Source organism: Pyrus communis, chromosome 2, assembly GCF_963583255.1.
Source record: "Pyrus communis chromosome 2, drPyrComm1.1, whole genome shotgun sequence".
In the NCBI taxonomy this organism is placed as follows: domain Eukaryota; kingdom Viridiplantae; phylum Streptophyta; class Magnoliopsida; order Rosales; family Rosaceae; genus Pyrus; species Pyrus communis.
The window spans coordinates 31,646,593-31,788,769 of NC_084804.1; the positions used below are offsets into that span (position 1 = coordinate 31,646,593).

Below are 142,177 nucleotides of genomic sequence, written 5' to 3' on the forward strand. Positions count from 1 at the left end.
AAACACAGCAGCAGTTAAAATAAAAAATAAAAAATAAAAATAAAAAAAACAAAAAACAAAAACAAAGCAGTCTCAAACTTGAGGGCATAAGGCCATCTCATCAATAAGATGGCTCAAGCTCCTTTTGATGGAGTTAACCAACGAGCTAATGAGACTTGCGAGTTAATACATAGTGACGTGTGTGGTCCGATGAGCATAGTTGCAAGAGGTGGCTATAGCTACTTCATCACCTGTACTGACAACATGTCAAGGTATGAATTTGTGTATCTTATGAAACACAATTTTGAAGCCTTTGAAAAGTTTAAGGAACTTAAAACCTAGGTGAAACTGCATACTGAAAAAAGTAGAGAGACTCTCAAATCAGATCGTGGAGGTGAATACTTAAGTGCTCACAACTTGCTTGAATATTGATCTATTTTTCCGTGTTCCTCCACTTATGTTTCGCATATGGAGTACTCGCTTAAATATTGGCCACTCAAAAAAACTTCTCCAACTGTCGAGGTCTTGCATTCCCCCATGTGAGAATGCAAATATCTCACTTTTTGCGAATAACGTGTATTCACAGTATAAATTTCATAATCAGAACCGTTGAACTTCTTAATGTTCATTTGAAGATCATCTTTACAAAAATCATTCATATAAGAGAACGTCTAGTCCTCCAAATGTATGAAAGAAATCAACAGTGTGAGCACCAAGTAACATATTCATGATGAATCGTCCATTAAGTAGATACACTTGATTACTAAACGATCTCCGATTTGATTAATTTTCATAGAGATGGTCTTCAAATAAAGATTGAGAAATTGAACGGTTTCAAATATGAAGTTCATACGATGAAGATACGTTCTTCGCAAAAGGTGGGGAAACACAAGGTCTATTCTAAATCAAAATTGGAGATTACAATTCATTTTAAGAAAAGATTGAAAACTTAAATTGGCTATTTTTAGTTTTGATAGAAAGTAAAAATTAAAAACCAAATGGTAACCATGCTCCATGTTTTAGATTGTAACTTGTTTACATAACCATTCTAACGGTCTAGCTCTCCCCCACCCTCCTCAATACCAGCCTTCCCTATCATATCATCCGTCTTTCTCTCTCTAAATCACCCACCTTCTTTCTCCTCCTCAAACCCTCATGTTTCCAACATCTTCCAAAACATTCATTATTATTATTATTTATTAATAATATTATTGGAGATTTAGAGATTACAGAATCAAAGGCTGGACATGATCCATGTAAGTTCATCCTTTTGTTACACATGCTTCTTCTTTCCTTCTTAATTCTGATTTCAAACGTTAAATTATAGGGAAGAAAGTGAATTTTTTTCTGTTAGGGGTGAATATTTTTACATTTTTAATTAGTATATGTTTAGATGATATAGATCACCAGCAATCCTTAACAATGCCAAATACTCGGATCATAAATGGGGTACGTTACATTAAGCTCGTAATAGATAATTAGAAGATACAATTTGTTATTTTCTTGCAAGCGGTGGATTGCTCTGGTCGTTAGGATTCTCATGTTCAACCCATTGCGTCACAAGATCAAACTATCCTCCCTAAAAGAAAGTATAAGAACCAATAATTGAATTAAACATGTAAATGACTACCATGATGTTATTTTAAGATCATAGATGAGTAACAGCATCGTATTCTTTCTATTGTTTTTTTCTCTGTTTTGATGAACAATGATCATCTCTATGCTCAAAACTCCGAATCTTGAGTGCAGTTTTTAAAGTTTTTTCTCCAATGTATACCACGGCAGCGTCCTACCTGATTGTTTTTATTGAGTATATTGTTGTACTGATTGAATTTTCTGCATTTCTTTGCCACCCAGTGACTTGATTTGGGGCATGCTGTGAATTCTCACATTCTCGTCTTGCATCTATGTAACGGCTGATACAAAATGTTCGATTGCACTCGCAAATCACAGTATATTGGCGGCCAAAAGGAGAAATTTGTACGGTATGCATTGTACATTTATTCTTTGCCTTCTGCTTTCTGCTTTCCTTTTCTTTCTTCGCGGGAGGCTATAACTGTCGTTTACATATGGATCTTATCTGCGTCTATCCAGTGGTTTGTAACCGAAAGCCTCAGAATGTATTTCTCATTCTTTTGTGCTGGATTTCTCTTAGCATGTGTACTTTTCAATAAGCCAAATGAATTCTAATTCATGTTCTTTGAAGATTTGAACTTGTAGTCCATGTCTTCTTTGACGAGTCAAATTGAGTTGCCGGTAGAACTTTGACGATGCAAAAGCATAGTTATGCAGTTTTCCGCAGAATTTTATGGTTATGAATTCTTGTTCTCTAGTATGACTTGGCATATGCTACTTGTAGGTTGGATGACTTGGGTTCTACGTATTCCATGAGTTCTGATACCGGTAAAATGAATAAATGTGGATTTAGTATAGAGTCATTCCCTTTTACCGGCGGAAAACCAAAGAGAGCACCATCACAATCATTCAGGTATGGAATTCAACAGGGAACAGATGGACTAAAGACATTTGGTAGATCATTAAGAACTGGCGTCACCCGTGCAGTGTTCCCAGAAGATCTTAAAGTGTCTGATAAAAAGATATTTGACCCCCAAGACAAATCCCTCCTGTTATGGAACAGGCTTTTCGTCATAACTTGCATCTTTGCAATATCCATTGACCCTTTGTTCTTCTATCTTCCAATCTTCGACAATGATGAGGATTGCCTCTCTATCGATCGAAGATTAGGAACGACGACTATAACTATACGGTCATTAGTAGATGCTTTCTACCTTATTCGCATGGCTTTACAGTTTCGTACAGCTTATATTGCTCCATCATCTCGGGTTTTCGGAAGAGGTGAACTTGTGATAGATCCTCCGCAGATAGCAAAGCGATATCTACACCGTTATTTCTTAGTTGACTTGGCTTCTGTGCTCCCCTTACCCCAGGTCTGCATGCAACATACTCAATTTCTACCATTGACGCCGCTACAAGGCGATAAATTCTTTACGCTAATATTCATAGCAATCAAATTTGGAATATAGAAACGATGGTTCTTGGATTTATCTTGTTTGCTCATGACTACAGATTGTGGTTTGGAGATTCTTGCATGGAAGAGAGTCAGAGGTTTTGGCTACGAAACAGGCATTGCTGTTTATTGTCTGGCTCCAGTTACTACCGAGATTTGTCCGCTTATTAGCTTTAAACTCAGACCTGAAAAGGAGTGCAGGTGCTTTTGCCGAAAGTGCTTGGGCCGGGGCTGCCTACTATTTGCTTTGGTTTATGCTTGCCGCTCAAGTAAGTGTTTTTATCTTCTCCTGCCTCCTCCATAGTTTCTGAATACTACCTTTAGCTGAAGTACCTTGTAGGAAGTATTACCATTCTATTGAATTGATTTGGTCACTCTTGGATAAATTTACAGGTCACCGGGGCTGCGTGGTACTTATTAGCTGTGGAGCGCTATGATGGATGCTGGCGGGGAGCTTGTAGAAATAGCGGAAAATGTAGGATAGAATACCTGTACTGTGGCATCGATGCGAATGCCCCTGGATTCAAAGAATGGCAAAAAATCAGAGTGGATCTTCTAAAGAAAAGCTGCACCGCGGAAGGGGAAAATCCGCCATTTAATTTTGGAATCTTCGCAGAGGCTATATCTTCAGATGTCATTGCATCAGCCGAATTTATGTCCAAATTATTGTTCTGCTTGTGGTGGGGACTGAAAAATTTAAGGTGTGTAAGTGTAACTCGCTCATCAATGATCGTCTTGTTCAAAATTTGGTGAAACTTCTGTATTAAGTACGCTAATGTTCTGATTTGGGTTCTGAAAGTCTTAGTAATTTTCAGTACATTGTTCTTTGACTTTCTGCAGTACACTCGGCCAGGGGCTCGAAACTAGCACCTACCCTCTAGAGGTTCTATTCTCCATCGGGATAGGCATTTTCGGCCTCATCCTCTTTGCCCTTCTGATTGGAAATATCCAGGTGAGATGGAAATGAATCCTGTGAATGCTTTATGGATATATGTACGTGTTCCGAATTTTTAAGGCACAAATAACTGATACGTTGAGAGTTAGCAAACTGCAATTAGTTAGTTAGTGGCTTTATGTTCTTTGAACTGAGGCTAATTTGATGTTTAATGAAATATCAACAGACGTACCTTCAGTCTCTAACAATTCGCCTTGAGGAGATGAGGATTAAAAAGCGCGACTCTGAGCAGTGGATGCACCACCGCTGGCTTCCGCAAGAACTTAGGGAAAGGGTGCGGCGCTATGATCAATACAAGTGGTTGGAGACTCGGGGTGTGGACGAGGAGAACATTGTCCAGAGTCTTCCAAAAGATCTAAGAAGGGACATTAAACGTCATCTCTGCTTGAATTTGGTTAGAAGGGTAAGCATCCACTTTCACCTTTGTTATTGTTCGTTCTTAATGGTTAATGCCGCTATGTTATTGCAGATGTATGTTTACAAGGCATATGTTATCGTCTTCTTATATTTGCGCTATGTATTTTGAAGACGGTTAATTTCACATGGTCATGAGTGATTTATGCAGGTGCCTCTTTTCGCCAATATGGATGAGCGGTTACTTGACGCCATTTGTGAGCGTCTGAAACCAAGTTTATGCACGGATAATACCTACATTGTCCGGGAAGGGGATCCAGTTATTGAGATGCTGTTCATCATACGTGGTCGCCTAGAAAGTGTAACTACAGATGGCGGTAGAAGTGGATTTTTCAACAGCGGTGTACTGAAAGAAGGGGACTTTTGCGGAGAAGAGCTCCTAACATGGGCACTGGATCCTAAAGCTGGTTCTAACTTGCCATCATCAACTCGAACTGTGAAGGCTTTAACTGAGGTTGAGGCTTTTGCTTTAGAAGCAGAGGAGTTGAAATTTGTTGCCAGTCAGTTTCGGCACCTGCACAGCAGACAGGTTCAGTACACCTTCCGTTTCTACTCCCAGCAGTGGAGGACTTGGGCGGCGTGCTTTATCCAAGCCGCATGGCGCCACTACAGGAGAAAATTGGCGGAAAAACAGCGTAGAGAAGAGGAAGAAGGCTTTGACTACAGTGAAGGAGATGATGATGGTGGTGGTGGTGATTTTAAAGGCGGTTCTGGTACAAGCATGCTTCGTTCTGCCATCTATGCATCCCGGTTTGCAGCAAATGCTCTTCGTGGTCATAGGATCCGCAGTGGAAGGGAGCAGATATTGAAGCTGCAGAAGCCCACTGAACCCGATTTCTCTGCTTATGATGACAAGTAATCCCAGTCTCAATTGATGTTAAAAATCCGAGCTCGTTTTGGTAGCTTTGGCTGTATAAAATGTATACCACTAGTCACTCATACACACGATTGCCATAGCATGATTTTGGTTGGCACTTCCTAGTCATTCAAAGGAATGTAAAACGTCTTGTTAAACAAATTGGAGATAAACGAAAGGAAAATCTTCATATCGTTTATGTTTCGAGCCAAGTTAGCTACACCGGCGTGCTCACCCCTCTACCGCTTGGATACAAAATTAAAGGACCTTTATTACCTCAAAATTCTAAATAATATTTGGGCTAAAGAATTTATCTTACTAGTTACATTTTCTACACACTAGATTACCTATGTGGGTGAATCAATTCAACCAAAAATGAAATAAAATGATGGATTACAACCCATGCCTTGATTACATCTGAGAATTATCCGACTCAACTGCGTGTCCCAGGAATTGCAGCGAGCTTCCTTGTTCCTCTTGCAGTCCCAGGACCCTCAAAAGTTCTTCTTTTTGTCTAAACAGTACACAAATAATCAGCCTTTAGCATAACAAATCATGTCTAGCAACTAACAGAAAGTGACGGATGATTGATTGGAGCTTGAGACAGATATGTACTTCAGCCAGAGTAAAGCGTGTTGCACTCTCTGCTACGCAAGCATGAGAACCATCGGCTGTAATATTCAGTTTGTCCATGCTACGGGCATGACATTCAGCTTACACATGTATGATATATATTTAGATTGTCACTACTTCGAGATTACTCAATAATGGTATGATTATACAGTTATATTCTCAGCTTGTCATTAATTCGAGACTACTTAGTAATGACATGATTATACAGCTCAACTTGTCATTACTTCGAGACTACTCAGTAATGACATGATTATACAGTTATACTCTCAACTTGTCATAACTTTGAAACTACTTAGTATTGACATGGTTATACGGTTATACTCTCAGCTTGTGATGACTTAGAGACTACTTAGTAATGACATGGTTATACAGTTACACACCCAACTTGTTACTTGTCATTATTTCGAGATTACTCAATAACGACATGATTATACAGTTATACTATCAACTTGTCATTACTTTAAGACTACTCAGTAATAATATGATTATACAGTTATACTCTCAACTTGTCATTACTTCGAAACTACTTAGTATTGACATGGTTATATGGTTATACTCTCAGCTTGTGATGACTTAAAGATTACTCAGCAATGACATGGTTATACAGTTACACACCCAACTTGTCATTATTTCGAGATTACTCAGTAATGACATGATTATATAGTTACACTCTCAACTTATCATAATTCGAGATACTGAGTAATCACATGATTATACATTTATACCCTTACATTGTCATTACTTTAAGACTACTCAGTAATATTAACATGATTATAACATCCAGCTTACACTAGCTATTGTATGCTATGCCCCCCATAAGTAACAGCTCAATATATGTATGTCCAAGCTTTTTAGCTACTATGACATGCTTAGATTTTCAAAAATATACGTAGAACTGTAAGTGTTTTTAAAACAGAGAGTTAAAACAGAGAGTTAATATGTGTTTTAATCACTCAAACATCGATCCATCGCTCGCTCGCGCGCTCGCTCGCTTCCTTCACTCTTCCCGGATGTGTTTTTCTTCTTTTAATATTCACAGATTAAACATTGAAAAATAAAAAAAATAAAAAAACAGAAAAAGTAGACTCATATGTAATTTGTGGGAGGACTCGAGCGCGAGAGAGGAGTGAGATTCACGATGCAAGAATGGCTCAGCAGAGGCAGTCAGGGCTGGAGCGGTTGGGATTACGCGGCCACGATCCCCACCATTCCAACGGCGGAGGACCACCAGATCACCTCGCCATAGGGATCCGCTCCGCTCCCCACAAGCCCCTTCGGACCCGCCGATCGGGTCGATCCGACAAGGGCCCACTTAGAATCTCCATTGGCGCCGTCCTCCTCCTCCTCCTCTTCCTAGTCCTCGTTACTCTCTTCGCCTACTTTTACCTCTCCCGCAGCAATAGAGGTATGTATGCTTTGCTTCTCAATTTTCTTCAGTAACTTTCTGTTTGATTTCCGGGAAAATGTAGGAAAGGAAAAGGGAGTTAATTAGTTACTTGTCAATCTTATGCACTTTGAATGTCTGGTGGCGACTGCCTTGTTTGGCTGCTGAGAAAATATAGAAAGAAGGATCCCGTTTTACTTTACCTTCTTAGTTGATTTCACCTTTCGGTTTTGGAGAGAACTAAGTGCTTCTGCAATGAAAGATCTGTGTTTTTGTTCATTTGAAGTTTCTGATTATGGAAGTATGCAGGTTTTAGCTGAGCATTGGGTCTTGTTTGTTACATAGAGATTGCGAAACATTCGGAGTATTTAATGTCTTTGCTTGATTATTGATGGGTATAGGAAAAGGATCAACCCGACTAATTGTTTGATTTCCTTCTCCATTGATGTTTAAGAAATGTTACAAAACGCTTTCACATTTTTGCTATAATTAATTCAACAGTATCTGGTTATGGAAGTATATGGATTCTAGCTTTGCATTAAATGATTGCTTTCTTGTGTTGGCGCAGAAATAAATAGTTCTCATGCTGAGGAAGACGACTTAAAGAATGATCCTGACTTTCTTACAAATGTGACACGGACAGAGACTTCTAAGGTCCTTAGGTTTGGGAAGGGTTCGGTAGTTCATGGCCGAGATTCTAGGTATTGGGATAAAGATGATAGGAGAAGGGATGAAGATTACAACGGGGATGAGGTGAAGCATACTAGTGCAGGTGTTAGGGATGAATCCACATATAAGGATGATGTTCCTGTGAGTGTTAAAAGCAGCAAAAAGAAGTCCTCAAATGACGACTTAACTAAACGTTCCAATAGGAAAGGGGGATTGTACAACGAAGCTGGGCGCAATGAGTTGAAAGTTTATGAAGCAGAGTATGAGGCCTCTCTGAAGAATAGTCAACAGTATAGGGATGAAGATTTGGATAAGCAAAAGGATGTAATTCATGTTGATGACGAGTATGATGACGGGATTGATTTTTATGATGATACAAGACATCAGAATGATGACCATTTTGGTGAAGAAAAATCACATGATGAAGATGGTAGAGAGTCCCTTGATGTTCCTGATATCGAAATTCATGATCATAACGTTGCTGAGAAGGTTGATAAAGCCTTCGCCAGTCCATTTGAAAATGACTCTGCTCAGCACACTCGAAACCCGGATGAAGTTAACAGAAATTCCAGGCATGTCAGTGTAATTTCTGGTCAATCTTCAAGAAAGTCACGGTCCAGTACAAAAAGGAAAGCTAAGCGCCGCAAATCTTCTGGTAAATTATCTGTTTCTTCTTGTAAATTGGTGTGTGAGAACCATGTCGAATTACATTTATCTTTTCATTTATTGATATTGTATTCAGCTTGCATGAGTGAAATATATCTTGGCTTCTGCTTCTGGATCTTTAATTCATTTTCACATTTGATCTCGTGATCTCAGCATGCCATTGGTTATAAAGTAGAATTTTTATGAAACTCAGAGAAGGACTCCTTAGTACAGACAAAAGAGATAGTTCTTTTGCAAATCATAGAAGTGCTATAGAGTGCAGACAGAACAGAACAGTTAATTCTTTTCGCAACTAGATAACTGCATAATTTCAGTATATTGGTATAATGTGGAAGTGACTTTTCATCTGCTTCCCATACTATATTTCCTTAATTTATTTCCATTACTTAGAAAGAAAAACAAAAAAAGGAAAAGGAAGCCGCGAGCACATAACTTCGACATTGTGATCGCTACAGTGTTCTCAAGTTGTCAGTAGTCCTATAAAATCATGACCATAGTGCTGAGTCCTTAAACTTCATTAACCTCAAAGGAACCTATCATGGTTTTGTTAATGAATTTTTACTGTTCTGTATCAAACATATTTTTGGCCTCAGATTTAGCATACCTTAAACTTATACCTATTGCCAGTCCTACATGCACTAGGAGGCACTGGGAAGAACTTGAGCTTGGTAATGATTGTTTGATGCTGCTCTTTATGTATAAGAACTGGTTCTGTGAATAAGACCATGACTGGTTGGAAGAGCCATTATACTTGTTTTTTTCTTGCTTGGTTTTTTGAAAGATTGTTTTATGCATATAGTTGAATGCAACTTCATGACAGGAGTTGCCTTCAATCTAGCTGCTTTAGGGGATGCTCCTTATCGCTGATGTTGTGTTTTTGACATGTTATATTGAAATTCTTCAGGTTCCTCTTGTGTGATGAAGTTTTTAAACTCTACTGCACATCTTATAGAGCCTTTAGAAAGTCCAAAGTTTGCAAGATTCAGCTTGCAGTACACTGAAGTAGAGGACAAGCCTGAAGCAGATGAGCATTGGGAGCCGAGATTTGCGGGGCATCAGTCTTTGCAAGAACGGGAAAATTCCTTTTTGGCACATGATCAAAACATAAAGTGTGGCTTTGTTAAAGGTCCTAAAGGATCCCCAAGCACTGGATTTGACTTGGCAGAAGATGACACAAATTACATCACTACATGCCACATCGCTGTTATCTCTTGTATCTTTGGAAATTCAGATCACTTGAGGATACCTTATGGTAAAACGGTAAGGGGGTTCTCTTTAACGGGGGAACAATTTTCTACTGTTCTCTTAAGGATATGGCATGTGTTTTATATTCTCCGTATTATCTTCTTGTCAAGGAAAAAAAATGAAAATTAAAGCTTCATATCGTCTTTGTCAACCATTGTGCTTTTAACATACATTGACACAGGCGTAAATTGAAGTTTTATGCCATGACATGTTAAGTTGGATTGAATGAATGAAAACTAATTGGAATATGGACTATAACTCATATGTAAATGAAGTATGGAACTATAACTCGGTGGATTAACGGTATAAGTTATAAATTTTATACCATCTCATGACTTTTACACCATGTCACAACTTTTACAATAACTTTTACACCTGCCGATACTCTAAGTAACAATGTTTTGGCCCTTTTTCTTATTACATGGTTGTTGAACTCTCACCTGATAGAGCAAATTCCAGTGCATTTCTCATAAGAAAAAAAAGTCAAGTCCAAATTTCCAAGGCTTGTCTAGTTCCTATCATGAATGCTTTGGACCTTGATTTGAGTGGAACATGGACTCTTTTATCATCTAATTCAGGCAGTTTAACCTTGCAACACTCTTTAAGTTGAAATTCAATGATGTACAATGTAGACCAACATATCAAATGTAACTTTGGGATTGAGCTTGCTTGGTAGGATTTTATTTCCCAATATTTCAGAATTGTGATTTTTCTTTTGTTCCATGTTCCAGTTAATTCATGCATTTGTTTAGATGCATCTTATGCTTGTTCTGGTCTTCTATAATGGACTTAGACTTATCCACTGGAAATTTCCGATCACAGTGCAATTTTTAGTTTATTAATGTTCTGTTTTATCCTTTTTGGGTTTCAAAAAAAGGAAAATTCTTTGATTTAGACATGAAGTTGCAATAACTGCCATAGCCAATAAAGGGAAAAGAAAAACAGAATAAACAAGAACGGCGACTCAAGTGAAACTCTCTTGATTTCAGGTCTCTCGTTTGTCAAGGAAGAATGTGTGCTTTGTTATGTTTATTGATGAAGTTACTTTGCAAACCCTGATTGCTGAAGGGAAAACACCAGATAGGATGGGTTTTATTGGTTTATGGAGGATTGTGGTGGTGAAGAACCTACCATACACTGATTTGCGGCGAGTGGGGAAAATACCCAAACTTTTGCCTCATCGGCTTTTTCCTTCTGCGAGGTGAGAATTTGACTAGTAATATGGATTGTCATCTTCTAGGTGGTTAATCATACTTAGCAGTTACCTTTAAAGGTTGTAACACCGATGCTAACTTGTGTGTGTATGCACGTTAGTTGTATAGATTAGATTGTGCATGTGTGTCTATGTGTCCATGAGAGTTCTGAAAATCAGTTATTAAACTTGAATCACTACTCAAATTTCAGGTATCAGTCATTAAATCTTACCAAAAAATGATATGCATCTTTAAGAACATTAGGAGGTGTGAGATTAAGCTAGCAATTGAGGACCACCGTACAAAGAATGTAAGCAACTGCATATTACTACAATAGAACTAGTGCTTTTGTATGCTTTGCTCGTTGGATTTGTTTATTTGGTGGGTGGTGCTTTTCCTTGGCTCTTGTCTAAAACCCTGACATAAATTTTCAGGTATTCAATCTGGTTGGACAGTAAATTGCGCCTCCAACTTGACCCCTTACTCATATTGGAATACTTTTTGTGGCGAAAAGGTTATGAGTATGCAATTTCCAATCACTACGACCGACACTGTGTATGGGAAGAGGTTGCACAGAATAAGAGATTGAATAAGTATAACCATACCGTCATCGATCAACAATTTGCCTACTACCAAGCTGATGGCCTAACAAAATTTAATGCCTTGGATCCCAACAGGCTTCTTCCCAGCAGTATGATTTGTTCAATGAGAAAAAGAGCGCTTTCATTAAAATATTTTGACTGCAATGCATTTTCTTTTACCAATCCATGACATAATTTGTTTAATCACATCTGCAGATGTACCAGAAGGGTCTTTTATCATCCGGGCACACACTCCAATGTCAAACTTGTTTTCCTGTCTATGGTTCAATGAGGTTGAGCGGTTTACCCCTCGTGATCAGCTAAGTTTTGCATATACATACCAGAAGTTAAGAAGGATGAATCCGGAAAAACCTCTCCATCTTAATATGTTCAAGGTAAAAATTTATGCAGATTATTGGTTATAGCCAAACTGAATGTAAACTGTGCGAATAATTTGGATTTGATTCAACAACTGTAAGAATTACCTCTCCTCAACACAACCAACATGAGTGAATAAATGAATAGTAAGAATAACAATACTTGGATGCCTTATGGATAAGGACTAAAAAGTTATTCTTCTTACAAGCTTAGGCGGGTAAATCCCAGTGCACGAGTCAACCTTGCAAGGAGGAATACTCCTTGTGCATAAAAAGCCAAGCATTTTTCTCAATAGGATTGCGAGAGGAGAGCCAAGCATTTTAATCTGATTCTGTCAATGTTGCAGGATTGCGAGAGGAGAGCCATAGCTAAGTTGTTTCGCCACAGGTCATAAGAGAAGCAGAGTATTCGGAAAAAAAGCAACGGAGTAGAACTTCTTTGGCTTTTCTGAAACCTGCTTTATACGAATGGTGTTTGGCCACACTCTTCACTGTGTAGAAGTGCCGACTGACTACATGGTACACGGAAATTTTGCACTTTTAATGTGAGAAGACTATAACGATGAACTTTTCTTTTTTCCAGAGAGTTCTTGTGGGGGTGAAGTTAGCATTTCTGCGGTCGCTTTTACTGCTGAGCGGGCTCTTTAGAAAAGATACGTAACGCTTCTTGGTTGTTATTCCTCCCATTTTTTCATTCGTTGCTCCATATCTGGATTCGGAAGCAAGTAGCAATACGCTTATGGCAACTGACACTGTATCCAAATCATAGGTCCATTCATGTATTTTACACCAAATGGATGTTTTGCTGTTATATTGTTTCTGTAATTGCTTATTCCAAAGCATGTACTATATGCATATGTATATTCTTTTAGGCAAATACAATTTGACCGGTTATTCATTTCCCTGAATTGACCTTGTTGAGCCATTTTGCCCTCGCATTTTACTTTATTAGCTTCATTAAAGAGAGACTGTGGAAGAGATTACAAAGTTGGAAATGGTTAAGGGATTTGGATCCTCTCCTGAGCCCAAAGAGAGGATCCTCCTGATCAAGAAGTGTGGGCCGTTGGATTTTCATCCAACGGTTATAATTATTATAACTTTAAAGGGATCCTCTATTTGTTATAGCCGTTAGATGAAAATCCAACAGTCCACACTTCTTGGTCAAGAGGATCCTCTCCTTGGGTTTAGGAGAGGATCCAAATCCGGGGTTAAGCTCTTGAGCGCTGCGGGCATGGAATTGCTTGTGAAAGTAATTTCGTGCTTGCTAAATATTTCTTTTGTGATGATCTCAACAAGATGGTTGCTTCCCCTCCTATCATCCTTTCCAATTTTCTCTCCAAAACCACCCAACTCTAATCTGCTGTTTGTCAAAGATCTGTTTGGTTGAGGAAAGCTTGTGCTGATTCCTTTTTTCTGGTGAACTGGAACTTTTTTGTACTACTGCTGTTATTATCAAAGAAACTATCGTTCTTTTTTTTTTTTTTTTTTAAATGGATTTTTGCCTTTTTTCAAATTATTTTGCAATTCTGCATCTCTGCACTTGTATTTATATTTTAAGCACTGCTATATTGCATGTAGTATCGATTTCCCTTAAGAAAACTTCATTCCAAAACACTTTCAGCAACTCGCTCAAACTTGCCCGACTGGCAAGAAAGTTTGTCCGAATAGGAATAAACTTGCATGATCTCTTGTACTTCGTATTGCTTTCAAGATTATTACTTTGTTGAAGGAAATTTGATATGTATAACGTCATTTCCTTCATGTCCCTTCATTTCCATATAGCCTGTCATGCATTTATGTGATTATAATATATGAGAATTATAAACTGTCCAATCAATTTGTGGTTATCATTTGGCATATATAAAGAAAATATTTCAAGTCCTTTACAAAATAAGGCATGGAAAAGAACATAACTAGAAGCTCCGTTTATTTCTCGTGCAAACTTACATTCCAATAAACAACATTATTCAACTTTTCTGTTGGTATTAGCCAACAGTGGCACACCTGATACAACAAATGGCTCATTTTAAAGAGTTTGATGTATTTTAAACTGACAAGAGTTTCAAACACTCGCAGGGGGAATTGTGTCCACCAACAAATCACAAGTTATATATGCAGATTGACTATATGTACGCTTGGAAGAATTAATATTGCATCTTGGTTTGTAGTCGAAACTTCTTTGTTTTTATATTTTTAAATGAATGGAACATCGGTTGTGATGATAAATTTTTGAAAAGACATAGTGATCACTTTTTTAAAATTGGAAAGGTTGTGCTTAAAAAAGTGGCCTCATGCTTACGTGGGAGAATGTTAGAATGTGAGCATGAGACTGGAAAGTTAGAGCTTGTTGTTACAGTCCAATTTGAATAAGAACGGCTTACTAGAAAAGGGGCTAATCCTTATTGGGTTTGGCAAGAATTGTATGGTTGTATAGTGATCTTTGCTCTCACAGAATATACTAGGGGTGGGCACACACCGGGCTGGGCCCAAATCTACAAGAATTGAACCCTACCCATTGTAAACAGTAAGGAGGCGGGTCGAGCCGGGTAATGGGATTTATGAGTTAAGAACCAAACCTATCCCGACACATTTGAAACTGGCTGTTACGGGTCCAATTTCACATTTTTCTTTTGGTTAGGGACGACCTTGTTGAGATCGTATTCCTCAGCACACAGAAGGGGATTGATCGTGGGAGAACGCGCATCCATATCCTGATCGAGCTCTCTCCTTTGTCCCTATCTCTCTTGCTCATCTCTCCCAATCCTAAATCAAGGTCTCTGTCTCTCTACTCTGGTCGACGACGATGGCGTGAGGCTCCAATCTGACTTAGATCGACGATGGCAGAAGGCTCCATCCATATCGGTTCAACATAGATCTCGAAGCAATCGACGCAATTGATTCGACGGTGGGAGGGAGAAGAGAACGAGGAATGAGCTGTGCCGTTGAGGAGGAGATAACGCCTAAACCAGAGATCTCAATGCTAGTGATGGGGTGGTGGTTGTCGCTGCGGCGGCGATGGGTTGACGATGGATTTGTCTTCTGGGCTTTCGGTGATATCGTCGAGGGAAACAGAGAGGAGTGGGAAAGATGAGATGAGTGTCGGTACTGTGGGATTCGGGAGGGAGGGAGACTAGGAGGAGACTCGCTACGGTGGTTATGTTCTGGGTGGTGAAGAAGATGATTGACGAAGAGTGGGGAGCAAGGGAGGGGATGCAATAAAGAGTGGAGTCTGTAACCAGAGAGACTCGGGTTTGATTGAGACCTAGGGTAAAAACTAACAGATAAGATTGGATGTATATTACTCTTCAAATCTCGTCTGTCCATTACAATTACTAACGGGCCGGTCCGGGGTCCCGTTTTTCTATATATGGACTTGGCCCGCCCCTAAAATGGCATCGCCCCGCCCCGTTTTTCCTCTTAAAAAATTAGAACCAATCCATACCCGTCGTGACTTGCAGTTCCTACATCCGTTTGCCCACCCTTAGAATATACACTCTTTTCTGAACTGAAAACCCATTGTTAATTTGAGCATTTGAGATTCTGATAGAGAGGAGAATGTCTCTGTGAAGACGGGCCTTCTTGGCTTCTTTATTAGCTTGAAGAAGTCAATTTTATTCTTACTTTTCTTTATTGTGCAACAAAGAGCTCTCTATTATATTTAAAAAAAAACTGAAATCATAAGATGCTTTAGCAAATAGTCAAATGGATAGAGAAACTGAAATACATTCATACATAGACATGACTTGGTCATGAGACGTGCCCTCTGTACCTTCTTTTTATTAATCAAACTATATATAATCCAATTATTTACACTCAGCACTAGTATATGATCACCCCATTAAAAAAAAAGACATTAGGAAGAAAAAAAAAGAAAAAGAAAAAAAACCAAGAACACAAGAAAGGGGAGAGGTAGGCAATTTGATCATGGCCATGCAGGTTTCTTGAGTTTGTGATTAGGGTTGTGGAGGAAGAACAACCTTTTTATGACCTTCATAATCCCCGCAACGCCGACAGCAGTAGTAGTAGTACTGTTGGTTTTCGAAAACTTGAAAGATTGAACGCAGCCCAATTGTTTTAGTATCTCTTGTGAAAACCTACCAGAGTAGTCTGATCTTGCAGCAGTTCTTGACATTGGTAGTTCTTCGTTGAAATCTTCCCAAAGCATGTCCATCGTCTTAGTCTCCTCTTCTTCCTTCTCTCTCATTTTCCGGCCGCCACGCTCGATATGTGAAACGCTCTTTCTTCTTTGATAACTACAATTTACAGCATCCGTGATGTCTTCTCCATGATTACGATCTTCTTCTGCTGCAGGAGATAAGCACCACAACGGGGGTGAGTCGATAGGAGTTGAAGGGAAATTGTGTGTGGGGAAGCTGAAATCGTCTGTGTCCATGAAGTGGTTGATCTACTGGGAATCAAATAGTTGGTCGCACAACGTTAATTAAAATGATGAGATACTCGCACAGGATTAGTTCGTTGGCCTGGAGGAGGTTTGGTGGTGGTTGACAATGGTGCAGCTGGTTGTTCTCAAAAAGTTTTAGTTCAACTGCTTCCTGCGGGTCACCATTTCTTTTTTATTTGAAGAAATATAGGTTAAGGGTGTCAGGGCCCCCCACGTAGTTACATTTTCAAGGCAGATTTATATATTTTTATCTCAAGTGAACCCAAAACACGTGGCTTAAACACGAGAAAGACTTTTGTTGGGTTATTTACGTTAAGGGGCGGAAGATCTGTGATATCCAGTTATAATAATTTGATTCAAACTTACGATTTACGAAAATCAAAGTTAAAATCTCTTATTTACAAGCGAAGAAGGGATCGTGAATCGAAATACTAGTCGAATTTAAAGATGATATGTGCTAAGAAACAAAAATGGGTAATCCAATCTGGGGCTAAGGGCGGTACAACAAAAATAAAACCTTTTTGATTGCTGAATTATTAATTAGCACAATACGTGCCAAATTGTGTTGGAAAATATAGTTTCTTGCAAGACTTGTTGAATCAGAAAGGAGCAATAGGGACATCTCATCTATCGGCGGATTGGAAGGAGGAAACACCTCCCCTTTCAAATCAAAACAACAAAGCTGTTGACTTTGAAGCTGTGAAAGGGATTTGCTTTGCCACTTATGTCCTGCCTAGGAACCAAGTGAACCAATTGTTTTTTTAAATGAATAAAATAACAAAGGTTTAATGAATTAAAATTTTAGCGTAGATAATATTGTTTGTTCAGAAGAAAAAAAAAAGTTTAAAATCTCCATTACAACCAGATCGTGATGGGTCAAATATAAGAGTATTCCTAGCAGACGGTATAGTTCTATCCCTATAAATAAAGCCCGTCAATAAAATGGCCGCATTAGTAATTACATCGGTTTAGAAATTTGTCTTTCTAAAACTATTTCGTCATGAGATCGTCAAGCTTGAGAAAGAGCCACTTGATGATGTAAGTAATAGTGATTTTGAGATGCCATGCAGTAGCACATCGGCCAAGTATAGTGTCAATGACAAGTAAACCAATTGTTTAGCACTAGTTTTTTTTTTTTTTTCTTTTCTATTACGTCCTTTTTAGGACGGTACAAAATTATTAGTTGATTTTTTTTTTTTGGTTAAACGATAAAATTTGTCAGATGAAATATTAGATTGGCTATCGACGAAATTTGAATGCACACCGTCATGTAAGGGCTAGACACATTTCCACTACTATGGTAAATGACCACTTGCACAAAATTATTAGTTGATGGCTTGTGTTAGGTTGTTCCATCAATTACAATATTTTTGTTGGGCCTATTTTTTATTTGGGCCAAAATATTAATGTTAAATTCAAAATTAAGTAATGGGTTTGGACATTAAATGTTTAGCCATTATTTAATTCGTGAAGCCCAAAAGACCTAATTAGCTTGATTGGAAATTCTCTCATGCACATTTTGTCACGAGTGAGTAGTTGAGATTTAACTAAAATGATGTGCAGGTGAACCTTGCCTTGCTCTAAGCTCGATTGTGGCGAAAGGCGATGCAGTTATTCTGCGTGAAGAAAGGGATTCTTGTAGCTAAAAATTGGAATTGAATGTAAAACCTTATGTTCTTGGATTGCAAGCAGAGGAAGTAAGATCCTAGGAAGATTTTAAGGTTGAGTCAATTGGTATAAATAAAAGGGTTTTGGAGAAAGAAGAATACACACGAAACTACAACAATCAAACTCTCAACAAACTATCAAGTTTTACCTCCCTCAACGGCTCCTACTGTTATCTCTCAGTACCCTTGAATCTCAAAGCCTTTCTATGGCATAAGAATTCAAGATTATTGCTCTGCTAGACTTCTTCTCTACTTCATTGTTAAAAGTTGATTGGGTTTTTTTCTTTTTAGTTTTTAATTATGTATTGATGCAACACGAGCGTAGAAAGGATACCAATGTACGCCCTTGAAGAACAATGTTCTGGAATCCACCAGATTTTAAAAGAAAATGAAAATGTTTATTTGAATAATTCCTGAATGATGTATTAAATTGGGAGCCAAAAGGCTTAAATAGACTTAAAATCAACTATGAAATAAATCAGACGAAATTTGAAGAGCCCGATTTGTATTACAAAATTTAAATGTGTTTTGGAAGTCTAAAAGACCTTTGATGGCAAAATATATCACGACAAAGCCTTATGTCTAAATCTGAACATCTCGCTCTTTTTAGAAAGGTATTATGATCCCAAAACGAAGCTCGGATGCCAAATTTATAAATTTCCGTTGCATCCTTTTGTCTTCTTTTGCTCCACTACATCTTCAATCCACTCATCCATTTGTTCTACATCCATTTTAAATTTTTAAATATTAATGTTTTCTTTCTCAAAATTTTTTTTTTATTATTATTATTTAAACCTGCTTGGCTCTCCATAGCATAATTATGGTCCCATGTCCTTTGGTTGACGCAAAGCCTAACTGTGTTTTTTTAGGTACAACGATATATTTTATACTAAGAAGAGGAAGAAATTTGGTTAAGCCACACAATGGTGTTGAAATATCCCACATCGACCGTATCTTTGATAAATGAGAGTTTAGATATCCTAACCCCAGTCCAACTAATACTGATGCCTTTGGTATCAAATTCGTCATCCACGAGATTCGAACCTAAGACCTCTCACTTACAGTTTTAGTACGAAGGAATTATTGTTTCACATTTTGTTCAAATCAGATGCCAAACTTAATAACACAAGGGCTTTAAGGGCACTAGGTGTAGAACACCCCTAAAGACTTACTAATTCGAGCTGAAAAGGCTACGAAACCAACTAACCACTTTGCCCCATGCCAAAACTTTATTGTGTTACGTGAGAATCACTGCTGATTAGGCATGACTGGCCCGTTACTAAGTAAAGCCTCGGGTGGAACAATTATTACTTTATTTATGATAAGAACTAAACTTTACTTTATGAAGAGCAAAAATTAAAAGTTAACTCAGACTAAAAGTAAGTGTTCCAATCTCACTCCCCACAAACCATGTGGATGGGAATGTGCGAATTTTCAAAGTATAACTCATGAATTAGTGCCTAAGTAACGATAAATAGAAAATACTCTACTGTGGAATTAACCTTCACCATGTCACGCGAATTACTCCCGCCTGTCATGCACGTGACCTGGGTTCGATCCCCGACAATGATGCCAATTTCTTGATAAGATTTTTAGTACCTGCGCAAAGAGGGTTAAATCCACACAAAGTACTTGCAAGAGAACAAGGTAATTGTAGTAAAAATGTTCATGTCCCACATGGATTATTTAAAACAATTTATGCAAATCCAAAATATTAGTTAATTATTTGAAAACAAAGATTGGGAAGGGTTGCTTTTCAATTTAAATATAATAAAAACGAATTTAATAAAAGTTATTTAAGAAAAACAACTAGTAACCAATTAAGAAGAAATTAGATAAAAAAAGAAAAGGTTTTGAGAAATAAATTTGGAAAAGCACTAGGGTTCCCCGTTCCCTTAACAATCTTATGTAGATTTACTAATTACTTATTAATTACCTATGCAACTTTGACGGTTAGGTTTTCCTCATGTATATTCTACTTGTGGCGTTCAAGATAGACCGTATATCAAAAATGCAATCCGTCTATGACATTTAGATCAAATATAAACATGCATGACTCATTATGTTTTGTGAAAACCTTTTGAAAAACCATGCAACCCTTAAGACGTGGCATTCGCCCTAAGTGAACTTACAATTATTAACCACAATAAGCATTACAGGGTGACATTCCAACATAAATTGCATCCAATGCATAATATTCCAAAATTTTTAGCACCGCGCACTGCTTCTTTATTTAATTGCTAAAAAATAACCACTTGGTAGAAATCGTTGAAATTTTAACACGAACAAGCTCAGGAACACACGAACGTCCTCCAATTTGAATTATTCCAAAATACGTCTATTTGATCACATTTTATTCCAGAGGAAGTCGAATGTTCAATGTTGAAAATATAAAGTAAAGTATCAAAATTCTACCAAAACAAATACCAAATTATACTAAGAATAGAGTAAAATATATAATATGAAAGCAACTCATCAGATACTTTATTCAAGAACCAAAATTACAGTTCGATAATATTTTTTTTTAATTTATTTATTTTTATCACAAAGTCAACTTTCATTCTGATAAAAACTAATACAAGTCCCAAAAAGGAACAGTAAACAACTGCAGGGAAAGTAAAAGGCCTAAGAAAAATGAGAGCAACAACACAAGATACAATGGGAGGCACACACAAGTTTAGACCCAAAGGCAGTAGAAAATAGATAATAAAAAACCTAATCTCCAGCAGGAAAGACCACATCGCTGCCACAGTCACATCCTCGAAGGAAGCCAAACTCCGAATCGAGAAAGTAGACACCAGATCCAAGTTCCCTTCACGAACCCCTGCAAATATATACAAACAAAGTATCATACAAGTAGAGAGTGAGGCTAAGGGGTATGTAAAATACCCATCACTTGGCCTCGATGGGGATTTGGCATAGGCATGCCCGTTGGGGGGTGGGAAGTGAATGAGGGTAGTAGGTTTGGTATCCTATTCCTGATTGGAGCATGCCTATCCGAGTACATGGTGGGATGACGATGGAGTATCACAACTAAGAAGAAGTGAGGACAGAAAGCAATAAAAGTAGGCAAAAGATGTCAGATGAGGGACATAAAGCCCAAATCTAAGACAAACTCATGGGATAGTTGAGATCCAGCTCAAGGAAAACTGAGATAAACTCATAGAGAATCAGGAATAAAACGAAAGAAGGAGACTGGAAAGAGGAGAGGAAGAGATGGATGCATGGATGAGGATGGAGTAGAGGAAAAAGAAGAAAAAGGCAAATGAGGGAAGAAGGGAAGGGGGAAGAATGAGACTGGAAATAGGAGGAAGTAACAGGTTGCCACCTACCCCGAGCAAGAGCAAGGGGCGGTGACTGAAAGTTGAAGCCGGAGAAGAGGCTCTGGATTTGGGTTTCTAGAGAGAGACACAAGGAGAGAGAGAGAGAGAGAGAGAAGGCGTATTTCCAAAATTTATTGACACAATATTTCAATAATAGTTTAAAGACGACTAACCCAAATTATTTATAAAAAAATAGAGTTCAAGAGCCAAAATCACAGTTTGATAATAGTTTAAAGACCACTAGTGATGAGTCCATATTTTACCCTATTCTTAGTTATAGTTTATTGGTTATTTTGATAGAATTTTGATACCTTGTTATATATTTTCAATATAGGACATGCGACTTCCTTTGGAGCAAAAAGTAATCAAACGGATGAATTTTGGAGTGATTCTAATTGGAAGATGTTGTGATTCTTTCAAGATAATTGTGTCAAAATTTCAGATTTTTCTACCAAGCCGTTTGACCATAGTGATGAAATAAAGGCCCAGCACGTAGCTTTTCCAGATTGACGTTTCTGGACGTTTTGGGTATTTTGGAGGTCAAGATGGCATATTTTAAGGAATATTCCTTTGAGGATTCGTAGGAGACGTCTCCAGCTTTCAAAAGAGACCTTTTGGGACCAAATCAAAGTTGATTTGGTTAGTCAAAAGCCTGATTTTCTGAGAAGTCCGAATATCAATTTAAATAGGAAACCTTTTATTTTCTATTTTATTATTTTTATGTTTCCTAGTTCTATTCTAAGACTTTTTAGGGTTTTATTTTGTAGTAGTATAAATAAGACTTTTTAGCCATTAGGGTTAGAGGATTAGGAGGAGAGGAGGAAACACACGCACAAGCTTTTGACAATTCAAGTTTATTTTCTAGGTGTTTTCTATCCTTGTTCTTAATAATATTTTATTATGATTGTTCATAACTAGTTCTTTTGCTAGGGCGAAGCCATGAGCCTTAGCATAAATATGTGATTTTATTAATTTGCTTATGAATGGAATCATATTTGCTTTGAATTATTAATCATTGTGATTAAACTATCTAATTGTATTAGTGATTCGCGACCATTAGGGTTTTTAGACAAGTACTTTGATGCAATTTCTATTGGAACATCATCCTAAAATTGAGGAGGGCTTCTTGTGATTAGTAATTGTAAGTTCACTTAAGGCAAACATCACGCTGTTAAGGGTTGCATGGTTTTTCAAAGGGTTTTCACAAAGCTTAATGAGTCTTGCATGTTTACATTTCATCTGAACATCACAGACGGGTTGCATGTTAGATATACGTTTTCGCTTGAACATCACGAGGAAAATATGCTTAGGAAAACCTAACCTTCAAAGTATGTGTGTGGAATTTCGTAAGTAATTGGTAAAATTGCATATGATTGTTAAAGGGACCGCGGAACCCTAGGCTTTTACAAATTGATTTTCTTTAAATTGTTCTATAGTTAATTTCTTTAATTGTTTTATTTTAAAATTCATTTTTATTATATTAATTTCTAAAATCAACATTTTCCAAACTTTGTTTTAAATAATTAATTAAGAGTTGGTTTTAAACACAAATTATTCATTCAATCCCTGTGGAAAACGACATTGCTGGAGCTGCTATACTACGATAACATTATACTCTTGCAAGTATTTTTAAGTGTTTTTATCCCTACTTTTGCAGATGGTAAAAATCCTATCAACTAGCCCAAATTATTTATAAAAAATAGAGAATTGAACTTGAAACCTCGAGTGCAACTTTAGCTACAAATATTTCTGGTTCATATAAGAAGACTTCGGAATCAAAGGTTTCGAATAGAATGTCAAAGGTGTACCAAGTTAATCCAAGTAAATAGAAAAAAATAAAAATAAATAAAAAATAAAAAAAAATAAAAATAAAAAGGAACAAAAATATCAACCGTAATGATTGGTCTTGGTCAATGCAGTCCCGGTTCAAAGCATAAAATCCCAGAAAAAGGGCCGGCGGAAGATTCACGGCATGAGCACTGATAATGTAGTGGCGACGACTCTCAAAACCAATCGAATCAAAACCTCATCACATTCTCCGCAAACAAACGATTTTTAGTGGAATCTTATTCTCACCTTCCCATATTCTCATCTGTATTTCTAACTTGTTCTCTTTGTCTTCATTTACGCGTTTTTGAACAACCTTTGTTTTTCTAGGTCAAGCATGACTCCACAGTCCACAAGGTAGAAACTTTTATAGGGCTTTATGAACTGAGAGATTCTTAAGTCTCCACTTTCTTGTCACGTCACGACTACAAAAACATACAAAAAGGACTCTTGCGTTCACGTCCCCCAAAATGGTCTTGTTACATTCAAATGCCAAAGGGAGTTTCTCCTTTTATGTGTCTTGAGTGTAATGGTTAGTAAAATTGAGGTATAGTGGTATTCCTCTTTACGTGTAAGTGAGAGATTTTAGGTTTGATTCTTGCCAAAAGCGAATTTGAATCACATTATTGATAACTCATTGTGAGACTAAACATACATTTCTCCCTTAGTGTAGATAATTTTTTTTTTTATTAAAAAAAAAAAAGTGTCTTTGCAAGAACAGACTCATAAGTCCAGTCAACTCCACTTCCCAACCAACACGCCGAACGCTTTCTCTTCTTCCCGTTCCCACAACATTTCCACTCCTCAAAAACCCCAATAACCCAAACCCAAAACCAAACACAAACACAATCAGACATCTCTCAGCAATTCTCTCTCTCTCTCTCTCTCTCTCTCTCTCTCCCACCTGAAAACCACATAAACTATTTATACAACTCTCCCTTCATATTTATAAATTATAAAAGACCAAACACAAGTGCAAACACAATAACCTTTGTAGCCCAAAAATGAGCAGGTATGGCCGCCAAACCACCTCGCTTGTCCTGTATTTCAACTTCCATTTCTTCTTGTCCTTGTTCTGCTACCATCCTCTTCCCATGGTCTTCTCTCAACTCTCCTCAAACCAGAAAACCGCCATGATCAATCTCTCCAGCAACCTCAACACTCCTACTAGAGTTGTTTCATGGGACGTCAACAAAGAACCAAACCCATGCTTGTGGACGGGAGTTCGTTGCAATCCCCCGACCAATTCATCCGTCATCCAGATTTCACTGGCCGGCTATTCTCTATCTTCCTCGGACTTTCTGCCACTCGTATGCCGGATTCAGTCTCTGCAGATTCTCGATGTGTCCGGCAACCTTCTGACCACAATCCCACCTCGGTTTATCTCGGATTGTGGAAAGCTAGGCGGGTTAAAGCTGCTCAATTTTAGTATGAACAATTTGAAGGGTCGTCTTCCCGATTTTGTCGGGTTTTCAGGGTTGGAGGCTTTGGACTTTGCTGCGAATAACTTGGATGGAAGCATTGACTCCGAGTTGGACGGGTTGGTCAGGCTCAGAAGCTTGAACCTTAGCTTCAACCATTTTACTGGGTTTGTTCCGACACGTCTCGGAAAGTCCAAGGTTTTGGAGAAGCTTGAGCTTTCTATGAATACGTTTGATGGTCCTATCCCTGCTGAACTTGTGGGATACCAGAATTTGACTCTGATTGATCTTAGCGGAAATCGGCTTTCCGGGAGTGTTCCTGATGGAATCAGAGAGCTCGCCAAGTTGGAGGTTTTGATTCTTTCGGCTAATAGATTATCCGGCAGAATCCCACAAAGCATTTCCAATATGACCAGCCTCTGGAGATTTGCAGCAAATTCTAACAATTTGAATGGTTCAATACCTGATGGCATTGCAAAGCATCTGAAAAACTTGGACCTCAGTTATAATAGCTTGAGTGGGTCGATTCCATCGGACCTCTTGTCCTCGTTGAATCTGCATACTCTGGATTTGTCGAATAATAGATTGGAGGGACAGATACCGGAAATTCAATCTCCGAGCTTGGTCAGGTTGAGACTGGGAAACAATTCGCTTGATGGGAAGATACCTTCCACAGCAAGTGCAACACATCAAAAGTTGACCTACTTGGAGCTGGAAAACAATAACTTGACTGGATTGATTTCTCCTGAATTGGGTGATTGCCAGAATTTGGCGCTGCTGAATTTGGCTCAGAATCAACTGTCTGGGGCTTTGCCGGTGGAGTTGGGTAAGCTTAGCCATCTTCAGGTCTTGAAACTTCAATTTAACAATTTGAGTGGTGGAATTCCAATTCAAATTACTCAACCGCCCAACTTGTCCGTTCTGAATATCAGCTGGAATTCTCTCAACGGTTCAATACCTCCTTCAGTTTCAGAAATGCAGAATCTTTTTATCTTGAACTTACAGGGCAACCAGTTCAGCGGTTCCATTCCCGCCAGTATTGCCTCCATGAAGTCTCTGATGGAACTCCAACTTGGAGAAAATCACTTAGGTGGCGACATTCCAATAATGCCGTCGTCTTTGCAGATTTTGAATCTCAGCAGCAATCTTTTTCAAGGACCTATTCCGGAAACTCTTTCGAGGCTCAGTGAAATAGAAATTCTGGATCTCTCAAATAACAAATTCTCAGGTAAGATACCTGATTTTTTTACTAGAATGGAAACCTTGACACGGTTGTTACTTTCTAACAATGAGCTCTCTGGAGAAATTCCGGATTTTGCTTCTTGGGTCATGGTTGACACAAGTGGGAACGAGGGTGTGACTAACAGAACAACAAAAAGCACTCTGCCCAAATCGGAGAAGAAAAAATCGTATGCAGTGACAATTGTTCTTGCAGTTGTAGCAGCGGTGGTTGCTTTTGGAGCAGTCACCACTGTTGCCTTATCACTAGCGCGACAGAATGACAGGGTTAATGATGAACGAGTTCAAACAGGGGAAGAACTTGCTGTGCCTGAGGTCCTCCAGGGAAATCTCTTAACTGCAAATGGTATTCATAGATCAAACATCGTTTTCACTAGAGCGATGGAAGTAGTTTCTGATCGATCAAACATTGTGCTGAAGACTAGGTTTTCAACTTACTATAAAGCCATCATGCCGTCTGGAGCAATCTACTTTGTCAAGAAGCTCAACTTGAGTGACAAGATATTCCAACTGGGCAGCCACGAGAGGTTCGCCAAAGATTTAGAGGTCTTTGGGAAACTAAGCAATTCCAATGTCATGAATCCGCTAGCCTATGTCTTGACTGTTGACAGTGCTTATCTGTTCTATGAATTTGCTCCAAAAGGAACCCTTTTTGATGCTCTTCATGGTATCTCGGGTGATAACATGGATTGGGGGAGCAGATATAGTATTGCAGTCGGAGTAGCGCAGGGTCTTTCTTTTCTTCATGGGTGCACTCGAAGTCCAATACTCCTTCTTGACCTGTCAAACCGAAGCATTTTGCTCAAGTCCCTCAAGGAGCCTTTGATTGGAGAAGTTGAGCTCTTGAAGGTGACTGATCCGTCAAAGAGCACCGGTAGCCTTTCTACTGTTGCTGGTTCTGTTGGCTACATTCCTCCAGGTAAGCAATTCTGTGATTTCTTCAGTAACTTGCTGGATTTAAAGCACTTATGTCTAAATCGTGTCTCTGTTTTGTGGCAGAGTATGCATACACTATGAGGGTAACAATGGCCGGCAATATCTATAGCTTTGGGGTCATTCTGCTGGAGTTGCTGACGGGAAAGCAAGCAGTTAGCGAGGGCATTGAGTTGGCCAAGTGGGTCTTGAGTAACTCAGCGCAGCAAGATAACAGGGATCACATTCTTGATTATAGTATCAGCAGAACATCAATTGTAGTCCGAAGCCAGATGCTTGCAGTCCTGAAAATTGCTCTCGCTTGTGTTAGTGTATCACCCGCAGCAAGGCCAAGAATGAAGAGTGTGCTTAGGATGCTCCTCAATGCAAGATAAAGTAACACGGCATGATTCAAACTCGATGTAAAAAACCAGTTCCACGCATAAGATGGGATGAAACCCCAAGTTTTGGTCAGTTCCTACGACTAGAATATCAGTGGTTCGATGTTTGTGTAGTTAAAGCGTATCTTGCCATAGAAGATAGGGCAACTATAAGAAGTAATGTAAAATGTAGAAAGTATACGTACTGAACTAGATTATATTTGAGCTATACCACTTACACAAGATAGCCAAAGCTTGGCAGAACAGCAATTTCCTGCGTAAAAAATAATGCTTGCTTGTACTACTGCTTCCAACAGAGCGCCAAGTGCAATATTTATTGAAAATAGACATGTTACGTATGAAGTCCTAAAACATTTTCGAAATGGATTTCAGTAGCAATACTTCTGTATCATGAATACGCTTAAAGTTACAAATTTTATTTCATTCAACCTGTACGCTACAACCTCAACAACGAGTTTCGTGCAATAGCCAACCCTAAAAAATAAAAAAAATAAAAAAAATAAAAAAAAACAACGGCCAGCAAGATTTTATGACAGAACCTCCCTAAAAAAAAAAAAAAATAAAAAAAAAAAAAAAAAACAACGGCCAGCAAGATTTTATGACAGAACCTTTGACGAACGAGAACTAAAACTCATTATGCATTTATATTCAAAATTATTTTCCTATTCTTCATATAATTCCCGTCAAACCTAAATGTTAAGCAACAGTAGAAGCGTGCCTGATGAGATAAAATGAGGAAAATCCCAGACACTCTGAAAGCCAAGCAGGAATCAATTGGGGGCAAGGCATGCAGAGACTAGAAGGTAAGATCTTTGGGGTCCTCAATAATCTTGGCCAAGGTTTGCAAGAATGAAGCAAGATCAGCACCATAAATTATGCGATGGTCAGCAGTAACATTTACCTGTAAAGAATTTTATGTTCCAAGAATTAGAATTTGTAGTTTCATTCTATGTATCATACGACTAAGTATAGCTTTCGAATTTCTTACCTGCATTTGGTTCTTCCTACCAATCCGGCCATCCTTAGTAGCCACAACAGTAGGCTGAGATGATCCAACAGCCATAATTGCTCCCTATCAAAATTGAAATCAGAAACGCACAAATATTAATAACCACCAGCATAGAACATTCATCTTCACTCTCTAACAGAAAATAAAGCATGACAAATGAAACACTTACAGTTCCAGGTGGCAGAATAGCATCAAACCGATCAACACCAAACATCCCAAGATTAGAAACAGTGAAAGTACCTACAAAAACAGTAAACAGTCATCATTTAAATCAGACATAAAAATGGAGCGCTTCGATATCAAATTGTTAGTAAAAATGGCATAAAACCTGAATTGCATAAAAATAGAGACAGATACTACTCAGGTACTCAACCGCAGTAAGGTTCTGTGAGTCTAATAATAAGGCAGGCTAAACAATAAGGGCCAGACCCTTCTAACGCGCCACAATCAAAAGGTGACAGAGAACAGGCATTGTAAACTGCATCATTAAAAAATTTCTAGATGCTGTTCCTCTAATTTGCACTCTGACTGTATTAGTGATCTGAGTAAAAAGGAAAGACAAAGACAACAAGGCACAAAATTCTAATGGCACGGCCAAAGTTGTGACCTCAAAGAGCCAAGATTGAGTTGAAGCATTGAAACAAATAGACTTAGCAAACCAGCATTTGCTGTTTGTAAAGCACTTTACACACGGTACAGAAAGTTGTAATCTTTTGTTATTGGTGTAAATAAAAACCAAGTTTAACGGAAGGCAGAAGAGGGAAGGTCACTCAATTTACAATTACAAAAAAGAATTTAGGCACAGCCTTTTCCACAGTTATAGAAGAGAAGCCTTTGCCGCCTTTTGAAATATTGGCCCGGATTACGCTTTCAAATCCAAGTACTAATTTGAAACAAATGAACCTAACAGACAGCTTAATCATGTACATGTTTTGGAGAACATGAGAATCAGAGCATAGGCAACCAAATTATTTAGGCATTGTTGCTTGAGGCAAACAGACACTGACTGCATGAGCAATGATCACCTTGTTCTCATTCTAATTATTCAGCTTTGGTGTTTAATTTCATACAACAATAAAGCATAAATTGAACTATTCCATGTCATACTAGCTAAATAATTAAAAGTTCAAAGTGAATGTCAGTGCATTTAAATCCCTGTTTTTCTCAAAATGATCATACTTTTTTCGTATGGATCGAAAAAATTGTTAATTACATTTTGATCAATATGATTATTTCTTTCAAATTTAGTAACATACTTTTTTTCCTATTGATCGAAAAAGTAGTTACTAAATTTGATAAAAATAATCATAAATTTTGAAGCATTTTATACAAGTTTTAAAAACTTCACATGCAAAGGTTGTTTATTATCACATTCCATTCTGCATGACAATGTAATAGAAAATATACCAAACTCTCTCATGCCTTCTCTGCTCAACATGTTGTGTAGTTACTAAGCATTTAGACAAGTAATAATAGTACCTGTACTATACTCATGAGGTTGTAGCTGCTTGGCCCTGGCCTTATCAACCAACTCCTTCCACTTTCTTGACAATGTATATATGTCAACCTGAACCATAAAACTTCGAGCCTCAGAACCACCAACCACCTTCCCAAAACAAAAGAAACCACTACTATAAAGCACGGAAAACGAAAAGGCACAAACCTTGTCCGCATCCTGAAGCACTGGCGTAATCAATCCACCATCGATTGCCACAGCGACTGCTATGTTAATGCTGCTGTTGTATGTAAAGCTCTTACCATCTCTACAGCCAGAGTTCACAACAGGATGTTTGACTAATGCAAGTGCAGTAGCCTTTGCAAGCAATGCTGTCATGGTAACTCCCTTCGACTTGATCTAGAAAAAATAAATCATAACATCTACTCGTTACAACAAAATAACATGGTAAAATTGACTTAATGAATCTACTGTCCAGATTCAGAATTCTCGACCAGTAAGCCACATTCACGTGGGGAATAAAATGCTACCTTATTAACGAAGCAAGTGCATACTATAGACTACAATACTCTTCATTTAAATGGAAAAAGAAATCGTATTATTATTTTAGGACAATGTCAAATTATCAAGTTAGAGACTCAATTTTGATGACACAAACTATGGAATCTCATGTTACGCAACCCAAATTATTGAATTGAAATTACCTAAAAAACAACTTTTCGGTGCTGCGCATAAATGAATAATGAATTTGAATTTGATAATAAATAAGAATTCAGCGTTGTTCTTGCAAAATGTGAAATGATACAGAAAGCATGTTTCTTGATAATTTGAAGTTACCTTTTTGTACAGGGCATCCAGCGCGTCAGTGGTGATGGTGTATCCTACTCTGAAAGTGGGCACAGAGAGACTCTCAAGCATGTTCCTACTCACAGCCCCCTGCATTGTTGTAAAAGGCACCACCGATCCCAACTCAATTCCTGCCTCCGCCGCCACAGCAGCAGCTGACTTTCCAACACTCGGTTCAGCAGCCAATGCCACCGTAGGCTGAGCAGCAAAAGCTTCAACATCCTTAGCCACAATCCTCCCCAGTGGTCCACTTCCCACCACTGACCCCAAGTCCACCTTCAAGTCCTTAGCAAGCTTCTTTGCATATGGCGATGCCACGATTCTCTTCCCTCCCTCTGACGCCGGGTGGGTTGAAGCTACGGTTGCCGCCTTAGGGACCACCGCAGGACCCACATTATCCGGAATTTTCGCTGGTTGTGGCTCCGGAGCAGCTGCGGCCGGTGCTGGTGCTGGTGCTGGTGCCGCTGGAGCTGCTGATGAAGAACTGGCCTTCGCCTTGGCCTCGGCCATCTCGTCCTCGGTTTCGGCCAATAGAGCAATAGCCGAACCGACGGCTGCGACGCCGCCCTCCTCGACCATAATCGAAGCCAAGTAACCGTCGTAGAAAGTCTCGACGTCCATGTCAGCCTTATCAGACTCAACAACGACGACGCTTTCGCCCTTGGAGAGCTTGTCGCCCTCGGACTTGACCCAGGAGACGATCTTGCCCTCAGTCATGGTGGAGCTGAGAGCCGGCATGAAGATCTCCCGGATCTTGGCCTGGACTTGGGCCCTGCCGCGGCGCCCGGAAATAAGTGCCGGCGCAGAGGAGGTGGGGTTACGGCGGAGGGGTTGGGAGGTGGGGATGAAGGAGGTGTTGAGAAGGTGAGCCATTGGAGTGGGCGGTCAGAGAGAGAGAGAGAATGAGGGGGTTTGTGTAGAAGAAGGAAGGAAGGAAGGATGAGAATCCAGAGGGTCTGTGGATTCGATGGGTAGGTTTTGTTTTGTGGGTTTATTTCGATTTCGTAGTTGATATCTTCATCGCATTTAGGTGTGTGTGTTTCTCGAGTGCATCGAAACGATGGCGGGCGTTCCAACCTCCAACTACTTTACCAGTGTCGATGGTGGTGATGTGCTTTTGGTTGGTTTGCTTCGTTTCCATAAGCTTCAATGTTTTTACATCACTAGTCCTTGAATTTGTTCAAAATCCTCATTTTGAACTTCAAATTCACAATCGACAATGTCATCCTGAAATTTAGTTCCATACATCAATTTGGTTATTTCATTTAGATTTTCTCAATTATTTATGATAAGTAAGTTCATCTCTACCCAAAGACTATAGGTCACCTATAGTCAACAAAATCAATCTCCCACTAAATAGAATCAAGCTAAAAGAATCAGGTTAAGTTTAGCCCCAAAAAATACTAAAATATGAAGGCGAATATGACAAACGATTATGTTAATGGGTTAAATTGTTAAATGCTAGTGAGAGAGTGATTAGTAACGATCCAATCCATGAACCCACTAACCACCATCACGCCTCTCCCTCACCACCAAGACCCGATCAGCACCACGGCCAACCACCAACCACCAACCACCACAATCTCTCCTTCACTAATTTTTCTATCACCATTGGAGAAAATTGTGAAACCATCTTACTACCACCAAATCCACCATGACCTCAACCATCAATAAGAAAACCTAGCAGAAGAAGTTGTTCCATATAATCTTACACCATTCAAGATCCAAATTTTCAATTTTTTTTCTATAAAAGGGGACAACTGGTGACAAGCTACAGTTATTCACCATTTTCAGGCCCAAAGAAACTATGAGGAATTTTACCTTGTCCGTGGTCACAGTCAAACAGACTCAGCAGCTCGAAATTTAATTAAATAAACAATATGGGGAAATGCAAAGGGGGAAACAACAAAATTTGAATCCACACCACCTTTCACTTTGTAAGACTATCTTATATGTTTGATGAGTGCATTTCCGTTCACTTTCACCTTTTTATTTATTTTTTTTTAGGAGAACAATTGATAACAAACCACATTATTCATCTCTTTCGAGCCCAAAGAGTTTATGAAGAATTTTACCTTGCTTGTCGTTACAGCCAGATAAACTCAACAATTTGGATGAATAGAACCTACAATGTGCCGTATGAAATACGACGTGGTGGTTTATAACATAATTTAGTTTAATTTGTTGGATCTGGAGTAATATCCGGCTTCTAAAGACGAGTTGCAATATCAAATTTATTGGAAATGGTAGAAGTAGCAGTTCCCACCCGCGTTCATATCAGACCCCTTCTTTCTGTAAGCCCACATCTTCCCATTCGTAGTAATAGTGTCAACAAATACAAAAGCATGCAAGATTCGTGGAGTTGCAGATTCTTCTTCTTCGTCTTCTTCTTCCTCTTCTTCCACTAGTACTTGTGGGTATAAACAACCGGTTGATGATGGACAAATAGTGTTGCCAAACAAGGCAAGCAAGAAAAGGTTCTTCTTTTTAGAGGTCAATCCTCTCTGTTATGCTGGAACCAGTCCCAGCTTACACGCTTTTGCTCATTGGGTCTCCTTATTTCTCAATCAAGTTAGCCTATCCGACCCTGTTATTGCTTGAAGTCCACTTTACCCATTTTCCTCTTTCTCTTGACATAATGTTTAATCTTAGCTCAAAGGTTCCACAAATTAAATTGGTTAGGGAAAGATAGATAGCTAGCTTGGCAAAATATATTTGACAGGAGCCACTATGTAGCTCCACACCTGAGCATTTTTTGTGATGCTTATAGGGAAGTTTGATTACCCTATTGAAGGGTTAAGAAGCAGTTTATGATTTCTACGTGGTTAGTGGCCCGCCATTGTTTAACTCGATAGCCCAAGCAGAAACATAATATCCGTTATGCACAAAGCCATGTATTTTTATGAAGGGAACAGTGATAAGTCATTGGACCTTGTAGACTCCCTACAAAGCTAATTATTCTTCCATGATTCTCGGAATTTGATCATCTTGACTTTGAAATTACAATTAACTAATGTTGTATCATGATGGTTAATCTTGGTAGCGGTAAATATATCTACTTTTTCTAAATTCTGCACTTGCAGGTTGTTGATGGGGAAGGAGGAAGTGAGCACCGCAGACAGTTATTACCATCTTATAAAGCACATAGGTGGAAATTCACAAGACAGTTTTCAAGGGGGCATGTTGGAAGGTCACATGGAGTCATCACCAATGTTCTTCGAAAATGCAATGTGCCTGTGAGTTAGCCTCTATTTTGGTATCATCACATGAGGTTGTAATATTATCTTTAGAGCAAATATGAATCTGATTATAGAGCTAGAAGCATTAATCAAAATTAATTTTTTAATAAGTAATAATTTGTTAATAGAACATTGAGAGGCAACTACCGAGTACACAAACATTAACATGATGTTTATAATGAAGCAAGAGTAAAGAAAGAAATGGACCATACGAACTACATTATTACTAGCACTGTCATTGGCAATACTACCAACCGTTGTTATCATCATTTTCATTGTCAACACACTACAGTTATCACCTTGTTATTTATTGCTGCTGCCAAGACATTAGCACGACCAAGGAATTAGCACACCACCTACACTGATGGTGTTTTCCCCGCTATCACCACTATGGTTATATGATCATTGTTGCTTCTGTTGCCACTTGCCACCACTTACCACAACTACCAACTTATTATATTCTTGCAACATCCATTCTTTCCTTTATCATAATCATATTTTCAATGAAGTCTAAATAAATAGTTTTTTTTTTTTTTGGTAAACAAACTGTTATTTATCTTTTGTCAAACCCATTCCTACTTGGAGCTCGTATCTGATGCTACACATAATACAAGATACAGGATCTAATCCTATCCTATCCTATCATGTTTGGTCAATTAGAGAAAGTTTAGTGGAAAGGGCAAGGGCACTCTCAAAATTTTTAGGTTAGGGCAAAAAAGTGTTAGGTGGCTAGTTTTCATTGGCTACCAATTTCTTCATAAGTTGACCCTTCAAGAGCCTTGGGCAAGAGCTGGGGATAAACTAGCCCCTTGAAGAGCCCTGGGCTATTTTAGCCTAGGCTAGATATGTCCCATTAGAAGTGTCATTTGAGGCTAAATAACACTTTTTTCAAGGCTACTTTTCATGCATTAGACATGCTTTTATATCCTGTGCACCAAAGACCGACATCTATTTGATAGACTCTCCAGGTTGAACCCCTCTACCTTTTGTTTCTCATTTTTATTTTCTAAAAGACCTGGGAAGGAGTAGAAACAACAAAACAGCTATAATGTGTCAAAATAGCAATGAGCGTTTGATAGTGTGGGAGATCTGTTTCTTTCCTATTTTACTGCTGCTGCTTTGGTATTTGAAATTTATCATTCCAATGCAAACATGATTACCTGTATTTATGAGCAGGCAAGGATCTACTTGTTTGAAATAAAAATTCAATAACCAGTTTGCTCTCTATTTAAAAATTGTATCCTTATAAGTTTTGAATTTATACATAATTTTTTATTAGTCTGGACACCTCCTATCATATTGGATTCTTTAAGCCATGCCTGAAGCTAGTGGAATTGAAGCTTAGATTATGAAATCTCTCATAAAGGCCTGTAGATGATAAAATTCAAATATTTTGGTTTTCTGCTTTGCGTTATTTTGAACATAAAGTGGTGCATATCATTCAAGTAGAAGGTCATGAAGCTGATGATGTTATAGCTACACTTGTGGGGCAAGTTATTCAAACAGGATATCAGGTGGTGATTTCCTCTCCTGATAAAGATTTTAAGCAATTGCTTTTGGAAGATGTCCAGCTTGTTATGCCCCTGGACGAGTTAGAACGCTGGTCATTTTACACTCTTAAGCACTACATAGCTCAGTATAACTGTGATCCATGCTGTGATTTGAGCCTTAGTAAGTATAATTGTAATGTGGTGGTTTCATATTTCAATTAATTATGTTGGTGCTAGCGATATGACTCTAATTTGACATATTTTTTTATGATAAATGTTTTCTAGTTTTGTTTCCAGAGCCAGTTATGATGTTGATGTATCTTATCCTAGACAGTTTTCTTCATAATGCTATATCTGTGACTGTTCACCATTATATAAGACTTATTGATTCATGTAGTCTATAGTTTTTAGGGCTTAATTAAAAATATTCATTAATTTAGCTAGGATGTCATAGAGTGAACACTGACATATTCAGATAATTATTCACGGATGAGAATTGGACAGCAACTGTACTGCAATGTTTTGTAAAGCATTTGATCAAATTCTAACACACACATAATGGGTTTAAATAAGAGTTATCTGCCATACAGTTAACAGTTTTTAGGCAGCAAAAAACTAAATTGGAGTTCTTTCAGAGACTGATCATTTCTTCTTAATTTGTCAGTTTGTTTACATTTCTTCTAAGCTCCCAGAGTGGTTTTACTAGGCCGCATTCCTGTGTGATAAACCCCTCTTAATATAATATTCATTCACTTCCAGAACATGTTTTGTAATTCTGTTAACTTAATGCCGAGGGTGCATTGTGGGTGATCACACTGATGGTGTTCCTGGAATCCAACATCTAGCTCCTGGATTTGGTCAGAAGACTGCCCTAAAGCTCTTGAAAAAGCATGGTTCATTGGAAAATCTACTAAACACAGCTGCAGTCAGAACTGTGGGCAGACAGTATGTGCAAGATGCTCTAACAAAACATGCTGATTACCTAAGGAGGAACCACGAGATTCTTTCCCTTAGGAGGTAATTAATATGCTTGCGGTGTTAATTTTCTTTTATCAGTAAATTCCAGGGATAATTTTGTTATTCAGAGTTTTCTTATTACCTTGCTCTATAGTAGTCCATAGTTCTTGATATTCCTCAGTCACACTTTTCTGCAGGGATGTTGATGTTAAACTTACAGAGGAGTGGTTGGTTACGCGAGACACAAGCAATGATTCAGCAACTCTGTCCAACTTCTATAAATTCTTGGAAGAAACCGGGAATTTCAGTCGTCAAAGAGCATCTGTTTCAAATGGCTAAGCTGATAGGTAATTGCTTGTACCTTTCCATATGACAGAAACAAGTTCATGATCCGTTCCTTGTTTCCCATTGGGGGTATGGGGAGGTGGGGCGGTACTTGTTGAGGATGAGGTCTTTAATTTACTGAGTTGTCTTGCCTGTACATTTCTCAAAGTTTAAAATTTTATACATTTCATTCTACATGTCCGTTACATAACTGTGGCATTTCTGAAATTTTGAAATACTATAAAGTGCAGTCTACCATAACAGTTCATTCTATCAATAAAATATCATCTAGAGAGAAAAAATGAACTAAAGTATGAGCAACACATTTCACTTTTACAGTGTCATTGTCTAACACACACATGTCCTTTATTCAATATAATCCGTTCTTTACATCAGGATATTGGATTTTTCTCGTATATGCATTACCATGATACAATCTTATTCATTTTTCCAATGCACCTGGCACTCAGATTGTTTAATTCATTATTTCTCTACATAATATATACACCTAAGCTTATATTCGTCACACGTCTTCTTGATAGAGCTCTAAAGGATTCTCAAATGACTTATTTCAAGTAGTCATTTACAAAGCCCTCGAAGTGCATTACATCTAGTGATTACAAATCCCTCTATCTAATGTTTAGAGTATGGTAATTCTAGTTGTGTGAGTGAGATGTTGGGATTTTTGTAGAGAGAGATTTAGGAAATATAAGAGCTGATGTGTTTTTTTGGATTACCACTCTGAAAGGGTGGGAGGAGGGAGAAAAAAAATGAAGGAACATATAACAGATGATGTCGCTTTTTGGATTACCACTTGGAACGGGTGGGAGGAGGGTGAAAACAACTTAAATTTGTTTTTAGTTTTTGGTTTTTGGTTCCCTTTTGTGTACCATTCCATATACATTTCTTCTACTTCTCTCTCACCATCCTTCCTCCTCAATTCATCTCTCCTTCTCCTGTATATTACCAAAAATTAAACATAAAAGACTAAACTTGAAATGGTTATTAAATGGGCCCCAAAATTTTCATCGCCAAAGTATTTCTTCTGAAATCTTAATCCTTTGAGCTTAAGATTACTGATATCATCTGAAAGCTTTTATAAAGAATTAATTCACTTTTATAGACCAGTGTTCTAGGATTAGCACATACAGAATGATCATGTAAATAATTTTTTCCCCCTGACCTATTTTCCATTAAAATTTGTACAGTGGGTGGTATGAAGAACTATATTATTTTAATGTGCTGGGATGTGCTACCATATAAAAGTCCTGAAATCGAAGAACAACTGAGTGCAGACTGATATACTTTTATGCTTCTGATTGCAGAATTTATCGTAAGTTCTCACTAACTGTCTTGTTCCTCCCTCCCTCTCCCATTTTTGTTGCTTCTGATATGCTTTTCTCCTCGTGTTTCTGGGATCTCAGATTTTGTTCTACGGTGGCTAAGAGAAACTTCGCGGTGGTAGATTGCAATGTGGTCAGATGGTTATAGTGCATGAGTGAGTGCTGAAAGTTTTGGGACTGCAAATCTCAGCGAAATACGCCAATGTACCAATTCCACCCAACGGGTGCATTTGAATGCTTATGATGTCGAATTTCTTCTTACCTGTGTCTAGAAGGGTCTTATTCCTTTGATAATTGGTGTTACAAGTTATTTAGGTAACTGGACAATGTCTTTTGTGTGGAGATTGGGCCCCAAGCTACTACGTGTAGTTTGTACAGGGAGAATTATTTTGTTTCCCAAAAATAAACAAATTTTTCTTTCTTTCTATTTTTAATCAAAGAGGACAAAGAATTTGAACTCGCAACAGGTTTCAATGCTGCGAAGAGAAGCGTCTATGCGGACAATAACTGAGCACGAGAAGCATGACCTTGACCGTTAACAAAGGATTATGTATGGGAATTTCTTGCTGTTATCTTGACAGTGAGAGATTTTCGTGCTACAAGATTCCATCCTTTGAATAAGACATGAATATTGGAGCAACTGGCCGATTCAACATCTCTTGAATATGAAAACAAGAACTGGAGACCATGATCGGTTTACTGTCTGAAACTCGGAGCAGATCCACGTCTCAACCGGTAATTTGGTGATGAAATCTTGGACAGTCTTCAGTTCTTCCCTGAATTTCCAAAAGGAAAACATAAGTCTAAAACATAAGAGTCGATGAGAAGAACACAACTGCCAGTATTAAGCTAAACAAGATACGAACAAAATCATAAACAATCCTAAAAATAACATACTCCTCAGTAGCATAAATAACAGGAAAAAAAACAAACAACTCTCTGAAATCTGAAGCAGCAGATGCCCACAGAGAAGCCTAAAATCCGAATCCCACAAACAATCCAACTCCTCATCAGCCAAATTATCAAGGGGTGTGCTATCCACACACCCTTTTTTACTTCTCACACACTCTTCTAATTTTCGGCCGTCCGATTGGATCAGTTGAATAAGATCAAAGGACAAAAATTAAAAAGGGGTGTGGGAGAAGTAAAAAAAGAGTGTGGATAGCACACCCCATTACCAAAAACCCTCCTATTCAGTTCTGCCCATAAAACCCTTCTTTCGTACCCCTAAAGAAACTAAATTCTCACACAACAAAGCATTATATGACACTGGAATGGACCACCATAGGCCTGTCACCTTGAGTAATCGCGACCATAAAGGATATCGCACAGGGAAATGAAGCAATAAGTGATCCATATTTGTAGAAGCCCCCGTCTTCTTTGAAACATTTCACAAATATTAATCTTCTCACGAGCAATTAGCCAAACTAGCAACTTAGAAGGTTCTTTAGCTTCCCATATTACAAAGGAAGGTGTGACAGTAGCAAGGGTACAATTATTCAACACATCTGAAAAAGATAAGCAGGCAAATATTCGAGAAGCCTCTGACGTCCATACTCTCTTACGCGCTCAGCTCTACTTGGAACCAATCACCCAGTTTCAAGGTCTGTCAGTAAAGACTGGACCTCTCCATTCTTACTCATTAAGGTTTCTCTGACACACAAAAATCCCAACTAAGAGGGAAGGAGGACAGATTGGCACACATTCCAGCAATGGGAAAATCATGATATAAAGACAGTCTAAAGAGATGAGGCTAATTACTATAAAAATCTGTTTCCCAAACTCAAACCTCACTTTTTCCGCAACTCAACCTGTATTCTCTATCAAGCTTCCAATTTTCACTCTTCATTCCACAATAAATTCCAAGTCATGCTTCCACTTAATTAAAATCATTAAGGGACAACTAATATCAATCGTTTAAACTTTGTTTCCATATCATTACATAGTATTCTGCTGCCAAAGAACTTTTTTTTTTGTTTTGATAATAAATAACCATATATTTCAGACGGAGCTTGGAGGAACTTAATTAATCTTATATTTCCCTATGGATTTTTTCATTCTAATACTCCATCTAAGAGTTACCAGTATTCACCAAAGCTGTTCCTAACAATTCAATCTCATATGTTTATTCCCGTATTTAACAAGAAAATTACTCAGTCAGTTGTAATTGTAATATGGTTTTGCTTAAACTGCACAATGAGTGAAATAAAACCCAGGAAGCACAAACTAGCATACAAAGTGAAGAAAAAGAAAATATTAGAGCAGAAATGTTACCATCCACCAGGATGCCCCACATAAACCACTAAGCTGATAAGCCCTCCGTCCATCAGGATACCTTTTGCAGCTTCCAATGCTTTTAATGTTGTGTCTGACCGCGTGGTGAGTGTTTTGTCACCCCATGGAAGATAGCCTAGGTTGAAAGCGACAAGCCTGGCAACACCCATTTAATCAAAGTTCTCAGGAAGCAAGTTCTTCCTATTGCAGTAATGTGGTCAACAATATTGCCGTCTATATGAATAAAGATTCTATGTTTTCAGCTGTCCAAAACACTTATTTCATTTTCTCTTCTTCTGTTATATACATACATACATATATATATATATATATATATATATTTTTTTTTTTTGGGAAGTGTTATTGGCACTCCAAAATTCTCATACTACACTCCTCACAAGTGTATTTTTCTTTCCAAATATAGAAAGTTTGGAGTGTAGAATGAGATTTTTGGAGTGATAATAACAATTCCCTCTTTTTTATATATATAAAGGGAAGTGTTATTGGCACTCCAAAAATCTCATTCTACACTCCTCACAAGTGTATTTTTGTTTCTAAATATGAATGGAGTGCAGAATGAGAAATTTGGAGTGCCAATAACAATTCCCTACATAAAAAAAGAAAAAACAATGCTTTTATTGAATTTAAAGAATGGTGCAAACACAGTGACCAAGCTTAGACACTAATAACACAAAACTGTCAACTAGCTAGCAAACAATCATTATACACCTCCACAATACACTATTTTTCGAAGCTGGACTTATGCAATTGCATAATACCAGGCATGTAAGCTTTCTGAATGTATTCTTGTTTTCTTAACTGATTTTCTTTGCATTCGTTAATGAAGAACTGATGTACAAGAGACATAGAGGTCAAAGGTACTGGCATAAAATTAAATTCCATTAGGGTTTCACGTTATCACTCTGACTCAATACACAAAAGAATGGGATGAGATCATCAAGAATCTTGAATTAAAGTGAGTACCTAACAGATGTATTCCTTGGTAGAACTTCATGCATTTTACTGTGGCATTTGGAGAACAGCTTAACAAGTCCCTTCTACATATAATTGAAACTAAGAAGAATTTTCATATGTCCACAATATTACCCACAGCAAAAATAAAAAATAAAAAATAAAATCTAAAAGTAAAACCACAAGATAGTTCAGTCCAGTCCCAACCACCAGTCCAGAATGAAAGCGTGATAAACATCATTATAGTTGGTTTCAATCACACTAATAAATAACTCGATCAAGGCAAACTTGTGTATGTTGATAAGGCTTTGAGTATACAAGTCAAGCATAACACAGAAGCACAAACATAGAAATACAATGAAAGCCAGAATTCTCCGTAATAAAGTGCCGTTAAAACCTCTTTTTTAAATCTAATGAGCAATCACAATCATTTTCTTTATTATTCAACAGTCAAATATGGTGCATTTAGAAGAACTAATCATAAAGACAGTGGTGAAAACATGAGTACATCAGATACTACTTTGACTCCACTCCAATGGACTCTGCAACTAAGAATAAGCAGGAGATCAAGGCAAAGCCTATATTTCCTGTAAAATTAGTCCTACATGATATGCAATGGAGGTTCAACCAGTGATGATGAGACAATAAATTACTCATGGACTGAACACAATTTTTTTATCCACACTTGTTTTGGAATCAAGACCACCGATTTCCTTCCCCCAACGGGTCCAAAACGAGCTGCCCAATTCTTTTATTACTTCACATGCAGTTTTGTTGATACAGTGACCTCTCAAGTCTCACACAACTACTCCAACTTTTTATTTCCTCAGAAGACAAAATTTAGAATCATGAATTACAAATGCATAAACTTTCTCCTTCCTCAGAAAGAAGACAATTTGTCAAAGGTACCTCATTTGGAGTGACCGAATCTTCCAGCAGAGAAGAAGTTTTCTGCAAAGCAGCTTCTTGAATGTCAAGTCCATAAACAGAACCCTTTCCCGATTCATCAGCGACCATCTTGAGCATCGCTAAGGTATCATGACCATTGCCACAAGTGGCATCAATGACCGTATCACCTTTTTGGACAACATGTTTCCATACCCTGTTAAGAAAAGAAACTAGAAGATATTCAGAGTTTAAACAATACTATAACAAAATAAAGGAAAAACTAAGAATGATAATGTATTTCATGAGACATACCGCACAAAATTACGTATAAAACTCAAAGCTCGCGAATTTAGATGTTTGTTAAACCAATTAATGTGCAGTCATTGTGCATAATACAAAACCAAAAGGCTCGAGATGCTTGCCTTGAAAACCAGAAGTGGGTTAATGGTACGCTCAAACATAACAATGCAAATGTAGGTATAAGTAAACAAAAACATGCCCGAAATGCAGACATATTTAGGTAAACTAGTGATTGATTTCTTACAAGTGGGAAACTTCTGTGGCCCTCTTCTTCCCCAAGATGAAGCTCACTAGTAGATCCTCCAATCCTGAATCATGGTCCACATTCTAATAAGTAGTTGATTCCAATTCGGTTTCACTTTAATGTCTTAATTATCAATTTTACCCCAACTCCACAACCACAGTTGACACACTAGTTATCTGTTTGGTTCCTGAGAAAATACAAAATTTAACCCAGATTTTCTCTCAGCCCAAGTAAACAAATCATAGCATAGCATAGCATAATAGTCTAGTTATTCCCCTCAAATTTTCTCAGCAACCAAACAGTTGAGGTAATTCAGACTTGGAAAATAAATGCAGCACATGAATTATCATGGAATGTAAGTGTGGTACAATTTTTGAAACACTGCACTTACCAAAGAGAGGAGAGTCTTTCGGGAAAGAAACGGAAACGGAATCACTGGCCGCAGGGGCAGCGGTTTGGGAAACGTTTCGGCGGAAGAGGTCACGAGGAGTCTGCCTCAGCGAAACGTTTCGAGGAGGAGGAGAGGGAAAGAGGAAGAAGCAGCGTGTTGAGGAAGAAGAAGTTGGTATTACCGTCAGGGGTTTGTGTATACCAAGCAAATGCGCGCCAAATCTCAATCTGACCGGCACTGCAACTGCCAGCATAGCTCCGGCGGCCTCTACCTCCTCCCACAGATAAAAGATAACGGCGTCGAAATGCACGGATCAGGATCCTCTCCCGAGCAAGGGTGAGGATACTCTGACCAAGTTCGAGTGTTAAAATTTACTAGAGACAGATCTTCAAATTATATTAATTATAATTGTTGAATAAAATTTCAACCGTCCGATAAGATTAGTCAGAGGATCCTCACCCTTTTGCTTATGAGAGGATCCTGATCCGAAATGCACCTTCGATCAAATTCGACAATGCAAATGCCGCCCGAATTGAAATTTCTGTAAAATGGGTCGGGTCAGGCCGAATCAAGCCCCCAACTCTGGCCCGTTTAAAGTGGGCACGGCACGGTCTGGACTTTGAACTAGTTTTGGTGGGCAGCTGGGGTAAGCCCTACCCACATCATGTTTGGATGAGTATATTGTAAAAAATGCACTTTAAATCATTGGTACCGAGTCATTCATAGTGCGGTCTAGTAGTATTTATCTTTATTTGTAAATAAAAATATTAGCATTGTCTCATACGAATGAAAAGTTCGATGCCTAATTATGACTAACACATTGTGTCACTTAGTCTAAATCTCTCCTCTCAATGTCTCTATATCAATAATGATTAGATAAAGAGATTTGAGGTGATTAGATGCAATGCATGAATTTGTAATGAAGTAATAAGTCATTTGAAAAATACTTTATTGAGAAATACTAAAGAGACTCTTTCAAAAATAGGATCCTCGATAGACTATCTACCACCTTACAATTTAATGTTAATTTTTGTGTCAACATTACAAAACATTGTGCCAAAAACATGAGGTGACAGAGAGTCTATGGAGAGTCCCACTTTTGAGAGTCTCTTTAGCATTACTCTAAATTTTTTTTTAACAAACGATATTATCTACACTAAGGGGGGTGTGGGAGTGGCTCAAGCCTCACAATAGGTCAGCCACAATAATGTGGATCAAATTCACCTTTGCTCGAGAATCGAACCTAAAACCTATTACTTACAAGTGAAAAGAAATATCACTATATTGTAGTATTAAGTGTCAATATTTCTCTACTTTATGCAGTGACTTTATAATACTCATGTAGTGCACTTTATTAACTTTGGCATTACGAAATCTCTCATAAAAAAAAAACAACATTAAGGCAAGATAACGCGTTTAGATGAGGTCCATGGAATGGCATTAAAACCGAATCAAATCAAACCGTTTAACAAATGGTAAATTGGAGTAGTCATCTGGACAGGCAATACATGTCCTAGTTAGGTCATATCTCATGGGGATTGGAGAGTTGTTGTGAACACGAAAATGATGTCTACAGTTGTACATGCCGACCATGTTCCTAGAAGAAACCAAGGCACCTTCCCGTTCCGAGACGAAACGTTGGCGCACATTCCTCCTTCGTTACTTTACTTTGTAGTAAACCTCCACCACTTCACTCGTCTAATCGCATATTTTATTCCTCCTTTTCTTATTTTATAACATGGTCTATGTTTAAGATGCAAATTTAAGATGTAACAGCCTCATATTAGCCTTTTTAGAAAATATAAATGAGTTATTCTAAGAAATATGTAGATTAGGAATCTAACGGATCATCTCATAAAATCATAAAAAATAATGTAAATAGACATCTTTATTTACATCTTCTAGTAAAGATGAATAATTTACATTCTGTTTTTCGACCACCGTGCAAACTTTTCATTTCAAAACATTTTGCATTTCCCATTTAAAATGCCCAAACGCTAAATAAACCATAAGTCTTAACGTTTGAAAAAATGTAATTTTCTTACCCAGATTTACGATGTGATAATAATTTCAAATGTAATTATTGTAAATAATAAATTCGATGACGATTTATTATTTTTAATTTTTTAATGATACGAGTCAAATAACGCACACTAAACCAAACCAAGTCGAATTGAAATTGCATGCCCACAAATTCTAAAGAATTAATTACACACGGAAAAAGTCGTTCCGAGTTCTGGGGCCCCTCGCATATCCAATCAGACTCCAGACTTCGTCTCTTTCGGTGAGAAATCTCGACCATACAAAACTAATTAAAGATCCGATCACGGCCGATGAACGGTCTGATTGACGGGGTTGACTGCTAGCCCTTGGCCCCACTGTGTTAGACTGTAAACCGTAAAGCAGAGATTGCTCATATTTGGAAAAAAACACACACAGAGAGATTGCTGATATATATCTACATATGTATATGTATATATATAGATGCAGCTGAGCTCAACTTGTGTGTCAAACGAGTATATAAATTTGACAGCCAACTGAGTGGAGAAGGAGAGGAGGCAAAAGAGCATATAAGCACAAGCACTCTACAATCTGGTGATTTTCTTACCTCCCTTTCTAGGGTTCTCATATATATATATATATATATATTTATATTTGATTTTTGATTTTTTGATTTTATTTTTTGTATGTGGTAGGATCTTATGTAATCTGTTTTGTCTAACTGAAATGGATTGTGCTGCTTTTGGGAATTATGAATGCTATTTGATGGGATTTTGGGTTTCTTACTTGGGTTTAGTGAAAATAATTCGGCTTGAGCTATCTTGAATTGAGATTTTGGGTTTCTTAGTTGTTAATTAGCAATAAGTTTGTCATTAAAGTTGTTTAATATGCACATAAAGCTCCTAATCGATCAATATAAATTGTTTTTGGAAAACTAAGTTGAATTCTGGATGGGAAATAGGTAGGGATTAATGATTTAACTCTGAGAATTGTTACCCTATGAGGATATTTACAGTTTATGCTGAAAGTTATTTTATTTTTTGAATCATTTCATGAATAATTTGGTGATAATTTGGTGGGGAAACTGGGTATTGAATTTGTTCAGATTTTCGGTTGCTTGTCGTGCAGCTGTATCTTAATTGGATGATTCATTTCTGTTTGCGGTTGCTTTGACTTACAATGACGATTCTCTTGTCTCGTATATTAAGTTGGATTGGTGTTGGATTTTGATACATCAGGTGAGCATATAAGTTGAGAAATGGATCCTAAAGAAAGGCAATGGGACACCTGGGAGAATCCTTCCACTGGGAATGATGTGACAAATACGATTTCCTCAGATCATCCATCTTTTCGCAATTTCAAATCGCGGCAGCATCAACGCGAGTGGGAAAGTCCCTCAGTTTTAGATTATGAAATGAGGATGGAACCGTCCTTCAAGAAGTTCCACCAGCCTTCTGATTTGCAAACGTCACATACTTGCAACTCCAAGAATGATACAAAAATTCCAGATCGAGAAGGTGGTAAGATGCATGAGGCGCAGCAGCCTAATAAAATCCAAGACTGGGATGCAAGAACGACATTGAGCAATCTCACATTCCTGGAACAAAAGATCCATCAGCTTCAGGATTTAGTGCATGTGATTGTTGGCCGGAGAGGTCAAGTTCTAGGACGACCAGATGAACTTGTGGCTCAGCAACAGCAGCTTATAACAGCGGATCTTACTTCAATAATTGCTCAGTTGATCTCTACAGCAGGTAGTCTTCTACCATCTGTGAAGCATACGCTTTCCACCACATTACCTTCTACAGGACAGTTTGGGCAGTTTGGTGGGTCATTTATTCCTTCTGCAGCAGGAAATGATGCGGGTGTTAAGATGCAAATTAATAGCGGAAGCAAATTAGCTGATCAGGCCAACCAGACTGGTCTAATAAGTAATTATGGGACTGAGCATGTTGAAGAACATGAAACCAAAGATGAGGAGGATGCTGATGAAGGTGAGAACCTTCCGCCTGGTAGCTACGAAATTTTACAGTTAGAGAAAGAAGAAATCCTTGCACCTCACACTCACTTCTGTGCAATTTGCGGAAAGGGATTCAAGCGGGATGCAAATTTAAGGATGCACATGAGAGGTCATGGAGACGAGTACAAAACCGCAGCAGCACTTGCTAAACCAAACAAAGAATCCAGCTCTGAACCAACGCTTATCAAAAGGTATTCATGCCCTTATGCCGGCTGCAAGCGGAACAAGGATCACAAAAAGTTTCAGCCTTTGAAGACTATTTTGTGTGTCAAGAATCACTACAAGAGAACCCACTGTGACAAAAGTTACACTTGCAGCAGATGCAATATCAAGAAGTTCTCCGTTATTGCAGATCTGAAAACTCATGAGAAGCATTGTGGTATGGACAAGTGGCTTTGTTCTTGTGGCACTACCTTCTCGAGGAAAGACAAGCTTTTTGGGCACATTACCCTTTTTCAAGGCCACACGCCTGCCATACCCCTCGATGAAACAAAAGGAACTCTAGGGCCAGCAGACCATGGGGAAGGCAGTGAAGCGTCAAACAGAGTTGGAAGCATAAACTTCAGTGTTAGCTCCACTGCTCCTGGCGGAGGTGGTGCAGCTCAAAATCTCATGGACGTGAAAGAAAGTATTGATGATCCGACCAGTTACTTCTCTCCATTGAATTTTGAAACCTGTAATTTTGATGGGTTTCAAGAGTTCCCTCGACTCCCGTTTGAGGATTCAGAGAGTTCATTCTCTTTTCTTATGCCAGGGTCATGTAATTACACTCACAAAACTGGAGGAGGTGAGTCGAATTTCAACAATCTTCCTCGACAGTAATGATTACTCGCCCCCAGTGTATGATTTCCTATAAGAATTGTAAGGTTTAGATGATCCCATATATTTATGATTTCTTGAGCTTAAATAAATGATTTTCTTTGCCAGTTTGGAGCTGCTTGTAAGTTTTAGGTGATCCCATGTATCTGAATAATAATGCATACATAATTTGAATTTGTCTTAAGTATCTTGCTCTCGACAAACAAGAACTTTCACCACTTTACTACGATCTAGTGGTATTCCTCTTCACTCAGAAATGATAGGTTTTAGGTTCAAATCTCGTGGATGGCGAATACGATACCAAATTAGGCTGCTCATTGTGTGGCTTAGCCGAACTCTCCCTACCTTTAGTGTAAAAATATCGATGTACTAAAAAATAAAAAATAAAAAATAAAAACCTAGAACTTTCTTTCAAGGCTTCAAACATATTACGCGTATATTTCGTAAAGAATTTGAATCAGAGCTCTTTAAAAGCATCGTTTTATTTGAATGATGTAATGATGCATAACAACAAATTTCGATTCTTCAAGTTCTTGATCTAATCCCTTACATCCCCGACAAGGTTTTGATGAGGCGACCCTTATCCTTTGTGTATACAAGTTCGTTCCTTCTTTAGTCAATAGCACATTACTTTCAGAAAAAAACCAACACATGGGGACAATTTGATTCCTCAAGTTCTTGATAAAATCAGTTGAAAAGAAGTTGAAGTGCTTCATAAAGCACAAATAAGTTGACTTCTTCGGCATCATTTTGCTCGACATAACAACACCATTACAACTTGAGTTGAGAACGGAAATGAACGCTGTTTTTCAGTTCATCTAACGGATCTGCCCGTAATGAGAATTGTGGTGCAGAATGAGCTTCAAGCCCTTTGCACCTTCACCATTTGACAACTTCTTCAGAGGGCCGCAGCTATTGTACTTTTCTCTCAAAGCTACATTGCCGGAGTAAGACCATGTACGCCCACAGGGAGAACTGTCTGGCCACATAAACCTCTCAGAAAGTGGGTTCACCAGACTCACACGAAATTCTTGAGCTGTCTCACAAAGAAAACCCTGAAACAAAACCAAAATCATGTTTAAAAAAAAACGCCTGCATTACGCGCAAGGATGCGTCAAGGGTGGAAGGAAAAAATCGTTAAAGTAATAGTTGTAGCATCATTACCTCTGCCATGGCTTTGATCTTCAGGGTAACATCATTACTGAGAAGGATAAGTTGTCCATCGTTCCTCTTCATCCTTCTATGTAGAAGAGCACAATCTAGGATATGGTCTTCTGGGGATGGTGATACAAGGTCCATCGTGCTCCCACACCTTGAAAAAGTCAATGAGCCCGTTGTCCCAGAAGGAAAGCACCAACTCTTCTCACTAAATAGAGACTGTGGAGAAACAGGATGGGTTGGAGCAATCAGTCTTCCATCTTCCTTTGAGCTCTGGACATGGATCCACCAATTTGTTTTAACCATACATTCTTCAATCCATTCCAGAACCGATTCAGCCTCTGTTTTCTTTCTGAAAAGGCTGCCACGTTGCTTCAAGCAATCTAGTTCCTGTATGACTGTTTACAATAAGCGAGTGCATTCACAATCATCAGCAACAACGTTACTTAGCAAATAGAATGACCAGGCATGAAAACTGATGCACGTATTCAAATTTCATTACCCATTCTTGGAATGATTAACTGTGTCCCATTAAGACCTTGTAGAAACTGCAATGACTTCCTTGATTCCTTGTCGAGAAGAGTAGTAGCGTCTGCAACCATAGTCCAGCTCCTCTTTCCTTCTCCAACAGATTTATTCTGAAAATTAACTTTGAGTTACATGTCTATGCTCGATAAAGCTAGTTAGAGCCATGGAAATAAATTCATGGAAGAAAGTTAGAGCTGTGGGAATAAATTTATGAAAAATTTAACCTAGTATTGACCAACTTACAGAGTGTGCATTGGCAACCTCCTTATTTTTAGTAGAACTGAAAGATATGCTGCTTTTTGTCGCTGTGTTAGGGACTGAGTCTTCTGATATGTTCTTGCATCCGGAGCTTTTCAGTGATTGAAAGGGAATCCTTTCTCTTCTTAATTTTGTTACTGTCAACTTTTTCCCTACCCTTGCTTGATTTCCAGACGTATTTCCTGCTAATTTTGTTTCCTGGAGTTCCTTCATTATCTGGTTCTCTTTTCCTGGGGATTCAATCAGCTCTTGTTGATGGATATTGGAGACTAGATTTAATTTCGATGAGGATGGTGTGCTTGATTTGGAAGGCTTAACTTTTATCGTACCCTTCTTTTTCAAAGACCTCAGTCGAATAGTATTTGGGGTGAAATTTTCCTTGTCTGGAGTAAAGATCTCCTCGTCCTCTTCAATATCATCATCATACCCAGCCTCTGTAGATTTTCCTCTGCTCTTATCTGTTTGAAGCTCTACAGCACTAGCAGGTTTGCCTCTTCTTGTCCAAACGCTTCCCATCCTCGTGCTTGATTTATTCTCTGATCTCAGTGGAGGGCTTTCACAGAATTCCGATTCAGGCTGTCCTTCTGCAGTAAAGAGAGATTGTGGGGTCTGGCTCTCTTTGTCATCTATTATCTCTGACATAGATGAGTTTCCACATTCTGTCACAAGAGGTGCAGAAGAAATGCTTGTATCCCTCTTTTCATGATCTTCTGGTGCCACGCTTTTGTTTTCTGATTCTCCACAACTCACATCCACTAGACATTCTTTTTCATCAGAATGTTCAAAATTCAGGTTAAAGGGCAAGTTGGATCTTGGTTCTGGGGTCAGGCTTTCTTCTACAACTTTCTGATCTTTGGTCTCCCCGAGGACTTCCCCGATTGGCAATGATAAGTTCTCCATCACAAGAGGTCCAGAAAAAAGACATGAAATATCAGTCTGTCCATTATCTTTTCCCAATGGGCTTTGGTTCTCAAGTTTCTCAGGTACAGAAGCAGCAGCATAAGCTTCCTTTTCCTTTTCATCAAAATGTTCGAACTTTTGGCTTATCAGCAAGTTCGGTTTTGGTCCTTGGGTCAGGATTTCTTCTGGAATTTGTTCATCTTTGTCCTCCTCAAGGACTTCCCCAGTCCGCAAGGATGAGTTCTCCATCACCTGAGGTCCAGAGGAAAGACATATACTATCAATCTGTCCCTGATATTTTCTCGAAGGGCTTTGGCTCTCAAATTCCTTAGGTACTTGAGTAGCAGGATATGCCTCATCTTCCTTTTCACCAGTAGAATGTTCAGCATTCAGGTTGACTGCCAAGTTTGGTTTTGATTCCGGGGTCCGATTTTCTTTCTCAACTAGCTGAATTTTAGTCTCCTCGAGGATTTCTCCATTCACAAGAGGCAAAGTCGAAAGAATAGAAAGATCATTCTTTCCATGATAAGCTTCTCCTTCCTCTGCAGTAAAAAAGGAATTCTCCGGGTTCTCTCTTTCAGAAACCTCTTCTGTGACACAGTGAGGCTGTGGGTGCTGGTTTTCCTTTTGACTAGGATTAGATTCTTCCATATTCATAAACAGGTTCACCGATTCCGTTCCAAATGCCCAGAAGCTTGACACTTCATTCTCTTCACCGCTACCTTTTGATAAGTTCTCACCACCTTCTTCACTTTGATCACAGATTGAGTAAATGGCATTTTCCGGCAGCGGAGGTGCTGATGGGACCTCCATCTTCCCAATTACTCCCACAATTTCATCGGGGAACATCGATTCTATACCCACTGAATTTGAATCTGGAGATTCAGGTTTTTTGTTTTCAGCTGACAAAGAATTCTCCCACTGCACGAACCCAAATAGAAAACGCAAAAGAAAATTTGAATAAAGGTCATTGGCAACTGGAAAATCCCTATTCAATTCAATTCAACTGAATTCGGATAAAATACGAAACAGATTGAACAAACAAAAGAATGAAAAACCATTCAAGAAACAATCTTTTCTTTTGGGCATTCCACACTAACCATTCAATTCAATTCGTAATAATTCTAAGATGCATGAAATTAAGAACATAATCAAGAACAATTCAACAAACAATCTTTTAGGCATTCCTCAAATTCATGTCCAAAATAAACAAGCTACATAATTTCTTACCAGGTCCACTACTTGTTCTGCACTTTCATCATCTTCGTGCTCTATGAATGGCAGGAAGGGGGTTTCAGAATCATAGGCCCGACTCATAGGAATCCAGTGCAGGCTGTAAACCCTGCTGGAACCACCAAGCTGGAGCCTGTCCCCTTCGCTCAGCTCCACTCGAACTCCCGGCTCGATCTTCTTGTCCGAAACCCAAGTCCCATGTACTGCAACGAAAACCCCAATTAACCCAACTAGCCACATATTTTGGGATTTTCTCATTTAATTAAAGAAAATTTAATGAAATGCCAAATAAATAGTTACCTGAAGACAAATCGGTGAGAGAGAGCTTTTGGGAAAAGGGGTCGGAGAGGATTTGGAGGTGGAATCTGCTGATGCTGGGGTGAGTCAAGACGATGTTGCAGTCCGGGTGTCGGCCGACGATCAAGATTTCTTCATGGGTTTTCCGGTGGACTGCGGAGATGGGTTTGGAGTGCGGCGGCGGCGGGGATTTGTTGACGATAAAGATGTTCTTGAGAATGGCTCCGTTCTTGAGGACTGTGAAGACGGGTATTTTCGGCTCCTCTTCTTCTTCTTCATTTTCTTCTCCGTTCAGTTTCCTGTTCACTTTCTCGTTCGCCATGACTGTTCTTTGCTCAAGATTTGAATTTTGCGCAGGGCAAACTGGGTTCGAGAGAGAGAGAGAGAGATGACGAATTGTTGTGATTCCTTGAGAAAATATGTGGGAGGTTGTGGGGGGATTTTATTTCAAAAAGGCTACCGTTGTGATTTTTCAATTATATAACGGCTATTTAAGGCCGACTAAATTTTCGGATTTTAAAACTAAATTCTAAATTCTAAAGATTATAAGAAAAGTAATGTTCAATAAATAAATAAAGGTTTGCTTTTGTGAGTCTTCTCGTTGCTGGTGTGGAAGTCAAACTTGTGATAATGGAGAGACTGAAATGTATCTGTGAGTCTTCCCGACCCTCCCGAAAATGATGGATAACCGTAACTTTCCATCAGTTGTTCCTCTTTAAAAAAAATAAATAAATAAAGGTTTGCTTAGTTAAAAATTTCAAAAAAATGCAAAGGCAGACATGGCAAGGAGAAAGGTGAGTGTCGTTCGTTGGGTTCAGTTCACTTTCATACATAAAATTGAAATTGAACCTAATAAAATAACTAGTTTAGTTAGGTTTTGGTTCGATCTGATTGGTTTGTATTCGGTTTGAGCTTGAACCTTCTTTTGGTTTGTACATCATCATATAACTCATCTGGTTTGGAATTTTAAGTTGGAGGATGCTGTGAGTGGGTGCAGGGGGTGAGGTTACTAGATTGTCTTTGACAGACTAATCAAGTCATTGTCCTTGTTCATTTGAGTCTGTAGAAACTAGAACATTAAATGGCTCATCGGAATGAACAAGAAAATCCGATCATTCACAACTCAGATGAACAAAAACAGGGGCTCAGCGTGACAGATTATTAGTGCGGTGCAAGCGACGCAAGTTTAGCAAACGAGAGTTTGAAACCATAGGCGTTATGAACGACAGCGAAGAATAGCCGTTAACTTATAGTACAGCATTCCAACCACAAGAAATTAACAGCCAAAACTATCATACGCGGATTGAGATCAATTATCGTACAAAAAAATAGGTCAAAATTTGATGTTACAATAAAAAAGATTCTGATATGGGAACCTTGAGCACAATGCTTTAGTTGGTCCTTTACGTAATTCATGGCTCGGACGGGAAAAACTTATCCCAACTCACATCTAACTTGTAACAATGGCATCACCTAGACACAAAAAGTTTTGAAATAAAAAGCCAAGAAGGGCAAACCCCATATTCATTTGGCTGGCAATCCGGCACGAGAGAAGCTCAATCCTGCTTGCTTTGAGAAAGCCTTGCACGATGTCTTAGCTCAGCTCTTTTCCACTTAACAATCAGGCGACATAAGGAAAAGAGTGTGTTTACCTGTGAAAGAAATTAGATTCAAGTTAAAGCAAAGAATTGAAAATATGGAATCAGACAAGATACGATAATAGTTGAATATCAATCGCACGTACTAACCAAAATTATGATTGCAATGACGAGAAGAGGCCCAGACCAGAGTGTTGAGAGAAAAACTCCACCCTCATCAAAATAATCCTGACTGGCAAAGCTCTTCCAGTTTGCACGCAGGAAACTATTCAGCCTCTCTGCGAGATACACTCCAGCCACTGCAAAACAATTTCCACATATAAGTATCTCAAAAGGAACATATGTAAGTTGACATGCTCAGTTCCACCCTTGTTCTGAAAGCAAACCCCCTTCATGCTCACAGCAACACAAAAGAACATCAGTACTTAACACTGATGCCATAAATAAAAATTCTATAACCCCTTGTGATAAGTACCAGTTGGCGGCTGAGTTGGCAAAGTTTCCAACTAATCTCAAAAACTGGAAATTACTACAATTCTCCATTAACAAGCTTCTACAAAAGGTATGAGGAGCATGACACACTAGTTGTACGATTCGTGCATAATGTTTTGAAAACATCAATCTTCTGATAAAGAATGAACAAATGATCCAAACCCTAAAGAGAAACAAGGCCACCAAAATAGTAGTATTTTTTGCAGTTCTTTCTTTGAGACTGATCAGATATTTCAATGGATCTCCTAAATAACCAGAAATCGAAACAGAAGAGATTCATACACATTCTGGAGAAATCACACAGCATACGAAATACAAAAAATCTATTTACATTTAAAGCTTCAAATAAAAAAGCACAAAGTGATTAAATAAATGGTTATATTTTGAAAGTGAAAAAAGCACAAAGTGATTATAGTTTGATATAAAGCTTGGGCATCTTGCCTAACAACAACAACAACAACAACAAAGCCTTTTCCCACTAAGTGGGGTCGGCTAATCTTGCCTAACAACTAGGAAAAAAAGTTATAGCTTGATCGAGTTTGTTCCTCAGTTTTATGTTCCCTCATCAAACCAGATCCTCAAACCATGTTTGAAAGTCTCCATCGAACTATCAAAGCACAAGTTCACCAATCTCCTTAGAGGCAATCAGAATCATTTGATGAAAATGAATTGGGCTGCATCTAGCAGCACATAAATCCAAATTCTTTTGCTGAAAATCCAATCGAATAAAAGAGGATCTCTGCTACCATATCACAAGGTTTCATTAGAACCATATAAACGAACCAATTTACTTGGTAGAACCAGAGTAGAACCCCAGGTTTCATTACAAGCATTTTCCCCCTTTTGAACCAAGACAATAAACAAGCTGCTCAGATCTTGTCGGGGTCAGCCCCAATTACCATTCTCAATTATGCTTTTAAATTTCGCAGTAAAATTGCTTCTGGAATCAACTCATTCTAATGTTAAAAGTATGCAAAAGGAAAAGCACACATTATATGTTTCATCAACGATATAGCCACAAGCGAAAAAAAAAAGCGATTTTGCTCAAGCCACAAAAGGACTAAAGACAAGGCATAAATCTAACTTAAATGAAAGCATTTCAGCCATAATTCATTACATGTATCATCAAACAACTACTCTATATATTGTTGTAAGGGTAGAACAATCCTTCACGGATTGACCGAAGGCGCAATCACACATTACGCGATCTCGCAAACAACACAGAACACTAACTATCATACAAATTTCATATGAAAGCAATATAAAACGAACTTACATGCCGAAAGGAACAGAAACATTTGGAAGTTGAGATTCCTCCTGGAGGTAATGGCTACTATCAGACACACAAGATGCATCCCCATTAAACCCATCAACCAAGGTTCCTGCCAATCACCCATTAAATTAAATTAGATTTTCTTTTCAAATTTGGTAACTTTCTGGGAAACCAAACAGCGAGAGAGAGAGAGAGAGAGAGAGAGAGATAATGGAGGTACCTTCCAGTCGATGGCGTGGAAAAAGCCCAAGAAAGTGTTTACAGCAGGTGCAAGACCAGAACGTAACTCTGCGGATATTTTCTGGACGAGATCTGCCATTTGATCCAGGTGCTCCTCCACTGCCGACCGAACCTGCTCCATTTCTCACTCTCTCACACTGCTCCTTTCTTCTTCTACCTTCTACCTTCTTCTTTTCTTTCTTCTTTTAATTTCTGGATGAATAAATAATGATCTAGTCTCTTTCTCTCCTGTTTCTGAATTCTTCTCCTCAGATCCAAAGCTGAGAGTGTCGCTGTTATTAGTCTGATGAGTCCAACGTTGCAGAGACAAGAGACGAGAGGAGATGAAATAAAGTCCAAGTCGACCCAAAAACTATAAAATGGGCCGGCCAATTTCCACTTTCTTATTTATTTGGGAATTGCTTTGATCGCGATTTCTAAGGTGCATGCGGGAGGATTGTAGGCCATTAGATGAAAATTTGACCCTGAAAACGAATCTATCATAATGAGTTTAGGGTAAAATCGGGACTCGTCATTTAATGAAAATGGTATCCGGTATGAGGTCAAAATTTCTTGGGATTTAAACTCCCCCAACATCAACACTTGCCATCTTTAATTAGTCTTGTCCTCCTCCAAAACTCTCCCTCACCTGTATTTGCTCAAACATCCTTGTCATTGAAAACATCATTTTCGTTCGAAAATTTGTTTCTCGTTCCAAACCCAGTTATAGTATGTGCTTGTGTTCTTAGGCCTTATAGAAATTCCAGACAACAGTAAAGAAAATTAGGGGAATTTGGTTGGAGGCTGTGTTGTCGGTTCCACAAATAAGACGTTCTTTTCGCTTTATTTGAGTTGGGTTCAGAGTGCTTCAACGATAACCAACGTCATATTTGATTCCCAGTGAATTTCAAATTTGGTGAGTTTTGAAAATGGAACCCTAGAATTTAATTTTGTTATTTCTGTTAGTTAGTATAAATTTAAGTTAGTGTAAGGTTAATTATGCATGTTTGTTGATGTAATTAGCTGAATTTTGTGGATATATGTGAAATTTTTGAGAAATTTGGGTGCATTGTGAAGTTATGAAGCTATGTTGACCGGTTTTGTGGAGGCTGGGTCGTTATCTGTTGTTTTTGTAAAGTTGTAGTTTTGGGTAGGGATTGATTTTGTATCTAAATTATTGCTAATTTTATGGTGGTAGAGATTGATTTTTTCATCTGAATGATTGTTAATTTTATGGGTGGGACTTGAAATTGCTTAAGTAATGAGCACTATTCATAATAAAATTTATAACTATGAAACTTTGATGACAGGTTGTTGTAAGGTTATTTGTTGTTATTGTTAATTTTGTGGTGGGATATGAAATTGCTTAAGTAATGATACTCTGTTCACAGTAGATGTATAACTATGAAATTTCGTGATAGGTTGTTGTAAGGTTATGTGTTGTTGATTGTTGTCTGTGTATTGTTATATGTACAAGATATGACAACCCAGGATGTTCAACTAGCAACCCGAGAAGAAGAAACGTATAAGGAAGGGTTAACAACCTATCCTAAGCGCCCTATGTGTTAGGATTGTTTAGGGAGAAGTTTAATGAGGCACAACTTTGTGATTTTAGGACACTTTGGCCACCTGCAGAGTGTGGATGAATTGGTCATCATTAGGCAATTGGTCCATGAGTTATCCTTCCATAGAGTGGCAAATCAAAGGGTTAAAGACCTACAGGGGCTGACTTATTTAATAGGCTATGAATTGACCCGGTTCACAAAGCAGGACTTCTACCTCATTACCAGGCTTCGATGTGACGAACCCCATGACATAGAGCTTGAACCATAAAGGATTAGTCTGCTAAGGGAGTCTTTTCCCAATAAATTAGGCTTGGTAGGTGAAAGTAGCAAGGGGAGGAAGGAAAAGGGGAAAGGTAAAGCAAATCCACCGCCAAGAAAGTCACCAATATGGGGAGCTTGAAATGGCATTTAAGGAGTGCAAGAACAAGAAAAATGCCTTTAAGCTAGGTTTGGTATATTTTGCTGTATTGATAGGGGCAAAAAGCAGCGTTGCTGTGAATCTAAACTACCTCCACCTTGTGAAAGAAAAAGATAGGTTAAACAGCTTTGCATGGGATTCCATCTTCTTCGAACAATTTCATGACAACCTCTCGTTTGCTGCTTTATGAAGAGGTAGAGGTACAGTTAAGGGAGATTGTGAGGGAGATGAGGAGGAAGAAAAAGAAGAAGTTAGGGGAATGAAGAGGGTTGCGGTCTAGATGGGGTTGTAAAGGATTTTCGTACGGTTTTCAAGTAATATGTGCTGCTTTCGTTGGTAAAATTGGCTTTATTAATGTGATTGAGCATTAATTTATTGAGGAATACATGTAGATGTGGGTATACGAAAAAATTCCCCAATTTGATAAGCCTTTACGTTATTGCAAGATGGCGGATTCAGCAGTTTCACAGAATTTTGCAATGAAAAACAACGAAGAAATAGCCGATCACATGGAAAAACATCATCACCCCAAAATATAATTCCATGATTACAAATCTAGTAGAAACACAATATAAAATTTCAACCACAACCACATCCAATCACATGGAAAAATAACGCTATTGTTTGGAAAGTCAACTGGACAGTGATCATCCAGATAGGCTGGTGTATATCACAGTAAGGTTAGCATGGTTTCATGCTACGCATGTTGGATACATGAAGGATATACAAGTGCTTGTTTGTTGAACAAGTTCACTGAACATTGATTGTCCAAGAAGTTTTAACGCATCAAACATTACAAGGTTTCTGGTTGTAGTATGCAAATAGTTCTTAGTCCTAAGGCATCATAGCTATCTTATACTTGTAGATAACTTTGATTTCACCTCAGGGCCCTTAATGAGACCGCAAAGCCAATAGTGTGATATTCGGGTTCACATGTATAAGTATGAAGGTACATGAATGTGTAATAAAGAATCTATCACATTTTGGTATAATTGTTCAATAGAAGGATATATCCCTTGAAGCCATTTGAAGATCGATCTCGTAAATCTCTATCCAGAGTAACTGTTAATCAAGCTATGTTTGTAACAACTGCTTTAACATGAGATGTATCATGGTGATCATAGATAATTGTATATGATTTGACATAATTCCATATTACATAAATTGTGATCAGGATATGGATGATAGAAGAATCTAATTGCATTGTAACTACTATAAAGGTACAAAAGAGTATCATAATTAGTTCACATATACTTGTACTAATCCATGTAGCCATGATATGCTGCTAGGTGTCACTCATGTGTTATGGAATTAGGTTAATTCATTAATTAATTTCACTGCCGGCTTTTGTTACTAAGAGGTCGCACACATATGATAAGTTCTAGTAATGTTATATGGATGATGATTTGATATAATTAATTTTTAATTATACTGGATTAATTATTTGGACTTTCTGAACATGTTTTAATTAAATAGGCATTGACTTTATTTAATTAAAAGGGATTTAAGTCACAAACCCAAAGTGGGTAAGTGATTGAGCTAAGCGCATGAAACAAAGCCCATGTCGCCTAACCCTAGGGAGATGTAGCAATGAGTCTATAAATACTCCTTGTGTTTCTCTCATAAAGACAATGCAAAAGTTGTTTAGTTTTGTCCCTAAAGAAAAGAAGAGAAAAACCCAAAGCCAAAACACCTTAGTGCCGCCCTTTCTATACTGATCAAAGTGAGAGATATTGCTAGCACATTTAAATCAATCACTTTATCACTGTTGCTGGATTTATCAGTGTGGATTCTCTTAGAGGCTCAACAGGAGTTTCATGTGATCAACCAGGAAGATGAAGATTGCAAGCAAAGGGATGATCCAATCATGAGGCATGCACGTAGCTAGAGATTTCAAGTAAGTCAATCTCTACGAGTTCTTACTTTGTTTCTGTAACAATTACAACCAACCATTTGGATAGTGTATTGTATGTTATTTGTTATTATCCGCTACGTATTTAATTATTCAAATTAAATTAATCTCAATAATATGACAGGAAACCCAACATGCTGCTAGCGTGATGTATGTCTATAGACTTGATGACTTCCAAATCTCGAACTCAATTGAGTTCCTTGGCCTTCTCTTTTACAAGTAATTCATATTAATGTTTCCCATATATTGCTCCATAACTCGATTTATCAATGGCAGCTCGATTGTCGCCTTGAATGCATTAACATCTTCATACTCGGACAATGATCTAAAAGGTGGCCGCCTAGGCCCTACCTAGGCGCTAAACAGCTGGCCACTGCGACAATTAATCCCTACACCTTTAAAAATAAAAAAAAGCACACCTAGACGGGCTTGGCAGTTTTGTGACTTCTTTTATTTTTTTTAGAAAATAACTTAGGGTTGCGACTCTATCTCTCAACAAAAAAATAGATGATTTCCATTTTACATTTATTTTTCAATAAATTGTGAGACTTTTGTTGGATACTTTGGATACTTGGATAAACATTCATTATGTTTCAATAAATTGGAGTACTTAATTTATCTATTATTCTATTTTGAAATTTATGTTTCTCAATACAATTGTTGTATTTTTTTAAGTACAAACAAACACTTATTTTATATGTTATATAATAAATTTAATTAAGTAAAGAACCGTTTAGGCCCCTGCTTAAGCTCTTTCCTAGTCCCCAAGCTCTAGATCCCTACCCGTTATCTGACTAACACAATTTTTAGAACAATGATCATACTCAAAATACCGCATGCAGGGGTTGAACTGTTTGCAATCATTGATAAAGACAGAGTAAGCGGTTTGCGTGGTGCGTGGTGCGAGGAAAATAAAGGGAATATGTATGAAAGGCCTTCCCATGTGTGTAAGTACCATGATGCATAGGGAGAGATTTTTCAGTGTGCCCAGAAAACTAACACTACATGTTTTTATATCATTGGAAGGAATTTTTTTAAGTGTCCTCCAATTGTACAATGACATAAGATATTACGCCCCATATTTCGGACACACTGAAAAATCTCTCATTCATAGGATGAATTTGCGGTATTAGTGCTCACTTACCTACCAAAATGGTAATTTTCATTTAGGGTTTGACACACCTTTCCTTGCAACCACTTGTTGGGGTAAAACTATAGTTACATCTAATTAGGGTTTCTTGTGCGTGGGACTTTTGAAAAACGTGATAACATATGAAAATCCCAAGTGGAGTATATATGAAAATCCCAAGTGCAAATGCATGAAATGTAGTGCATGTGATCATACCTTGAATTTGTACCAAGCTACTTCATTTCTCTTATGAAATCCACCTTGAATTGCCACTACTATATTTCTAAGTCTATCCTATTAGATGATTGAGTGATAATAGCAATTTCAAGTAAATATGTGTGTAGTTTTATAGTCAAGTAAGCCTATTGACAAAAGTCCTAACTTAGCACATAAGTTCTAGACTAACATGAGCCCTTGCTCGATCGAGGACCCTAGGCGGCCGTCTCACTAGACTCTTCTTAAGACCGGCCAGCCTAAGGCAAAATGGTGATTAATGTAGATGAAATGTATAAGACATGTACATAAAGTGAAAACTAAAACTATTTCAAGTTGTTATGTCTTCATTCATTCTTCTTTATTTCTTTCTCTCCCTCTTACCACTCTTCTTTCATCCATCATTCCTTCAAATACTTTCCTTATATCTCAAGTAAAAAGATGAAGTAATGTCAATTATTATATATAGCGGACTGGAAGACGTTCTTAATTAATTCATACTAAAACAGATGAAGTAAATTGGAATTACTTATTATATGATTGATACAATCAAAGTTCTAAAAGACGTTATACACTAGCCGGGTGGCTGGTTGAGCAGACTAGACAGACTATACGGATTTTTAATTTTTATATAACATATAAATATAAATGTCTACCTATACATTAAGAATACATATGATTGTATTGGGACCCATAAATTGCAAAATAAAATGACATGTAGATTATAAAGTATTAGAACATATTGAAAATCTGAGGAACAAGTATATTGAATGTTCATCCAAGTATTTAACAAGTCTCTTACAATTTATTGAAAAATTAAATGAAAATGAAGGTTATCTAGCTTTTGTCTAAGTGAGAGTCACGACCTAGGTGAGGCAGCCGCCTTGCATTTAGGTGTCCTTTCTTAATTTTCAAACGCATGAAAATTAGTCGAGACGATAGCTTGCTGCCTAGCGAGGATTTTTAGAATAGTGCATACAATATTAGTGTAAAGAGTCAATCTGATATATATGATAATCAGCAAACAATAATTGCTTAAATTCAAAGTTATTGTATCTGAAGAAGAAGAGATTACAAAAATAATGAATGTGTTAGAAGATAAATATATATATATTTATGATACAGTGCCGTGCCATGCAGAAATTGTAAGCAGATACCTGTCTTGCCACCCAAGAGATATTGTCCTTCCGTCGTCTCTTTCGAAAACCTTGAACCCAGCTGCAGCTCCACTACTCCCATCAAACTCAAGTGGAGAATAGTGAGTCCTAATTTTTAAAAGAAGTCTTGCTTGTATCTTGGACTTAGAGCTTAGATTTATTCCTTCAAAACCATGACTCTCCATCTTCGCCTTCCATGTTTCCATCCTTTCAGTTTTTGGACAATTCTCATCGTTGTTATTGTCGTAATTGAGCATGCTTTTGATCTCTTTTCCAAGGTGGTTCTTCTCAATGCTCAACCTTTCAGCACTCTCTAATGGCAGACAATCATCTAAAGAATCAAACATGGCTGCAAAATAATGCAAAGTCTCCATGAATCTCGATAAGAAACTTCGAGGACTTTTGCTCCCTTCTTGTTCAACCAAGATTACAATGGAAGGGTTAAGTAAATGTACAGAATTTAACAAGTCAGATATCTTCAAATTATTGCTCAAAGTATTCAAATGAAAAACCAAATTCACTGCAATTGTTTCGTTTCTCTTCTTCCTCAAGTTTATGAGCTTTGAGCTTCTCAACAACCCTTGAAATTCAAAAAAAAGATTCCGAAACCCCTTTGAGAAGCTTGTCAGTCTGTTCTCCGTTTCACGTAGCTCATCCACGCTTCTTCCGAACCCCGTTATTCTGAGCGATATACGATTGCTACTGCTTGCCTTCTCGGACAGAGACTGTATAAGAGAAGGCCACTGAAATCCATAGGAGACATCAAAATCAATAACATGTAATGCCCGATTGTTCTTCTCTTGTTCCTTCTCAAATGCCTCAATGATTGCTTGGTTTGCCGTGAAATGAGCAAACTGGTAGTACGGAGACACCCGGTAGAGAGCGGTGAACGCTACAAACTCTTCTTCACTCGTCGGTTCCTTCATGATCATGTCATAAAACGGCGATTTTCGAGTGAGAAGCCTTGCAGCCAAGCCGTCTGCAAAATAAGCCACTACCCGTTGGACAGAGTCACCGCATAAGGAAACAATTTTGTACAACTCAGTAAGATGCTCCAAGGCTGAGCCGACATTGTTTTCGTTAACTGCGGTGGCTGTTATGAGCAACATGTGGATCAGGTGGAGGCCCTTTCCATCTTCATCATCAAAAGCAACCCCTTTCTTCTTGTGAAGGTCTAGTTTTTTTAGCATTTGTTCCCTCATTTGAAGAAGCCTAAATATCTTCCCTTCACAACCTTCATAAGAGTTTAGAGGGCTCACCAAAATACTATTAGCAATACCATCATCTCTTGATCTCTTCCTCTTCTTAAATCTCTCCCTCCCTGAACTTGTAACAATTGCAAGGCTAAGATTCAGAAGCTCCTCCTCCTCATCTATTTCTTCCATGATTTAGAGAGAGAAAAAACACAAAACCCTAAAAAAACAGTCGAGAGAGGGAGAGAGAGAGAGAGAGTGTGTGTGTGTAGTACTGATTGATGAAAGAGATCATGAATGAGCATTTAAGGAAGTGGGGAGGGATGGAATATCTCATTGCGAAAATTCCCTTCTGTCATTACATGGGAATGGATCAAAAGACGAGAGATGTTGAAGAATAGTTTATATAAAACATTTTTTAATATTTGTTCTTCTTCTTCATTTTTTTTTTTTTTTAGAGATGGAGAGACAAGAGATGAATATCTTTATATTCTTCTTGAGAGAGAGTGTGTGTGTGTGTCTTGGACCAAGAAAACGTACTGATGATTTTTTATTTGTGTATTAAAATATGAAGGCAGTTTTGGAAATTTATGAAATGTGTTTGATTAGTAGTTCGGATGGGTGAGAAGATGCCGTATGCATTCTGACAAAAAAGCCAGCGGGCAAAAATTAGGGTATCAAACCTACCGTCCTTGAAAAATCGTCGTCATTTGCCAACATGTGCTTCTAGAAGTATATTAGATTTATATCCTAACAAATGCTATTTTCTAGTTTTTCCCCCACCAAATCAAAACCATCTTGCAATATTCCTCTTTACTTCCTTTTCTTTAACTTTTGTTTTTCCTGAAAATGACTGCCATTTTGATGCTACAAAGAAGAAGGGCATTTGATTCCATTTTGTCAAATGGTTTAGGAAATTGGCGATGATTACTGATCAAATGGTTATTTTTTTGGTCTGTCATCAGTATTTGATTGACATGTCGTCAATTTTTAATTATTGTGTCATCAATATTTGATCGATATGTTGTTGATTTTGATTAGTTCAACAGCTGTTCAAGATTTAATTTCTAATTTATTTAATTTTTGACATATGAAAGAGTAATATTTGCTCCTATCGTTGTTAATGTCTTTGTCCATCGTTGTAGGACATAATGTAAATTATATCCTTTTTTTTTTTTTTTTGTCATATGATAGATTTTGTTAGGTTATATATTAGACTAGTCACCTATGGGGTTCGAACCCACGCCGTCATGCTCTTTTATAGGAGCAATGACATAGCCACCCACAAGGCTAAGGTGGGCTGGAGCCCACGAAGCTTTTTTTTTATTTTTTTATTTTTTATTTTATTTTATTTTTGTCAAACAGAGAGGTTTTCTGTTAGGGTAGTGCTATCCATGCACTCATTTTTACTTCTCACACACCTCTCTCAATTTTTGGCTGTTGGATCAAATGAATTGAAGATGATCAATGACAAAAATTTAATAAGGGGGTATATTGGAGGTAAAAATAGGTGTGTGAATAACACTGTTCTTTTGTGTGAGTAGCACTATTCAATAGAGGTTATTATTTAATGTATATTTAGTGACGATAGGTAATAAATAATACGTTTTATGCTAAAAATGATAAATTAGTTCTAACCTCTGTTCGCTTTTATCCTATTCGTAAAAAAAAAAAAAAAAGATCATTTATCCTATGCGATTTAACCTATTTGCTTCTTTCAAGAAAAGAAAACTAACTTTTTTAAAACCACAATAAAATCTCTTATTTCCGCAATTCCTTAATTACTTTCCGTTGCGATTTTTTAATGAATATCACTTTTGATACGTTCTTAATCTCTTTATTTACTTATTCTTGATTTAATTAGTAGGTTAATTATTTACATGGTCCTTGAATTTATCAGTTAGGGTTATGATTTTAAGAATAGTTTATATTCTATTGTTGTTCTTTTATATTGATTATTATATAATTTTATATAATTAAAAAAAATAAACATATGATTTTATGGTACTACTTTCAGTTAGCCCACTCAAGAAAAAAATCCAGACTCCGCCCTTATATAGGAGATGTTCCTATTACATTTTTTATTATTAGTAAAGTGATCAAGTAAAATTATGGTCTATATAGTATATTTTGCTTCCAAATTAGAATATACTTATTTATTGGTTCCGTTGTGTCAAACTCTCTTTTATTTGAACAGTCCGCTATTAGTATTTGATTTGTTTTCGTTCACTCTTAACAACTAATGATTCTGAAATATGCAAATCACTCAGAAGTTTGGTGTAAATTACAAGAAAGTTCAACTTTGGTCCTAATAATTTATATTCTCTTATGAACTTTCCAAATTATATTCTTGACCACCTAATTGACTGTTTCAATGGGTCGTTGCATGTTTCAAACCATGTATTCATATTCCTCATTTCTTTATATTTATAATTAAAAAAACAATGCCAAATATATATATATATATATTTTTTTTTTTCCTGAGGAGAACAGACAATATATAGCTAGCAGCATGCGTTAAACCAAAGAAAAAAGGAATTGGCTTCTTAATTATATTTTCTTTGAAATAGCCGTTTGAACGAGTCCAAAGAGGACATTGAGTCCTCAAAAGTCACATAAAAACATGGAAGCATCAAAGCTCTCTCTCTTGGTGGTTGTCTTGGTTATGGAGATAGTTTAATAAAATGGAACTTTATATTTGGCTTATAGGACAATTCCAAAATTAATATTGCATTATTTACAAGTAAGCAGATTCTGTCCCATAGAGTGTGAGTTCGACATATGGCAGATTCCCAGATGCTCTTTCGAATACAGCATGCTCGATCGAATATTATCGTTAATTTATTTGGTTGTTTCGCAAGACATAATTTTAAATCACAACACATAATTTTAAATCGACATGATCCGTTAAAGGAGGTTTTGCATGCAGTCTCATGAAAATCTGCAACTTTTTTAGGAAGCCTGCATGCATGATCATCACATAGCAGCAGCCTCACCATTTTAAACAAGATATTCAGACCAGTTTAGCTTATCATGAACTGTAAACATCTTATATAACTAACGACATCTATTTGTCCTCTTTTTACAGTGACGAAACCAGAAATTTTACCAAGAGAAGTCAATCTTAAATATCTATAAGCTTAAAGTGGAAAAGAAAAAACATTACAAAACTTATATAATAACACAAAATCATAGTTTGAAGATGATTTTAGATGTATTATGTATATTAATATTTGGACCCAAAATAATGTTTTGGGCCGAGCCCATGATTGTTCTCGGTCCAGTATGAGGTACCAGGAATATTTTCATCATGGGCCAGGCCCAATGGATTTCTGCTGAGTCCTATTAGGAGAAGGTTCCATCCAGATAAAGGTGAAGCGACCAAGTCCTAGTACAACAAGGAATCATCAGAAGCCAAGAATGCTTCGAATCAGAAAGGATGTCGAGAATCAAGGGTGAATATGAGTGATTAAAGAGCTTAGATCAGAGTCCTACAAGAGTTAGGATTGGTTGACATCTATTCGGATTGGGTTAATGAATTATAGCCCGAGTAAAACTCTACCCCGGCCACTAGGAAATTGCTACTATAAATAGAAAAGGGAGTGCATCATTCAAAACCCCTCCAAATCAACACACAAAATTGCTCTGCGCAAACTCTCGCTCTACGCGAAATCTCTCAAAGACCTTGAGATTTTTATTTTCCTTTTTCCTGCCAACACACCTCCAGTTTGGATAAATAGCATTGTGGTGGCAACCGGCAACATCTTCAGTTTGGATAAACAACATTGGAGCCGTAGAATCAGCCGATCGAGGAGCAACTTCAGTTTGGATAAACAACACTGCTTCGAGACTTACTGGTTATCTATCTAAGTCACGGGCAACAAGGATTTCTGAGTCTTTGTTGGAAGAAGTCATCTCATTATTCTTCTCGGAAAAGTGAGGTGTTACCAAGTTACTTAATATTCGGCACACTGAAAGTTGAATTCGATATTAAACTTCGCAGAACTAGCAGCTTTGTCTTCAGACTCTAGAACCCGAATACTGAGATGTGTTCCTTGCTCAGCCACAGTCGTAAGATCAAGAAGTCAACAACGCACCCAACACCACATCAACATTCATTTTACTCCCCGACCGAGCTCAGCTGACGAGTTGGCACACCCCGTATTCAACCGAGGGACGTAGTTAGCTTATTAGCTATTCGGGCTGCGCGCCACGTAGGCTAAGTAGATTTTAGGGTCAACAATTAACTTCTACATTTCTAATATGACATGATTAGACATAAATTGTAGTATTTAGGATTAGTTGATTAGCTAATTAGTGATTATTGACATAATAGAGGAAAAAAAAATACAAAATGGTAAATTTTATTCATGAGTTATATCTTTGAAGATGCAAGAGTATCATAATTTTCAATGGACCAGAAGGGTCAAAACCTTAAATATTTTGATACAAAAAAAACTAAATACAAAGAATCATATAATAGAAACTTGGACGTGAGAAAGGTCAAGTGGCCCTCCTAAGCCTTCATTGACTTCGGTAGCGCCTTTTCATCTACATATTTACAGTCTAGTTTGGTATGCTGCATAAAGCATATTGGATAGGAAATATAATGCAAAATCAGTTGTGTTGTGCACTTATGTAGCAAATAGTCACTCGCTTGATTATGTTAGGCCCATAATATCTCATTTTCTAGAATTAGTTAGACTTTATTGGAGTACATGTATTGTATTCTTGTAGATTGAACTGTATTAATTTACGTAGCTACCTCAATTAGGTCTGTTGTATTCCTATATATTGTAACCTTTGATATCAATCAAATGCATCGAGTCAATTATCTCAAGTCTTATCCTCTCCAATGTCATTTCTAGGTTTATATTTTTTACATGGTTTCATTGACTTCTAAATCTTCCACCAAAGTTTTCGATCCTCTTGGTTTTTTAGGGATAAATGTGTAGAAGAAGGCAGTATATTGATAAAGATTTTTTTTTTCCAAAATCAAAAAGGCGATTGGATTGGAAAAATAAAGAACTTTTAATCGTCTTGTTACTCTGTAATGAACATAAATCAATTAGATGGAAAAAGAAAGGCTAGAGAGTCTGTTGATGAGTCTTACTTGTTCCAGGTATCTATTATTTTCTTACCTTTTTAATATGACTCATAACCAAATACTTAATACTATCACATGCACAGATTAAGCTATCCGACACATTATAGTAAACGAGGCCTATGTGTATAACAAAATTAAGACCATCTCCAATCCAAAAATTAAAAGTTCAACTAAGGATGGGACACGTTAAACAAATTTGGTATTGCAAGTGGTTCTTTACCACAGTGGTGAATAGGAGTTGAGTTTTTGCATGACGGTGTAGGTTCGAACCCTATCGGTGGCTAATCTAACAAAATCTATTGTTTGACCAAAAAAAAAAAAAAAAACCAATCTGGTATTGGAACTAACTGTTAGAATGTGGCTTTTCTAAATGAACCTAGTTTGTAACTCATTGAGCATCTCCAATGCAAGATGCAAATGAAATTCTCCGGAAAGCTCTTTAATGGAAGAATGTGCAAATGCAATTCCCCATTTTGGCTGAAAAAATTAATCTTTGAAAGTGGGCCCACTAAAAATTAACTACATAATGATCGATATTGACAACACAATGATTAGATATCAACAAATTGTTATAAACAAGTGTGAAGAACATATTTGAGTTTTTGAATCCCAAGCAGTTCTATTTTTGTACAAGTTACAAAGTGAACCCTTTTAAAAGATAAAGGGTTTTTATCACAAATGATCCCTGAAATTGACCGTCACCATCAAGATATTCTTTGAAATTGAAAATCAATCAACGTAGTCCCTACAAATAAGTGTCACAAATCAATGTGGTCCTTCTGTCACAATTTTGTTAAAAATTCCGTTAAGTGCTGATGTGGCACGTAAATGGGTCTCATAAGTCATTTTTTCTCACAAATGGTCATTGAAATTGACATGCGACATCAAAATGGTCTCTGAAATTGAAAATCGATCAATGTAGTCCCGCAAGTAAGTGTCCCAAATCAATGTAGTCCTTCTGTCACAATTCTATAAAAAATTATGTTATGTGCTGATGTGACATGCAAATGGATTACACAAGTCTAATTAAATTTAAAAAATTACAAATAGGTTTAATAATTTAATAGTTAATAAAAAGTTGTGAACCCAAAAACCCAGTCCGGCAATCACCTCCGATCCTAGTCCATATTTCTCTACCTCATTTGCTATCTATCCTCTAAAAAAATCTCAATATACCCATCTTTACACACTTCAACACCCTTCACCGAATTGAACTTGGATCGAGATCACTTTTGGTGATGGCTTAGCTAATTGGCAACGACTTCTGGGACATCACAGTTAATATTTAGGCGATCAACATCCTCACAACGTTAATCTTAGAGAGTTTGTTTGGGACTTTCATGGTGGTCTGGTGACTCAAAGAATGACGAGGTATGCCTTGAGATAATGAGGTTATAACCGAGGTGCATCTATTGTTGGTTGAAAACTATTTTCAAACCCCCTTTGAGGCCTTGGTTAAACCTTGTGCCTTTGAATTTATGGAAATGATCTCTCTTCGGAGTAGGTCCTACTATAAGAAAAAAAATTTGTTGTGCAAAAAGGTATTTAGATGACTTTTTAATCAATTATTAAACCCACATCAGCACATAACAAATTTTTTTACATAATTGTGGCGGAAGGATCATATTGATTTGCGACGCCTATTTTCAAGGACTACATTCATCGATTTTCAATTTTAGGGACCATCTTGATGGTGGGTCAATTTCAGGGACCATCTTGATGGTGTGAGTCAATTTCAAGGACCATTTGTGATAAAAACCTTTCTGGGGCCCATTTATGTGCCATATCAGCACTTAACGAAATTTTTATCAGAATTATGATGGAATGACCACATTGATTTGCAACACCTATTTTCAGGGACTACATTGATTGATTTTCAATTTCAAAGACTATCTTGATAGTGAGGGTAAATTTCAAAGATAATTTGTGATAAAAACCCAAAGATAAAAGGTTGAATGCTATCGCATTCAAAATTGGATGGTGCAAAATCTTCTAGTTCAATTCTCAATGTTTTTAGCGGTAAAGAAGCCTTTTGTTTCAATTCTTACCAAAACCATCTATCCTCCAGCACTACAGAAAACATACAATTCAATTTGCTGGTAAGAGAGAAATAACAAGTCCACGACAGTAGTCAGTGATATTTATACGTCTGTTTTGTCCTCTTGCACTCATGTTGAGTGTAAAAATAATTGTAAAATATTCAGCTTAAAGTGCAGATGACTGAAATAGTAGCACAAAAATCGCCATCGAGAAATAAAATATCACAGTAGCACCCAATTCCTTTAGCTTATCGACAATAGGCTCTTCCTACGCCTTGGTTAGCCCTTTCTTCACCACAACAGAGACCTTATTCACTTAATTCTTTAGCCTCCTTCAATCCCAATTCAGTGAAAGTCCTAACCTCCTTTATGATCTTGATCTTTGCCGCTGCGTCAAATTTCTCAATCTTTATATCAAATGCAATCTTTTTTGCAACCTTGGATTCTATAGAAGTAAGCCCAGAGTTAGAAGATGCTGATCCAATACTCGAGATTGCTAGTCTGTACCGATTGAGGCCCATTTTCAGCCTGAAAATGATGGAATAATTGTGCCTCTCAAGCTTTGTCCGGTTAAGGAGCTTGTCGACAATGCGCTTAAGCTTCTAGGTCTAAGTCTCATTTGTTGTAGTGGCTGTGCTGAGGGCACGGGAAAGGGTGAAGGTGGCAAATGTTGCAATTACACCCTCGTCAAGTAGTTTGGGTTTGGTATTGACTCTAAGAAGAGTGGCTTGATTAGTCACTATGCAAAAAAATCAAGACGAAATATAAACAGATATTCAGATAACTTCAGTAGAAAACAAATATGATTTTCGACAGAACATTTACATTGTTTAGTAGAGATCCTGGTGCACAAGATTACGTTAAGCATAAAGTATAAACCTATATATCGCTATTACATTATTTACAATAACAGAAAGTACCTAAGACAATGATTTCTAACCGATCATTTACACTAGTGAGCAGAATTCCTAGTGCACAAAGACAAATCTTAAGTAAAAGTTGTTAAAAATGTATTGCCGTTAACTACAATAGAAGATACTTCAAACACAGAAAATCCTGACAATTAAATAAACAAATTATACAATAGAATTTTATTCATCAAAACCCACATACTTCTTTTAATTGGAACTAAAAAAAAGGAAAGGAAAATGAAACAAAATCCAAAACATACTTCCATCTAGACGTAAAGTTGATTTTCCACCTCTTAACTTACCCTTGTTTGTACCATACTTGACCAATCCCAAAACTACTAAGCACTGGTCAACAGCATACCGTCAAGGATCCACAAGACTTTTCCTCCAACTAGGAGGCCAATCACAACGCGACATGTGTCGGTATCAGAGGCCAATCACAGTGCAACACGTGTCGATATCAGAGGCCAATCACAACATGACACGTGTCAATGTCACAACAAAACTAGAAACTCTCTTCTATAAAAGGGGATCATTCTCCCACAATAATCCCTAATGTCATTTGTACTAAACTATTCACTAGAACTCACAAAAAGAGAGCTTGAACCTATGTATTTGTGTAAACCCTTCACAACTAATGAGAACTCTTCTACTCCGTGGACGTAGCTAATCTGGGTGAACCACGTACATCTTGTGTTATTTGCTTCCCTGTCTCTATTCATTTACATACTTATCCACACTAATGACCAGAGCAACCTAGCGAAGGTCACAAACTTGACACTTTCTGTTGTACCAAAGTCCTCGCCGATTTTGTGCATCAACAACCCTGATCCTTGTTGAGTGGTAGTTGTAACTGGTAAGTCTATTACAAGTTGTCACGTATGCCAATGAAAGAATTAGAAGGAAAGACAAAGGACAACTGATACTACCAAGCACAAAACAAAGTAAAAATTGGCTTGCTGACTATTCAAAACTTATGTGTTCATGGAAAGAAAAAAATTATGGCCTAAAATTTTTATTTTCACAGAAATATAACAATTTGCGCAAAGGCCCCAATTGGAATGTACTACCAAAAACTATTTCCCTAACATATGTGAGATTACTCGAAGAAATGGATGATGTTCAACATGGAAGAGTCAGTAAAACATATAATTAATCAGACTAAGTTGTAGAAAGAAAATTATGAGGGTTGTACTCCACTATGAATATGTTCTTCTGATGCCAAGGGCCATCCTTACCTCACTAGATTTGACCTCCCCAAATGAATCCACCAAAAAAGGTTTGGACCCTGGGACAAGAGTGGTTCGAGAAAGACGAGCATGGCTGGAGAAGCGTTGTAGAGAGCTCGCCATCAGAAATTAACAAATCAATTAAGATAGCCAAACTTGCACCCTGTTGAATACAAAATCATCAGGATATTACAAATTCAAAATCAACATATGACATTCTCAATTCGTAAATCTCAGACATAAACTTGTATCACACTTTAACAAGGTGAGTCAAACTGTTGAAACCTCTGTAATATTGTGTTCATGAATCTTGTTCCGTGATGCCTGTAAAGTGCATACTCTAGGGTTTAGTTAACTATTTTATTATCTTATAACCTAGTTTTTTCTTTTTTCTTTTTATTTTTATTTTAATAATTGGATTTTTGTGTTTGGTCTTTAGTGGGCCAAATCACACGAGGTTGGATTTGCGGGGGATTTATTAACTAAAAAGTTGTATAATTATCAATTTACCTCTGCAAACCAACAGGACAAAACCTGCACTATTTTTCAAGTGGGCACCGCTGCCTGCACTAGGCATGCTGTAGATCCGCCAGTGACTGTCATACAATAAACCCAATCAGTAAACTTCCTCTAAGTACACAATAACCCAACCATTTTAGTAAAATCTTCATGTCACATTTAGAGCTCCACAGCAAAATTAAATCGCAAATCTTTTGAAAATTTTCAAAAAGAATAGAAATCAATTTTATTTCTAATAGCCTGATAATTCTTAGAGAATAAAATCACCAATAAATTTTAGATGTGAACATGGCTCAAGTTATGGAAAAAAAATGGAATAGCTAAACAATCTTACAAGATTAACATAACCTTGATATGCAAATTTGATGAAACAAAGTTAATATTTCACAAATAGTTGTTGGCTATACACAACAGTAGTTTAACAGAACTTTGATCGAATGGATCAACGAAAATACCAAGAAACAACTTAAAAGAGAAGTTCATCCCTTCAAAAATAGTTTCCATGTGTTTCGTAATAGGCTTATCTATCAAGATAGAACCTCTACCATTATCCAGACAACTTGCATCTCTTTTAGGTACATCAAGCAAAGTAACAATCCGTTAATAACTACCAAAAGATCCAAAAATTCAGAATGATTTGAAAACAGATTGACCATAGCATGGTAGAGAGAATTAAACACATAATCATACGACTCTAATCTCAATTCAGTCAATCCTTACAAATAAAAATGGAAATTTTTGCACTCAAAGACATGCCGACAACAACAATACAGCTCGACACCCTTTTAACCCTTGAGAAAAAGCTTGTTTTTTCCGCTTTACTATTGCAGGATCACATATACAAGAAAAGTTTGACACTAATGCAGAGGTGGCAATTATTAAAGAATGCAAACCAAGATACTAAAAACAAACAAACAAACAAAACAGGGAAATGAACAACATTTGAATACCCAGAAACCAAACATCATCAACTAAATACGAACAGAGTTAAGGAAACATAATACATATACTAAATCAGAAAGTTTTTTATAATTCTTTCGTTTCCTATGTAGGATTGACTATTTAATAAACTTCCATGCAACTTACCTCTCCAGTGTAGAGTGTCGATTAATCTGTGGTGGCTCTGTGGGGGGATGTCGGTCGGGGTGGTCATCTGGGGAAATGGTTGTTACTTTGTTAGGAGAGGAGAGAGATTGAGAGAAGAGGTGTTTGTAGGTAGTGGCATTGGAAAAGAGAGAGTTGTGGGTAGTTGAGGGCTGAGGATGAAGGTTGGCGCGGATCGAAAAAGTATTTGACTGAGATTTTAAGGCTTAACATAACAGCCACTAGTGATTAAGTGTTAGAAGGTACATGGTATTTCCTCTACTGTTTTAAATCACAATTAAGGGTTAATTTGAGAGGGAGATATCCTTAAATGGGACAATTTTTTAATTTTGGGACATAAATAGGATAAATTGGCCATGCACATCATGCACAAATCGAAAATACAAAAATAGCCACATATAAATGGGTTATTCCTCACTTTCTCTCCCCCATTTTTTGATTTCTCTCTCTACTCTCTTACCCTTCCTCTATCTTCTCTCACTTTCTCTCTCTACTCTCCTTCATTTCCTCAGATCTCTAAGCTTCGATTTCAAAGAGATGAAAGTCCAAAGAGAGGCAAGAAGAGTGAGTTGGGCTTTGGGTTCACCTTATACCTCTGATTTCGAAGAAAGGGATGCGAGAGAGAGGTGAGAAGAGTGAGCTGAGTTTTGTACCATATTTTCTGTTTTGGCCGAATGGTTCCATTTTTTTCCAGCGATTGAAGCTTCAGCAGGCATAATGTATAGGGTGTTAGCTTGAAGTTCCTTCATTAATGATTTATAGAATAAATGGGTTGTTTGTAACATGAATTAATACTTAGAAGTTAATTAAGGTTTGTGTTTCATGTTAGGGTATATCGGTTGTTGAATAAATTTCAAGTTTTGATGTGCTACAAGACTGAGATGGAACAATTTTTGGTTTAAGTGTTCAATTGCAGAAATTTGTGAAATTTTTTCCGTGGTGGACATATGGTGTGCATGGCTACATTTTAATATGAGAAGTGGGAATGTTCACTAGTTAGTTATGATGCACATATGTTGTGCCTCATAATTTAGTGAGTATGACCACAACCTAGTTAGCCTCGGCGAAAAACAAAATTAAGAAAAAACTTAGGGGATATTAAGGATTATGCGTGTCCGTGAAATAATGACAACGAGTAACATGTTTTTCACGTGAACGGTTAAGCGGTAGTTGATATACGTAACAAGACTTTTCAAACTGTCACTATAACCTTATATACATAACAATTATATTTTAATTGTATCCATTATACCAATATGTTGCTGTTAAAGTTTCTCTCGTTATATGCATATCATGTGCATGTACTGTACATATTATGTGCATGTGGTGTGCATATAGTGTATTTTGTGTAGATGGTGTGTATTTACATCTTTGATACTTTTCACATTAACGTATAGTACTTTTTCCTTTGATTCTGAGGCGAGTGATGAGTAGATTTTATATTATATATTTAACCCTATTCTTAGTATGTTTTGGCTATTATTTGGAAGAATTTTGATACTCTGAATTATATTTTCAATACAGGACTTTCGACTTCCTCTGGGGCAAAACGTGACCAAATGGATAAATTTTGGAGTAATTCCAGTTGGAGGACGTTCATGAGTTGCTTAGCTAGATCGTGTGAAAATATCAGATTTTTCCACCAAGCGGTTATTTTCTGGAAATAGAATAAAGGAGTAGTACGTGGTACTGAAAAAAGTTATGTTTTAGGCTGGATTGCAAGTTTTGGAGCTCAAGATGACCCATTTTGGATTCAGCCCCTTCTAGATATGTATTCAGAATGTTCCGATCTTTAAACCAAGTTGTCATAGACCAGATTTGGAGGATATTTGAGGCTAAAATGTGGCTGAACAGTTCCTTTACAGATTCTCCTAACTTAATTAGGACTTTATTTTCTATTATATTTTATTATTATTTGGTTTCCTAGTTGGAGCCAAAGACTTTTATTGAGGGATTGTTTATGTATAGCGATATAAGGCTTTGGCCGGCACTAGTCTCTTTCTACTTCTTCTTTTACGCGACTTTGGAGATAGGAAATTGGTTAAGGTTCTTGAAGATTTTTAGACTTTTACTTTAAAGTGTTTTCAATCTTTTTCTTCATAATAATATTTTTTATGATTTTAATTATGAATATGTGTAACTAATCTGTTTTGATAGGGCGAAGCCTTGAGTCTTAGCATGGATATGTAATGTTTATTTAATTGCTTATGATTGATTCCATGCACGCTTTGAATTATTGATCACCACTTTAAACAATCTAATTGTCTTAATACTTGACCACCGTTAGGATATTTGGAAAAGTAATTTGAAGCAATTTTGGTCGGAAGGTTCCCTGAAATTGACTCTGGTTTCTTATGGTTAATAATGTAATTTCACTTAAGATGAACACCATGTCTTAAGGGTTACATGGCTTTTCAAAGGATTTTCACAAAGTATAATTGTCGATACAAATTCCCGCCGTCTTCAGTCTTGACGAAAATGCATCCACAAAAAAATCAACACCTTTGATCAGAGACCTAAGCTTCACGTGCCCATGAGGTGAGGGGGGGGGGTAGGTCAACGGATCTCCGATGCCTAAGTTAGTTTCTCTAAGAGAGTAAAGTGTTTAGGGCTTTTTAGGGTTGCAAAAGCTCTCTGAATTTGGTAGAATATGGGGTATTTATAGGACTAGGGTTGGCTATATATTGTTTAATGGAGAGATATTCTCTAAATATTCCCAAGATATTTAATAGGAAATAATATCTTGAGATAATGGGGTAATTATCCATAATTGATTTAAATTAGGATTACTTACTTGATTGAAGTTAATCTTCAATTAGGAATGTATTAAAGATAGGATTTGGGTAATTAATCCTTATCTTTAATTCCGTGCCAAGGGCAGGTGAGCTGTGGGCAGTTGTGTTTAGCTGCTAAGACCTCTAGAGGTGTGAGCTACACGTGGGAGCATCTGAGAAGCTTGCCCATTTATTGAGGGCAATCTTGTCGTTCTTGAATAAAGGTCCACGTGTCACCTCTAGAATTTATGGGATTATTTTAGACTCCACAAAAATGAGTCTCTCATGTTCATATTTGATCTGAACATCTGGGCAGATTACATGTTAGATATACGTTCTACGTTGGAGGTTCCAAAAAGAATATATAATAGGAAAACCTTACCTTCAAAGTGGCATGTATAGATCACAAGTAATTGGTAAAAATACATAGGATTGCTAGGTGATGGCGGAACCCTAGTGTTTTTATAAATTGATATTTAAAAACTCTTTTCTTTTATCGTATTACTTTTGGGTGAATTTACTATTTGTTTTTAATTAAAATTCGTTTTTTATTATATTACCCAATTTCTAAATCATATTTCTAAATTTTAAATTTTAAGTAGTTCATTAGGAATTGTTTTTACATAAATTATTTAAATAGTCATTTTGGAGAACGACCTAGCATAAGCATCTATACTTCAACATCCTTGTACTCTTGCAAGTATTTTGTGTGATTTTAACCTTCTTTTCATAGGTACTAAAAATCCTATTAGCAGGCCCTGCAAATACAAAAAAAAAAAAAAAAAATGAACGAGTTCGTGAAACAATTTCCTTTGATTTGGTTGGGTTCTTTTGTGCCCATTCGAACTGCAATTTTTTCAAATTCTTGACCAAATTCAAATTAATGAATCTTCGATTCTTCATATAAAGTTTAGGGTCATTTTTTAATTTCGAAGAGAGAGCTATGAGCTACGCGTTTTTTGCGTTGAGCTCAGATCTGTGAGCATAACATATATGATAAAAAATAAAAAATAAAAAATGAAGGATTTGGATCTCCTCCAAGAAACACCAAACCAATCACTTCAACTCCAAAAATCCATCAGTCAAAAAGCAAAATTAAGCAAACCCAGTTCACAAAACCTACGAATGAAAAGGTAAAAATCGAAGAAGATGAGTGGGTTAGAGAGAGAGCTCTTGTGCATATTCGAAATGTAGAGAGAAAGGGGAGAGAGAGAAGAGAGAGAGCTCTTGGATGCAGATGGGTGGGTTAGGGTTCTTTGAACTAGAATTAGGGAAGAGAGATTTTCTCTTTCTCCTCTCTGTTTCTCTCTCTACAAAATGAGAAATGAGAGCTGGAATTTCTGGATAACCCATTTATATGAGAGGACAATTTGGTCATTTCAAGATGTAGAAAAAAAAATCCTATTTCTGTCCGATTATTGTGCATGGCGTGTGCATATTTGAAATGTCCTATTTCTGTCCCAAGATAAAGAAATTGTCCTATTTTTTGGTATTTCCCTTAATTTTTATAATGTATTGACACTAATTAATGTTTTATTTATCTATGTTAAAAGGTCTATCTCCCGATTAGTATAAATATACTTACCTAGAACATAACTTTGGTAAATGTTCCATAACATATATATTATTTTCTTGCCCATTGCTTGAGTCACAATATAGCTTACTAACTTGACCGTTGGACAACATTTGGTTGGTAGACACGCCCCAATCCCGGTGTCCGAAGGACAATGAGATAGCCATGTGCTGGTTGACACCCGAGGGTGATGCAAGCTATTTCATGAATGCAAATGCTGAGAACATGTAAAGCATGCATATAAAATTCACGTGTAACAACGCAATAAAGTAATCAAGTACAAACCTTAATAAAACATAATATTCAATTGCCAACAATTTAAAAGTGATAATGCATGACATGTTCAGAGCATACTACTAAATCGAAAAACAAGCGGAAGGAATATTAGAAGGTGCGATTACAAAAGATGTCTTACGCAGAGAGGAGGACACAAATTCATTGATATGGGAATGCCTCGTCGCTCGGGTCGTGTGCCTTGTTCCTAGGTTCTAAGCGGGCGCAAAACAAAACATGAGTGAACCAAATTTATATATTGTAATACTAAAACAATTATTCTTCAACGTACTAACCCCCAGCTTTAGAAAATTCATATAACATAATAAGTAATAGGTTTTTCAAAAACCCTAGCATGCCATAAAACCTTCGTAGAACATATATCATATATAGTGTGCTTTGTAGTGGTATCACAAATGCTCGAAGGCACTACATCGCCCGCCTGAAGGCATATATAAATATCTTCCGCCCGAAGGCACATATGTATGAATATCCACTAAGTAAGCACAAAAAATCATGAACATAATCTTTCCAAAATATATCTCATCGAAGCTCAGTAACTTAAACATCATATCATAAATCATATTCATAAATATCTTAGTAACGTAAATTTGATAAAGCATGATATTTCATAAAGCGTAAATCCGATAACTCAATAAACATTTCATAAAACGTAGTCATAAAATCATGCTTTTTATGTATGCATTTCTAGTAATAAAATCATGCATTTTGGAAGGGGTCCATTCACAAATATTCTGTCGCCGAACAGTTGTTCGAACTAGGGAGGACGGAAACGCCACTAACAAACGCACCTAAGTACATAAAGGGACCAATTAATAACTCTGCTAAAACGATTGAATTTGGGAAAACGAACGTCATAATCGAATTTAGGACGTCGAAAAATCTAAGGGCGGACCTTGGGTTCCCCCAAACGCCACCATGGGGCGATGGCCTAGGAGGCCACGAGCCACTGCACGAGTATCTACGCGCCGAGATGGGTTGCCAGAAAATTTGCTGGCTTCACCGTGGACAGCAGCAGAGCACAGTACCTCATACGGAGCCGCGTGTGCTCCACACACCGGCCATGGTTGCACTATGTGCAGTCTCACGCACCCGCGAGTAAAGACTACTCATCTTCTTCGCAAGGCCTGAAACTGGTCGGTTTCTGGGCTCAACTTCTCGAGCTTCATTTGAGCTTGTTTCTCAACCATTTTCGATGTTTCAAAAGCCAAATGAAGCTTGACACAAGGAGAAGAGATTCATACCAAGTTGTGATCGAGTGGTGGCCAGAGTTGGTCGAAAAATGGCTGCAAAGTGGTGGTCCTTGCTGGAATGCTGGGGAAGTTTTCCTTGTGGGTTTCCTACGTCCAAACATCACCAAACTTCTCAAAACTACTCCTAAACATACATCAAAGTATGATCTACAACTTTTGGACAAGGTTTGAGGCTTACCTTCATCGAAGAACGTGGAAACTCGCTGGAGAGCTTCGGTGAACAGTGAGTTCACTGTGCAGCGAAGGAGGAGGGGTTTTGGGGTGTTTCTCGTTCGTTTCTGGGTTCACAACTAGGGTTGTTGGGTGGTGGGAGGTGTTGTCATTGTTGTTTGTTGTTGTTGTGTGTGGTGCCCTTGGGGAGAGCAGTTCCAGAGAGAAACGAGAAGACCGAGAGTGAGAGCTTAGAGAGATAGAGAGTTTTGAGAGAGAGACAAGTATATTAGAAATGGGAAAAAGGAGAGGGGGCCACGGGGAAAAGTGAGAGGATTGGGGGACAAGAATTCATTGTGGGCCCCAGTGGCTTACACATTAAGGTCATTAAAGATGAAACACGAAATATTCGAAAAACGTTGGACGTTTCGTAACGTAAAATCTTCATTATAACTTCAAATTCGAATCCATTCGTGCCCATGTGTTCGTGGTGATGATTACAAAAAGAATAAACTAAGAAAATTAGTCATACACATTATGTTGAGACGGTCAACGAAAGTCAACGTTCATGCCTCAAGGGCAATTTGATAATTTCATACGTTCGATACAATAAAATACAACAAATTTAGGACGGGGTATCATAACCACACTTGTACTTCAAGTTGAATGTGGTTGTTTGCTTTCTTATAGATATCCAGGCTTGCATACCTCCTCCATCCACAACAGTGCAGATTTGGTTCCAACAGTACTCGAATGATGTGAATTTGTCTTATGAAAACCAAAGGCAAAGTGAATGAATTATTGCAACAGTGTCATAAGATGATTCAATGTCAGTACAAGTTTGATATATAGGTGATCCACAGTGATAATGAAGGTGAATATTTGAGGACCGAATTGATGTAGTTGTCCAAATTATTCATCAGAATACATGTTCCTATATACCTCAGCAAAATGGGGTGGCTGAGCAAAAGAATCAACATGTCGTCGGACCGGACTGATGACTCAACTGGTATATAATCTTCTTTCATTTCATAATATTTTACAGAATATTAATATCAATAGAACTTGATTTTTCTTTTTTTTTTCTTTTGTTTTTCTTTCTGAAAATAATGTAAACATTACAGCGACGATTGTCAATGTGTTTTAAGACGAAACAAGTTTCTTACATGTATTATCATTTCCTAAATTCCTCGGATATTAGGGGGTGGCAATAGAATCACCCAAATAAATTTCTGAGCTTCTTTTGCAAGACAATTTTAAGTGCAGAACCAATCAATGGCCAACTTGTCACGATGGAAACATACACAAGCAACCACAACGACCACTTAGTCCGTCGGGATAGCTGATCTAAGCACCTTCTAACAGTAGTAGTTACATCAAGAGGCTTCGCATCCTGCGCGTTAGTAACTTGTTCAGATGATTGGGGGATTTCTGCCAAAGAGTGTGATTCTGGCTGAATCATCTGTTCATCTTGTTCTCCTGAAACCATTTCGTTAGTTTCTCTGTCATGGATCTTTTGTGGTTCAAGTACATCTTCCATCTTAGTCTCCATTGCCTGTTCATTTCCAACGGCAACTACCATTCCATCGTCTGCAATGTTTACATAGGGACCTTGATGATCTATTGAAGAGTCCAACGACAACCGCGGGCCAGAACTCACCATCTGAAAAACATGAAGATCAAGAATATTAATTTGCAGAAATGGCCTGTATGCTGCACAAACAACAATTTGCATATACTTCTGGACAGTATCAGAATCTAAAACCTCCGCTTCATGCACCCAATAACGACATTCCTTCATTAAGCACTCAAAGACTAAGGAAAATAAAATTATACCTTCTGTACATGCATATATTGGCTAGAGTGAAGAATTTTAAGAAATTCGTCAACAGCCCTTACCCACCTGCAAGGGAAAGAAAATTAATCACGCATGTTAGAACAAAAGCTATGATGAAGCTACCCAAAAGTGCGCATGCCAACCATAGCAAAGAGAGTATTATGACCACAATAGCCGCAATGAACACAAATATACCATATTACGACAGCTTCAAAAGGACAAGCTATAAAGTATCGTTACACAGGTTGCTACTAAGCTAGCCACGTATAATAATATAAAGTTTATGGGAACAAATACATTAAGTTAATCTCCAAAGTGGCGACTAATGCAAACATAAGAGAAAGGTATAGAAATAACATGGAACCATGAAGTACCAGATGCCAGAAGCAGTTAATCCTTCAAAGAAAGCCAAGTGTCCTCCATGCTTTGTTGTAGCTAATACAATATTTTTGTTTGCCCTATTGAAGACAAATACAAGGCATATGCTTAACTTATGTGAAAGAAGAAACTGATGAAAGAAAACACTTTAAGAAGTCCACCTGCATTCATCCCAAGGAATGGCTTCCCTAGTGCAGACTGGATCATCTAAAGCACTGATACAGAGCAACGGGACAGCTACATTTCCCACATAAGTAGCACTGCTACAGCGCCTGTAATATGTGTCCACGGTCTGTAAAGGAAAAACAGATGCTTAACGCAATAAATAGAGCAAAGGTAAGGTAAGAGGAATTAGTGAAATCTACATTATACCTCAAATTTCCCAACAATGCAGGTGGCGTGCTGATCAAAATCACGAATAGAGCGCGACTATTGAAGAACAAGATAAGAACAAAACAAACATTAGTACAAGGCAGGTAGCGCCACTCAACGAAGCATACACAGACACACACAGACTATTTCCACACAACTGTTTCATTTGGATGTTTCTTATTTTTCATAGTAATATTTAAATCCACAATTAAATTCAATTTATGGGGTCCATGGGTTTAAAGGAAAACTAATGAAAAAGGCTTGAAAACTTTGAGTTTTAACGATAAGGACAAAATAAAGGGTAAAGTGAATAGTACCAGGATTAATTTTGTAGTGTAAAAATATGGCTTTTCGTTAAAGTGAACAGTACTAGGAGCTTTTCGTTAAAGTTCCCATGGGTTTAAAAGTTGAACATTCCAGAAGTAAATTTACTTGCTGCAGGTTTTAACAATATTTCATAATGTGATAAACTTTCTAGCAGAGTACAGAGGTCCAGTATCAACTTTATTCGCTGCTCTAACAATGATGCTGAGCTCAACAAAAAAATCTTAAAGAAACACCGACCTTTTTTATGCCTTCCCAATTAGCGAGCCGTAAGAAGTGAGGCTGGTTTCTGCATTAACCATTTATGATTTGTAAAAAGGACAGAAACTATTGTTAATAAATAGTTCCTATTCCTACCTTTTTGATATTGTAAGCAACTAAATGAATACGGTGCATACAGTGGAGCAAATATACATACATATTCCTAGCCTTTTAAAAATAACCCCTTTGTAATTCAGATTAAAACAATGAAGAGTTGATGAATAAAAAAGTTTGGTTTTCCAGAGATTGGAATTCTTATCCTGCAATTTGATTATTTTGGTGAGATGCCAAAATTCTTGGTGAGAGCCTAAGAATGGGTGTGATGCCTCTGGAGTGATTCCAGTCATCTTTTATTATTGTTTTACTTTAATTTATCTTTGTTTTCACTTCCGTTGAGCTATCTACATTCCTTTGCCCAACTCTATCCTACACCACATAATGTTTTATGAGGTATTTACTACCAAATTAAAACTTTATCATAACATTGTTTAAATAAACAGACATACAGTTGAGCATAGCCTTGAAGGCCAATTGTTAGAGCTTTATCATAAACTTTTTGCAACAGCCTACGGCCTATAAATCTATCACCAATCTGCAAGAAAAAAAAAAATCATAGGATAAGTAACTTCATTCAGTATGAAACTACTGCAGAAACCAAATGCTAATTTCAATTCCATGACACATGCGAAAGGAGGAAACACCTTTTTTTTTTTTTTTTTTTTTTTTTTCTTTTCTTTTTGTAACAATAGCATCAAATGCACAATTAATTTTTTCATCTAGCTGAAGCTTGTTTGGCAACTTGCAGACAGTTGTCAGCGGAGGAGAAAGCAACAGCAAAATGGTTTGTTTGCCTAGCAGTATATGGTACGACAAAGGATGTCTAATATTTCTTTTTTTTTTTTTTTTTCATTTACTCAAACGGTCATATATTTCCAAGATACATTAAATTAGAGTTGCCGTTCAGTATATGCTACACTGTGAAACCATGCATGTCTCACGCTATTCTGCCATACTAGCATGAGTGTTATTATAGATTTTAATATTACGGGCTAAATGATGAATGCCGAAGTCCAACATGATACCAAAACTTTTGGAACCCAATTAGCCACTAAGGCCTAAAATAAAAATGATTCTCATGCAAGTTCAAATAAATAAAAATATCAAGTCACGTCGTGCTGCCATGCAACCCCAAAAAAAATCAAGAGGTTCCAAAAGTAGAAAACACAGGGTACAATATATGATACACTGCAATTTATTGCTAAGCAACACCTTAATATGTTGAACTAGTACACAATAGGTTTACTGAAAGGTATCTCTGCTTGGCTAACTAACATATTTAGCTCTTTCTAACAAAGTTCTGACAAACAAAAATGTTCAGAAGTTAAAACACTCAACTCTGAAACCCAGACCAAAGTATTATCCCCTGCTAACTAACATATTTAGCTCTTTCTAACAAAGTTCCGACAAACAAAAATGTTCATGAGTGTTATTATAGATTTTAATCCCTGAATCCATACTACTGAGCCCCTAGTATTATCCCCTGCTGACCCCTTCATTAATCACTGTGGACATATGCAATAGCCTAGAATGGTTAACAGTAGAAAAGAAAATTTGGGACAAAACCATATACAGAAACTTGTCCACACACACTGCCAATGCATTTAGTCACAAACCAGAAACATTGCTCTTCACATAATCATTAAGTTGAGACACTAACCAAAAGGTCCCAAGGGGAACATATCGCTACAGCCCCAGCAGCAGGAGTCTTCTCGCCATCCTCCCCAAGATACTTGACCTGAAAACAATTAATTAAAATGGATGTCAACTTCAGGCGATTAATGAAACAGAGAATGTTGAAAACTAATTTTATATTGGAATTATTTTAAAAGATCTCCCAACAACTCATATAGCTCGGTGCTTTGCAGAGTTGATGCCAAAAATACTAGCAAATGAGAATATAGAGAGATAATGAAATTGACTTGTATAACGTTCTATAAAGATCTGTTTGATCTCAGAAAAATTAGAATAGTGCTAAAAACTGCAAGGTGAGTGCCTCTAAAACAAAAATGAAGTTAATATATGATTAAGGGATCCAGAATTAGAAAAGTAGTGAAATCAAATGATACCATAAAATATCAAATCTAATTAATAATTACAAAAGGCTTAAAAACGAATCTAACACTGCCAAATAACATACCAAAATATTGGCACCTATACTTGTTCCAACAATAAATAAAGGAGCCTTGGGGTATTCGTGGTGGAGGTTATTAACGACAGTCCGTAAATCCTCTGTCCATCCAGCATTATAAAAGCAATCGGACTGAAAATAACAAGAAACAGAACACTGAGATTACTTCATTGGCCTAATAAGAAAACTAATTATTCAAAGAGAAACGCACAACATCCAGAAAGTTAGACAACGGAGAAGCAGCACAGAACACATTACTATAACAACATGCTCGTTTGGATCCTTTTCTTTTTTCCTTTTTCTGTCTGTATTTGTAGAAGCTGTTTGCTAATGGATGTTATTTGTACTTCTGTGGATAGGTTGCCCACTTTTACATTGTTTTCTAGTTTCATAGATAATGAATAAGGTGTGCTTCTCAATAGAAAAATAACAACAAAATACTAAACATTAACGATTGAGAATTATCAGAATCTTTAATATCAATAGCTTGTCAACTTTTGTTGCTTCTAAAACAGCTTCTTACTGTAATTGAAACGCCACCCAGTCCTCTGTGATTGCTAACAACAGCATTCCATCCTTTTTTTGCTGTATTGAAAGCAAAATGCTTTATGTACTGCAGCAACAAGAAGTAACATCAGCAAATCATCATGAATGCAGACAAACCATATCTCACACATACCAAAAGCTTATTATGGAATGAGTCTAAAGAAGATATCAAGAGGAGCACTTATATTTTTTCTATAAATGAAAAAGACTTCGTAATTCATATCATAAACTATCTATTCATATGTTAAATCGATAAACATGATTTATTGATGTAAGTCCTGCATAAGGGTGCAGATTTTCTTTAGATTTTGTGGTAGCTTGTTAATCATAGGTTGTGGCCAGCTCTTTAGTTTTTATGGACTGTTGGTCCAGTAGATTGTACTTCCTTCAATTTAATTGTTATGCTTCCTATAAAAATAAATGAAAAAACATAGTATTTCCTAATGTGACAGCACAATGAAATAAATGTGAAACATAAAAAACAAAGTAAAAATAACTCTAAAGCTAGGAGCTAGGTCCTCTCCTTTTTCCATTTCCTCCATTTGTTGTAGGAGCAGGACAACAGTGAGAGAACAGAAGAGCGAGATTCTTACCCGAAAACCTGAACCCAGGCCTTTGCAATCCCAACAAATGTGCATTTTGTTTTCGTAAGAAACAAAATTATTAATAAAAAGAAAAAAGGTACATGAAGAGTGAACATGGAATCCACTTCTATTAAATCGTGAAACCTAAAAATCAGCTCTACACTAATAGATACAGCATCACATTAAACAAAAAGAAACGATGCTAAGGTCAATTTCTGACTTCATTATTGAATCAGGTCAATGGCTCACTTTTGTGTAAATTTACATTCCATGTGTGGTAAGGAATGGAAATACGCTCTTAACTGGAATCCTAACCCTCCTCTTTGTTAAAATTGACTGGTAAATTGCAAGCCAGACAACGTGCCAAACATCTAATATTGGTAAAATAGGAATTACTTTCCCATTCCTGGACTGGATTAATCCCATCATCAAAACTTTTAAACCACTCACGTATTAGCGCATTCCACGAAATTGGGATAAACCAACCGAAGCTTCTCCTTCAGTAATCATGATCATAAAGGCTCCCATCCACTTTCGGGTTGATTAATGTCAGCATCTGGGGAACGGTGTAGGTGGTACAACATCTATCATGATTACAGGGTGTAATCTTGTTGTAGATGGGATGGCATAGATTGGACCAACTACTTCAGTTTGAAGAACCCCGGATAATTTAATTCCTATTTTGGCTGAGAATAGGAGTGATGTGGCCATGGCCAGGTCTAGTTGTAGTTAGTTTTGTGTTTCAGACATATAATAACCAACAGGACGAAAAAGTCCTTGCGAAGATCTTAAAAGTTCCCCAATAGCAATTTCGTACTAAGTTTATAACTGCCAGTGAGCTCTAGCTCAAATTCCATTGGGATAGGGTGGGAAAGGTTCTATCTTAAAGACATTTTTTCTGAAGAAAAAAAAACTCAGTTGAGATTCTAAGATTCAACAGCTTTCGAAGTTCTAGAGAAATTTATTTTACTATTTTAACTTCTTGCTTGACTAAAACCAAAATTTCTATTTGAACCAACTAAATTAGTTCAAATATTTTATTCCTAGAGACTCTAAAAAAAGACATGGAGTACTTTTAGTCCTAGAGACTAAGAAAAGACATGGAGTGGTTGGAGCTAATAGAAGACTTGGTGCAAAACCGAACGCATTGGCATTCTATAATTCATACAGCAGACCCCACTTAGTGGGATAAGGCTTTCTTCTTGTTGTATTTTATTCCTAGAGACAGGGACCACAACAATAACTACTAGAATATAAATACACTAAAAAATTGAGTACCAATAAGGGTTTAGTCAAGTAGTTTGCTCCCACGTGGTAACGGGTTCAATTCCTTATAGTACCAATCTAATCTAGCAACTGCAAGAATTTCCCACCTTCCAAATTGTAGGGTTTGACACAGGGGACCCCAGTTTCGAACCAGAGCCCTTGATGCGGATTTGGAGAATTCTGTTTATACAAAAAGGCAAGTAAATAATGAAGAAATAAAGATTAAGCTTACAGCAGATTCAGAATCGCTGGTTAATCCAGGAATCACCAGCACGATAGGGGTTGTGTCATCTTTAGGAATAGCATTGTTTGTGCTAAAAGCACCTCCCAGAACTGCATTACAAGCATACACATGGATCAGAAAAGAAAAAGCATTTACAATGACGATTACCATGAAATCAAGAGTGTCAATACACTTCAGACGAGCATGATAACTAAATAATTAGTAAAGCCACTACACTGGGACACATTTTAAGATTGTGAAAATTCTTTTTGCAACCAATGAAAAAAATGGTTTTATTTACTGTATGAGAAGAACCAAAATAATCTTTTGGGTGGGTTTTAGAAGATACAGGGGTTTGAATCAAGGAATATCATTGAGACTTGCCTGGTCAAGTTTACAAAATACTAGGTAGTAATTATGTTTAGGAGGCTCAAAGGCTATGTGTGGTCGTTATTGAAATATGGAAGTGTACTGAGTTGTTATTATCCTATAGTGAGTTTAAAGGGTCCGTCTCTCTAGATGATGCTGTCTCGGGATTAGTTACTAATGATGTCCATCTAACGTGAAATGGACCGGAGTACAACCAATTGAATTGAAAATTCAGTACACTAAAGTGAGGAAGGAAAGATGAGAGAAATGCAACATACGCAGGAGATTACAAGAATAGCCCTAGTAGTAGCACAGCAGCATAAAAATTTAATAACAAATCTCATATTGAACAAAAATAATACAGAAATTTCAGTTTGACATAAAATTCCATTTTTCTCCTGTTTCAGGCCAATTACCAAGACGGAAAAGATTGGTTGCCTAAATTTAAATTTTTTTACAACATTCCGTAGAGAGATCAATTCACCATCTAGCCGATAGAACTTCAACTCTTCAGTTAAAAAGATTTAACAATATTGCAATGTCCAACCAATAAAGGTCACACAATGGAACAAATGGTATCATGAAGCCTCACAATAAAAATAGACGATGCCAATTTAGAATAAAACCTACAACTGCTTTCTCCAAAGATAACGTCACTGAGGAACTATTGTCAATTAACAAGTAAGCATTCTTTTCTTTTGAGAAAGAATTAATATATGAACATGAAAGACCACATTTTTACAAACACCAAATATAAATACAGCCCACATTACACATCCTATCAACATAAGCCAACACAACATGAGTGCCAAGTAGAACACAACCACAGAAATACAATATACGATCGAACGAAAACAAAGTTACAAAAACAATGGAGCTTATGCTTGTATTTTTACTGTATATCAGAAACATAAAATTAAAATGATAAGGCTAGTATGATTTAGTGCTAACTACATTACATACCCCTGAAATTTGGGGTGATTTTAAAAATGTGTCATGAAGTTTCAATTTTCTTATTTAATACCATAAGTATTCAAATTGTATCAATTTATGTCTTTGGTCAGATTGATCACTTGATCTTCATTAAATTGATGGCATAGTGAGTTGTGATCATTATGTGGGCTATCGTTTAAGCCACATTAGAACCACATTGACAAAAAAATCATCAATTAAATGGAGGATTAGATATTCAAAGAGACAAGGTGTAAATTGATACGATTTCAAAACTTCAGGGTGCAAATAAGAAAATTAGAACCTCGTGGTCCATTTTGAAAATCAACCCCAAACCTGAAGAGTGTACAATGTAATTAACCCTTTACTTTGCGTTCACTAACGTCCATAAAAGAATATACGTACATGGTCATTAATTTCAGGTAAATGAATAATAGTTACCATCAGAATTCCTTAGCCAATCCAAAGCAATGGTTCCACCATCAGATAGATGAAAAATTTCTCTGCGAGGGAATATACATTGCTATCTGTTAGTCAAAAGCATGAATCAAAATTCAAGAGGAAGAATAGTCAATGACAGTTGTATAATCTGTATTAAAAAATATAAACATATTTTAGTAGAGACACAAAATTGAAGCAAACCTATGCGAGAAAGCAAGATCATGGAAAAAAATGTTAAAGTATCAAAGATCCAAGCAAACCTTTAAAAGCAAGACAGAAACAGTTAAGGATCAATATAGAACAATACAGTTACATTTCTCATTTCTTGACAGTAAATTAGTAAACTAACAAGCCAACTGATTCATTTCCCCAAATAGACCCATCTCATATATCATTACGGCTATAAATCACATTATAATCATTTTATCTATCCTTGGGTGTCAAACAGGATATAACCACCTTATATAAAGTTAAACTCAGATTCTGGGAAGCTTGTTAAGCTTCAGTTACAACGGAAAGGTTGCTCCTTTGTGACCGAAAGGTCACGGGTTTGAGTTGTGGAAACAGCCTCTTTGCAAAGCAAGGGTAAGGATGTGTAAACTAGACATCATCCCACCCCTACCCTCGCAAAGCGGGGAGCCTTGTTGGCTTGGGGTCGCCCTTTTTTTGTTTGTTTATTTAGATGGAGGGTGAGCCTTGGTGCAATGGACAAGTTGCTCCTTTGTGACCAACAGGTCACTGGTTAGATTTGTGGAAACAACCTCTTTGCAAAGCAAGGGTAAGGCTGTATACGATAGGCGTTCCCCTCCTCCCTCCCGACCACCCCCGACCCTCGCAAAGCAGAGAGCCTTGTTGGCTTCTAGTCACCCTTTTTGTTTGTTTATTTAGATGGAGGGCGAGGGATGCAACGGAAAGGTTGCTTCTTTGTGACCGAACGGTCACGGGTAAGAGTTGTGGAAACAACCTCTTTGCAAAGCAAGGGTAAGGCTGTATACAATACAATAAATGTTCCCCCAACCCCCCGCCGACCCTTGCAAAGTAGGGAGCCTAGTTGGCTTCAAGTCGCCCTAGATGGGAGCCAGCTATGTGTTAATATCAGCTGGGATACTCAGTATTTTTTCCCTCTAGAACCTTGTTCAACAAGCCCGAAACCTTAAAGCCAGCCAGAAAAGCATACAGAATAAGGTTTCTCTTCTGTATTCTTTCCTTTTACAAGAAAAAAATTATGTAAGCCCGATTTAAACTACACCAACCTGGAACATAATGCAACTAAATACATAACAGGCCTAAAATGGCGGTGGATGAAAAAATTTAGGCATGACCTGTACAACTCCTATTCAAATGATCAATGTTATAACTTTTAAGCATATCGACAAGACTACATCTGAACCAAATAAAATCAGACACATATAAAACCCACTGAACACTAAAACCTCCTGCCAAAATCACACTGAATTGTAAACTGAGAGCATTCTGGTTTAAGATATCATCCAGACAGACAACTCATATAATACATCACATTTGTTTTGCGGTTTGCATCTTTTAACAGACTCAAAGAACAGTAAATTCGTGTGTTTTTATTATTCATAAAATCCTAATCCACATACGAAGAATTGAAGTAGTAACAATTGCAGCCGAATTGGGTTTTGCAGCAGTACACAATACTCCAAAAGATTTCACTCCCAAAACACACATTGCACACAGATGCAGAAGAACCCACCACACAAAAACAACCACAAATTTCAAATCTTGAATTAACCCAGATGGCGAAAATGCATAAACATAAATAACCCCCATTTTCCCACAAAATTTGAAAATTGGGTCGACCACATGGGACAGATGCAAGCGTACCTTTGGTAGCTGAAAGCAGGAGGCCGTCCAAAGAAGCTGAGAAAAAGAGTCTGGAAATGGGGGCTCGAGAGCCACGGCGTCGCCAAATACCTGCAAGTTAATAGACTAATTAAGTTAATTGAACAACAAAATCAAAGATTTTAGCTGCTTAATCAAATAGTATTGAATTGGGACCTGGAATGGAGAATCCGGCACTTGGAAACGACGCCGTGGTAGATATGGGAGGAGGGGTTGAAGGTTAAGGAGACGGCTGAGCCTCTGAAGGCGGTGAAAAGGTCTTGGAAGAAATGGAATTCGAGGAAGTGGTAAAGAATTGCAGCGGAAATCGCGAGGGAGGCGAAGAGGTAATGCCAAACGGGAATCAGAGAGAGGTCGTTGAGCAGAAGAATGTAGGGGTCGCCGGAATCGGAATCCCGGCGGAGGAGAACGTCCCTGCAACTGCAATCCATCGCCTCCTATGATTTCTGGCTTCTGGAAATGAAAGTTGATTTTCGTTTGACGTATGAAATGGTTGGACAGGTGAGCTAAATATTCAGCAGCTCTCGGGAGCGGGGCCCATGCTGACGGATACCAACGGTTGATGAATGGGAACGTTATTCATAAGAACGTTGAATATGAATGGGAACGCTATTCACCTAAGATTTTCCTTGCAAAAACTAAATAAAATTCAATAGTTTTAACGTAACATTTTTGGTACTGTTTATTTTTAACTTTCAGTTGTATCAAATAGATAAATAGTTTAGAGTATTGTTATTTATACACTTATTTGACGTCAAATCGAGTAAATTAAAAAAGATAAATGACAAAAAATTAATAATAATGTTTAAGAAAGTGTATGAATAGCACTATTCACGTTTTATCAAGTTCGTCATCTGTTTTTGTTCTGTTCGATAACTAAACAATCTTAAATTAATTGATTTTTTTTCAAAGATGATCAGTATGTAATGATGAACCGAATATCTACATAGAGTTCCATGAACAGCCCACAAACTATTTTTAAAAGGTCATTGAGGAGGATTTGGATCCTCGAGAGCTAATGGAGAGGATCTTCCACATTAATCATCTTGGACCGTTGAATTTTTATCCAATGATTACAATTATTATAACTTTAAAATGACCTTCTGTTTATATTCGTTCAGTAAAAATTTAACGATCCAAAATAATTGACGAGGAGAATCCTCTCCATTAGTTCAGGAGAGGAACCAAATCCCATTGAGGAGTCGAGGGGCCAAGTCTTTTTATTTTCAAAATTAAGATACTTGAGTAGTGATTAGTCAGTATCTAATTTGCTGACATCTTGATGTGACAAATAACATTTTAACACATCTTTAAAAAGTTTCCTAATATTTGTTATTTTGCAAACCGAACACCAATCATCACTTTAAATGTATAGCCAAACACCACCGACATTTTCTAGCTATAAATCCATAAGTTGCTAATTTAATTTTTAATTTATCCTCTCAAATTTCGTAAACTTTTTTTTTCATAACAATAAGTCCTTCAGCTCAAGAAAAACTATCAATCTACAATTTTTAATTTACCCTTTCAAATTTCGTAAACTTTTTTTTTCATAAAAATATGTCCTTCAACTTAAGAAAAACTATCAATCTACCCTATAAATATTTTACATGCAAATTATACGTAATAACCTCCAAACAAAGAATTCAACTTCTGATTATATGAGGTGGAGGAGAGGAAATTGGTTCTGTCGGTTCATGAAGATGAAAAGGTAGCACCACAAACAAGATAAATTACCATCAAAGAAAAATGCCTTATGGGCGTGTAGCTACCTTCTCTATTTGTCTTTTTTTTTCTTTCTTTTTTTTTTTTTTTTTTTTTTTTTTTTTTTTTGTGTGTGTGTGTTTTTTCTTTTCACTCATTTTTTTGATATGTTATCTATATATTTATCAAAAACTTCAATGTTTTAAAATTACTAATTCTTATTTTCCGCTTCTATTCCTATACAGTTATACATAAATAAAAAAGTGTTGAAATTAAATTCACCACAATCACTGTGAGGGGAAGAGATGCACAAAATCAACTATATGTAAAGTAATAAACAACCATAAAGTAACATTTGGCACTGATGGGGTGCCGTCGAAGGCTTTCTGATGGTCAAGTTAGTAAGCAATTTATAAGACTCAAGCAATAGAAGTAGGTGATTATTGTGTTCCCAAAGATGAACCATAAATGGGCGTATTCATACCATGATTCTAAAAAAGGCTAGGTGCTAGTCGGGCAGTGAGCTAGAGCCTAACATCTAGGCGAATTTAAGTAATTTTTTTTCTTTATCATTATAAATAAGTACATATAATAAGATTCTAAAAATTGTTAGGCGCTAGTCGGTTGACGGGCTGGAGCTTACCACCTAGGCCGCTAGGCGGGCGCCTAGGTAGATAAGTGTCTGCTTATACTTAAAATATACATAAATATACATAACTTCATCATAAACTATAAAATAGAATGACGTATATATTATGAAATATTGAAACATAATGAAAACATGGGGAACAAGCATATAATGTGTGTTCATTTAAGTATTCAACAAGTTTCTTACAATTTATTGAAAAAATAAAATAATATGCAAAATGAAAGTTATCTATTTTTTATCTAAGTGAGTCGTGACCTAGGCGGGTGCCTAGGCGAGTCTGGGTGGGCTAGGTGGGTGCCTAGGTGGTTTAGACAGATGCCTCAACAGGTCTGGGCGCCCTTTCTTAATTTTCAAACACCTAGGCATTAATCGGGGCGGTGGCCAATTGCCTAGCGCCTAGGCAGGACTTAGGTGGCGCTAGGCAAGGATTTTTAGAACATCATTATTTACACATAAAAAAACTATACTTACATTTTTGTTAGTTTTTAGTTCACAAAAAATGTTCTTTAATAAATACGTAGTATAAAAAAAAATTAACTGTCAACTTTCATTTATAGATTGACTAGGTTCATTTTGGACTTTACTAGTTGGTTGGGTGGACAAGCCCATTAAATTGTGCGCAAGTCCAGTACATGGAAAGATTCTTTATAGCATTCCACTTAAACAAACCAAATCGACGACGTCGTTTAGCCTTAGGTTATTTTAAGAAGTTACTATTCATCATCTTCTTCTCCTCTTCTCGATCCACGACTGCACAAAGCTTTTTTTACCCAAATGTCGAGAAGATTATACAGTTACAGTTCCAATATTTTCCAAAAATTCAACTGGTCTGCAGCCAGCCCAACGCTACCTTGTCTTGCCTAGGCCCCTGCCTAGCACCTTGCCCCGCCTTGTCCTCTGCCTAAAGCCGCCTACTTGGTTATTCAATTTTTCTAACGATTAGGCTTTAATCGGAACAACAGTCAGCCATGGAGCGCCTAGGCGGCCGCCCAATTTTTAGAACACTGATTTATACTAAAGCATCATTTTGGTACACAAAATCTATACTAAACTGAGAAAATCCCAAAAGGATATCAAGGAGTAGATATGCATCTTATTTAGAGTATAATTACTTGTAGTGCACACCAAATCCCTAGATGGTAGAAATCTCCAATAATATAGAAATCTGGCTAATTCCATACTAGATCAGGTTTTCATATCTTGTGGATCAAGTGACACTCAGAGAAATCGATGGATTTTGCCCATTTATCTAGAAAATGGTGATGGTGGCATCGCTGATCATTTTGTGCAAATTTGCGATAGATGCTATTGAGTCCATGACATAACTTCTAAGCTACATGTACTTCGATCTGTCTTACTCCGTCCCAAGACACTTTTGTCCTTAACTATGTATCTCAAATGGTTATTTTCCTTGAGGATGAATAGTTACCGAAAGACCATACCTTTCAGAGTAAATCAAAACACGTATCGTTTAAAATCTTTTGACACGTGAAAAGTTAGCCTCGTTACTATTGCAAAAATAGTTGAGACGTTGCGAATTCAGGTGTGCGCTCCTGAAAGTCGTGCCATAAATGTTGCAATAATGAGAATGTCTTAGTTGTGTATGCATGAGAAACATGTTACTGCTTTTCAAGTATTTAATTGTTATGGCCGTTAGATTTGTTGATCTCAAGGAGTGACAATTGGGATTCAAAGGTGAGATGACTTCTAAATATCTCCATAAATATCTTTGAATTTCTTCTTTGTCTTCTTCACACCTCAAAAGGTTTAAGCCATCAACTTTAATTCTGAAATTTCTACAGAGCCTTTCCTTAAATTTCCATCTTCAAATTGTTTTCCCCAATTCTTTGATTAAAAAATGTCTTCTTCTAGTGTTCTTTCTGCTTCCGACGCCAATTATGACTTATACTTTGACCCTCTAAAGGTAAGGCTACGTAACAAGGAGGAAGTCGGCTACATTATCCAGGCAGCCTTTGTTGGAAAGTCAATGAGATCTTATCTTTTAAGGATTGATTTACAAAAGAAACTGATTTGTAATTTATATGTAATTGATACATTAGTTAGTTTCCTTTGTTGTATAGCAAGATTGTATGGCGTCAGTTATATAAATCAAGTTCATCAAATCAATGGAAAGTATCTTGGCAGAATATTTTTCCATACGAGTTTTACATGGTATTAGAGCTAGGAAGTGGGCCCATATTGTACTGCCACGTGATGGGTGGGTCCCTTTGGCCCAGTACGATGATGGTGAGTCCCTTGGCCATGTGTGTAGGGTTTGTTCCCTTGGCTCCATGTGGTTGTTGATGTGTGGATCTCCCACGTATGATCCACTAATTGGGTCTCACGTGAGGGGGCGTGTTGAGATATCTTACATCGACCGTATCAAAGAAAAGAAAAGTTTAAATATCTTAACCCCACTCCAACTAATATCGAGGCCTTTTGTGGTAAAACATCATACCTGATGGATTGGGCAAGTGGTAACTACCAAGTTGGGGACATTATCGGTGTTGTTAGAAGTGAGCCCTCGGCCCGTCTCTTTGATAATTCTACATTATCGAAATGTCTCACATTGACCATATCAATGAGAAAATAGGAGTTTAAATATCTTAAACCCCACTCTAACTAATAACAAGGCATTTTTTGATAAAACCTAATACCTGACGAATTGGGCCGATGGTTATTATCAAGTTAAGGACAATATCGATGGTGTTGGAAGTGGGTCTTCGACCCGTCTCTCTTATAGTTGTACATGGTACCAAAGCATGTTAATCCCTAGCTCTTTGCTTCCGCCATCGATCTCCTCCTTAGAATATTGCGACTTGCTTTGAGCTATTATCCTCTTCACAATGGGCAGCAATCAGGACATCAAAGATGAAAGCAAGACTAACGTTTTTCATCCAGTTCTTCTTCGTCACTTTAATGTTTCTTGTCGTCTTCCCAAGGGTTCCTCTATGCCGAGATAAACTTATAATAAGATAACTAATCATCATACATGTTTGTCAATGTTAGTGCCTGATCTTTGTTGGATTATTGATAATGAGGCAACGGATCACATCGTCTCAACCCCGAACTTACTAAATAGGAAGATTATGAAGCCTTATATGGCGCCAATGCTTCTTCCCAGTGGAGAGAGTGCACCCATTACTTTAACAGGGACTCTATCTCTTAATTCTTACCTTTATTTACGTGATGTCCTATGTGCGCCTACCTTTCAAGTTAATCTTATGTATGTGAGTCGACTTATAGAAGGATTACAATGTTTAGTGACTTTTTTTCCTCATTGGTGTATTTTGTAGGACTTGGCTACGAGGATGACGATTGGTTTGGGTAAAGAACATAATAGACTTTACTATCTCGTGGCATTATTGTATGACAAAACACCTTTCATCCTCCGCCCAACTTGTCACCTAGCTATTTCTCCTGCTGATTTATGGCACCGTTGTTTAAGACACATCTCTTCTTCTTCCTGTTTGCAATTTTTAGCTAAGTCATCGTTGATTGTCCTTCGTAATTCAATGGTGTGTGTGATGCTTGCTATTTGGCTAAACAGACTTGCCTTCCTTTTCCCATTAATTCAATCTAAACTTCAAGACCATCTTCCCTTATTCATTGTGACATTTGGGGTCCTTATAAAATTCCTACCATGTTTGGCTATAATAGATTATTCTCATTTCACTTGGGTTTCCCTAATGCACCATAAACATGAAACACAAGGCCTACTCAAATCTTTTTTTTTCTATAAACCATACCCAATTTAATATTACTATCCAAAACATCTGTGTGGATAATGAGGGAGAGTTTGTTTTGTTGAAGATTTTTTCCTAGAACAGGGGACCATTTACCAACATACTTGTGTTTATACTCCCTAACAAAATGAGGTAGCCAAGCGCACACACAGCCATATCCTTAAAGTCGCTTAGGCTTTGCAATTTTAAGCACATCTTCCACTTCTTTTTTTTTTTTTGGGGGGGGGGGGGGGGGGGGGGGGATTGTATCTACATAGCGATTTACTTGATTAACCGTTTACCTACTTTGCTTCTTTCATAGAAAACCACCTTTGAAAAGTTGTATCATAAATTCCCCTCTTATAGCCATATGAAGGTTTTTGGGTGTCTTACCTTTGCCACTACTGTTGGTTACCCACATGGGCAAAGGGCTTACAAACTTAATGGTTTGTCCACAAAAAAAATCTTTACAACTCGTGACGTTGTGTTCCACGAAAATGTTTACCCTTTTCAAGGTTAAGATCACAGCAACACCAAACCTTTGTCCATCTCCCAATCTGTCCTTTCTACTCTTGAACCACTCCTTGATTTGGTTAGTCAACCACAAGAACTTCATGACTCATCACTACTCCACAAAACCCCCAAGAACATGAACCTTCATTCACACCACATCACGACCTAACCATTGTACCTGCATTGTTGAACATCATTCTTTTGTAGAGGCTAAATCTGATCCCCGATGGCAGCAAGCTATGCAATCTGAAATTGATGCCTTGGAATCCACCAACACATGGAGCTTTACCACTTTCCCTTCAAGGAAGCAACCCATTGGCTGCAAATGGGTATACAAAGTCAAGCATTGTTCTGACAGCTCTATTGAAAGGTATAATGCTTGTCTTGTTACCAAAGGTTTCACCCAAATCGAAGGCTTTGACTACCATGATACATTTTTTCCTACTGCAAAGATGACTATTGTTCGTTGCTTGCTTGCTTTTGCTGCTGCACATACTTGGTCACTTAATCAGCTTGATGTTAATAACGTATTCCTTTGTGTTGATCTTCATAAAGAGATTTACGTGTCTCATTCACCTGGTTTTCAATGACAGAGGAGAATGTGTTGCCTTAACAAATCATTATACAGCCTCAAGCAAGCCTCTCGCCAATGGTTTGCAAAGTTGATAGAAGCTATTCACTTTACTGGTTATGTTCAGTCTAAAGAAAACTACTCTCTCTTCACACATAAATGTGGAAAGTCTTTGACTGCCTTTTTGATTTATGTTGATGACATATTAATTACAGGTAGTGATGATAAGGACATCTCTTTTCTCAAACAGTTTCTTCACACTAGGTTTTGTATCAAAGACCTTGGGGATTTAAACCTCCTTTTGGGGATTAAGATTAAAGTCTCTCGTTCAAAGAAAGGTATATGTATTTCACAAAGGAAATATGCTTTGGATATACTCAAAGATGTTGGCTTGTAGGGACACTACTTGTCAATTTTCCAATGGAGCAAAACCTCATGCTCTCGGATTCTAGCCAAATATTCAATGATCCATCTTGATACTGAAGGTTAGTAGGATGTTTAATATATCTAATCATCACTTGACATGACATCACCTACATAGTTCACATTCTTAGTAGGTTCATGCATGAACCTTGCAAACCACATCTTGATGCATCTCTCAGGCTCTTACAGTACATTAAGACTACTCCAGGTCAAGGCTTGTATTTTTCAACAGAAAATAATCTAAAATTAAGAGTTTATAACGACTCTGATTGGGGAGACTATCAACTTACTCGGAGAGCCACTACTAGGTACTGCATTTTTATGGGAAATTCATTATATCTTGGCCGTCCAAAAGATAAAGGACGATCTCACTTTCTTTAGCCGAAGTTGAATATCGAGCCATGGTGGAGACTAGTTGTGAACTCACATGGTTGCGATACCTTTTACATGATTTGCAACTAACTCATACTGAACCTGTGACACTTTACTGTGACAACAAAGCAGCATTACACATCGCTGCTAATCTAGTTTTTCATGAGAGAACCCGACACATCAAGATGGATTGCCATTTTATTAGGGATAAGATTTAAGAAGGTTCAATTGTGACTAGTCACATTCGTTCTACACAACAGCCAGCTGATGTGTTTACAAAGGCTTTAGGGGAAGTTACTTTTAGTGGAATTTTACACAAGTTAGGAGTTCTTGACATTCATTCTCCAACTTGAGGGGGAGTGTTAGAAAGTTAATGAGATCTTACCTTATAAGGATTGATTTAGAAAAGAAACTGATATGTAATTTATATGTAATTGATACATTAGTTAGTTTTCCTTTGTTGTATTATTGTGGAAGTTTACTGAATCAACTATTTGGATCTACTGATGGAGTTAGTTTACAGGGCTTTCTTTAGGAGTCTTAAATCTTGCAATTGTCATACCACAAGTAATGCTTGCTTTCATTGCTTCAATTAAAGTTTAATTTCAACTGCCATAAGTAGTTAGACATGCATGGTAGTTAATTACTTGTTGAATTTGTAGATGGCGATGTCTGTAGTAAGCGGACCGTGGGATGCTTTGTTTGGAGGTGGCAATTTACCAGCATTTGTTGTAGGATCCATTAGCAAGTGGGGTATTGGCAATCACTATGCTACCATCTCCACCACCTGGTCTTCCTGCAGCTGTTAATAAAACTATAACAGCTGCAACCGCTGCTGCCTCCGATACATGCATTGTTTCTGATGTAGAACGAATGGCCGAGAGGATTAAAGAGGAAATAGACCGATGGAAGAGGAAATGGATACAACAAGAATTTGCAAATATGGCGTCCGAGTTCTGATTTGGGTCCATAATACCATTCTGAAAAGAGAATGACACCATGTTTCAAACACAACATTTTGCTCGTATATCGTTTAGGCTTCCAAAAATACATTTTAAATTCTATAATAAAAATCAGACTTTTCATTTGTCTTTTAATTAATTTCGTTTTGATTTTGTTTAATTCCTAAGTCCTTTCAGCTTACCCAGGGTATTTTGATTATGTTATTTAAGCCTTTGGCTTCCACTGTAATGTCATCTTTCAATCATTAATCAAACGAACTCTTTGGGATTTGATGTGAATTTAAACTAACCTAATAAATAGAATAATTCAAACCAAATTTTCTCGCAAGTGCACAAATCAGTTGTAGTAGAAATACGTAAATACAAGATCGAATCCACTGGGGTTGAATTACCAATTGAATCTTATAACTATTACTTGACGAATTAAAACAAAGATCGGGTTTGTATCGAATAAGAATTAAACAAAAATATGTTTGAAAACAAATGTAAGAAAACACTAAAGCTTTAATTCCACCACTAATTATCATACCCTAGTATCCAATTGTCAACTCATGAATTATCAAATTAATGAAAACAACTTCCATACATATGTCCGTGGTTAGGTACAGATGCTAATAATTTTCCAAAAAGATGTGAATTTTATCGTGGTTAAGCTTAAACTCAACCATTTCTACGGTCCATATATCCATGGCCTGATATACGCAATCAAGCAGAAATCCAATTAAGCACAGTGAGAAACAAATTAACTACTTATCAACTTGATCACGTCAAACAAATAGCTAATTTTCTAGAAAGCCACGCAAGCCAATATTCGTCAACGGTTAGATCAAAATATAAGTTCATGATTCTCATTCACAAAGCATTGATAGAATTCAATTCATGGTCCGAAATAAATTCATATGCATATAATTTCAATATCAAAATCCTAGGCTATGTTCAAGCACAAAGAACCAAATATCAAAATTGCAATTCAACTAGTGAATGACTATTAATTATCAAATATGAATCCATGAATCAAACAATCAAATAACTAAAGTACTCATAATTGGGGCTTCTTCTTAGCCTTAGCTAAGAGTTTAGAACCCCATGAACGATGAATTCATATTAGTTCTATGGAAAATATGCATAAAATAAAACTGAAGAAGAGAAACCAAATTGTTGCTACTCTGCTGCTGCCTTGTACCACGCAAGAAGAAGTCTAAGTCCCTCTCTACTTCTCATATCTTCCCTTTAATATATGTGCCTCCAGTCCAAGTTTGCTAAAAAATAGGAGTTCCAATCAATTTGAGATTCTTTCCTACGATATCTCCACCGTCTTATGTAATCATCTTGTCCATCTTTCTTTAATTCTTTTCATCCTTGCTTTTCTATATCAATTGTCCTTTGCACTACCTCAATTAAAAGTCATGGACTGGAATTTGGTTTTGGGCAAGTGAATTTGATTCATCCTTCTAGAATAAGTCAAAAAGCCCTCCTTCGAAAGTATTGGCTCTTGGTCCAAATAAGTAAAAATCAACCCACCTATTCATCTTCAACCTGCAAATAAAATAACAATTAATTAAATGGATGAAGCCAATGTAATTAGGAAGACTAAAATGTATAGAATGTGTCAAAACCTTGTTAAATTCCACTTTTTATCAATACACATCCTAATACTTATAAATTACAAAAGTATAGTAATTAACTCCAAATTAATCTAAACGAAACACTAACAAATATAAATAATAGGTAACAGATGTAATAAATACATGTCTATCATGATTTCTCTCAAAACTGATGGATTTCAGAATTTCGCTCTTCAAAGAATTATAATCCTTTAAGCTTCGTGTTGCGTCAATTTGTAGTGGGTTTTGATTTTTATTTCAAGTTAATTTGATCATAATTTAAATGTCAATAGCTAGAAACCAAACTATATAGCTTCATAAAAACACCAAACTAGCTACATTAATTCTGATTCTACCTAGTTAGAGTGTAGATGAATCGACATAGGCTTCATTAGCACACATTGCTGCGTCTTCTCATCTATTTTCAACTTATGCACGGTCAGACCTTTAGACTTGGTGTTTCTAGCGGCCTCTTGTAGTGTGAATATTGTTGTATGAAGCCGATATCCCAGACAACGATATGATAACTAGGAATAAAAGGGAAATAAAGGAAAATTAGAAGAAAAAATAATTCTAATATCTCATATATCATTCATAGACGGCAACAATACAATATAGTAGGAGAGTTTCTAGAAACCCTAGTGATTCAGTGCTACGTCGCAGGTAGCAATCCAAAAACTCAGAGTGATATTTTGGGAACCAAAGTTAGGATATGACAACTAAATAACAAAAATGAGAAAAAGGGTATGCTGATAATTTATCGTACCAGACAATGACATTAACTATATATTTTGTACATAAGTCTGTGTTGTTAGTTAGGGTCTCAGAAAGAATTTGTTATTAACATTCCGAAGTACGTACGTAGTTAGGCTTTCTATTGGAAGAAGCAGGACACAACTAAGGCTTAGAGGTCCAACTGCAACAAATCAATCAAGTCATATCTTTTGTTCAATGTAGAACTCTCGGCTAAAAGCTAGGGTTTTATTCAAGATATTGTTTCTAGCTTGCTTTAGCCTAGAATCAAGGGATTGTGTTTACTTGTTAGTTGGTAGTCCTTGTAGGAGTGATTTAAGGACTGATTGGAGGTTGCTTTCTAGCTGCTCATTTTCCTTACCGTCCCTTCCATATATACTTGCTTAAACCTTGTAAATGTTACTTATGAAATATACATCCAAAATTCAACATGGTATCAGAGCAGGAATTCTAAAATCCTGACTCTGAATTTTTTTTTCCGTTGCATTTTTTTTCTTCACACTACGATGGCGGAATACAGTTTCTCTGAAGCTGGAAGCTCTTTGGCTACTGCAGCAGGTTCCGACGTTGAGGTTAATCCAAACCAACGTCTCAGTTTTGTCTTGTTGAATGAATTCAACTATCTTCCATGGGCTAGAGCCATATCTCTTGCGCTGGGAGGAAGATCTAAGCTTGGATATGTCAATGGTGCTATACAGGTGCCTGCAGCCACGTCTTCTACATTTGAGTCATGGTTGTGTAAAGATCAACTAGTTATGTCCTGGCTACTTAATTCTATGGAGTGTAGAATTGCTGAAATTTTCAGTTATTCAGAGTCGTCCATGCATCTATGGAATCAAGTCAAAGAAATGTATAGGAATCAAAACAACATTTCTCATGTTTTTCAACTTAAGAAAGAGATTGCAAATCTGCAACAAGAAGGCAAGTCATTTGTTCAATATCTTGGCAGCTTGACGAGTATGTGGAACGAACTTGACGTTTATCGACCTCATACCACTGATCCTACTGTCTTAATAAAGAGAGCTGAGGAGGATAAGATCTTTCAACTCTTGGCAAGCTTAGGCCCGAAGTTTGAAGATCTTAGAAGCCACGTATTTATGAATTCCGAGCTGCCATCTTTCACAGGTATGTGCGCTATCATTCAAAGAGAAAAAGTAAGAAAGAAAGTGATGAACTTGGAGACCAAGCCAAATATGCCTGAAACTAGGGCTTCTGTTTCTAATCATAGTCGCACTGAAAAAAGGTCTTATAAAGGTAAAATGCCTGACTTGAAATGCAACTATTACGATGTTGTTGGACACACTCAAGATAAATGTTGGATTCTACATCTAGAGCTGAAGCTAAGCTACGTAAAGGATAGCAAAGGCTCCCAGAAAAGCTTGAATCATCCCTCTCACTGAGCCAATAATGCAGTTGGTTCTTTAACTGAGGGAATGATAAACTTTATAGCAAATCCTGCCCTATTAATCAACGAGTTCGCAACCTATATTCACAAGAAATGGTTGCCCAATGACTGTTTGGAAACCTCTATGTCTGAAAGAAAAAATCACACTGCTTTATTGGGAAAGTTTGCTGGATTTCTTGCAGAGACTGACTGTGTTCCACAAGGTGATATTCCAAGTATCTTAAGTTCATTCTCAACTGCTCTTAATGCTAGTTGTGTGCATGATTATTGGATTATAGATTCAGGAGCTACGGATCATATGACAAATCAACTCACCAAACTGCATGATTTTAAAACAATGTCCATTCCATCTCAAGTGTCAGTAGCTAATGGGAAAGGAGCCTCAGTTGTAGGAAAAGGAAAAATCAATCTTCTTTCAGATCACATAGAGTCAATAGTACTTTATGTTCCTTCATTTCCTTGTCAACTTTTATCTGTTGGAACCCTCACATAATCTTTAAATTGCCTAGCAATTTTCTCCCCTCGCAATGTTATTTTTCAGGATATCATCACCAAGAAGACGATTGGTGAAGCTTTCCTTTTGAATGGACTTTATTACCTAGCCAAAGATTTCAAGACTTCCAAAGTTTTTCAAGCTAGCTCCAGTATACCACAAGACCAACATCTTTGGCACCAACGGTTAGCTTACCCCTCTAAAAAAGTGATGTCCTTTTTGTTTCCAAACCTATGTAAAGACAAGATTCAATGTGATGTTTGTCACTTGTCGAAATCTGTCAGATTTCCTTTTGATTCATCCTTGTCTAAGGCTAGTAATCCTTTTAAAATCATTCATTCAGATATTTGGGGACCAGTTGTTGAGTCTTTTGATGGATATAGGTATTTTGTAACCTTTGTGGATGATTTTACAAGGATTACTTGGTTGTACCTCTTAAAGTTTAAAAGTGAATTTGCAAGTGTGTTTCAAGATTTCCATAAACTTGTTGGCACTCAATTCTCGTCCAATATTCACATATTAAGATCCGATAATGGGACTTAATATATGTCCAATAATATGTCTCAACATTTGAGCAACCATGGCATTCTTCACCAAACAAGTTGTGTCGGTACTCCCCAACAAAACAGGGTTGCCAAGAGAAAAAATCAAGACATTCTTGAGAAGACAAGAGCTCTCATGTTTCATATGCATGTACCTAAGAAGTTTTGGTCACAAGGGGTACTTACAGCTACATACCTCATCAACCGACTCCTTAGTAGAGTGCTAGGTTTCAAATCTCCTTATGAAGTGTTGAAGGAGAGGAAGATTGATCTATCTCATTTAAAGGCCCATTGGGTGTATATGTTTTGTTCACACTCAACCTACACACCGTGACAAACTTGATCCTCAAGTTGTTAAGCGTGTGTTCATGGGTTATTCATCTACACAAAAGGGTTATAAGTGTTATAATCCAGTCACTAAGAAGCTTGTAGTGTCTAGAGATGTTAGATTCGATGAGTCAACTCCTTACTTTACAAAAAAATTGGTTGATACAAATTAGGGGGAGTTCCTACATGATTTTTTTCCATTACCTCACATCCTTTCTTATCAAGAAAAAGTAGTAGGGAATGACACTCCAAGCTTACATACAGAGTCCTTATCTTAAGTTTTCGAGCCACTGCCTTCACCACAAGTTTCAACTCGGAGAAATCCCACAAGAGATCGCCATCCTTCATCTAGGCTTGTTGATTATGTTACCTAGACTACAAGATATCCCCTTGCAGATTTTGTCACTTACAAAAAATGTTCATCCTCTCATGCTACTTTTCTCAGTGCCCTAGATGCTACTCATGATCCACAAAGCTTTCAAGAAGCAAATGAGCATGATATTTGGAAAACTGCTATGAAAAATGAACTTCAAGCGCTCTATGACAATGAAACCTGGAGTGTTATTAAGCCTCCTTAAGGAAAAAAGGCAGTGGGCAGTTGTTGGGTAGTGGCTCGTGGTTTTACTCAGACATATGGAATGGATTATAAAGAGACTTTTGCTCCAGTTGCCAAGATGAACACATTGAGAGTATTGTTGTCTGTTGCAGTTAATCAATCTTGGCCTTTATATCAAATGGATGTGAAGAATGCATTTTTACATGGTGAGCTAGAAGACGAAGTGTACATGAAGTTGCCCTTAGGGCACCCTCAATCCCATGATCTAGACATGGTGTGCAAACTTCATAAATCTATCTATGGTTTAAAGCAATCTCCACAAGCATGGTATTCAAAACTTAGCTCAATGCTTGAAGAAGTTGGCTTTCACAGAAGCAATGTTGATTCCTCACTTTTTGTTCGAATTGGTTCAATAGGTAAATTGCTTATTTTGATTTATGTTGATGATCTCATCTCATAGTGATAGGTGATAATATTGAGGAAATTAATTCTCTTAAGCATACCCTCCGATTCCGATTTGCTCTCAAAGATTTAGGAACTCTCAAGTATTTTCTTGGCATTGAAATGGCTACATCTGATAAGGGACTCTTTCTAAATCAAAGGAAGCACATTCTTGGCCTTCTAAAAGATGCTAATATGGTGGATTGTAAGCCTGTTCGGGCTCCCCTTGATAGTAAACTCCAGCTCGACATGCAAAGTGATGCTCCTACCAATCTCACTGACTATCAAAAGTTAGTTGGGAAATTGATTTATCTCACAATCACGCATCCTGACATTTCCTATGCCGTGAGCATTGCCAGTCAGTTCATGCATGCTCCCACCATTGTTCATTTACGCGTTGTTAAAAGAATACTTCGTTATCTCAAAGGCTCTTTTGGTCGAGGTATATTGATGAAAAGGAATGGTAACACTGCCATCATGGGGTACACAGATGCTGATTGGGCTGGCAACACTCTTGATCGTAAGTCAACCGCTGGACTTTGCACATTTGTGGGTGGAAATTTGGTTACATGGAGAAGCAAAAAACAAAGTGTCATAGCTCGATCAAGTGCTGAAGTTGAGTATTAAGCAATGGCATCCACTGCTTGTGAGCTCATTTGGTTAAAATGTCTTCTCTCAGATTTAGGGTTTCCAAGCAATCAGCTTATGTCTTTGTTCTGTGACAATCAAACTGCTATACACATTGCTTCCAACCCATTTTTTCACGAGAAGACTAAACATATCGAGGTTGATTGTCATTATATTCGAGCACAAGTTCAATCTATGGTTATTAACACTTATTACACACGCAGTAATGATCGGTTGGCTGATATTTTTATGAAATACCTTCCCATTGCTCAATTTCAGCGTTTATTGTTCAAGCTTGGCTCAACGAACCCCCTTAATCCAGCTTGAGGAGGAGTATTGGAAGAAGCAGGAAACAACTAAGGCTTAGAGGTCCAACTACAACAAATCAATCAAGTCATATCTTTTGTTCAATGTAGAACTCTCGGCTAAAGGCTAGGGTTTTATTCAAGATATTATTTCTAGCTTGCTTTAGCCTAGAATTAAGGGATTGTATTTACTTGTTATTGTAAATAGTTGGTAGTCCTTGTAGGAGTGATTTAAGGACTGATTGGAGGTTGCTTTCCAGCTGCTCCTTTTCCTTTCCGTCCCTTCCATATATACTTGCTTAAACCTTGTAAATGTTACTTATGAAATATACATCCAAAATTCAACACTTTCTCTCTCCTTTTATTGGTTTTTTTTTTCTTTTTTTTCTTTTTTTTTTTTTTTTTACTATGGAAGTGTTTATGATGAATTTTTTAGAATGTCAACAAATTATAACCTATTTATACACAAACTATATGCACGTTGGGCCAACATTTATAACAAAAAAGAAAGTTACAATGGTTTCCTAATAACAGCATAATGGCAAAAGGGAAGACGTCTGCAATGGTTTCCTAATACAACCATTTAGAGAGTAAACTTTTTTGTGAAGACGTCTGCAAGTTGTAGTGCAAAGGGGATGAACTGAACTTTGTGACTACTAGAAGTAACCTGTTCATGGACAACTGGATGACTAATTGGACGGCGAAGTTCAGAGAGGAGACCTTGAACCCATATGGTATTAGGATAGGCAGAGGCAATGGCGCGATACTTTGCTTCTGTACTCGAAAGAGATACTACCGTTGCTTCTTGGCACTCCACAAGATAAGATTAGGTCCCAAAAATGCACAATACCCTATTGTGAACCCAGTGTCAGCCCTGAGGGGATGCAATAAGTGCCACTACACAAGGCCCCCAAATCAGAAGGGCCCCCGATTTTTCAAATTTGCATGCATTTATGTATATATAGTAGTTTGTGTAGAATATTACAAACTTAAGTCTTAGTGCAAGTGGTATTAGTACTCATCTCCATCATCTTTTCAGTTTATTTTTATTAAAAAAAATAATACGTCACCTTTCCACTTGTTGATTTGTTAAATTTGTTTGTACTATTAGAATTTATAGAAGTTCAATTGAAAATAAAATTATTTTTTTTGAACAAAAAAAAAAAAATTTCTTAGTGCTTTTTAGGGCCTCTAATTCGCTTTTGAACAGGGCCCCTAAAATCTCAGGGCCGGCCGTGTGTGAAACTTCTGGTATCAGGGCATTCTGCCCAATTAAAAAAGAACAAGCAAGTGACCGTCGAACAGGAGGGCCAACACAAAGCATTCCCTTGAGATACAAAGAATTCTTTTGACAGCTTCATGGTGAACATCACTTGGAGACCAGACAAATTGACAACATATATATGAGATATCAGGTCGGGTTATGGTGAGATATTAAAAGGGCACCAACCATCTGTCAATTGTGTAGGATCAGTGATGGGCATTACCATGAGTCGGGAAAGGGTACCTTTGGAGGCCATGGGGGGAAACAAGTTTACAGTCCAAGAGATTGTTGAGTTCGAGAAGATCTACTATGTACTTTGAGTGAGATGAATAGAATCTGTGCAGTAGTTAACATCAACAGCAAGAAAATAATGCAAACACCCAAAATCCTTGATGTCGAACTCAGCTCCCAATGTGCGAATAAATGAATGTAAAGCTGACGAATTACTGCAGTGAGAACTATGTCGTCCACATAAAGCAGTAAGGCCATAATGAGGGAATTATCTTGGTAAACAAACGTAGAATTGTCAGCTTGACTTTGAATAAAACTTGTGCGAATAAGGAAGGAACTAAACCTCTGAAACCATGCCCGGGGAAACTGCTTAAGGCCATAAATGGCCTTATGAAGTTTATACAAATGATTCGAACGAGTAGGATCAACAAACCTAGGCATATAAACTTGTTCATATTTTCTTTAGGTCTTGGCGGCGTAAGCAAGGACGTTTGGCAGCCATGAAAAAGGCGAAAAGGGCATTGGCAGTCCGCATTTTCTTTAGGTCGGATCTTGAGATGTCAATGAGGACGGCCATTAAGATTTTGTGGTAGCCACTAGTGTTAACATTTTAAATTGATGATCGGATTCGTTCATTGTATTCTTCTAGGGTTGAGGAGTGCATTTGTAAAAAAAAAAAATATCACAATAAGAGCTAAAATAACAATTAAATATGTAATTGTCGTTTCTTCGGGTAAAGTTTATTTACCCGATGAAATTTCGTTCCTTGGACAAATGTCATCGGCGAATGCTAAGTTCTAGTAGGCTGTGAAGTTATAGCTGCTAGAGAGGGTGTTTCAAAAGTTCTGCAACAATGGCAGCATATGGCCCTTGAAAGTGATGTGCACCAAGTTGTTCAAGCCATTGGTAGTCTGCATAATAGTTTTTCTGCAGTTGGCTTGATGAAAGATGATATTAAGGCTGGCCTACAGTGCTTTCTTGAATCTAGAGTATCACATGCTCGTAGATCCGCCAACGTCTGGGCCATAAATTGGCCCACATTAGCTGAAATTTTTATTTTGATTACTATTGGTTTGAGAAGCTTCTGGATTTAATCTAAGATGAGCTCTTAGATCGAATGTTTCCTTGACCGTTTTGAATAAAATTACTACCGTTTCGCCTAAAATGTTAAAAAGAAGACATTGCAAAAATATTGAAAGAAAATAAATAAAAGAAAGAAAAATTGCGACTATATCCATCTTAGCTAGGCTTGGATACATACAGTAATTGATATGCCATTAACGCATATTGGATTTTTAAAGAGAATTCGGTTCAATCACAACACCTGCTAAGATAAAGAGGGAGTAAACCAAAATGAATAAGATAGAAAAGAAAGAGTTTATTAACTATATTATATATAAGTGCGAAGCTAGAGGCCGTAGGGCAAGCAAATCAATGGAAGGCAACAACAGCAGCTCCTGCATTGTTGTTCGATGGAAGATCGGGTGGCGGAGACGGTAGCATAAAGAGAGCCAATATTCCACTTACTATGGCAGCAACCGCTCCCGCGACAAATGCCGGTAAATTACCACCACCGAACAAAGCATCCCACGGTCCACTTACGACGGACACAAACATCTGCAAGTTCAATAATTTAGTAATTAACTGTATAGTTTGATTTAAAATTTAAGCGAACATGTATTTTTTTTAACCAAAATTTACTAAAAAGATGAAACTAGGGATACATTACCTGTGGTAGGACAATTGCAAGATTTAAGACTCCCAATGAAAGCCCTGTTTAATTCAAAGATCCAAAATAGCAGAATTTAGAAAATATTGCATTCAGTAATCACCAAAACATAATGGTTTAGTTCTTAAATTTATTTATCAACAAATGCCGTCCTTTAATAAAAAAAAAAGGAATTCAGGTTTTCCAAACTTAATAGAATACGGGTAAAAATTAAGTTAATTTACCTTGGCCTGCACCAGAATCGCTGGAAAATATGGATGCCAGGGCAAAAGGAATACTGTATGTCACCTATGTAAAGATAACAACAAAAACGATGATTAGCTGACAGTTAATTAGAATAGGTCAATTTAATTAAGAACAATACTTGGCCACTCAAAAATGAGTAGGAACTCCTACTCAAAATTTTTAGTGTTTTAATCACGGAGCTTTGTGCTTGTAATTCATACTATAAATCACATTGTAAAGATCATCTCTGCAAAAAAAGAAAAAATTAAAACTAAACTTTTACAAATACCATTCATTTGTTTTTACACAGTTTGATGATTAAACGACCTTAGTTTTAATTGATTTTTTGTAGAGGTGATTTTTATAGGATGATTTATAATATGAACGGTTCTGATTATAAAACACAAGGTTCTATAAATTGTCAACCAACAATTTTGAGAAATTTTGAGTAGGAGTTCCTACTCATCTTTGAGCCAAATGTTCTTTAATTAATATTAATCCCTAAACTTAATTGTTTCAAATACAAACACATCACATATGGGTGGAATTATTTAATTGTGGAAATGGAATGCATCTCACTTTCACTTTCCCTTCAACATATCAAATGCCTTGAGGATTATGAAAACTTCTTTTGTTCTGTTTAATTTAATTGTGAGGATGAAGAAAAGTTGTTGATAAAAAGGAGTAGAATAACATGGGACGTGGGTATTGACAAAAGAAAAACATGGTAATTTTACGCAAGCACATAATTAATCAACCCCTTAAATTGTGATAAATTAATTTGTAAAAAAAAAAAAAAAAAAAAAAAAAAAAAAAAAAAAAAACAAACAAAGGAAAGTTAAGAAACAAATAAAATCTAATTGAAATTCCCAACAAAATTTTTATCGAGACTCATGTAATTGTACTCTATCCTCCATGTTTGTACGTATTTCTAATTTTCAATAAATGAATATCGTAACTGATTTAAAAAAAGTAAAAAAAGAAACAGATAAAATCTAATTGATCCCCTTAATTACAAAAAACCGCAAATTGAGGAGCTGTTCGAAGAATCAAAATGATGATACGTCAGATTTGCATGTATAATCAATTGGCACTGATAAGTTTCCTCATCCTAGTAAATGTTGCTAGTAAATGCACGGTGAAACCTTATCTGCATGCACTAAATGACCTTGGATAAAATCAAACAAAACACCTTCTGGATAATGGATAACCCTATTTGTTCTTCAAAAACCAGGCAAAAATTTTACCACCCAAAAATTGAATAGTAAAAAAACTCCGTGGTCCTAAGTGAAAATCTGTTCTAAATCCATAGCATCATTTGTCAAGCAATTTTCAGGAAATTAATAAATAAATTATCATATTGTATACACTATCAATATTTTTTCCCCTTTTGTGTAACAAAGTAATTAAGAATTTACTAAATGTATCAACAAGATTTACCAAAATTAATTGTACGTAATAATCAAGAATACTTACCGCCAGAGGAATACCAAGAACGGCGAACAGAGACAATGCACCGGCCTTGACACTGGCAGGTGGCGGCGGGGGCTCAACACCGCCGTGACCGTGTCGGCTGGCCTCAGCCAATTTAGTGATCAAAACAGTCATGGCCAAACAAACGGCGAGCAAGAAGTTGACAATGGCCCACAATCTCTTGACACCACCAACCCAACGACCGAGAAGCTCGATCCCAAGGGACATGAACCCCAAAACGACAGAGTTTAACAAGAGGCCAAGTGAACCAACCCTCACACCCAAATCGTACAGCCGCCCTTTACCGACTTGGCCGCCGTACACCTCCTTCCCCATCCAGTCAGTGTCGAACAGCAAGAACGGGAACCACGCAATCCAGTTTAGACACGTCACCAGAAGCAACACCAGCATTGGCCTCTTCAACTCCTTAAAGGCCCCAATCATTTGACCAAAAAATGGCACCTTCGAAGTGGTCGTTGACTCCTCCTCTGGCTCGTCTGGCTGAGCGACGTCGGCGGTTGTTTCCTTCACGTTGGTAAGGGCCAATACGGTGAGGATGATGAGGAGGGCGATAGAGAGGAAGAAGCAGCTCTTGAGATTAGCGCAGTACATGTCGCAGGCTTTGGTCATGGTGAAGGGGAACATTCTGTGGAGGTTGTTGTAGGCCCCAGCGGCGTAACCAAGTACGTTTCCGACAGCCATGAAGAAGGCGAAGAGGGCGTTGGCGGTCCGCATTTTCTTCGGGTCGGATCCAGAGATGTCGGCGAGGAGGGCCCTGCATGGCCCCTGCAGCATGTTGTTAGCGACGTCGAGGATCCAGAAACCGACCACGAAGATAGAGACAGCACGGGGCTTGGTGGCTTTCTCAAGGGAATCGCCGGTGAGGTGTCCGAGATCAGCAGCGTAACCGATGAGAAAGACGGCGACGGCGACGAGGGCGGAGCCGGAAGCGATGAAAGGGCGACGGCGTCCAAAGCGGGAGGTGCAACGGTCGCTGTGGTAGCCTACGATGGGCTGAACGAGCAAGCCGGAGATGGGGCCGCAGAGCCAGATGAAGGCGGCCCAGGTGTGGGGGACGCCGAGGAGCTGGACGTAGGGGGTGAGGAGGGAGAGTTGCAGTGCCCACCCGAATTGGATGCCGGCGGCAATGGAGGCGACCAGGATGATTTTTTTCAGCTGGCTCACCTGCTGCTCCAGCTCGGCCTGAGAATTTTTGTCCGCGGTTTCAACTTCCATGGCTGGGTGGCAGGACACACGCTTTCTGTCTCCGTGACTCTCTCTTTCTCTATGTCTATATATGTCGCTCTGTTGGGGAAACGGAAACCTAATCCTCACTTTTACAATAGGAAGATTGAGAGAAGTTTTAGAGAGAGTTGTGATGAGTTGTCTGGAATTTATAGAGGTGGTGGGGTGGTGGTGATGTTTGCATGGAGGAGGAGGAGGAGGAGGAGGAGGCAACTGGTGATAGATGGGGTTGGACTTTATCTGGTTGGAGTTGAATGCTATTGAGTCAGAGTCCGTCACAGTCTCTCTTCTGAGTCACAAACTTCATTGACTAATTGTTGCCAAAAGTGTAGAAAACTGCCTTTATTACTTGCTTTTATTTTCCGGGGACCGACGAACTAAACTTATTGAATTATCCAAATTAATCCAAATTGCCTTAATTACGGTCTAATATAATCCTCTTTTTCTTTACTTTCCCTTGCTATAATATATGACTTAATTATGATCTAATCTTTTTCTTCTTCCCCACTCAAATTATGACATTAACATTTCGAAAATATTATGTGCCATGGATTTTGATTGGATTCAAATGGAAAGTTAATCCGGGTAAAGAGAATATTTTGTTCACCACCCGACAGTGATGTTTATAACCTCATTTATCACTATTAAATGAATTTAAATTTTGAGATATGTATATTGAATGAATTTAAATTCAGTAATACTAAGTATGGTGTGGTTTGTGGTAAGAAAAACGCATCTGGTAAAGAAGTTGTTGCCATATTCTATATTACAAGAGTAATGCAAGGGAGACTAAATTTTATAAATTAAATGACATAAAAGTTAATGATTAGATTATTACTTAAGTGTTATTTAACGTGTTTATTTCTTTATTGGTAATACATCATTTAGTTTGCAAATACATAACATTACTTATATAAAAATAGGATAATGCTAGGGAGACCAAATGTTTAGAACAAATTTGCAAACTGAATGATGTGTCCATCAATAGGAAATAAGCATGTTAATCAACACTTAAGTAACAATTCAATCATCAACAACCATGTCATTTGGTTTATAAAATTTAGTTTAAAATTTTGATTTCCCTAGCATAACCTGTAAAATATCCAATAAGGACCAGGAACTTGATCTTGGACAAGGACGTCAATCGAAGTCATGAGAAAATAAGTGGTAGAGTCACATGAGGACCAAAAATTGTTATAAAACTCCAGCAATTTTTACATTGCATAATGAGTTATTATATAAGCAATTAGACTGAAAGCATAAATTGACACAATCTCAATACCTTAAGGTGCAATACGAAAAATTGAAACTTCGTGGCCCATGTTAAAAATAACCCAAACTTGAAAAACATAAAATTTAATTAACCCTATTGTAGGCTTATTTGATTGAATTGTATTTAGGACTAGTAAGGGATAAAGGCCGGCGGCAAGAGAGAGAGAAGAGAGAGATTTAATTGTGAGGTGTGTGTTGTATCACCCCATTGTGCCTTTATTTATAGTAGTAGGATAGGTTAAATCATTACCCTAATAGGATAATAACTACTATAGGGAATATTCCAAGATATCCCTAGATACACTAGGATTTACACAATCACATTCCTATTCTAAATATGACTGCAACACTCCCCCTTGAGTGTGGAAATACTCAAACAAAACATCGCATCAGATCTTCAGCAGTTGATGTAGAACAGTTGATGAAGTCGTCGGCACAACGAGCAAATGTGAGTCTCAAATTTAAAGAAAGTATGCATTAGTAGTAAAACTCATAAAATCTTGCTATGGTAAAACCTAAGGCAGGTGAAAACCCCTAGACTAAGGAGAAAAGTGAGAAGCATGCATAATGTCTAAAACAAACGTCAAACAAGACAAAAGTAGTGAACTCAACGGAGTATAATCATCCCAGGATGAGTGCCTCATCAAAACCTCATTAGGTAGCAAAAACTCAGTAGGAAAAATGCTCATAATTGTAAGAAAAAAGAGTACAAAGATCAAGTGAGTATACTTTAGGATACTCCCCCTGAGTTAGACGTAACTTCCAAATAATATAACTACAAGCAATTCAACTCAGATAATTTACGCATACCGATTCCTTGGACGAGTTTCTGAAAAGTAGACTTGGGCAATGACTTGGTAAAGATATAGGCCAGGTTGTCCTGGGAACGGATTTCTTGACTTTAATGTTCTGATGCTGTTGTTACTGGTGAGAACAAAAGAACTTCAACGATATGTGCTTGGTGTTGTCTCCCTTGATGTATCCCTTCTTTAACTGCTTAATACATGTTGCATTGTCTTCAAAGATCGTCGTAAGAAAGTCAACAATGGTAGTAAGACCAATTGTGCTTCGAATGTGTTCCATGACTACTCTCAACCAAAAACACTCACGCAATGCTTCATGCAAGGCGAGGATCTCAGCACCGTTCAAAAAAGTCTCAACTAGCATTTGCTTGGTAGACTTCCAAGATATAGCAGTGTCTCAAACAGTACAGACATAGCCCATTTGAGAACGTGCCCTATTTGGGTCAAACAAATAACCAACATCTGCATAATCAACAAAGTGGGAATCAACCTGAGGACCGAAGAGGGCGGTGGCTACTTTCGAGGTTTCGTGGGTGTAAAACAAACCCAAATCCGTTGTACCTTAAGGTAACGGCAAAATGTCTTTAACACCATTCCAGTGTCTGCATGTAAGCGCATTGCTGTATCTAGCCAAAAGATTAACAGTGAATGAGATGTCAGATCTAGTGCATTGAGACAAGTACAATAAAGCACCAATTGCACTTAGGTATGGAACTTCAAGCTCCAAAATCTCTTTCTCATCCTCATTAGGATGGAAGGGATCTTGTTTAGCATCTAGAGTTCGAACAGCCATAGGAGTACTCGAAGGCTTCGCTTTATCCTTATTAAAACGTCGCAACACATTTTGGGTGTAGTTCGATTGATGTACTAGGATTCCATCTGAACAATGCTCGATCTCCAAGCCGAGACAATATTGAGTTTTCCCAAGATCTTTCATCTTAAATTCCAATTTTAAGTGAATGGCAATTTCCTTAAGCTCTGCTGGAGTTCCGATTAGGTTCATGTCATCAACATAAATTGCAATTGTCGTAAATCCGAAATGTGACTTCTTAATGAAAACATATGGGCATAGTCCGTTGTTCACATAACCCTGACTTGTCAAATATTCACTCAGACGATTATACCACATATGCCCGGATTGTTTCAATACGTAAAATGATCTTCTCAATCTAATAGAGAGAGTATTTCGTGGTCTAGAACTATTTGAACTAGTCAATGGAAGTTCTTCTAGAACTTTTATGTAGATTTTGTATCTAGATCCCCTTAGAGATACGCGGTTACCACGTCCATAAATTGCATATTCGGTTTTTCAGAAACTACCAAACTAATAAGGTAGCGGAACGTTATAACGTCTATTATGAGGGAATACGTCTCCTCGTAATCAATCCCAGAGTATCGAGAGAAGCCTTGAGCTACGAGGCGTGTTTTGTGTCGCACTATTTCATTCTTCTCATTACGCTTCCTCACGAAAACTCACTTGTAGACCACGGGCTTCACATGTGGTAGAGTATGAGCTACATGTCCAAACACCTTACGTTTCGCAAGTGAATTCGAGTTCGACCTTGATTACTTGTTTCCAATTTAACCAATCTGTTCTATGTTAGCATTCATTGACGGTACATGGTTCAATATCATTACTAAGCATGATGCCAGTAGCTACTATGTACACAAATGCATCGTAGACGATCATGTTATTCCGATTCTAAACCTCATCCAATACTGTGTAGTGGATCGAAATTTAACGATTCTCAGGAGGTCGGGTTGTCTTATCTAAGACATTACCATAATCTGGGATAACCTTATGCGTTGGAACAGATGAGTGAGCGATGGTTAGATTCATACTAGGATCACTAGTTTGTGCCGTTTCCCTCTTCTATGGTTGTGAATCCTTTGAACCAGGGGGTCTACCATGCTTCAGGGTAGGTAAATGATTGGCTAGCTACTAGGTGCGGCTGCTTCACCCTCAGGGACAGTTGGGCCTTCCTAGCTGGTACTACGGCGTACTCAAGGTATGTTCATTCTTGCAGGTGCGTTTGCAGCGGGTATATGTGAGCTCATCACCTTTGCTAGATCAGTAAAAGTATCTGACATGCTTTAAGCAATGCTCTGAAGATCTAGAATACGATGCACTTCAGTTTCAAACTAGGCAATGCGGAAATTTAAATAAGACATAGTAGGAGCATATCACAACAATTCGTCTACAGGAACGTTACGTTCTTATCTCCCCTTAACGATGAGAAAACTGTCTCATCAAAGACACAATCCACAAAACATGCGATAAATAGATCTCCTGTCAAGGGCTGTAAATAGGAAATAAGTGATGGCAAATCATAACCGACATAGATTCTTATTCTTTTCTGAGGACCCATTTTGGTACATAGTGGTGGCGCTAGTGGCACATAGATTGAGGTTGGGTAGCGGTGGGCCTCAGGCGGACCAACATAGCTGCGTGCAATATTGCATAACCCTAGGCAGATACCGACAGTTTGGTTCGCATAACCAAAGTCCGACTAACATGCAATAGTCGTCAAAAGTATGTGACGTAAACTATCCAGCATTATCCAATTGAATCAACTTGATCGGATAATAAGGGTGGTGAACCCTGAGCTTAATAATTTGTGCTAGAAGTTTGTAAATACAACATTACGTGTGGACAATAAACAGACATACGACCAATGTGTCAATGCATCAACCAACACCATAAAGTATCTAAATGGTCCGCATGTTGGTTGGATAGGTCCACAAATATCCCCTTGAATCCTCTAAAGAAACTTAGAAGGGTTGTGAATAATCTTTGTTATTGAGGGTTGAGTATTCAACTTCCCCAAAGAACAAGCTTTGCATGGTGGAAATCTAACGTAGAGATGTACATGAAGCCCAAGTGATGATTTGAGGATACGGCGCATCATGTCACGTCTGGGATGTCTCATACGACCATGTCAAAGCAGCAAAGTGCTTTGGAACCCGAGCTCAGGGTCAGCCACATGGTGGGTCTTTATGCCACGAATGGTTGTGATGTACAACTCATTCGGGAGACGTTCCAGCTTGTCATGAATACGCTTCTAGCCATACTCATAAGAAGTGATACATAGAAATTCAGAACCATTCTCTTTAGTGGTTTCAATATGATATTGATTATCTCGAATGTCTTTAAAACTCAGCAACGTTCTTCCAAAACGTGGAGAATAGAGGGCCTCTTTAATGGTTAAGACAATACCATTAAACAACATTAAAATGGCCTTTCTGTATCCTTCAATCGGGTTGGATAAGCCTGAGAGGGTTATCAGATGTGCTTTCTTAGGTATGAAACTAGTAAAATAGTATCGCGCACGCAATATAGTATACATAATAGCACTATCAGCCAGACAACTAACTTCCCCACTAGTCATACCTAGAAATAAATTAATTGAATTGATCACATATATAAATATAATTTCATTCATTCAATTAATCAATCAAGAAATAATATCCATAATTCAAAACAAACCAAAGCCAAACAAATTATTCCAAATACTTAGAAAAATTGTCCATAAATTAAACCATAAACCTAAAAAATAGAGGGGGTGTTCAGCCACTCCTAGTAGGTTCAGCCACTAGGGGTAAAAACACCCTAAAAACATGTCTAGAAGAATAAAACTTATTCGTCCATAGGAGTTGATGCCTCCTCAAAATCTGATATCTACATGGATGTAGTAACATCTTTAGATGTTCCACATTGGCAAAGTTAGACTCACGACTGGAATGATTTGGCAATAGCCTCGAGGGTAGCTCCACATACGCGTGACCAATGATCATTTGATCCACAACGGTAACACATGTCCATTTCAGTGGAAGCCAATTAAATGGTAGTTTTTCCCTTGTTCTTAAAGTCTGAGGCCTTAGGTGTAAGGGGTTGGCGCTTCTGGGTCAAATTTCCTCTCTTGGGTGGGCCTTGACTCTGTTGACCTTGGGCCCATGGGTGGGCTTACCGCCCATTACCACGGCCATGACGTTTTTCCATCGTTTGTGGTTTCTAGAATGGGTCACATGCGCTTCATACGCAGTATTCGAGCTAGTGGAGCCTGATGATTTTTCATCAAAAGCTGGTTCTGCTTTCCAGCGTGAACATGCAGTTTAACATCTTAAACATCTTAAACCCATAGACCCACTTCAAGTAGTTTCTTCCACTTCAACCCTTTGTAGTAAAATGCAGTTTAACATCTTAAACCCACTTCAAGTAGTTTCTTCCAGAGACTTCCAGAGCAATGAAATCGAGCTTGTTCAAGTTCGACATGTCCTTAAAATTGGAAGGTATAATAAAACGTAGTTAGTCATATGGTAATCCATAGACATACATCATAGAACATTCAGGTTCTACAGACATGTATTGGTTTAATTTAAACATGAAAGCTACAGGTTTCATCTGGTAAGTTTTGAATGAAAACTTCGGGTTTCAAATGCACTGAATATGAAACTGCAGGTTCAATTTAGTTTTATGAACGACTGGTTAATAAGGCAAAGTTTCCTGCAAGAACACATAATGCAATATGTTGATTTAAGTGTAGTGGATTTTAGTTGCTTCGGGAACTCAAGTTTGAGAGTCTTGGGACTACGAAAGGATGTTAATGGTTCAAAGTACAAAAATAAATTATTGAATTGTTAATGTTCAAAAGTGATCTTCAGGTCAATAATTTTGGATTAATTATCAGATTAATATACTATAGGTCACTTTTAATTAATTCAATACATCAGAACCAAACGAGGTCGATCATGGAAGCAAAATAATGACAGACGGGTCATATTAGCTTCGGTTGGTGATAAACCAAGTGATAATTAAATTAGAATTAATTAGTGTAAACCAAAGTACCGCCAAAAAAAATATATATATATATATATATATATGTATATATATTTGGGCATGGTTTAGAACATGGGGATGCCAAAAATTGGCATTGGGTCGAAAAAATAACGCGGCCCAGCCAAAAGTGGGCTGGTTGCAATGTGAGGACGGGCTCCACAGCGCGGCTGCAAGCCTCTAGGCCATGTGGTCTGGGTGAGCCTAGCAGCAAAAGTTGCTGGTTTAAGCAAAAAACAAGGCACGAGGCAAACCCAGCCTAAAGCTGGCTTGCAGGTTGGTGTGAGGAGGCCCAGCCGAGGCTAGCTCCTAGGTTTTTGGGTCGTGGCAAGTCAAGCCTAGCATCATAAGCTGCAGGCTAGTGGCCCGAGACATGGGCAAAGCCCAACAAGCGATACGGGCTTGCTGCAAGTGAGCCTTGGGCACAGGGTGGACTTAGCAAGCTATGGGCTTGCTGCAGGTTTGGGCCAGGGACTTAGGACAAAGCCCAACAACTCAAAAGTTGTTGGTTTTGGGCTTGGATAGGTTGCAAGCCCATGGTAACCCTTACCAGGCTGAAGCCTGATGTTCGTGTAGGCGCAACAAAGCCCAAATGGCTGCTGCCATAGTCTAGACGTCACAACAACGTTGTTCTAACAATGTGTTCTAAGGTTTTAAGAACCTTAAATTGCTTCTACTTTATTTATATGCTTTGACTCACAAACTCCACATAGCAAAATAATTGCGTAATGCATGAAATGTGTGTGTGTGTGTGTGTGTGTGTGTGTGTGTGTGTGTGTGTGTGTCTATATATATTGACAAATATATGAATCATATACAATATATATATATATGAAGGAAAATATAAATATAGGGGGTTCATGCATCATGGGGAATGTTTTCATGTTTCGTGGACATTTCAAATATCTTACCTTATTAAGCGTACCTGATTGACAGAAAACAAATAAAAGCCTTTGAATTTTGTAGAAGAAAACCTCTTCCGATGATCCTTCAGTTCCTTAGCTTCTGGTAAGAGCGTGTTGATAACGTGTTATAGGCCTATTTCACTTGATTGTATTTAGGACTAGGGAGGGAGAGAGCCCGACGGCAAGAGAGAGAGAAGAGAAAGATTTAATTGTGAGATATATGTTATATCACCCCATTGTGCCTTTATTTATAGTAGTAGGATAGGTTAAATTCTTACCCTAATATGATTACAACTCTAATAGGATAATAACCACTAAGAGGAATATTCCAAGATATCCCTAAATACACTAGGATTTACACAATCATATTCTTATTCTAAATATGACTGCAACAAACCCTTTATCGTTAGTATAGTCTTGGAGAGAATGGGAGAAGCATGAACTTTGGATTATTAATTGAATATTCTGTACATATTAGCCACTAAGCTATAAACCAGCATCCTTTCCATCTACAGAAATTTAACCTACATTGAGCAAAATACAGTTCTCACCCTACATTTTGACACCCAAAACGGCAATGACTTCACTCTTTTCTCAGCTTCTATGCTCGCTAACGTAACATCCCTCGCCACAACATAGAGCACCCGACAAGGACAGTCGCCATACCCAAGAACCCCTTCGCATGTGTATTCAAATACTTCGAATTGTGTCCACTCGATCAATGACATCCAGTGATTTGCTCCGGTTGAAATCAAAGTCAATGATAGGAACGGAGGATGGCCTCCTTATTGGAAATGGATCCTTCCGACGTTCATTTGTTGGGGAGTGGTTACTACTCTTGCTCAGCCTATTATGCTTGCTGAACCTGGTCCTTGCAGTGTCAAATTCCTGACTCTTACTAATCCCCGGTGTCAGTTTTCTCTTACTTACATATCGAAGCATTTCTTGATCTTCAACTGTTAATATGGGTGATGGACAGTTGGTTTTGCTTATGCATAACTGAGTTGCCTTCTGGTTGGGGGAGCAGAGAGGGGATTTAACAGGAGATCTAATTCCACTGTTTCCAACCCTCGTTTGGTTGACAAGATGGTGAAGCCACACCACCAGTTCAAGAATGTAAGACTCAGTTCTTTTTGTATCAGCATGGTGCAGTGTCTCAATCCTCAGCAAGTCAGTTTGACCAGCAGATTTTCGGTTCATCTCAGACCTAAAGAATTGCAAATAATAAAATTAGGAAAATATCAGGGATCATAAGTAAATGGAAAGACACCTGCAATTAAGAACTCACCCAGTGTTTGCCCATTCTCCAACCCAACCAAAGCCATGATGAGCTCTACATAAAACCACATTGCAAAAAGTAATCAGTAAACAAAACTGAAGGAAAATGAGACAGTTGTGAAATATTACATCGTCGTAAATGAAGAATGTGGACACCAAAAAAATTGTATAATATGTCAATCACTCCAGTTAAGAGGGATAAAAGAAAAACTAATGAAGCTTTACTTGGTTGTTTTAGTGGCAATGGGAACCAGCCACTGTAATGTTTTCTCCATTTCAGCTTTAATTTCAGCGATTGTATGCTGCGAGAAAAGGAAAAAAAAAAAAAAAAAAAAAAAAAGCATTTGAAAATTAGTTATAGGTTAATACATTCATGGGCAAACAACTATGAGCTTACTTTGAAGTAGTAAAATACAATTTAGGCGAGTTGTTAATAATTCCACTCATTAAATAAAACTATGGACACCTCTTCCTTAAACTGAAATGACTGTAGTTTTGAGCGCAAAGCTGACTTCACGTCAGGCGGGAGCCCCTGATATAAAGTATCCCGAGTGTTTGAAGGCACAGAACTTGATCGAGACACCTGGTTACATTCAAACTCAAGAGGTCATGGCCCATGTGATTTGATATAAAGCATAAAATTCTATTTATCAAGCAACATAAACATAAAATTTAATTGAAGGGAAGAATGATTATTATGCTTTAACAGAAAATGGGAAACTTCCCGACATAGACCAGATAACTACTATAACCTGCTATTTGCTAGTTATGGTATTCACAACTGAAGAAAAGCTAATAAACATAAATTGTCCGAACATCCTATATTTATGGAATCCAACTGACAGAAATCAGAACCCAAAACTTTACCACCACGCTTGAAATCCCCCAGGCTTAGGACTGCTCATTAAAAAAGAAGTCTAGAGGTAGCAAAAACTTTTAAAAGAACAGTACAGAGAGACAGAGACAGACAGAGACAGAAAGATAGATTTTGGCACTCATGAGGTTGCATAAACCCACAAGAATATGGAATTGACCTGAACACAACCCTCAGTCAAAAGTTGGTTGCTCCACACTAACGAATGAAAGGTTATAACCCCAGAATAAACACAGCTCAAGTCTAAAATGGTATTGAAACTTAAAACCTGCTAGCTTACAGTAAAAAAAAAAATTGTAATTTCACCACCGTAATAAGTAGTTCACTGATGATATGACATACTTGTTTACACTGAATTAAAAGGATAGAAAAAATATTATCACAAAGGTTGAAAATTTCAGAAATGAATATAACATCAACTCACAAGAACATCAATTTGACTGATAATATTTGCATAATGCAACGCAAGACCAGCAGAACCCAACTTTTTGTGATTGTTCCGAGAACCTGTCACAGGTTTATCAGTATCTGCAAGACCACAAAAATCACACAAAGTCACTTAACAATTGAACACAATGAACAACTTCTACATAATTGTTATGCACTAGTGAATATTACAAGAGATGTTAGCTTTCATTTTGGTGATGTTATCTTTTACCAGATTGGAGTGTTTCCAATACCATCCCATATATCAATTACACTTGAACTTTATATTAATTCAACAATGCCAACTTTCTAGCAGTCGAATGCAAATTTGTTTTGCAAGTATTAGATTTAATCAAAAACAAGAAACAGCCATTATCTTTCTCAGCATCGTGTCCTTCTTCCTGCTTTCCAAGCAGACTTAAAATACCAATATAATATATTCCATCAAAAACTTTTGAGGCATACCTGCATTTCCAAATGCTTCATGAATCTCCATATGTAAGAAATGAACAATGTCGACAAGTTTCTCCATGACCTGTAAATATGAGCTATTAGGATGGTTGTAGAACTTCAAGGGCAATTCTATTTGCACAGTGCACCGTTCAACAAGCCAGAACTTAATTTAAAAAGCATAAGAGATAGAATTCACACATCCTAAATATTCTCAAGACATCATAATCAAAAAGCAATCTTTTTATTTCTTCGAAACCAAATAAAAGTAAAGGATCCCTCCCCATTGCTGGCATTGTTTGTTTATCTTTTTCCTAAATTAAGAAACTTTTTTTTCTTTTCCTCAAGTGGTTTAGGCTTTAGTGTGTTTTTATGAAATCCTTTCTAGAAATTCGGAAGAAGGGTACTTTAAAATAAATGGGTGCATTGAGAAGTTCTCTAGCTGCAAATTGAAGCTTCCAAAGTTGTATTAGGTGACTAACAAATATATACCACCATTTTAATCAACAGAAAAGTTATTTTCAGTAGCACCTAGACCTAGGTGAGATACAATTAGAAATACTGACTTGCTACCTCTTCCAAAATTCGGGACCAAAGTGATTTTTTCTTCAAACTTCTCACATGCTTCCTTTGACTCTTCAACTCTGCTCTCAAGATTGCAAGGCTATCTCCTACACGTGACAAGAATATACAAGCACAAAAACCAACTTTACTTTCAAGTAATTGTAATCATTTCATTGCAAACAAAACAATAAATTGAAAGAAATCAAAATTTCAAAAATATGGAAGGTTTTTGTAGGACACATTTATTGAAGCCAACCACCGGTATTATAGATTTATTGGCTTAGACCAACAATGGAAAAACATTTGAGTGCCCAGGCGCGGCATTATAAAGGTACAAACAAAGAAAAACATCAGGAAATACCAAAACAGTAACAATTAAATAATTACATAAGGAACAAACTTCAGAACAAGTACTAGCGTGGTATCATTATTAGATATTAGAACTGCCGAAATAGACCATGGAAAAATCTACAGTTCCACACACAGAAACATATGGAAAGGATATTGATGTGCTCTCAACTCAACACAAAGTGAAATGTAATCTTTTCTATATGACACTCGGACATCAACTGGAAAAATAAAAGCTGGATAATGTTACCCCAAAAAAAAAAGATGGATAAATACAAAAGGACACTCTGTCGTCAAATGAAAAAAGAAAAAAGAAAAAAGACGGGAGAAATACAAAATAGAATAACTATATTCATCTACAAGACCAAAATATGGAGATAAATTTTCATATGACATTGTAAAGGAAATACAAGATGCAACTATGCATGTTACCTCTTTGGGTAGTGCTTGAGTTGTCTTCCTCTTGAAGCTTACGCTGATAATCTTGTTCAAATCTGTCCAAGGCATGTAACTCATGATATAATTCCTGTAACCAAGAAAAAGGTTTGCTTTCGTTCAGTAAGGAACAACATATGTCCAGCAGTTGCAGTAACATTTTTAACAACACCAATGCTTGTTTATATTATATAATGATTCTGCAACACTAAAGAGAGCTAAATCCTAAATGCAGAACAGCTAAATTTAATTGTCTTGATTGAAAGCCCTTCAACTGAATAAGAACTACAAGGAAGCTCAACAACGTTTTGAGTCATTAACTATAATCTTCATAGGGATAGATGATTTACCAAACATTTGGCACTCCGAGCAACAAAACCTGTTATACTTAGAATACAGTTGACAGAATATAAAAATCAGAAAACTTATTAACTTTTAATGCTATAGAAACAAACAAATGAGGAGAAACAGCCTCTTTGGTCCATAATACCATGAAGCATATTGGTTCAGTTTCATTTCATATCCTAGTTATAGAATCCAACCATATCAGCCATGAAAGCACATAGCTTGAGGAGGGAACCTCATTCAAGATAACTAAAAACAATGACTTAAAACTAATCCAATGATATTCTTATGCCATTATGTTTCAGTGGAAAGGAGATATAAAAATTAAATACTTTATTATTTTCTCTTTAACATGGTGCATGGTGTTACCGAAATTTCTAAGGTAAGTCACCAATGGACACAACTGCTATTAGAGGTTGCATTATTTGGGAGTTTTAACGGAACATTCCCGGTACTGTTCACTTTTAATGAAAAACCACATTTTTACCTTTCCCTGGTATTATTTCTTATTTTTTTTTCAAATTCCCTGGTACTATTCACTACACCTTTATTTGTCCTTTTTCATTAAAACTAAAGTTTTTTTGGACTTTTCGTTAGTTTTCCTTTCTTTATACGTGTACTTACAGCTGTATTTAGAACTAACGTCATCAATTGCTGCATCACTGTCTCTGCATCTTCCTGCAATTGCCTCTGCGGTGTGATTTCTGAATCCAACCTAACATTTGGGAGATGGCACAGGTGGCAGTGTCATAACATCATCTATGGAGTTAAACAGAAACACACATGAGGAAAATATCAAATTTCTTTATAGGTTTACTTTTCAAAATATCGATCCAGATTATGCCACTGAGGATCTTTACAACGATTTCCAAAACGCACTACTTCTCCCAAGAAAACTTTGAGCTCTTCTCTGCCAGAATTTTACCACAAAATTATTAATTCTCCAACATTCATACACAATTATTCAAGACATAAACACCACATGTTAAGAAACAAAAATAGTTATAGCTTGTTCTGATTATTCAGAAAATTGTATAAGGGATTTTCAAATATCAACCTCTTGTCAGCCGCAGCAATTCTCAGGAGTTCATCCATATCTCTTGATATCAAATTCTGTACCCCTTCTGATGGAAGCACCACCTCTTTTAAATGTTTGATGTTATCCTTAGAAAGGGACTGCATTAAATTTGAACCCTTGACAATTGTGTTTGCGACTTCAAAAGCCAAAATTGAAATTTTATTCCCTTTTGTTGTCACCCCTGAGGTAAAACCACTGCTTGGATTCAAATTTGTCATGCTACTACCAAGGGTGTCCAATACTTCGACTGCCTTCCCAAGGCCAACTGTACCAGCCCTGCCCAAAAGTGAGCTCACTTCTGATACCTATGACAAAAGAAGAACTAAATAAACAAAGAACCAAAAACGGTTATGTCTATTCAACCACAAAGCAGTAGAATTTTCTTCAGTCACTTCAATATCTATTTTAAAAACCAACCATCATATGTCCTGAAACAAAAGACAAATATAAGATAAACGGGAAAAATTAAGTACAAGATGAACAGGGAAAATATGGGATAAACTGATAAATTCCATCAGACTACATGCATAGTGTAATTACAAGCTCAATCATGATTTATGCAGTCTCTGCACCGCTTTGTACATGCTGAATCATGGAGAACCCAAAGTATAGAAGACATAAGTGAACTTCTGAAATAGCAACAAATTTCTGGTTTAACCATGTTTTGAACAACAAACTTGAGAAAGCAATAGAAGAGAAACTTGAAAATCATCCACAATCCAATGACTGAAACTGCATATTTTAGGTCCCTTTAAAGGATTACCCACTTTAAAACTCAGCGGACAGAAAATCATTTAGCCATTTTGATATTCACCATCATCATCATTTCCGATTATTGGAAACGTTCTGTTTGTCTTTTAATATGATCATAATTAGGAGACTAGACGATATTGGATTCAAATAATTTTTACAAGGTTTTTTTACAGCATTGTACATTGTTGGGTTTCTTCCTTTCTTTTCTTACAAAAGAGGACATCCACTTTACAGGATTGTCATATATATATATATATATATATATATATATATATATATATATTAAACAGAAACTTTCCTGAGACCATTAGGCCTTTTTAAAGTTCTTCTAGATATGCCACCTCTTCTCTTCCGGTTGCCCTAAGTATTTTAAACTTCAGATGTATCATTATTCAAATGTCACATGGTCGCTTGAACAAAGCTCCAATTGGTGCCTCCATTTTGACAAGTTAATGACTTTAGAATGTAGAAACATTTGGGTCTAAGGTCTTAGGTTTCAACTGTCAGATATTACACTCCAAAAAAAGCAAGTTTTGACCACAAAAAGAATATGCCATTTGAAACAACCCAGTAGGATCTTCGAATGAGGCGGTACTGGAGTATAACTCGTCCAGACATGTGTTTAAGAATTTTCAAGTGAGGATGCCCTCACCGTAATTAAGGAATGCAAACATCCTCCACAGCGCACCGTGCAATACAATTCTTAATGATTGGAACTGTCTTTATTTTAGGTGCTTCAAGGGTCATCCATGCAAAAATATAGCTAAACCTGTTAGGTAATCTAAATTGTGAAGACAAACAAAATATGCCCAACAAACTGAAATGACAACGATGGTAAGTGGAACTTCATTCTGTGAAGCTCTTGATCTGTGTATAACAGACCTCCAATCAGGAAAGAAAAAAACAATGGGAATTCCGCAAATTCTGGAGATTGAAACCCACAAAATTCCAAATTTCGATTCTATTCCATAAAGCCTCCATCCTCTCTCCTTTTCTGTCAAAAAACCTTCTACTTATCTGCATTCACACTACTCAAGACACAGCCTTTGCACAACACCTCCACAAAACTACAGCCCTTATCCTTTCCCCAACAGCCTGTATTCTTCTCACTAAATAAATGTGTTACAAGATACCAGAATAGCCTAGCTCAAATCAGCATCTTTATATACTTCCTTCCCTACTTTCTAATAATGTGTTCTGAATATTTGTTCAACAAAAGACACTCTAGAGAAAGCCCTGATTATTTACTGAAGTTGTAAAGGGTTTTTCCTCTATGAATGGTTATCAAGCAAAAATTATAGGGATACTAATTTCTGCTCTGCATGGAGAAGTATCTAGATCTTGAATTGCAATCACAGTTTATCACATTCTAATTTGCAATGGTAAGATTAGATAAGTTTTCTTACCATTGGGGTTTTGGGATGGATAAGTTTTCTTCATGAGTAATCCATCTTCAACCTCCAAGTCGGATACATTTTTTTTTTATCTTTTTTCCCTTCAACGTGCCCTGAAAATGGTGTTTATCTTTTCAATCCAATCCTCTATGCCAAAATTAGGCCTGTGTTACTTGGGAATGACAGGATGAGCATCTATGGAAACGAGTGGTGAAAAAGAATCAGACAAGTGGAGTTTAATGCGTCTCTCCATGCTTTAAATTAATGTACAGTTGTCTTTCTAATTTTTTTTGAGTAAGAATGCTTTCTAAGAACTGTGTGAAATAAGTAACCATGTCATTTAGGCATACAACTTGAAAATAGAACAGGAAAAGGCTAAAATCATTTCCCACTATTTCTCACCGCTGTAGCGAGAAGGTTGGAAGGTTTTCCTCCTTACCACTGCCTCACTTAAAAATCTAACTGTGGAAAGAAAATTCCTGCTTAAAGTAATTCACTTCTATTATCATTTTCAATCGACTGCCTCAATCGAAACGAAGTGTAGGAAATAGACGGACAAACTTCTCTCCCCAAAGAAAAGGGTCCCAACAACTATAATCCACATCCAACATGAGGCCTTCTAGTCCAAGTTTCACACTAGTATTTCTATGTCAAACCTGATTAAAGGTCAACTTAGCACACAATAACTCATAAAATGGCGTCTTTGAACAGCTTGTCACCCTCATTCTGATGACTCCACTTGTAGAGTAACAGTTCCATCCCAACCACTACGGAATGGTTTTGTGGTTCCAAAGGGTATAGAAACCAAAATGTGCATCCAGTAACCATTCATACCGCAATTTCAAATTATTCATTCCAACACAACATAGACAAGAAGAAAAGGACTAAAAACTAACATATCAAAGTCAGGATTACCTTTGCCACAGCCTGCTTAGACTTGGTAGATCTAGTTTTGTGTGATAAGGTTCTCGACAAGTGAGGAATCCCGTCGTTGACATCATCTGTAATGAGCCCATAAGGAACCATATTATTTGTCTCTGGCAACGTAAATGGGTCTTGCAATTGTTTATCCACGCCTTCACTAACTGGGGATGGAGTCGAATTGGAATTTACTTTCGGAGGCAGACCACGAGACCCATTACCAGGATGGCCATTAGCAGTGGGAATGCCTCCACTGGGGGCATTACTTGCATTGACATCGTCTACAGTGGATCTCCTCGTGTTGGAGCACATCCCACCCATTGTGTTGATAAGCCACAGAGTATATTTCATACAAAATCCAAAGACAAGAACTTGAAGCCTTTTCAAAAGTTAAAGCCAACCCGACTCCAGACAACTATTGCTATCTATAAGAAGCTCAAGATTGAAGCAACCAGTGGCGAAATCGGAATCATCCTCAACGAGTTACAAAACAAGAATGACAACACCAAAGCTGTGAAATAAGTATTACAGATATCCGGGTTCAACATAGATTACCGCCACCACCTCTGATCACTGTTGGAGTTCCAGTCCATCAACTCTGGATCATAGAAGCTGGAAATCAAGAAATTAACGAAAACCCATTAATCAGAAATGTTCATAAACAACCATAAAATTACAATGAGGATGAAATCTGCAAAGCACAGAAAAAACCCACATCCACAAATTAGATAAATTACATAACTTGAGATTTTACAAACAGGTACAAAGCAAACCAAGCAACAGTAGTTAGAGATTGTACAAGTTAGAGAGAGAGAGAGAGAGAGAGAGAGAGAGAAGAGGGGGAGGGGACTTACAGTTGGATCTGTGAGAAAATGGAATATTTTTCAATAGGTTCAGAAACAAAGACGGTGATGATGGCAGTGATGTTGATAGGAAGGGAAAGATGAGTTCTTTTTTCCTCTATTTATCAGTATATGCAACTCTTCCCTTTTTCTCCCTCTAGGTTTGGTCAGTGGACTGGGGGATCTGGGTCTGGGCACAAGCAGTCTCTTTCTTTCCAGTCTGAGGAGAGAGAGGTGAAGGTAGTCAAAACGCAGAGTCACCCAACCAGCCACTGCTAATTAAACATTAACACCAATTTAACACATACTCTTTATGTATTTTGCTAAGTAACTGTTAGAGATGATCATTATCAAGAAAAGACCTCAAAATGAAATCATGAAAATTTTGCAGCCGAAAAAACCAAGAAAATTAACCTGTAATTTTCACCTGAAAAATCATTAGCATTCGACAAAAAAACAAAAGATTCTAACAGTTCTGATTCCCTTGCACCCAACCTTTTACCTAAGTTATTCCGTTTAACCCAATTAGTCGTACCATATGAGATGTGTCTATGAATGTCTAAACGCCACGCCAATTAAACATTCTATTTTATCGAGTATTATTATTATCTTGTTAAGTGTTGATTGAATGTATGATGAGGTGTTAAAATGTTGTACAAATACGTGGTACGTCAACTTCTAAATATATTACCCACCTTTTTCTAATATGTTCGAAATTTCTTTGGTTAAATTTTTTTGAGTGATGATCACCTATCTTATTGTCTTATTTTTACACTCACATTATAATTTTACCCATCATAAAAATTAAAATATTATTTCTCCACCAACCATTATTCTTAAAATAACCTCTAATGTCTAATTTTTCAAAGAATAATATTAATATTTTTTTTTTTAAAAAACTTCATGCTTCCTTAATTGCCACTACCCTAGCTGCACCAGAACCCCCTCCCACCCCCATCAAAAACCAAAGCCTTTGACCCTGCTTGGCGGCATCTCCTTTGGAAAGATAGAGAAACCAAAGGGGAAGGAAGAGAGAAGCACAGAGGGAGTTTTCCAATACAAAGGCAGATTGCTCCAAATCGATTTATTCCAATTGGAATTGGGTCTTCTTCAATTTTAAAATATGGATTGTCGTCGTTGTTCATTAATGAGGAAAAGGAGGAGATGATGGAGGTGGTAGTACCATAATTGAAAGGGAGAGTGGGATGGTGTTTGTTGCTGGGGATTTGATAGTCGTCGGTCCATCGTGGATGATTTGGGAGGAGGATGGATTTATTTTTAATTTTGTTAATTTTAGTTTTTCTTTATTCCCTTTTAGTTTATTTAATTAAAGTTATAACGAATGGGTGAGAAAATAAGACAATGGGACGGTTTTAGTTGCACTCTTTTTTCTTTTTTCTTTTTTTGAAAATTCTAATTTTTCTCTATAATTATTTACTAAGTAATGCATTTTGTAATCAACTTTTCTATTTATACCAACTTCAATGTTAGTTTTGGGCAATTAATTCATTATTTATATTTAATTAGGCTTTTTAGTAGAAATGCCCCTTTGAAACTATCATTGAGTTTCAGTTTATCCCCTGAAACTGGTTTTGTCTCACTTTGCCCATTGAATTGATATTTTCAACTCTTTTGTCTCACTTTACCTACTTTTGTTAATGGACTGTTATATTTAAGAGTATTTTAGACATTTCATTTTTTTTACACATTTATTTACTTCTAGCCTACACACTAATCAAGCCTCAATTTTATTTTTGAAACTCTAATTCAAACCCATAAATTCAACAGTTTGAAACTCGAATTCAAACCCATAAATTCAACCATGTGAAATTTTTTTGTTTCAAACTGTGCAATTTGCTTTAAATGATTTTTTTTGGTTTGGGAAGTATTTTGGATATGATAGCTTAATGGGATAATGATTATGTTGTAATGAATATTTTTCATTTGCAAAGTTTCGAACCAATACATGAATGTTTTACAAGTGAAATGACTCTACAAACAGAATGTAACCCTTACTTGGTTGATACAATAATTTTGTTACTTGAAAATTTTCTATTGATTGAATAATATATTTTATAAAATGCCCAAAATTTATGGGTTTGAATTAGAGTTTCAAAAATAAAATTGAGACTTGTTTAGTGTGTAGGCTAGAAGTAAATAAATGTGTAAAAAAGTAAAATGTCTAAAATACCCTTAAATTTAACAGTCCATTAACGGAAGTGGATAAAGTAAGACAAAATAGTTGAAAATGTCAGTTTTCAGGGGACAAAGTGAGACAAAACCAGTTTCAAGGGGTAAACTAAGACTCAATGGTAGTTTCAAGGGCATTTCGAATAATAAGCCATTTAATTATATACTTTTATAGTCCCCATCAATTAAGAAATTCCTCAAATAATTTTACTCGAGAGATACCTTATGGTGTCTATTTCGTAATTTTTTTTAACAATTTAAACCATCTATATTTTAATTCATCATTCATAGATACTTATAGGATATTAGAGAAACCCAAACCAATTAAGACACCCAATTGCAATGAAGCAAATCAACAAAAACGATTTTCAACACTAAAATGACTACATTTAATCCAAAGGTCATATAGTTTTGGACTTGGGTGATTTATAGTAGATATTGTAGAGACATAAATTAACCACATCCAGTAAGAGAACGACACATGGACCATTAGCTCAATATAGTAGATTTACTCTTGATGTCACAAGTTGACCACACACTAGGTCTAGTGGGCAAAAGCATATGCATGTCCTATAGGTCTTGGGCCTTTGGGCTCATAAACATATCAAGGTGTCCTTTGGGCCTTTGATATGCCCTCTCCTACTATCGGGCCTTCCCCGGCTCAAGGAGGCAGGGGTCGATGTTTCAGCATCTCCCTTAGGTGTCCTCCACTCTTGCGTGAAATGCGATTTGCACCACTCTAGCAGAACACAAAGGTTTATGTAGCACGACCTACAACCTTGCTTTCAGGATGCCTACGAGATGTCTATCCTATAAATAGCCAAGTCAAACAAAGAAATCAGTAGTTACCACTTACTACTTGGAATTCTTTCAAACTATAAATAGCCTAGTCAAACAGAGAAATCGGTAGTCTCTCCTTTTTCTTGGGTGTTCGTCAATTAACCTAATGGTATTAGTGTTTTGTAGTGTAGTTTTTGTCAATCCATTCATGGTGAAAAATTGCTTCCATAGAGATAATCTTTAAGGAAATTCCTAAAATACAGAGGGTTGAGATTGTTGAAATAAATTATAAAGCGACCCTACAAGAGATCCCTCAAATAAGCTTATTTGAGCAGGGACCTCAATTGAAGCTAATTGTACACTTATATGTTAAAAAAGATAAACATACTAGTGTATTTCAAAATTAATTGAATATATACACAACCATAATAAGAAAAAACAATAAATTGCATGTATGAAAAAGTTAAAAAAATATATATCCAAGCACTTATAAAATATATGAATTCCAAAATTTCAAATTTGAAATTTCTAATATGATCTGATCCGATCCGAATTGTTTGGAATGAAAATTGAAAACTACCCCTAGCCGTGACCAACTGAACCCTTCTATTATGTCATTTTTCATCATTTCATTCGAGGCTAGTAATAATGTGGTACTCCTCTTCACCTAATGTTATTCCTCTTCACCTGTAAAATTCAACAATCTAATTCTAGTGATATTTCTCTTCACCTGTAAATGAGATATCTTAAGTTTGATTCTTGCCATAGCGAATTTGAACCACATTATTGGTAGCCACATCTACGATTATTGTGGTAGATTTATTTCAACAATCTAAACCGTCTAAAATAATGTTGTTCACTTACAACTGAACCCTTTAAATTTGAAATTTTACTAGCATTTGAACCACATTATAATACGATCGCCTAGCTAACCCTTCTATTTGTGTGTTTGCTAGGATTGATAACGTTGTTGGTGCTGGTAGCCGTATGAACACTGGAATTTCCTTGCAAATAATATGAGGTCAAGGAGAAAGACTCACATATACATCTAAATAATGACATCCCTGCATGTTTTCTTGTAGGTAATCCTATGCTTTGTCTTTGTCTCTGTCTCTGTCTCTGTCTCTGATTTAATAAAAAAAATTAGTTGCCGGACCTTCATTTAGATCTATGATGAACTTTTGTCGAGTCAACTGGGGAGTCATGAGATGTAGGGTCCTTTCGAAATGGATGGACATCAAGTTTAGCATTTGGATTCTTTCTTGGGACAAATGTATGATATAGTATTCCATATAGCTAGCTACCGACATAACTTGTGGATTAGAACTCTATCGATGGCTAATTTAATATTTAATTTAATTATATCTATTGCTTGACAAAAACAAATGGATAAGTTCTTTAATGATTAATAATTTGATATGGAAATAATTTGCACAAAAATATAGAGAAAGTAAAACCCCTACATGACCACTACATAAACAAGAACTAGTAACTGTCAATATAAATCTACCACAATAACGGTAGATGAGACTTATCAATATTAGGGTCCACACACAAAGTCATCACCAAAAGGCAAGAACACGTTACCTACTAAAATGGCACAAACAACTAAAAAAACTAAGAACGATCAGCTCCATTTTCATGAATGTTAAACCAGCAGCTAAACCACATGCCTACATTTATATGTGATATAATAGTTTCAGTTTATATGTGACCCACAGGATATGCAATGGTATGGTAGAGTTTTCGTTTTCCCATTTATATAAGATGAACATTGATGGTGAAGATTTATTTGGTGATACCGTGATGGAAAAAATGATGTCTTGCCTTCGTTTTCAGCAAGACCAAGTCAAATATGTAACTTGGAATATCAAACAAAGACTTTTGGGGCACGTTTTGTCTCACTTTATCAAAAGAAAACGATGTTGCTTTCGTCTAGTTGACGCACACAATAATCTCTGTTCAAAAAAAAAAACGCACACACACACAATAATCATAGCTACTACTTTACCACGGGATAGTTCGTAAGCAATTTACACCTGAATTCAAAAACAAAGATAAAAAATCACTCAATATTAAGGTCTAATGATATTCATCTTTACTTGTAAATGATAAGTTTTAGTTTCGATTTTTGCTAAAAATGAATTTGAACCCCATTATTACCAGTCATTGTAAGGCTAAGTCCACTTCCTCTCCTTAATGTAGACAATATCGTTTGTTAAAGAAAAAAAAGAGGGAGATAAAAATGATTGGATGTGTGAATTGGTTAGATTAGGAAAAACTTACACAATACATTGTAAATTGTTGTTAATGTTTCCCTTACATTTGGGAAGAGTAAGGGAGGAAGACTATTAACTATTACAGCATTCCAATTATACGTGACATCTTTGTTTATTTAGAATTGGAGGTTATGAATCGGAATGATCCATGCTTGCTCATGTTGAGATAAATTACCCTTTTTTAGTTGATTTGAGATTAGTGATTGTAATATATGACCCCTTTCTAGTTTGATTCCTTATATGTTGGTAAAATATAGAATCAATGTTTGAATGATATTAAATTAAGTCTCGTTTGAAACTGGTTTTAAAATGGCTAAAAACGTTTTTTGTGAAAATGTGTTTGGTATGAATCCTTAGCAAAAATATAAGTGAATCTTAGAAAAACACTTAAATGCTTCTTATAAGAATCACATAACTGGTGCTTCTTGTAGGAAACACTTCAAGTGGTTTTAGAATTTAAAACTATTTTCTCTAAAAACGCTTTCAATCGTTTTAAAAGCACTTTCAAACGAGTTCTTAGTTCTTAGTTCTTATTAATACATTGTATTTGGCTACCCACTATTAATAGTAAACAAACTATTAGAATATTAAAAGGAGTTATTTCTTAATGTTATTAAATATCCTAGTATATCCATAAATTTTAATAATTTCACTTTCTACGCAATATTAATAGACAATTAGACAAAATATTGAAACTTTGGTCATATTATAGCTGTTGGTATGAAAGCCAGACTTATGATTAGGAGGAGGTTGAAATATCTCTGTGAGTCTTCTTAGCCCCTGGAATGAATGGATAACCATAATTTGTCACCAGTTGTCATCATTTTTAAGAATAAAAAAAACTTTGATCATATTATAGTTATGAATATTATTTTTAAATTTTTATTTTTATTTTTTTTTATTTTTTTGTAGTTTCATATGTTTTGTGAATTGTGTATAGATTTGGATAATCATATGATATTTTTATGGAATCGTGAAGACGGATGCAAAATCTGAAAGATTTGGCAAGATTCTGACAATTTTCTCGTGCGAATACGTTGCCACTCTTTTGACTTGCATGAAACCATTTCGCTCTTGTGAAAACAAAAAAGCTCAAACACATTAAGCAAGTTTTATGGACAACATCAGGTGGGATCCTGCTGGAGTCTAAAATTGTGGTCAAAATCTGGATAAATAACAGCAACTAAATTGCATTCACATGAAAAAAATAATGAGTTTAAATATGATTAATCCATTTTGATTATTACCAAGATCTTTTGTGCTAAAATTTCACATCTGACGAATAGGGCAGGTGATAATTACCTAGTTTGGGTCGTTATCGGGTAACCCGATAAGCACCTGTTAAGATATCAGGTTAATTCGGGTATACACGTGGGTAACATGATACATGATAAGCAAAATATTAATTTTATAACCCTAAAAAAATATTATAATAATTATATATATATATTGATTTAACAATTTTATACTCCTAAAAACTATAATAATTATATATATATATAATTAAATTTAAAAAATTGGTGACCATTGGATCGGCTGAGATTTAATCTTAGCCGTCCATTGTGCATTAGGTTGGAGGCTATCCTTCTCTTCTCTCTCATTCATTCTGATCTCTCCAGTCCAGACTTACTCTCATACCGTCTCCTTAATCCACATCTCTCTCGCATCCTCCTCCTGTTCACTTCCTTCAACTCAACTCCGGCAGCCACAAGAAAACCACACATAGGCAAGCACATGCTAAATGTATGAATTTTGTATTTTTGGGTATTCTTGTTTTTTTCAAAAACTAATGATTTGGGGTTTTTGTTAAAATTAAAACTAACGACTGGGGATTTTTTGGGTTTGGGGTTTTCTGATTTTGGAGTTTCTGGAGTTTCTGGGTTGGGGCATGTTTGCAAACATTCAAAAAACCCAGCGATTGAGCAAGCGTGCTTCGCGTTGGCTTCGCAAGATTGAAAATCACAAAAGGATAAGGCAGAAATAGAATCAAGCATTGGAATTTGGGAGTATAGATGTAGTTATGTAAATTAACTTTATTATGTCATGCCATTTAGTCATATTGGAAGCCGTAAGGAGAGATTCATAACTTAATGTCATATATATATATATATATATATATATATATTGGGGATATGTTATCAAGGGACTGGGGAGGTTAGAATTCAGGTGGTCTGTGAGGTAGGCAATGACAAAGTACTGACGCCCTACCTATTTTTGTTTTGTTGTAGTAGATGCAATGTCTTAATTATTTGTATGGAATTATTTGTCTCAAGTATTGGCAATTGGCAGGCAGGTCCTTTTTTTTTAATTGTGAACGCCGTGAGTTCATTTGTATCTATATTTCATTTGGGGTCTATTTACTTGAAGTTAATAAGTGGGGTCTATATTTGTTTTCAAATTTGGAGATTTGGAACAAGTAAAGCAATTAAGCAAGGTTGCAACCTGCAAGTGCAAGGTATTTTTAATTGAATTGTGAATTTGAAAGTAAATTTGAATTGGATTGTGATTTGTGGATATGTGAATTGGATTTTGAAATTGAATTGGATATGTGAATTTGAAATGGATATAGATAGGTGAAATTGAATTGGATATGCGAAATTAAAATGGATACGTGAATTCGAAATGGATGTGGTATGAAATTGGTATGAGCAAGATTTCGCATCTTGATAATTCAAATATTCCAGTGAATTCAGTGTCTAATCATCAAATAGAATCTGGAAATGTTCTCTTTGAGGTAACCTAAGTTTGTTTTTATTTACTTTATATATTTGTTGTAGTAGTACTATAAAAAGTGTTGATATTATATTTGAAATTGATATGATGCATGATTCTTATTATGTTTTCGTTTTTACTTTTTATGATGAAGGATTTTGTAATAATTACGATGGTTCAAGTTCGATTGAAAAAAATGAATTGCAGAAGTATTTGGAGGATAAAAGAATAGATAGAAAAGTAGACATAGATGTTCTTTCTTGGTGGCAAATGAAGCGTTTTCATTATCCGATACTTTCTCAGTTAGCACGAGATGTGTTAATAATTCCCATTTTAACTGTTGCATTAGGATCTGCATTTAGTATTGGGGGGGTAGAGTACTAGATCAGTATCGTAGTTCATTGTTACCAAAAACAGTTCATGCTTTGTTGTGCACACAAAATTGGCTATTTGGAAAATGAGGTAATATATTTTTATATGGTATAGTACTATTGTTTTATTTCTTTTCATAATTATTTTGGTAAACTTCTCATAATTTGAATGATTTTTAATGTTTGGTTTTTCTATATTTAGTTTATGCGGAAGAGAGTTTTGACGTGGAAAACCTTACTAAAAACATCATCAACATAACTCTTGCAGGCAATAGATCAAGCCAAAGTTCCAATACAATTTCCTCATGATGATCGATGAAAATTGAGGATTTTGTAAAAGAAATAACATGCAAGCTTTGAGTTCCATTGACAAGGTTTAAACTTTTGAGAAAAGCTTCACAACCTTGAAAACAAGAACTCTTCCATTTTGCATATCCTTGCACATTTCATATTTTGTAATAGACTAGGAGTGTATGAATGTTTTTTTATTAGGCAATGTGTGGTATGTGCAAATTTAAGAAAGAAAAAAAAAAAAAATTCTTAACAGGTCGGGTCACTTTACCCAGTGACCCGACCTGTTAAGGACCCATTAAGATAACGGGTGTGATACAACACGACCCGTTAAGATAACATGTGTTACGCGAAAACGACACGAACACAACAGACACGACCCGTTTGCCAGACCTACCAGGAAGTGGGCATGTGGCTACCCTTCATCGGTGAGGGAAAGCAAACAGCGGTTATAAATTAGCGAATCAACACTTAAGCAGAAGCAGGCTAAACTTTTACTGTTAACCTGCACCTAACCCTTGTGGAACCCCTCTCTCTCGTTTTGCTCTCCTGGACTCCATTTTCGTGCTCTTGTTTTTTGGCAGAAAAGAAAGGACGCAATAACACAAATGAAGATTAAGACGGAACCGTTGCGATTATAAAATTTGTACAGTGAAGATACGTTATTTACGAGAAATGGATATGTGTCCATCTTTTTCTACCTTTTTAGCATATTCTTTTGCGCCTGCAGTGGCAGGATTTTCGGGTTGTTGCCCTTAGACGTTATGTATTGTGATTTTATGAGTACATACTACATATATCCAACAAACGCGCCCACTTTGTAGTAACAAAAGAGATGAAAAGGAAAAGCAAATGCCGAGCGGGAATGCCAACTAGCAGTTTATACAACCCTTCGACTATCAGAGTTCTACGATTTAGACATGCAGCGGGTCATACTTGTCAGAATCATACGACAAACAGGACCTTTGAAATGCCTAATTATAGAATCGGGGAAAAAATGAGGCAGAAAGATCATTCAGATCCCTACTGTCTTTGTCTTTTGCGTTAAAAAACGAGTGGAACAGATGATTCGGGAAAACTTGATTAGCTCTTAGCAGCACGCTATTTGTTCCACGAGAATAACGATGCATCAGATCGCTGTAAAGTGGACAAACACCGCAGAGTTGGTCAATAGCAAGCGGACTACTTCCATCTTCACTGAACATTCCCGTTATCATCAAGCTGCTGTCAAAGAACAGAAGACAAGCAACGGACAGAATTTATTCAAGATTAACAGCAAAGCTGAATGTCAACTGTTCAACAAAAGTTCTACCTGAAAATGTAATTCAGCAAAGTCGTATTAACAATGCTGCGGACAATCTTCTTTTAGGACACTAGAATTTGAGAATGACAATGAGCATACCTATTTTGAGCTCGTTTCACCATTCAAATCCGAGATGAGGTCTTCCAATTCATCAACGATGGCAGAATAACAGAAAAAATATTGCTCCTAATACATCACAAGTGCGAGAGAGTTAGAATAATTGTTGAAGTAAAAAGTTGACACACATATTGTGACAGAAAACAATAAACTCTGGTTTGCCCTACACAGATTTGCACCATCGTCTAACACCTGTGGTTGTTTTTCCTAGATTGACTTCTATAACCTCCTATAAACTCTGGTTTTCCATACACAGATTTGTAGTTTATAATCATCAGACTCTATAGGCACAAGGATTCCCCCAAAATTATCAGGTCAGTAACTTCAGCTCCGGTAGCAACACCATATGTTATCACGGAAGAAACTCAAATGCTCTACCTTTTTTCTCCGTGCATACTAAGAGGAACAAGGAATGGCCACCCAAACTTTTACTTTTATTTGACAAAAAAATAAAAAAAAAAAAAAAAAACACACACACTTTTAATTTTGTCAACAGATCGCACGTGGTAACCAGAGTTTAACTCAGTTCCCTATGTTGGCATACCCAAACAATCCATACAGAGACAAACTTGCATATATAAATCCTATAAGTCCCTAGCAACAAGGCAATGCACTTAACTAGC

General features: G+C 37.1%; 14 protein-coding genes and 1 long non-coding RNA gene across 20 annotated transcripts in view; 5 read left to right on the forward strand and 10 right to left on the reverse strand.

The window, feature by feature from the left end:
- Nucleotides 1-1,905: 1,905 nt before the first annotated feature.
- LOC137726600 (putative cyclic nucleotide-gated ion channel 8) lies at nt 1,906-5,409 on the forward strand. Of its 2 annotated transcripts, XM_068465538.1 has the most exons (8): nt 1,906-1,964; nt 2,339-2,927; nt 3,067-3,276; nt 3,401-3,708; nt 3,848-3,959; nt 4,129-4,365; nt 4,528-5,029; nt 5,081-5,409. In XM_068465538.1, exons 1-8 carry the CDS (start codon nt 1,906-1,908, stop codon nt 5,233-5,235), a joined length of 2,172 nt encoding a protein of 723 aa, XP_068321639.1. In that variant the 3' UTR covers nt 5,236-5,409. The 2 variants fall into 2 exon arrangements, with proteins under 2 accessions (XP_068321639.1, XP_068321638.1); XM_068465537.1 differs by having other exon boundaries at nt 4,528-5,409.
- Nucleotides 5,410-6,918: 1,509 nt separating this feature from the next.
- LOC137726064 (probable hexosyltransferase MUCI70) lies at nt 6,919-12,882 on the forward strand. Its single transcript, XM_068464926.1, has 7 exons — nt 6,919-7,270; nt 7,818-8,573; nt 9,489-9,844; nt 10,819-11,030; nt 11,457-11,713; nt 11,820-11,998; nt 12,328-12,882. The coding sequence occupies exons 1-7, from the start codon at nt 7,012-7,014 to the stop codon at nt 12,373-12,375; spliced, it is 2,067 nt and encodes a 688-aa protein (XP_068321027.1). The 5' UTR covers nt 6,919-7,011; the 3' UTR covers nt 12,376-12,882.
- Nucleotides 12,883-15,902: 3,020 nt separating this feature from the next.
- LOC137725054 (uncharacterized) lies at nt 15,903-16,373 on the reverse strand. The gene has a single exon (XM_068463660.1). It carries the CDS (start codon nt 16,371-16,373, stop codon nt 15,903-15,905), a length of 471 nt encoding a protein of 156 aa, XP_068319761.1.
- Nucleotides 16,374-24,102: 7,729 nt separating this feature from the next.
- On the forward strand, nt 24,103-27,382 carry LOC137725762 (leucine-rich repeat receptor-like tyrosine-protein kinase PXC3). Its single transcript, XM_068464543.1, has 2 exons — nt 24,103-26,778; nt 26,859-27,382. The coding sequence occupies exons 1-2, from the start codon at nt 24,204-24,206 to the stop codon at nt 27,164-27,166; spliced, it is 2,883 nt and encodes a 960-aa protein (XP_068320644.1). The 5' UTR covers nt 24,103-24,203; the 3' UTR covers nt 27,167-27,382.
- Nucleotides 27,383-27,745: 363 nt separating this feature from the next.
- Nucleotides 27,746-31,500, reverse strand: LOC137725763 (dihydrolipoyllysine-residue acetyltransferase component 5 of pyruvate dehydrogenase complex, chloroplastic-like). The gene is made up of 6 exons (XM_068464545.1): nt 30,475-31,500; nt 29,845-30,036; nt 29,661-29,748; nt 28,351-28,421; nt 28,161-28,244; nt 27,746-28,073 (listed from the first exon to the last, which is right to left on the reverse strand). The coding sequence occupies exons 1-6, from the start codon at nt 31,354-31,356 to the stop codon at nt 27,969-27,971; spliced, it is 1,422 nt and encodes a 473-aa protein (XP_068320646.1). The 5' UTR covers nt 31,357-31,500; the 3' UTR covers nt 27,746-27,968.
- A 4,079-nt stretch (nt 31,501-35,579) lies between these two features.
- Nucleotides 35,580-38,049, forward strand: LOC137725867 (uncharacterized). Its single transcript, XR_011067547.1, has 3 exons — nt 35,580-36,229; nt 36,367-36,516; nt 37,702-38,049. It is a non-coding gene; the product is annotated as an uncharacterized lncRNA (long non-coding RNA).
- Nucleotides 38,050-38,228: 179 nt separating this feature from the next.
- On the reverse strand, nt 38,229-43,373 carry LOC137725866 (tRNA (mnm(5)s(2)U34)-methyltransferase, chloroplastic). 2 transcript variants are annotated; one of them, XM_068464688.1, is made up of 6 exons: nt 42,906-43,373; nt 42,515-42,578; nt 41,992-42,184; nt 41,095-41,168; nt 40,111-40,266; nt 38,229-38,612 (listed from the first exon to the last, which is right to left on the reverse strand). In XM_068464688.1, the coding sequence occupies exons 1-6, from the start codon at nt 43,156-43,158 to the stop codon at nt 38,486-38,488; spliced, it is 867 nt and encodes a 288-aa protein (XP_068320789.1). In that variant the 5' UTR covers nt 43,159-43,373; the 3' UTR covers nt 38,229-38,485. The 2 variants fall into 2 exon arrangements, with proteins under 2 accessions (XP_068320789.1, XP_068320790.1); XM_068464689.1 differs by lacking the exon at nt 42,515-42,578 and having other exon boundaries at nt 41,992-42,200.
- A 1,985-nt stretch (nt 43,374-45,358) lies between these two features.
- LOC137725841 (protein SENSITIVE TO PROTON RHIZOTOXICITY 1-like) lies at nt 45,359-47,929 on the forward strand. Its single transcript, XM_068464647.1, has 2 exons — nt 45,359-45,500; nt 46,145-47,929. The coding sequence occupies exon 2, from the start codon at nt 46,165-46,167 to the stop codon at nt 47,746-47,748; it is 1,584 nt and encodes a 527-aa protein (XP_068320748.1). The 5' UTR covers nt 45,359-45,500; nt 46,145-46,164; the 3' UTR covers nt 47,749-47,929.
- A 516-nt stretch (nt 47,930-48,445) lies between these two features.
- Nucleotides 48,446-52,502, reverse strand: LOC137725840 (FHA domain-containing protein PS1-like). The gene is made up of 6 exons (XM_068464646.1): nt 52,123-52,502; nt 51,820-52,025; nt 49,675-51,510; nt 49,406-49,541; nt 48,910-49,301; nt 48,446-48,800 (listed from the first exon to the last, which is right to left on the reverse strand). The coding sequence occupies exons 1-6, from the start codon at nt 52,439-52,441 to the stop codon at nt 48,564-48,566; spliced, it is 3,126 nt and encodes a 1,041-aa protein (XP_068320747.1). The 5' UTR covers nt 52,442-52,502; the 3' UTR covers nt 48,446-48,563.
- Nucleotides 52,503-53,395: 893 nt separating this feature from the next.
- LOC137726766 (uncharacterized) lies at nt 53,396-55,979 on the reverse strand. Its single transcript, XM_068465728.1, has 4 exons — nt 55,703-55,979; nt 55,486-55,591; nt 53,868-54,016; nt 53,396-53,771 (listed from the first exon to the last, which is right to left on the reverse strand). The coding sequence occupies exons 1-4, from the start codon at nt 55,841-55,843 to the stop codon at nt 53,676-53,678; spliced, it is 492 nt and encodes a 163-aa protein (XP_068321829.1). The 5' UTR covers nt 55,844-55,979; the 3' UTR covers nt 53,396-53,675.
- A 6,073-nt stretch (nt 55,980-62,052) lies between these two features.
- On the reverse strand, nt 62,053-63,533 carry LOC137725055 (GRAS family protein RAM1-like). Its single transcript, XM_068463661.1, has one exon. The coding sequence runs from the start codon at nt 63,478-63,480 to the stop codon at nt 62,053-62,055; it is 1,428 nt and encodes a 475-aa protein (XP_068319762.1). The 5' UTR covers nt 63,481-63,533.
- Nucleotides 63,534-81,244: 17,711 nt separating this feature from the next.
- Nucleotides 81,245-92,385, reverse strand: LOC137725959 (embryogenesis-associated protein EMB8-like). Its single transcript, XM_068464805.1, has 14 exons — nt 92,007-92,385; nt 91,833-91,922; nt 89,982-90,043; nt 88,230-88,330; nt 86,125-86,214; nt 85,611-85,733; nt 85,131-85,208; nt 83,920-84,005; nt 83,393-83,441; nt 82,829-82,885; nt 82,618-82,748; nt 82,453-82,536; nt 82,078-82,144; nt 81,245-81,904 (listed from the first exon to the last, which is right to left on the reverse strand). Exons 1-14 carry the CDS (start codon nt 92,279-92,281, stop codon nt 81,458-81,460), a joined length of 1,740 nt encoding a protein of 579 aa, XP_068320906.1. The 5' UTR covers nt 92,282-92,385; the 3' UTR covers nt 81,245-81,457.
- An 18,363-nt stretch (nt 92,386-110,748) lies between these two features.
- On the reverse strand, nt 110,749-113,980 carry LOC137721994 (sucrose transport protein-like). Its single transcript, XM_068461007.1, has 4 exons — nt 112,748-113,980; nt 111,271-111,334; nt 111,047-111,090; nt 110,749-110,934 (listed from the first exon to the last, which is right to left on the reverse strand). Exons 1-4 carry the CDS (start codon nt 113,978-113,980, stop codon nt 110,749-110,751), a joined length of 1,527 nt encoding a protein of 508 aa, XP_068317108.1.
- An 8,247-nt stretch (nt 113,981-122,227) lies between these two features.
- LOC137725673 (protein PSK SIMULATOR 1-like) lies at nt 122,228-131,767 on the reverse strand. Of its 2 annotated transcripts, none has more exons than XM_068464443.1 (13): nt 131,524-131,767; nt 130,664-131,281; nt 127,581-127,906; nt 127,341-127,433; nt 127,148-127,238; nt 126,176-126,269; nt 125,405-125,502; nt 124,847-124,916; nt 124,380-124,462; nt 123,548-123,664; nt 123,307-123,383; nt 123,092-123,136; nt 122,228-123,010 (listed from the first exon to the last, which is right to left on the reverse strand). In XM_068464443.1, the coding sequence occupies exons 2-13, from the start codon at nt 131,018-131,020 to the stop codon at nt 122,494-122,496; spliced, it is 1,968 nt and encodes a 655-aa protein (XP_068320544.1). In that variant the 5' UTR covers nt 131,021-131,281; nt 131,524-131,767; the 3' UTR covers nt 122,228-122,493. The 2 variants fall into 2 exon arrangements, with proteins under 2 accessions (XP_068320544.1, XP_068320543.1); XM_068464442.1 differs by having other exon boundaries at nt 124,380-124,483.
- Nucleotides 131,768-140,996: 9,229 nt separating this feature from the next.
- The window catches only part of LOC137726429 (protein-tyrosine-phosphatase PTP1-like), a 7,183-nt gene continuing 6,002 nt past the window's right edge, over nt 140,997-142,177 (reverse strand). For 2 of the 3 annotated variants that reach the window (XR_011067633.1, XM_068465359.1), the window contains exons 8-9: nt 141,537-141,623; nt 140,997-141,358 (exon numbers count right to left, since the gene is read on the reverse strand). Coding sequence is in view for 2 of the 3 variants with exons in the window: in XM_068465359.1 (XP_068321460.1) it covers nt 141,537-141,623 (87 nt within the window). In the remaining variant the exon portion in view is untranslated. The remainder of the gene's footprint in view (nt 141,359-141,536; nt 141,624-142,177) is intronic. The other variant, XM_068465358.1, reaches the window with a different exon arrangement.

Excerpts from the sequence above, each read along its gene's own strand:
- LOC137726766 (XM_068465728.1), bottom strand. The coding sequence starts at position 55,843 with ATGGAGCAGGTTCGGTCGGCAGTGGAGGAGCACCTGGATCAAATGGCA. Across the intron at positions 55,592-55,702 it reads TCCACGCCATCGACTGGAAG|GAACCTTGGTTGATGGGTTT; the intron begins GTACCTCCATTA and ends GGTGATTGGCAG. Across the intron at positions 54,017-55,485 it reads GTTTCTGTTCCTTTCGGCAT|TGGCTGGAGTGTATCTCGCA; the intron begins GTAAGTTCGTTT and ends ATTGTTTTGCAG.
- LOC137726064 (XM_068464926.1), top strand. The coding sequence starts at position 7,012 with ATGGCTCAGCAGAGGCAGTCAGGGCTGGAGCGGTTGGGATTACGCGGC. Across the intron at positions 7,271-7,817 it reads CCTCTCCCGCAGCAATAGAG|AAATAAATAGTTCTCATGCT; the intron begins GTATGTATGCTT and ends GTGTTGGCGCAG. Across the intron at positions 11,031-11,456 it reads CGGCTTTTTCCTTCTGCGAG|GTATTCAATCTGGTTGGACA; the intron begins GTGAGAATTTGA and ends ATAAATTTTCAG.
- LOC137725054 (XM_068463660.1), bottom strand. The coding sequence starts at position 16,373 with ATGGACACAGACGATTTCAGCTTCCCCACACACAATTTCCCTTCAACT.
- LOC137725959 (XM_068464805.1), bottom strand. The coding sequence starts at position 92,281 with ATGGATTGCAGTTGCAGGGACGTTCTCCTCCGCCGGGATTCCGATTCC. Across the intron at positions 86,215-88,229 it reads CCAGCGATTCTGAATCTGCT|TACATAAAGCATTTTGCTTT; the intron begins GTAAGCTTAATC and ends TTGTTGCTGCAG. Across the intron at positions 82,537-82,617 it reads ATTCCTTGGGATGAATGCAG|GGCAAACAAAAATATTGTAT; the intron begins GTGGACTTCTTA and ends TGTCTTCAATAG.
- LOC137725841 (XM_068464647.1), top strand. The coding sequence starts at position 46,165 with ATGGATCCTAAAGAAAGGCAATGGGACACCTGGGAGAATCCTTCCACT.
- LOC137721994 (XM_068461007.1), bottom strand. The coding sequence starts at position 113,980 with ATGGAAGTTGAAACCGCGGACAAAAATTCTCAGGCCGAGCTGGAGCAG. Across the intron at positions 111,335-112,747 it reads TTCTTGGTATTCCTCTGGCG|GTGACATACAGTATTCCTTT; the intron begins GTAAGTATTCTT and ends ATCTTTACATAG. Across the intron at positions 110,935-111,046 it reads TTGCAATTGTCCTACCACAG|ATGTTTGTGTCCGTCGTAAG; the intron begins GTAATGTATCCC and ends TTGAACTTGCAG.
- LOC137725763 (XM_068464545.1), bottom strand. The coding sequence starts at position 31,356 with ATGGCTCACCTTCTCAACACCTCCTTCATCCCCACCTCCCAACCCCTC. Across the intron at positions 30,037-30,474 it reads TGGATGCCCTGTACAAAAAG|ATCAAGTCGAAGGGAGTTAC; the intron begins GTAACTTCAAAT and ends TATTTTTTCTAG. Across the intron at positions 28,245-28,350 it reads CTATTCTGCCACCTGGAACT|GGAGCAATTATGGCTGTTGG; the intron begins GTAAGTGTTTCA and ends CAATTTTGATAG.
- LOC137725866 (XM_068464688.1), bottom strand. The coding sequence starts at position 43,158 with ATGCTGGCAGTTGCAGTGCCGGTCAGATTGAGATTTGGCGCGCATTTG. Across the intron at positions 42,185-42,514 it reads GCCACAGAAGTTTCCCACTT|GGTATGGAAACATGTTGTCC; the intron begins GTAAGAAATCAA and ends TTTTCTTAACAG. Across the intron at positions 38,613-40,110 it reads GTGGGGCATCCTGGTGGATG|GGAAGAACTGAAGACTGTCC; the intron begins GTAACATTTCTG and ends TTGGAAATTCAG.
- LOC137726600 (XM_068465537.1), top strand. The coding sequence starts at position 1,906 with ATGTTCGATTGCACTCGCAAATCACAGTATATTGGCGGCCAAAAGGAG. Across the intron at positions 2,928-3,066 it reads CTGTGCTCCCCTTACCCCAG|ATTGTGGTTTGGAGATTCTT; the intron begins GTCTGCATGCAA and ends TCATGACTACAG. Across the intron at positions 4,366-4,527 it reads GCTTGAATTTGGTTAGAAGG|GTGCCTCTTTTCGCCAATAT; the intron begins GTAAGCATCCAC and ends TGATTTATGCAG.
- LOC137725840 (XM_068464646.1), bottom strand. The coding sequence starts at position 52,441 with ATGGCGAACGAGAAAGTGAACAGGAAACTGAACGGAGAAGAAAATGAA. Across the intron at positions 49,542-49,674 it reads AGGTTGCCAATGCACACTCT|AATAAATCTGTTGGAGAAGG; the intron begins GTAAGTTGGTCA and ends GTTAATTTTCAG. Across the intron at positions 48,801-48,909 it reads AGATCAAAGCCATGGCAGAG|GGTTTTCTTTGTGAGACAGC; the intron begins GTAATGATGCTA and ends GTTTTGTTTCAG.
- LOC137725762 (XM_068464543.1), top strand. The coding sequence starts at position 24,204 with ATGAGCAGGTATGGCCGCCAAACCACCTCGCTTGTCCTGTATTTCAAC. Across the intron at positions 26,779-26,858 it reads TGTTGGCTACATTCCTCCAG|AGTATGCATACACTATGAGG; the intron begins GTAAGCAATTCT and ends GTTTTGTGGCAG.
- LOC137725673 (XM_068464442.1), bottom strand. The coding sequence starts at position 131,020 with ATGAAATATACTCTGTGGCTTATCAACACAATGGGTGGGATGTGCTCC. Across the intron at positions 127,907-130,663 it reads CTAAGCAGGCTGTGGCAAAG|GTATCAGAAGTGAGCTCACT; the intron begins GTAATCCTGACT and ends CTTTTGTCATAG. Across the intron at positions 123,137-123,306 it reads ATTGCCACTAAAACAACCAA|AGCTCATCATGGCTTTGGTT; the intron begins GTAAAGCTTCAT and ends GGTTTTATGTAG.
- LOC137725055 (XM_068463661.1), bottom strand. The coding sequence starts at position 63,480 with ATGGAAGAAATAGATGAGGAGGAGGAGCTTCTGAATCTTAGCCTTGCA.